Consider the following 113,455-nt stretch of genomic DNA (forward strand, 5'->3'; position numbering starts at 1 on the left):
ACATTGTTTAAAGATGCAGGTAATGATGACAATTTGGCTTCATTGACATCCCCACTCACTTTTATCCTCCAGGGTTGTGTCTGGTTATAACCCCAAGCCCCTAGGTTCCAGAGACAACCCCTTAAGTCCGTTCTTCCACCATGTTGGAAGTCTTATAAAATAGTAGAAAGGGGAAAAAAATAGTAGAAAGGGTATGCATGTGGGGGTCGGGTAAATCTGGGCTCCCTTCTGGCTTGGTCACTCTTAGCTGTGTGACCTTGAGGTAGTCACTTTACCTCCCTGAGCCTCATTCACATAGCCATTCATTTAGGGAACGCATATTCAGCAATGTGCGCCCTGTGCCAGGCTCTGCAGAAGCCCCTGGTGCTGTAGCAGTGGATGAGAGAGCAGAACCTCTGCCTTCGTGGAGTCATCTCCCTTTCTGCGAGCCCTATTTTAATTTCGGTAGAGGTGGAGCAGAGACATAAGCAAATAATTTCAGAAGTGGTATGTGAATAAAGCAAATGAAACCAGGCAACGTGCACCCCACTGGGGTGGGGGCCAGGGTGAGCTCTCCCTTAGATAAGGTGGTCAGGAAAAAGTGGTGTTGCTTCTTCTGAATGATGGGAAGGAGCTGGCTCCTTGAAGCAGACGGAAGCATCGGCACATGGCCTTAGAAAGGAATGAGTTTGACATTGGAGCTGGCATGGTGGGGGTGAAGTGAGCCAGGGGAGAGAGCAAGGAGATGAGGTCAGAGAGGTAGGCAGGGGCTAGGTCACAGAGCGCCCAATGACGAGAATCCTAGCTCCCTGTGCGCTTGTGCGCATTTGGTGAGATGATGCATACATCTAGCCCAGGACCTGGCATACAGTGGGTGCTCCATATGCAGGAGCTGTTAGGATTATGAGCCTTCTTGTCCTCCTCCTCCTCCTCCTAGGGACCCTCATGTCCTGCCCCTGCCTCTCAGCCTCCTCTGCCCCACCATCTCTCCCTGGTCCCAGGAAAAGGACAAGGACACTGACAAGGATCACAGCAGGAAGGAGGAAGCACTTCCCACCCTCTCTCTCACCCCCTTCCTCCTCCAAACCCTCCCACTGCAGCCCAGTGATTTTCCTGCCTCTCACAGGCGATTTTATTAAACATCTCGAAAAAATATTCTCTCACTCCCTCTCTCTTTATTTATAAAAATCAACTTAACACCCTGCTCCTTTGTTCTATTTGGAAACTGGAACAGCCTGGTTTATATTTAGCCGAAATCCTTCTCCTTTCCCCACAGACTCCAGCACAGCCCAATGAGCTAGAGGGGCTAAGGGAGGAGGAATAGGGAGGATGGAGGAGGCAAGGGTGCTGCAAAGGACAGAGGGTCTCCCAGAGGCCTGGGTCTCAGCTAAGTCCAAAGGACCCAGAAAGGTAGGAGCTGAAGAGTCCTTCCCAGGTCATGGGTTGCCCCAAATCCAGGCTTTGCCCGTCATTCACTAGTCGTATCCAGATGTCCCCAGAAGAAAGGGGAGAGAGAATACCGAGAAGAAAAAACCCCAACCCCAATCTGGAACCAGGTCTGAAAGGGTAGTCAGTACAAAGCAGTCATTATGGGTATGGGTCTTGGTTCAAATCCAGACTTTCCTCTGCCCCTCACTAGCTGGCTGCCCCTGGGGAGTTAACATGTTCATTATGGTATGTGGCACATTGGTATGTGGCACATAATATGTGCTTGACAAGTGATGGTTATTATTGTTAATCACTGTGGACTCAAGGAAACTGCTCACTTCCTCAAACTTCCAGGCTCCGTTCAAAAGCTGCTTCCTCTATGAAGCCTTCCCAGATTAACACCTATCTGGTCAGCTAAGAGCAGTGGGTTAAACACTGGGGCTATGGAGATGAATGAGCCAGAACATACAGGGCCTCCAGTGGGATCAGAAATGGATGTAGACAATCACCAGAGAGCATACTAAGTTCCAGAAGAGACTTTAGTTCCACTTGGGCAAAGCCAGTTCTCCTCCGTTCTGTGCTGTATCTGTAGATCTAAAGACAGCACATGGAACATAGAAGGACAGCGTAGAATAGTGGTTCAGAATATATCTGGGTTAAGAAATTGTGGTCTTTCCATACAATGAAATATTATTCAGCCATAAAAAGGAATAAAATACATATACATGCTGCAGTGTCAATCAATCTCAAAAATGTTATGCTAAGTAAAAGAAGCTAGACATGAAAGGTCACAATCCCATTTATACAAAGTGTTCAGAGTAGGTAAATCCATAGAGATGGAATGCAAATTGATGGTTGCCAGGAGCTGTGAGGAGGGAGAATGGGAAGTAACCTCTTAATGGGCAGAGGGTTTCCTTTTGGGGTGATAAAGATTTTGGAGCTGGATAGAGGTGGTGGTTGGGCAACGCCACTGAACTGCTCACTTTAAAAATGTATGTTACGTGAATCTCACCCCAATTTTTTTTATAAAGGATATATCTTGGTTCTCTTCATGATCATGTCAATTGATGTGAGAAAACATTTGATAAAATTAATACCCATTCATGGTTTAAAAACAAAAACAAACTAGAGGAGCGCCAAAATAAAGAGAATTTCTTCAACCTTTTGAAGGGCAGCTTCAAAATACCTATAGCTGGGGCACCTGACTGGCTCAGTCAGTAGAACATGCCACTCTTGATCTTTGGGTCATGAGTTCGAGCCATGAAGACATTAGTTTAAAAAAGAAATTTTTTTAGGGGTGCCTGGGTGGCTCAGTTGGTTGGGTGTCTGATTCTTGGTCTCAGCTCGGGTCATTATCTCATTGGTCATGGGATTGGGCCCCACGTCGGGCTCCAAACTCAGCGACAAGTTGGGTTAAAAATTATCTCCCTCTGCCCCTCCCTCTGCTCACACTCTCTCTTTCTCTGTCTCTCTAAAATGGATAAGGTATGCCTGGGTGGCTCAGTGGTTGAGCATCTGCCTTTGGCTCAGGTCATGATCCCAGGATCTCAGGATGGAGCCCTGCATCAATCTCCCTGCGGGGAGCCTCCTTCTCCCTTTACCTATCTCTCTGCCTCTCTCATGAATAAATAAATCAATCCTTTAAAAAATAAATAAAAATAAAATGGGTAAATAAAATCTTTTAAAAATAAATAAAAGAAATTTAAATTTTAAAAAATCTTTAAGACAAAATACCTACAGCTAACATATGCTGTAAATCTAAATACTCTTACCCCTAAGATTAGGAACAAGGCAAAAATATCTGCTCTCACTACTTCTATGCAACGTTGGACTGGAAGTCCTAGCCAGGACAAAGGAAGAAAAAAAATGGGGAAAGGTTGAAGTTAAATTGTGTTTATTTGCAGATGGCATGATTATGCATGTAAAACATCCTAGGAATTTACAAAACAAAACTATTAAAATCTCATTTAACAAGATGGAAGGATACAAGGTCAATATATAAAAATGCATTTCTCTATATTAGCAATGAATAATTGGGAAGTTAAATGTATGAAAACATTTCCAATAGCATCAAAAAATGTAACATATTTAGGGATACAGTTAATAAAACACGTGCAAGATTTGTACACTGAAAACTATAAAATCTTACTGAGAGAAATGAAAAACCTAAAAAAATGGAGAGATATACCACATTCATGTATAAAATGTCCCTTCTCCTCATACTGATTCTTTTTTTTTCCCCCATACTGATTCTATAGATTCAGTGCAATCCTAATCAAATTTCAGCAGGTTTTTTTTCTATTGTAGAAATTATTAGATAGATTCTAAAATGTACGTGGAAATGCAAACAAACTAGAAGGGACAAAACAATTTTGAAAAACAGGAACAGGGGCACCTGGGTGGTTCAGTTGGTTAAGCATTTGCCTTTGGTTCAGGTCACGATCCCAGGGTCCTGGATCGAGCATCACATCGGGCTCTCTGCTTAGTGGGGAGCCTGCTTCTCCCTCTCCCTCTTCCCCCGTTCATGCTCTCACTCTCTCTATATGTATATCTCAGTAAATAAATAAAACCTTTAAACAACAAATAAAGAAAAACAGGAACTAAGTTGCAGCACTTAATGCTACTTGATTTCAAGAATTAGTATAAATCTGCAGTAATTAAGACAGTGTGGTATTAGCTTAAGGATAGACATATAGACCAATAAAATAGAATAAAGTTCAAAAATCCATGTGCATCCAATCAATTGATTTTGTCAAAGGTGCCAAGATGATTCAGTGAAGAAAGGAAACTGGCACTAGAACATGTGTGTGCAGAAGAAGAAATGAACTGTGACCCCCTACCCCACACCATATCAAAAACTCATTCCAAATGGATCAGAGACCTAAATGCAAAGACCAAAACTATGAAACTTGTAGAAAAAAGCATAAGAGAAAACCTTTATGGCCTAAGGGTAGGCAAAATTTCTTAGGACACACAAAAGCACAAATAATAGAAGCAATTAATTGATAAGATTTCATCAAAATTTTAAACTTCTGTTCTTCAAAACATACTATTACAAAATGAAACTGTAAGCCACAAGCTTACAGAAAATAATTCATTTTATGTATATGTATGTGTGTTGTGTATGTGTGTCTCGTAAAGAAATTATATCCAAAATAAAGGACTCTTACAACTAAATAATGAGAAGACAAATAACCCAATAAAACAAAGGCAAAAGAATCAAACAAATACATCCCAAAAAGGACAAATGGCCAATATGCACTAAAAAGATGCTCAATATCTTTAGTTGACAGGGAAGTACAAATTGAAACCACAATAAGATATACACATTAACACAATTAATAAGACTGCTGATACAAAATGTTGGTGGGGATATGGAATAGCTGCAACTCACATCCTCTCCTAGTGGGAATGTAAAATGGTACAATTACATTAGAAAAGTTTGGCAATTTCTTATGAAGGTAAATATACACTTACCATGTGATCTAGCAATTCCACTAGCTTTTTACATGAGATATATGAAACATGTCCACAAAGAGACTTTTACATGCAGTTCATACCAGCTTTCTTCATAATAGCTCCAAACTGGAAACAACCCAAATGTCACTGAACAGGAGAAATGGATCAGGGACTTCTGCTGTATATCTATGCAGAATACTACTCAGCAATAAAAAAGAAAAAAATTGGGGCAGCCCTGGTGGCTCAGCAGTTTAGCACCGCCTTCGGCCCAGGGCCTGGTCCTAGAGACCTGGGATCGAATCCCACGTCGGGCTCCCTGCATGGAGCCTGCTTCTCCCTCTGCCTGTGTCTCTGCCTCTCTCTCTCTGTGTGTGTCTCTCATGAATAAATAAATAAAATCTTAAAAAAAAAGAAAGAAAAATTGCCAATGCATGTAACAATATAGATAAAACTTGCAAACATTTTTGTGCAACAAAAGTAGCCAGTCATAAAAGGGAACATAATGTATGGTTTCATTTTTCTTTAAATATTTTATTTATTTATTTGAGAGAGAGAGAGAGAGAGAGAGCACGAGCAGGGGGAGGGGCAGAGGCAGACAGAGAAGCAGGCTCCCTGCCAAGCCGGGAGCCCAACACGGGACTAAATCCCAGGACCCTGAAATCATGACCTGAGCCAAGGGCAGACGCCCAACTGACTGAGCCACCCAGGGGCCCGGTATGGTTTCACTTATATGAAGTTCTAAAGAGACAAAACCATCTATAGTGACAGCAGATCAGTGATTGCCTGGAGCACAGCCCAGGAAGAACAATAGCAAAGGGGCACAAGGGAAAATTTAGAGGGGAAGAAAAATGTTCTATAGCTCCATTAGTGTTTTTAATTGTGTGTAAATTATACCCCAATAAAATTGATTTTTTTTTAAGACCACCTGGGTCGGGGCATGTGGATGGTGCAATTGGTTAAGCATCCAACTGTGGGTTTTGGCTCAGGCTGTGGTCCCAGGTCATGCCCTGCGCTCAGCACAGAGTCAGCTTCAAACTCTCTCTCTCCCTCTCCCCCCACCCTTCCCCACTGCCCTCCTTCTCTCTCTAAAATAAACAAATCTTTAGGGACACCTGGGTGGCTCAGTGGTTGAGCAGCTGCCTTCGGCTCAGGGCGTGGTTCCAGAGACCTGGGATCTGGTCCCACATTGGGCTTCCCTCAGGGAGCCTATGTCTGCCTCTCTCTGTGTGTCTCTCATGAATAAATAAATAAAATCTTTAAAAATAAATTAAAATAGATCTTAAAAAAAAAAAAAAAAGACCACCTGGGTTGAATTCCTGGCTTTGCTACTGACTAGCTGCATAATCCTGGGCACGTTATTTCACTTTTCGATGCTTCTGTTTCCCCAACAGAAAAGTGACAATAGTAATAACAATAATACTTCCCTCATAGGATTTTTGGGTTTTTTTGTTTCTTGTTTGTTTCTTTTTTAAGTAGGCCTCACATCCGATGCAGGGCTCAAACGTGATCCTGAGATCAAGAGTCTCATGCTCCACCACCTGAGCCAGCCAGGCACCCCATGTTTGTTGGGGTTTGGTTTTGTTTTGTCAGATAAGCTTAAAGGATTTTTGGAAGGATTAAATGAGTCTTATGAACTGTGGTAGCCAACCTCTAAGAAGGACTCCAATGATTCCTGCCCCCATGGAGTCCCCTCCACATTGAATAATAGGCCAACCTGTGTAATCCACAGGATATTGTCCAAATGATGGTCTGTAGTTTTTGAGACTAGGTCAGAAAACTCATTGAGCCTTCTGCTCTTGGATCACTCTTTTTGGGGGAAGCCAGCCACCAAGTCATGAGGATTTTCAAGCAGCCCTATGGAGAGGTCTGGATGGCGAGGAACTGAGGGTTTCTGCCAACAGCCAGCACCAGCGTGCCAGCCACGGAAGTGAGCCAGCTGGATCTTTCATTCCCAGTCCAGCCTTCAGATGGCTGGCCAACAGCTTGACTGCAACCTCAGGGGGGACCGTGAGTCAAAACCACCCAGCTGAGCTGCTCCTAATTCTTGACCCACAGCAACTGTGTGAGGTAAGACATGTTCATAAGGTTTTATTTATTTTTTAAAAGATTTTATGTATTTATTCATGAGAGAGAAAGGCAGAGACGTAAGCAGAGGGAGAAGCAGGCTTCCTCTAGGGAGCCTGATGCAGGACTCGATCCCAGGACCTCAGGATCACGACCTGAGCCAAAGGCAGATGCTCTGAACCACCCAGGTGACTTGTTCATAAAGTTTTAAACCACTGAGTTTTGGGGTAATTTGTCATGCATCAATGAACAATACAAGCACTAATGTTAAGAGCTAACATTTCTGAGCGTTTATCCATGTGACCTAATAGGACTGCTGCTAGGTGAGAAACTGAATATCTTCCATTTATCTGTCTGGAACTACTTCCACCCTTTTCCACCTGGCTCTGTGCCCAAGGAGACTGATCTGTTCAGACTCAACAGTCTTCTCTATCCTTTGGCTTTTAATCAGGTTTGGCCAATGGGGAGCTCCTGGGGACATACGGGAGTAGGAAGAGTGAGGTCAGGAGAGTCCTTTGTTGGCTCCCTCCACACAGGGCACCTCAGGCTGACTCCGTTCTTCAACAGAAGGTCACAGCTTCTCCCTCAAGGTGGTTCTCTACATACAACTCCTTTGGAGCAGTGAAATTACTCCCTTGGCAGCCAGGCTTAGGCAGGTTAAGAGCTCTCCCACTGTAACTAGCCTGGGAACGCACTATCCCTTGTGATTCCCCAATACCTCGCTGACACCGCAATGGTCCCTTTATTCAGCCTCCCTCAAGTTATCCAATTTGAGCATGCCATCTGCTTCCTTCTGGGACTAACTGGCCACCCTAATTAAAATCCCCCTACTTTACAGAAGGACATAGAAATTCAAAGAGGACCAAAGAGATCACTCAGAAACACATGGAAAAGCAACAGAGGCCACCCAGAGGTGTGTTCTGCAGGCAATGGGTACAGACAGATGCTTGTTGAATGAATGAATGAATGAATGAATGAATGGCTTGGTGGGCACCAGGAAGGACTCATTTGCCCTACTTCCTTGAAGGCTATGGGTGCTAAAACAAGATGTCAGCAGCTGAACTACTTCAGTCAGACAACTGATACCCAGCTCCCCAGCCCAGCCCAGAGTTGGCTTCAGGAAGTCTTGCGTTGGAAGGATTAACACACAGCCTGGGACACCAAGGAAGCAGCCCCCCACCTCAGCGAGACTCAAGAGTTATTTTTGAAAAGCAAGCAAGGCCTGCGGGCGGCCCTGGCAGAGCGCAGAGCTAGAAGAGAGAGCCAGAAGCAGAGAGAACAGACAGATACAGCAGAGCCCACGCCCCGTCCTGTGACGTCAGCCCCACGCACTGTGACATAACACGGTGGCGGCGGGGAGGGGGTGTCTTGCATTCCCTTGGGAATTTTTTATTAGTTGTGGCAAGACATGCATCCCAGATATTTTACCCTTGGGAATGTTTGAGCCACTCCCACCCAAGCTAAATGACACTGGGGAATGAATTCCAACAGGAACAGGGAGTCAGATCACCAGCCAAAAATATTTGTGTCCAAATGTTGTGTGATATTTTGCTCAAGTCTGGAAAAATCCTAAAACTGTAGGGAGGGTCACTGCTATGAGGCAGAGTCAGGGGCCAAGGATTAGGAAAGAGTCAGCATCCCTCACCACACACAAAATAGTGGAAAGGCAGGGAGGGCTGTGGGGCAGGGGAGGAAAGGAGTGGGGAACAGGTTTCGGGGCTGGAGTCAGAGATGAGAGCTGAGCTGTGGTGGTGGTGGGGGGTGGCAGGGGAGGGCAGACAGCGAGCAGCCAAACAGTACCTAATGAACCCTGCAGTTGGCAGGAGAGGTGTCTGCAACTGGGGGAGGGTGGTGGGAGGTCAGAGGCAGCCATCAGGCCCCCAAAATAACTCCTGTTTCTGCTGCGAGGCTCTGGAACTAATCAAGGTGGGGATAATCCGAAAATCCATCAGACAGAGGTTGCTGAGAGGGCTTGTGTCTCCAAGCAGGGATTGGAGGGGAAGGAAACCAACAAAAGATGTGGTTTGCAGCGAGGAGCTGTTGTCCTAGACGATGCTGCCGGTGCTGACAGGAAAGCAAGGTCTTCCTAGGGTTCCCATCTGTTGAGCGCCTACTGCGTGCCCGGTGCTGCAGCATATGGCTAAGAATGTGAGTTCCGAAGTCAGCCTGCCTGGGTTTCAATCCCTCCTCTACCTCATGCTGGCTGTGCAATCTCGGGCCAGTCACTTTTTCCCCCACTTGAGCCTGTTTCCTTACCTGGAAAACGGGGCTAAAACTCATACCTGCCCCCACAGGGTAGGTGAGAATAAGAACTCAGTGCATGAAAAATTTTTTAAGATATTATTTATTCATGAGAGACACAGAGAGGCAGAGGGAGAAGCAGGCTCCATGAGGGAGCCTGACGTGGGACTTGATCCCAGGACCCTGAGCTGAAGGCAGAGCTCAACCGCTGAGCCATCCAGGCATCCCAATGCATGAGAACTTTTTTTTTTTTTTTTGCATGAGAACTTTTATTTATTTATTTTTTTTTTAAATTTTTTTTAATTTTATGATAGTCACACAGAGAGAGAGAGGCAGAGACACAGGCAGTGGGAGAAGCAGGCTCCATGCACCGGGAGCCCAACGTGGGATTCGATCCCGGGTCTCCAGGATCACGCCCTGGGCCAAAGGCAGGCACCAAACCGCTGCGCCACCCAGGGATCCCTGCATGAGAACTTTTAATAGGAATCTTCCCAGGAACCCTGAGGAGGGGTGAGGTGGTAGGCTTCCATCTCCTTATCTTACAAGGGGGTAAACTGAGGCTCAAAGAGCCCAAAGCTACTTGGTGAATAAGTAGAAGTGTCAGGAGCCTGGTTCAAGTCAGTCTAAGGCAGAAGCATGTGCATTCAGAAGGCCCAGCTGCCCTGGCCCTGCCTCAGCTGGGCCAGATGGAGGGCAGTCGTCCCAGGCAGGGTTCAGCCCCTCACCCACTGCCTCCCTCCAGGCCCCATGCAGGGAGGCACAGGCATCGTGGACATTGGAGACAGCCTCCAGATGAGACATGTCAGGTCTACTGGGGAGAACATTGCCTTTGATTCATTATATGACCTTGGCTGTATCTTTTCTCCTCTCTGGGCCTCTGACTCCTCAGTTGCAGACAAGGGGCTGCTAACAGGTGATCATAGTCTTAGAGAGTCTAGATTCTCCCTCGCTGTTCTCTCCCAGTGCCTGGTGCAAGAGGCAGTGAGGAAGGGAGTAAGAAAGAGACCTGGGCAGGGGCGCCTGGATGGCTCAGCTGATTAAGTGTCTAACTCTTGATTTCAGCTCAAGTCATGACTTCAGTTGTGAGGCTGAGCCGCTCATTGGACTCTCTGACAGCCCACAGCCTGCTTGAGATTCTCTCTCTCCTCTGCCCCTCTCCCCACTTGCACTCTCTCTCTCTTATAAATAAAGAAAATCTTTTATTTTTTTTTAAGATTTTCTTTATTTAGGGATGCCTGGGTGGCTCAGCAATTGAGCAGCTGGCTTTGACTCAGGGCGTGATCCTGGAATCGGGGGATTGAGTCCCACATCAGGCTCCCATGGAGCCTACTTATCCCTCTATCCCTATGTCTCTGCTTCTCTCTCTCTTCCTCTCTGTGTCTCTTTCTCATGAATAAATAAATAAAATCTTAAAAAAAAAAGATTTTCTTTATTTGCCAGAAACAGAGAGAGAGAGAGAGAGAACATAAGCAAGAGGAGGGGCAGAGGGAGAGGGAGAAGCAAGCTCCCCACCAAGCAGAAAACCCGACATGGGCTTGAACCCAGACCTCAGGATCATGACCCCAGCTTAAGGCAGACACTCAACCAACTGAGCCACCCAGGTTCCCCAAGAAAATATTTTTTTTAAAAAAGAAAGAGAGCTGCCACGGGGCAGTCCTTCCTTCATTTTCCCTTTCCTCCCTCTGGGGAATGGATCTGGGCAGAGGGAATAGCAAATGCAAACGTCAGGAAATAAGGGCAAGCATGGCATGTCTGGAGGGCTGCAAGCAGGATAATCTAGGAGCCCCGTTAATTCATCCACTTGATTATTCAGCCAGGGTTCATTCCTGTGAGCCAGACATTGTTCTAGGCCCTGGGGGACACGCCAGTGAACAACAAGGATGAACCACCATCTTTAGGGAACTTGCATTCCAACTGGGGGAAATGAGAAAACTGAATAAACACCTCATCAGGATAATTTCCAGATGGGACCAGTGCTCTAGGCACAATAGTGAACATTTGTAAAGCACCTAATAGGGGCCAAGCATTGTTAGCAGGTGTTAAATAAATGTCATCTTTGTCACAATCCTATGAGGTCAGGGAGATTATCACCACCCCCATTTTACAGCTGTGGAAACCGGCACTTAACCTGCCCAATGCTGCACAGCTAGGAGGCAGTGGGACTGAGATTCAAACCCAAGCCATCTGGCTCCACTGTGTTGGCTCATGAGGACAGCATGAAATAGGGCAATCCATTCAGGGAAGAACACTCTAGAGAGGTAAAATTTGAGCTGAGACATGATAAGACACCAGCCATGGGAAGTGCAGGAGGCAGAAGGTTCCAGATGGAGGGAGCAATGAGTGCAAAGGCCCTGAGGCAACTAGGGAGCTTAACAGTGGAAGAAGAGCAAAGAGGCCAGTTTCAGATGGAGCAGAAGGACAGAATAGGTCAGAGGGATGTGGGGCGGACACGTGGAGGTAGGGAGGAGACGCAGGAGGTGCTCCCAGGATCTTCTCAGCTGGGACACCGAGAAGCATGTTCTAAAGCGGTTCTGACAGGTGTGGCACCCTCCTCTTCTCCCTTCAGACTAGTTTGGTCCGAGCAGAACTGTGTTTTTCTCTCTGGGTCTGTCGCTGGGAAAGGGCTCCAGCTGGGCTGCCTGCCTGCTGTTAATCTGCTGCTATACCTCCCCTAGGCAGTTGCCTCCATGACTGGTGGAGACCAGGGACTCCTCTCATTCCTCATCCCCATTCCTAAATCCATAACTTCCTTGGCCTTGGGCTCCCACACATCCACAAATGAGGTCCTCCTGTCCTCCGGCACAGGCTGGACTGCCTTGCCCCTGCCCTCAGGGATCACCTAGACCTGAGTCTAGGCCAAGCCAAGTGAAAGAGTGGCCCGTTCCTCAGCCTGCTCTCTTCCTATAAGCCAGAGTTAGAATCCAAATTCCATCTCATGTGATCTTGGGCAAGAGGCTTCACCTCTGTAAGCTCTAGTGTCCTCATCCAAAAAATAGGAATAATGCCTCATCACCAAAACTGTCTCCAAAGATAAACCCTAACAACCCCTTCCCCTCGCTGAAAGGGCATGCTGACCTCTAGTTAAGAGATGGAGCTGAATGAACCTCATGCAAAAGAATGAAGTTAGACTCCTACCTCCCTTCATAGACAAAAATTAACTCAATGGATCAAAGACCTAAATGAAAGAGCTAAAACTACAAAACAAGTAGAAGAAAACATAAGGGTAAATATTTATGACCTTAGGGCAGCCTGGGTGGCTCAGAGGTTTAGCGCCACCTTCAGCCCGGGGCGTGATCCTGGAGACCCGGGATCCAGTCCAGCGTCAGGCTCCCTGCAAGGAGCGTGCTTCTCCCTCTGCCTATGTCTCTGCCTCTCTCTCTGTGTGTCTCTCATGAATAAATAAATAAAATATTTTTAAAAGTTTTCAAGTAAAAAAAATATTTATGACCTTAGAGTTGGCAACAGATTCTTAGATTTGACACCAAAAGCACAAGGAACAAAAGAAAAATAGATAAATAGGATGAAAAGTAAAAATCTGTCCATCAAAGAACATTATCAATAAAGTCAAAAGGGGCGCCTGACTGGCTCAGTTGGCACAGAATGTGACTCTCAATCTCAGGGTCGTGAGTTCAAGCCCCATATTAGACATGAAGCTTACTTAATTTTTTTTAAATTTTATTTCTTAATTCATGAGAGACACAGAGAGATGGAGGCAGAGACATAGGCAGAGGGAGAAGCAAGCTCCCCCACAGGTAGCCAGATGTGGGAATCAATCCCCAGACCCGGGATCATGCCCTGAGCCAAAAGCAGATGCTCAACCACTGAGCCACCCAGCATACCTAAAATAGAATTTTAAAAAAGAAAAAGTGAAGGACACCTCAAAATCAAAACCATAATGAGATACTACCTCACATCTTCTAGGATTCTTTTTTTTAAGATTTTATTTATTTATTTGACAGAGAGAGATCACAAGCAGGGGGAGCAGCAGGGAGAGGAGGAGGGAGAAGCAGGCTTCCCACTGTGCAGGGAGCTGGATGCAATGCAGGGCTCAATCCCAGGACCCTGGAATCATGACCTGAGCTGGAGACAGACACTTAACTGACTGAGCCATGCAGGCACCCTAGAATGGCTTTAATAAAAAGAATACCCAAAAGAATATAAAACAAAAAACTCAAACAGATACTTATTTACTGATGTTCATAGCACCATGATTCGTGATATGGTAGGAACAACAGTGGAATATTATTTAGCCATAAGAAGGAAGAAGCACCCATGCATACAACTTGGATGAACCTTGAAAACATGATGCTAAGTGAAAGAAGTCAGACACAAAAGGTCTCATTTATAGGATTCCTTTTGTATGACATATCCAGAATAGGTAAATCCACAGGGATAGAAAACAGGTTGCCAGAGACTGGGGAGAGGGAGATGGGGAGTAGTGATGGCATAATAGGTATGTAGGGGTCTCATGAGGTGATTAAAAAGTTGAAATTAAGGAGAGGGGTTGGTTGCAAAACATTGTGAATGCACTAAATCCCACTAAATTGTCCAGAAGGAGGAGGAGGAGGAGCAAGAGCAGGAAGAGAGGAGGAGGTGAAGGAAAGAGGAGGAGGAGGAGGGAGAGAGAAAGAAGCAATGTTTCCCCCAACCCTTGAATCAGGCGGGTCTTAGGGCTGGTTTTCACCAACAGGACGCAGCAGAAGTAACAATCTGAGACTTTGAGCCCAGCCCTTAAAAAGCCTGGCAAAGTCTGCTTGTCAGAAGCCACCTGCTACTCTGGGAGAAGTGCGAGCCCCATGGAGAGGCTGCCTGGAGGTGAGCTGAGGCCCCTCGCCCCCAGCCAGCAGCCCCAGCTGAACTCCCAGCTTCTGCCAGCCATGCGGGTAAGGCCATTTGGGAGCCCTCTGCCATCCCGGCGCCCCCAGCTGACACCACATGAAGCAGAACTGCCCTGTCACCCCCACAGAATCATAAAAAAATAAGTTGTTTTAAGCCACCAAGTTTGGGGGAGTGATTCATTACACAGCAATCCATAACCAATTCTACATCTAAAAACTTCACGAAGCCACCCGTTGCTGTCCACACCCACCTCCAGCACCCTAGGCCAAGTCTCTCTTCTCCTTCCAGGCAGCCACCTCCTCACCGGCTCCCCTCCTTCAGTGCAGCCTCTTGAGGATCACCCTCCTCCAAAGTCAGAGGGAAACTTCTAGCCGCCAAGCACATTCTCTCAGCTTTCCAGATAGCAGCCAAGCCCATTAGCGTGGGCAGCAAGGCCCTCCATGACCCAACCCCATCTCTCCCTGGAGCTCTGGTGCCCCTTACCCACACCTCCAGCACCCCCCCCGCGACTCACATTTCCTCTAACCCAGCACTACCACAAGCTGTCCATCTATCTAGAACACTCTTTCCTACTCCCCTTCTCTTGTCCTGGCTCTTTTTGGCCTTTGGGCCTCAGTTCAGCAGTTCAGACATCACCTCCTCCAGGAAGCCTTCCCTGACTTCCCAGACTAAGTAGGTATCTCGTCTTACCCTTTCTTACCCTCATCTCAGTAGCTGCCTCTGAATTACTGTTGACATTTTAGCAACCTGTCTTTCACCGCACCATGAGCAATTTCAGGGCAGGAACAAAGTCTTCATGTTCTCAGAGCCTAGCACAGGTCTGGCATATAGCAAGTACCCATGGAAACCCTGGGGAATTCGGTAGTGTGGGCTGGGGACCACCTCACATGTCATACGGGACTGGGTTGGGCCTGGGGTACTAACTGTCAAGGCTGGGAGAGTGGAGCCCCACCATGTGCCCAACACCCAACAAAATGACCTGTCTGACTTGTCTGTCTCCCCAGTAAAGAGACAGTGACTGGCCATGGCTACTTGTATGCGTTATGAGGGCTGGCATCTCGGGTTTCAGAGCCTGGCTCTGCTACCTCCTGGCTATGTGACCCTGAAGAAGTGACTTTGCCTCTCTGAGCACACTCCCCTTATCTGTAAAATAGAACATGATAGTGGCTTCTCGTAGAGAAATATCTATAGAGATGACATCGGTAAAAGTGCCTAGCACAGTAAGTGGCACATGGCAGGCTCCCTGATATGTTAACTGGTCTCTTCTTGCCGCGCTGTGAGCTACAGGACCTAGGCCTAGCACTGTGCCTGGCACCTGGCGGGCGTTCAGCCAATGCCTTAGGAATGAATAGGAATCTGGTGATAAAACAATAATAATCATAACAGCAGGCAAGTATTAACTCGTCCGATCTTTGCTACCGCTAAAGGAGGCGGGCACTTATGATGTGCATTTTACAGGTAATGAGATGGAGGCCCAAGAGCATGTAGGCATTAGGTAGTGGAGGCTAGATTTGGACCTAGACAATCTGAGTCCTTTCACCCTTTAACCACCACCCAGACTGCCTCTTAACACCCAAGGCCTGCTTCTCCTGTCAGCTTGGCTTCTAACCAGCTTTGTGGTCTCAAGCTTGTGAATGTCTCCCCGAGCCTCAGTTTCCCCACCTGCCAAGAAAGAATTGTAGGAGCCAGTGTTGAAGGACACTTCCTATTGGTCTAGGAACCCAGGCCCTAGCCATCATCTGGTGAGTCCTGGGGACCTGGCTGACCAGCCAGCCCCATCCAGGGCAACATTTTCCATGGGCTGGACTGTCACAGGAGGTCACTGCATACTGACAGCTGCACAATGTCCCCATGTTGGGAGGAGTCTGGCCTCCACTTATTCCTGCCCCCCTCCCCAGGGCCCCTGAGGGAAGCTGAGGCGGCCACCCCCAGATGTCTATTCCTGTCCCTGGCCTAGCGCCGTGCTGGGGAAGCAACAGCTATTTTGAGGCCCTTCTCCCTCCAAGCATAAGCGGTGGGAAGGCGCTGGGAACATCCCGAACCAGGAGACCGCCCGTCGCAGCCTCGCCCTGGATCTGGGCCACACCAGCCCCACGGCTCTGCCGATGTGATCGGTTCTGATCACAGCCACCACAGCAGGTTAACCCAGGAGAAATGATTCCCAAGGACTTTTGCTAGAAGCTGGAGCACAGGGCGGCTGGGCCTTGCCCTCTGGGGAGAGGATCAGAGCGGTCGCAGCTGGACACACCAGCTGGGAGGAGAAACTGCTCTGAGCTTGAAATCGGGGAAGACAACATTTGGGCAATAATGTAAAAATACCTAAAGTTCCTTGAGCGCTTATGAGAAAGGCCCTGTTCTAAGCACTTGATGTGGAGGTATTTACTCCTCCCAGAGAGGAAAACACCTCTCTGAGGTTCAGAGAGAGTAAGTAACTTGCCCAAGGTCACACAGATGGTGAGTGGCTGAGTCAGGACTTGAACACAGGCCAGCTGGCCCCAGAGTCCAGGCTTTTAACCCTCTGAACCTTGCTTTTCCTCCTTCTGAAACTTGCAAGCCCAAGAGGCTAATATAAATTAGGGGAATGAGCACTGGCTTGAGAGCCACCCCCTCTTGTCATTTCTCAGTCATGTGGCTGGCCAGCCATGCAGTGAGGTCAGCCTCCTCACCTGTAAAATGAGGATATTACCCACCCCCAGGGTTGAGGTAAGGGTTAGCAATAACATGCTTTGGAGCCTGGGGCTCAGAAAGTCCTCTAAATTATGAAACTAACATGTGCACATGGTAAAAAAAAAAGGGGGGGGCGGAACCCAGTAAAAAGGGAGTTGCTCTCCTACTCCACACCTTTAATTCTTCATTTTCTTCTTCAACTGCTTTTGTGTCACTTTTTTGGAAATTCTCCATGCACATAAAGAGAAGTTATATTCGCACAGTGATATGATGTAGACTATGGACTGCCAGGGCACCTGGGTGACTCGGATGGTTAAGCGTCTGCCTTCGGCTCGGGTCATGGTCCTGGGGTCCTGGGATGCAGCCCCGCATCGTGCTGCATGCCCTGCCTCTGCTTCTCCCTCTCCCTCTGCCTGCAGCTCCCCCAGCTTGTGCTCTCTCTCACTTTCTGTCAAATAAATAAATAAAACCTTTACAAGAAAAAAAATGATAATGGACTGTGTGGCACTGCTGCTTACTATCTCTGTGAAATTCAGGCAAGTTACTTGTTCTCTGTGGTCCTCTGCTTCCTCACCTATAAATGAGTTAATAAAATTAAATACCTAATTTTTTTTTAAATTTTTATTTATTTATGATAGTCACAGAGAGAGAGAGAGGCAGAGACACAGGCAGAGGGAGAAGCAGGCTCCATGCACCGGGAGCCCGATGTGGGATTCAATCCCGGGTCTCCAGGATCGCGCCCTGGGCCAAAGGCAGGCGCCAAACCGCTGCGCCACCCAGGGATCCCTAAATACCTAATTTTTAAAAGATTTTATTTATTGATTTATTCACAAGAGACGCAGAGAGAGAGGCCGAGACATAGGAGGAGGGAGAAGCAGGCTCCCTGCGGGGAGACCGATGTGGGACTCGATCCTAGGATCCTGGGATCACATCCTGAGCCGAAGGCAGATGCTTGACCACTGAGCCACCCAGGCATCCCTAAATACCTAATTTAAGGGGTAGTTGTGAGGATTAAATGAGTCAATCTATGTCAAGTGTTTAGAACATTCTCTGGCACATGGTTGTCCTATAAATATACACATACGGTGGATCCTTTCAGATAGACATTGAGATAGCCTTTTGCTATCACACACAATACTGCAAGACGCATCCTCATTCACCTGTCATTTGGCACAAGCACAAGAATCTCTGTGGGATAAATCCCTGGCAGAGGAATTGCTGGGTCAAACTGTAGTGCCCTTGTAATTTCAATTAATTTTTGGATGAGTGAACCCTCGCAGCAGGTGGGGAAGAGGGAAAGAGGTCCACAAGGCAGTGAGGATGAGTGAGGAGTGAGATGCAGTGTCCTATCTCTGAGGTCCAGAGACGACCATGTTTGTCCCAGGAACCTGAAGGACACAGCAGCTCCCTAAGCCCCTGGCCAGGCAGATGGAAGGTTGAATTTTATCCAGATTGTTCCCATAAAGGTTTTACAGGGAATTGGTTGATTGGATTAGAGGAGCAAGAGCCCCTAATGAGCAGCAGCTGCTTAACAAAACGTTGATGCAGATACAATGTTCCTGTACCATCATCCACCATTACAGCATCCGAGCCCTGGTAGGGAACTCTGGGATGCCAAAGTCACCTCAGAATGGCACCCCAATCAGGTCCATCTCCTCTCAATATCCTTCTAGGTCCCAGACATCCCAGAAGAGGTCGAGAGCAAGAGGGTAAGAGCACAGGTGTGAGGGGAACAAAAGGTTCTGAAATTTTTTGTCTGCTGAAATTACCATGTGACCTTGGGCAAGTCATTTGCTCCCTATCTCTGAGAAGAATGGGACCCACCTTCCCAGGGGTTGTCCTGAAGGTTAAACGAAGCCAGTGCTTATACAGTGCCTGGCACAGTGAGAGCCTAATACACAGAAGCCCTGAAGATACAGATGAATAAAGGCAGTTACTCTGGACCCCACCGCAGAAAGGCCCAGGAACAAGAACACAGCGGTAGCTTCCCATCTCCATCTTCCCATCCCATCCAGGGCCCAATTTAGCAGTTGCCCAACTGCGTCCTACGGAATGTTCCAGATGTTCCCGTCTGTGAAATGGGATGTGTGACTTATGTTTCCAGTAAGTTTCAAAAGCCCTGCCGAGGGATTCCTGGGTGGCGCAGCGGTTTGGCCCGGGGCGCGATCCTGGAGACCCAGGATCGAATCCCACGTCGGGCTCCCGGTGCATGGGGCCTGCTTCTCCCTCTGCCTGTGTCTCTGCCTCTCTCTCTCTCACTGTGTGCCTATCATAAACAAATAAAAATTAAAAAAAAAAAACTTAAAAAAAAAAAAAAGCCCTGCCGAAGCTAATATTCCTTTTTGTGTCTGATCCAAAAGAGCAACTGGCAACTCTCAAATGAGAAGAAAGGAAGGCACTGGAAGGAAGTTTCCCAAGCACCCCCACCTTCCCTTATTTATCTGATCTGGGATCTACCCTGCAGAGAAGTCCCAGGAGTAACAACAGCCAGTACCCCCGCCAATCCAGGAAGAACCCGATCGGGTCGGTAAGTGCACGGTTTCCGGCTCAGATGCCGGGCGGCCTGAGTTGTGCGCCTGTGAGCGGGGCCTCCGCGGCCTGGCTCCCGGCAAGGCGGGGACGGTCCTGGCCCGGCGTCGGGGAGGATTCCGGGAGAGACGGCCCTGCACGCGAGCCCCGCCGCCCCGCGCTCGCTGGCCCGGCAGGAGGCCGCCGCCCTCCACGCCTCCACGGGCGGACTCCCCCGCGGCCTCCCGCGCCGCGCCGCGGGGACCCGAGTGATTGCAAACAGCCGCCGGCCTCATTAGGAGACGTGTAATTAGCGGCTGGCGGAGCCGGCACCGGCTAATTACCGCGGGGAGCGGGCTGCGCCGCCCGCGCCGCTGTCTGCGCCCCCGGGAGCGGACCCGGTCCCGTGGAGGGGAAGCGCAGGCGCGCCCCCGGGTGCTTGCTCCCGGGGCTACGCCGGGGTTGGGGGGAGGGCGTACTGTGCACACTCCCCGCGCCACCACCCGTTTCGCCCACGCGATCTCGTTGAGCTCCTATTCCCGGGTGAGCGAGGCACCCCCGTCAGTCTGCTGCATAGATGAGGAAATGAGGTCCAGGGACGTGAATTAACCTCCCCGCAGCAAGTGGCTGGAAAATAGCGGACAGGCAAAACCGTGCGCAGGCCCGCAGCCGCGTAAGCCAGGGTAAGGACTCGAGTCTGATGGCCTTGGGTCCGAATTCGAATCCAGTTCCTTACTGGATGGGACTTTGGTGTGAGCCCCAAACGCATCAATAAAATGGGCGCGGTGTTGGGACTAGGAAGTGTCGGAATTATTTTAGGGATGCGAGGCGGCAGAAGGGGTGCTCTGAGGGTCTCTGCTCTGCGCACAACGGGCCTCTAACGCCCCCTGCTGGCCGAATGGGGTCGCTGGCGAGACCGTTTTTTTGGTAAACCGGCTGGGGATGAGGAGAAAAATAGCCTGGACAACTGTGCACCTATTCCTCCCTTCCCCTCTTCCCCTCTCTTCCTCAACATCCCTTCTTTAAGGTGGCAAAGGGTTGGGCAGCTCGGGTGGCTCAGCGGTTTAGCGCCGCCTTCAGCCCAGGGTGTGATCTTGGACACTCAGGATCGAGCCCCACGTCGGGCTCCCTGCATGGAGCCTGCTTCTCCCTCTGCCTGTGTCTCTGCCTCTGTCTCTCTCTCATGAATAAATAAATAAAACCTTTAAAAAAAAAAAAAAGGTGGCAAAGAGTTGAGAGGTGGTAAAATTGGGGATTCATTCCAGATTATGCAAATACCTAGCCTCCCTTCATGGACCTCACCGGGCCAGTCAATTCCACAATTCTACAAATAGGGCTGGGTATAAAGATCAAGTTACAAAGCTGTGCACCAGAATGCTGGGTATAATTTTAAAAATCTAGAACTAACTTGAATGTCTATCATGGGAATATTGACCAATTTAGCAGTGTTATATCCTAACAGTGAACAAAAGGAGCCACACACAAACATATTGTTGGGTTTTTAAATGAAGTTCAAGAACAAGCAAAGCTAATCTTATGATAGAAATCAGAACAGAGCTACTTCTGGGAATGTTTTGACTGGGAAGACGGCAAGGAACCTTCTTGGGTGTGGAAATGCTCCCTCTTAACCTGGGTGGTAGTTACAAGAGTCTACACATGTATGTAAAAATGCATTGAGCCTTACACTTAATATAAACTTTATGCATGGTGCACCTCAATAATTCAGTTGCAAAAAAAAGATATTCAAGCAAAAATAAGTGCAATAAACAGTTTGATCCTATTCTTAATAAGAAAATATATTACCATACGGCAGCAGTTCTAAGTTTTTTGTTTCAGGACACCTTTACATTCTTAAATTATTGAGCATCTCAAGAAGCTTTTGTTTTTATAGGATATATTGATACTTATGGATATTAAAACTGAGAAATGCGAAGATTCCAAGTAAATATAACAAAATAAAACTGAGAAGTGTTTAAAACACAATACAAAATCCCATTAGCCATCAGAGTGATAATGTCAGCACATGTCACATAGTTTCTGGAAAACTTTACCGTCTATTCTGAGAAAGTGAAAAAGGCAAAGATCTTAGTATTATTATGAAATTAATTTGACCTTAGGGACACTTGGAAAGAGTCTAAGAAGATCCAGTGGTCCCTGGACCTCACTTTGAGACCCGCTGGCACAGCGGGAAAGAAAAAAGGAAGAAAATACCTTCATTACATGATAAATTATTCTCTCTCGGTGCTGAGATTACCATTTATTTTTATTTCCTTCTTTGTACTTTTTTTTTTCTTAAGTTAAATATAACGACCACGGACTGTTTCTGCAAACAAAACCCGGGGCAATACACTCGTCTCCGTAAGATTGTTGAAGGACCCAAACAGTAGTAATACAGTTGGCTGTACGAAAAATTAAACCGAGCTCTAACCGGGGTCCGATTTCCTGTGTCCGTCCCAGGTGTAGAAGCGCAGGGTCTTGCCCTCAAAAGTTCTGCCGTCTAGCTTAGGGAGCGAATATAAGTGCATACACAACTTTACCGCAAGGGAATGGAAAGCAAACTCAGGCAGCGAACAGAAACCCCCATCGCAGCCACGCGCCGCGGGACCGCGCTCCTCCGCAGCCAAACATCTCCGCGTGGCTGTCAGCGGGGGGCAGGCGCTCCGCAGAAGTGGGGGGAGGTGGGGCTAAAGGAAACTGACGCTGGGTTCCGCCAATCCCGTAGCCCCGCCCTCTCACCCTGCTTCCCTCTCTGAGTGGTGGCGAGACTGCGGAAGCTAATTTCCCATTGGCCAGCAGCAAAACGGCCGACTTCCGGTTTGTGCGCTGGGCCGCGGGGCGCGGAGGCCGCCATGGTGCGGTTCAAGCACAGGTAAGTGGCTGCTGCGCGGCGTTCGCTGCGGCGTCGGGTCCTCGCGGTCTCGCCCCGCCCTCACTTCCCTGCCGCCCGCCGCAGGTACCTGCTCTGCGAAGTGGTGTCCGATGACCCCCGCTGCCGCCTGAGTCTGGAGGACCGAGCGCTGGGCGGCCTCATACGGGACACGATCGCCCGCGTGCACGGGACATTCGGCGCGGCCTCCTGCTCCATCGGCTTCGCGGGTGCGAGGGTGCGGGGGAATTGGGCGGTCGGCGGGATTATAAGGGAACGGGCCCTGAAGGGGGAGAGAGAAGGGGTCCGAGCGACCGCAGGAGCTTCCAGGTCCGATACAGCCCCCCCTTTATGGTATCGTCCTTTTTTTTTTTTTATTAAGATTTTCTTATTTATTCATGAGAGACACACACACAGGCAGAGACAAAGGCAGAGGGAGAAGCAGGCTCCATGCAGGGAGCCCGACGCGGGACTCCAGGATCATGCCCCGGGCCAAAGGCAGGCGCTGAACCACCCAGGGATCCCCGACTTATAGATTTATTTATTCATGAGAGAGACAGGCAGAGGGAGAGGCAGGCTCTTCGCAGGAGCCGGATGCAGGACTCGATCCCGGACCCTGGGACCACGACCGGAGTCGAAGGCAGCCTCCAACAGCTGAGCCACCCAGGCGTCCCCAGCCACACTATTTAATACTTAAATAATTCCCTTTTACCCTCTGCTTAAAATTGAGTACTGGAGAATTACATACACATAGGTACAATTCACTTAAATCGGGTCATTCTCCACTGCTTCAGGAACCCAGAGAGTCCAGTTAGAAGAGAACCTTGTGTTTCAGCCACGGATTTCCTCTGCCAGCCCCAACCCCACTTAACAGCTAATCAGTGAATTAGAAGAGCATTTAAAATTACAAATTCATTCACCAGTTTTGAGTGGTGTGCAAAGTCCTGGGTGTATGGTCTATCCCTTTCCTGTAAATGAAGGTCTGTCCCTAAGACTTTTTTCCTTCAGGAATTTATTTATTCATGAGAGAGAGGGGGGGGGCAGGCAGGCAGAGAGAGCAGTAGACTCCCTGCGGGGAGCCTGATGTGGGACTCATCCTGATCCCAGGACTCCAGCATCACGCCCTGGGTCGAAGGCAGGCGCTAAATCACTGAGCCACCCAGGGATCCCCCCTTCAGGAATTTTTTACTCACTGCCTGGCCCATAGTAGACTTTCATGTTACCCTAAGATTAAGTGAATCCAAAGTTTCCCAAGTGATTACCCCCCCCCCCTTCCGTAGTGCGATACCTCAATGCCTATACTGGAATAGTGCTACTTCGGTGTCGGAAGGAATTCTACCAACTTGTGTGCTCAGCCCTTCCTTTCATCACATACTTGGAAAACAAAGGACACCGTTACCCGTGTTTCCTCAACACCTTACACGTGGGAGGTAGGAGTGCATGTGGTATGGCTAATTTTCAATAGTAGCAGGCTTAGGGTTGTCTTGACAGGTGGGTGGGTCGTCTTGCTATCCTGCCAAGAACAGGCGGCTTTCACCTAGCTCCCGAAGTCTCTGAGGCAGACCACCTTTCACAGGCTGTTGACCACAGAGCTCTTTCATGTGCCAGGTACAATTAGAACGTGTCAGAAGTTCCTGATTCGTTATAACAGGAGACAGCTGTTAATCTTACTGCAGAACTGCACTGATGAAGGTAAGCAACATTCCCCCAGTGCCCAATGAGTGGTATATAGCCTGGCTAAGTAAGAGAGCACTCCCAAAGACCTCTCTCATCCCTGCTGCCTCCCTTTTCCAGGAGAACGGGAAGCTATCCAGAAGTCTGTCACCAAAAGCTGTTTACTAGAGGAGAGGTCAGATGAGGAAGAGCTTTCAGACAGTGGCGGTGAGGAGGCTGCTGAGGCAATGGAGTGACCCTCCCTGCAGGCTGTGCTGGGCCCGAGATTCAGAGCCCGCTTGTTGGCACAGGACATTCTGGGAGGCAGCAGCATCTGCTAGTCTGCCAAACTGGAAGACTGCTGACCAGAGGCCAAGGTATCTGCTCAAAATGGAGGACTTACTCACTTCAACTGAAGTTACCTTTACTTAGTGCTGCCTGGCTAAATGGTTCTGCAGGTGGTGAACCCCCAGTAGTTATAGTCTCTGTAACTACCTGGCTGAGGATAGGTTTAATAAATGTACTTGACTTCTGCAGCATTTAGTATACTTAAGTTCAAGCTTGGCTAGGTCTCCTTCCCGCTCTATCCCTGGCCTCAGTGGGAAGACTGGCTCCCTATGATACTAGATGCCTGGCCTACCACGTGAGGCCCTAGGATGCCCTATGCCCTAGGATGAACCCTAAGCAACCCAAGTTATTTAGAGTAAAAGTATTAGTGAGACACAGCAACTGAACTGGCACAAATTTATAGTTGGTCTCAGTACTGACCCCCCACAGGGCCTTAAAAATAACCAGATTCCTTACTAGTACTTAATCAGATAATAACAAACATGATTCTTGCACTACTTTTCAGGGAAAGGCGGGAGGGCTGGGCCCAGCAACAAAATCTGGCCTTGCCGGACATTACAAAGCCAAGCAGCAAAGCAGCAGCTGCCAGCTTCCAGTCATTTTCTGCAGTTGGACCCTTCCCTATTGTCTTATGCCTGTAGGGCCACATGAAGACAAGTGATACTGCCACACTCACAGAGGTTAGGAGGGTTTGGGTCCACTACCTGCTGATGACCTTTCTAGGGTCTGTCTTCTTGTATAACGAAACAGATGTTAACGTACCTTATGCAACAGATTTATAATATTTGCTCTAACATGTACCCTCATTTTCAGGGCTGAACCACACCCTCATGCACCCAGGGCAGTTCTTGTCCCAGGATTTCCGAGCCTTTTCCTTTTAAGAATGACAGGTTAAATGAAGTTAAGCCCAACTCAGGAACCTTTTAGGCCTGACACTGGGAAAGATACTGCCCCATAACAGCAGAGTGCTCAAGCTCATGGTAACTGTTACTTTATTTAAGAAGCATGTCTAGCTAACCTGTAATGAACTTTAAAAAACCAGAAAGCTCACAGTGCTTGTGCAGGTGATTTATTGCAACTATTTGCCTTCACACTCTATTATACCTGAAGGTCACTTTATTAAAGCAGCAAGATAATTCACATCACTCAAATTCAGCTCAAACCAAGGCACAGACTGCTCTAGACAACAAGGAGGCAGTGGGTAATACCGCTGCTTTCAAACCTGCCCTGCTGTCTCTAGGTGTGTCAGACTCCTCTGCTCCTACAACTCAGGCTACTGTCACTTAAAACAAGCTTCACCTAAAAGTGGGCAGGTTTCAGGGCTTCTTTAATGATTATAGCTTTCCTTGCCAAACAAGCCACATTCAAGAAGTAAAACCCTTGAGCACGTATGTAAGCAGTCCAGGTCTGGCACCACAGCCTGGCCATTTTTCAAAGAAAAACTGCAATTCAGGCTGGGTGTCCTAAATCCATTTTATTCCCCATCCTCTGTTTCTTTAACAAGAGGAAAACTAAACAGGAAAGGCTCAACTATTTTTAAAAGATGCTGAGCAGTGTGTTGAAACCATGATGCCTTGACATGTGGGTAGAGCAGTACTAGAACACTCTGGGGTTTGGGCTGCTCCAAGGGTTGTTGAAGGGACTCAAACTTATCTGAGTTGAGAAAAACTAATTCTACATGGGTCAAAAAGACTAACCCTGGTACCAAACTAAAAATCTTGGCAGGAAGAGAGCTCTTGTGTCAATACTTTATTTTGGTGTAAAGACGGGAAGCTGGAAAATACACTGTATTTAAAATTTTGGTTCCCCCTCACGCTGTGGAAACCCCCTCCCCCCAGAGCTAATCTGTTCAAACTCAAATACTTAAAAATTACAGCAGCAAAACAAAAGCACAGAAAAAAGAAAACCAGATGGAGAAGGTAGCCAGTAGTGTCACTTGGTGTGGACGACTGAAGTGCTGAACAGGAGCTTTTGTTTCTGTTTTTTCCTTTTCTTTCCTCCTTTCTCTTCTGAATGGAAACAGAGAAAGTTTAGCTTTAAATGCCATCCCCTTGCCCCCCCCAGCCAGTTTTCATTCCTGAGAGTCCCAGGGTGGCAGCTAGGTTCTGGGGTGAAGACAGCCTGGATCCAAATACCAGTCCTTGCATGCTCCAGGTATTGGTCTGGGCAAGTCACTGTACATCCCCAGACCCATTTCCTCGTCTGTTCAACCCATGATAGTTCTACCTATTTAATACGGTGGTTGGGAGAATAAAATGAGCACAATGCTAGGCACAGAGAGGGCATACCTTAAATGCTGGTGTTCTTCTCTAACTCAATACCCACAGAGTGGTATGGGCTTCCAGCCGGACTTTTCCATCTATTAGCCACCCTACCAAACTTGGCCATTCTAAAACCTACTCTCCACTACTATGTATTAGGGAAAAAAGTAAAGAGTTCCTCAGACTTTCACCCCCAGGCCTCAAGAATTCATGTGGGGTGGCCAAAAGGTCCTGACATTCCAGATGGACTATTAGCTGACACTAGCATATGAACCTACAGGCTCAGGAAAAACAGTGCCTGACTCATTAGTGGGATCTGCCAATGGATGCACTTGGGAATGACAACCCTGGACCGAGCACTCGGATTCTTTGCCTTTACCAGAGAGGGGATCTGAAGTAGCTGGTGTGTCCAGTTTCATGAAGGCTGCTTCAATAGCTTGGCTGAAGGAATTTTGGAAACTGGGCACAGGAACACGGTCTGAGTTATCACTCTCCCCATCGCTGTCCACAGGAGCAGGAGGAACTAAGCTGTTTTCATCTATAAAATAACCAGTGTCACAATTTTAGAGATGACCCTATAGAAACTTTTAATTTCTGAAAGAGACCAAATTCCTTCTCCACCGAAGGGCCATTCTCACCTTTTTTTGAAGCAGTCTTGGGCCATACATCTGCTTTTGCTTTTCCAACCCTCAGCATCTGTCGGAGTGAGAGGACAGAAAAGGATTTAAGTAAGCAGTCTAATTTCTTTTCTAGACTTGTGTCTTAACACTAACTGGCTAGGGAGGACAAAGAACTATCGCCTCTGGAAAAAAGGGATTTTCTAGGTACTTCTTTCCTTAACACCCTATTCCTGTCATGTTCGCTATATCCTGACCAGTAGAACTAGCAGTCAAACTCCCAAGGTGGAGGATCAAAGCTGTTGTTCCTCAAGAAACAGGTAAAGAATAGTGCATAGACAGCACAAGAGGTTCTTACTCAGACTCTCAAGTTGGGAGTCCTGATTTTGTGTCATTCCCTTCTGGTAAGTTTTCCCGCTCTGGAAAAATACCAAGAGATAAACTCCGTAAGATTCAAATAGGAAAGTCCTAAAGTATGTGTCCTAAAGTGAGGTAAGGTAAGAATGGAGTTGGGCTGGCAGAGGTTGGTTTCATTGAATAACTTTTCTTCATCATGTACCACTTTGATGATCTTTTCCCTTGGTCCCTGGGAGTTAGGTCCAAGTAATATGGCATCTGAATCGTTTTACTCCTAAAAGGTCAATAAAATATGTATCACCCCTGTGTTTTATTCCTGCCAGTTGTTTAAATGTTTAACCTGAACCCACTCATGAAAAAAACAGACAAATCCAATCCAAACTATAGGACACTATTATGGTACAACTGGCATGGATGCCATAGGAAGAAAACAAAACCAAAAAAAAAAAAAAAAGAGGTTAGAGAAACTATTATGGATCAAAGGAGACTAAAGAATTAAGGGAATGAGCAATCTGATGGGACCTGACTGAAAATAATACTGGACCCTTAAGACAAATGGTGAAACAGAAATACATATATTAGATATTCAATTAGCTGAATTTCTCTGATGTGGTCATTAACAACTGTGCTTATACAGAAGAATGTCATGGGGGGGGACATTTATATTGTACTTGGTGGTCAACTGTCATTCATGAGGTCTGTAGCTTTTTTTTTTTTTTTAAGATTTTATTTATTCATAGAGAGGCAGAGGGAGAAGCAGGCTCCATGCAGGGAGCCCGACGCGGGACTCGATCCCGGGGCTCCAGGATCATACCCAGGGCTGCAGGCGGTGCCAAACCGCTGCACCACCGGGGCTGCCCTGTAGCTTATTTTCAACACAGTAAAACAATAAAAGGAGAAAGCAAATACAGCAAAATACTAACAACTAGTGAACCTAGGTGAAAGATAAAACGTTCATTATGCTATTCCTTCAGCACTTCTAAGTTTGAACTTGTTCACCATATAAAGCTAAAAAAAAAAGCAATGGCAACAAAACCTAGTTTTGTTTTGTTTTTTTAACAAAACCTAATTTTTTTTTATTTTTTTTTTAAAGATTTTATTTACTTATTCATAGACAGAGAAAGAGAGGCAGAGACACAGACAGAGGGAGAAGCAGGCTTCATGCAGGGAGCCCGATGTGGGACTCGATCCTGGGTCTCCAGGATCACACCCCAGGGTTGCAGGCAGCGCCAAACCGCTGCACCACCGGAGCTGCCCCAAAACCTAGTTTTACAACACTTAAGCATTTGACATAACTCCTGGGAGCCACTTGCATAATCACCTCTAAAGCCTACCAGTTAATATTTGGGATTGTTCTCAATTATTTCTTCCTCCTTGACTTCAGGATTCTCCTTATCAAAGTCCTCCTTACCGAAAAAATGAGTGGGAAATATCAGAAAGGGAGACAGAACATGAGAGACTCCTTACTCTGGGAAACAAACGGGGTGGTGGAAAGGGAGGTGGGTGGGGGGTGGGAGTGACTGGGGGGTCACGGGGGGGGGCACTTGATGGGATGAGCACTGGGTGTTATGCTATACGTTGGCAAATTGAAAAATAAATAAGTTAAATAAATAAATTAATAAATAAATAAAGTCCTCCTTACCGAAGTCCAATTTCTGCTTATTTCTCAGCATCTGCTGACATTTGTTGTGAGAAACATCCATTATCACCTGCTCTAAAGAACTGTTAAGCTAATGATTCCAAACTAGTCCCAAAAAATTAATACTCACTTATAATGGGGGTCCTTGGCAAGCTGTCCATCCATCTTCCTTAGTAATCTCAGCGCAGGAAGGCTGAGTTGGTTTTTTTTTTTTTTTTTTTTTAAGAGATTTATTTATTCATGAGACACAGAGGCAGGCTTCATGCAAGGAGCCCGATATGGGACTCAATCCCAGGACTCCAGGATCACGCCCTGGGCTGAAGACAGGCACTCAACCGCTGAGCCACCCAGACATCCCAGGTTTGTTGTTTTAAAGATTATTAATAAAGTGATCTAACACCCGTTTGCCTCGTGGCATGAGAGCAAGATGGATCATCAGCAGCTCTACTGGAGCCATCTGAGGAAATCTGGCCAGGGTTCTCATTCTTGCTGTTCTGCTCAGACCTATATAGTCTGATCCAGAAACAGGGCCTCAGTATGTGCCACCAGTGTTTCCATCAGTATGTGAAGGATAACAGACTTCAGTAAGTTGGACTAAGTGACGTTCCTCAAGGGTCATCCAAGAAAAAAAAAAAGGGTCATCCAAGAGACCTACCTTAATGCTAACTCAATGTGCATAAAATAAAAATATTTCAATTATTGAAAAAAAATTTGACATCAAGGGTCACTAGCCTAGCATTCCTCTAACCTGCTGCTCAAGAAAGCTGGTTTAGCTAATTCTAGGACAACCAATACCATGCTTCTTTCCCTTCCCAAAGTGAAGAGGAATGACTTATTATATGTAACAGATACGGTCCTAGAACTAGGGACCAGCTGAAATTGAATGATGTCTCCCCAGCCCCTACAGCAGTGCTCAGTACTTAAGTATATAATGATTTGTTAATTAAAGCTCTGATTCTCCTTCAGCTACTCCTGGCTTCTTTCCTTGGTAGTAACTCTACAATAACATGAGACTAAATCCATGAAATTTCCTCTTAAAAAAGCTTTCCATGATTAGCACCATCTATGCAACATTAGCCTATAAGTCTCTCCTCCAATGGAAAGATTTTCGGAAAGAACAAGCAGCAGAGTTCATGTTATATACCCTCGGGCTGTTTTACAAACAAAAGATTTACCTGAGCAAAGGAAGGGAAGGGAGAGTCTTCTTCCAGACTCCCAACGCAGAATGAAGGACTGCCCTGACTGGCAGTGGGTGACAGAGGGGTCAGCATAAAGTCTGAAAGGAAACCAGAGACCTGATTATGTAAGTCAAGCTCCACAAAGAGCTAGTCTACTCTTAACAAGAGAGAAAAGATGACCCCTGAATCAGGTCTGGATAATTACCAGTCCCACCTCAAAAAGTAAATTTGATCCACTATCAACTCTGCCAAGGTTTTTGTTCTAAAACCTTATTTGAGAAACCTTATTTGAGAGAGAGAATGTGTGTGTGTGTGTGTGTGTGTGTGTGTACAAGCAGAGGGCGAGGGAAATGGAGGCTCGATACCAGGACCCAGGGTTCATGACCTGAGCCGAAGGCAGACCCTTCTGGTCCACCCAGGACCCAGGCACCCTAACTCTGCCATGTTCTTTCAAACTCAAGAACATGGCCTACTCTTCGCATTAGTGACCTACGGAGAGAAAACTTTCTTAGTCACAGCAACACTAGAAAACAGGGCAGAATCCCCTGCCACACTAAGAAAACCCTTTCCGTAGCAGCCAACTCTCCAGGCCTGGGTACTAGACTACCATGGACTGGTTTTATGTGAATGAAAAAGTCCCAAGAAAAAAAAGGAGGTCAGCTTTTATGTTCTGGCTGGATGTCAAAGACCTGGAAATATTCAGTTAGAATCCAAGACACACAAACCAAATCAATACAAAGAGCACCTTTCCCTGGTGCTCCCTAGGTAATAGTCTTCTCCATCCTTTGTGCCCCAGAACGGAGTATTTCCCACCAGTCTACCCACTGTCCTGATCACTGCTGGGAGGGAAGGCCTAGTCACTGCCCACTGTCAGCAGGGTTGTTCAGTACTTCCATTCCTAGCACCATCCAGCTGCTCCTGCCTAAATACATGGAAGCCCATTCCTTACAAAAGCTAGTATGTGAAAGCACATACACACAATTCTGCATCAGGGAGGATGCAGCTGATGTTCTGCCACATTCCTCCCTGTAGCTCTCTCCTGAAACTTTTCAAGAGCACGATGGCCATGCACACAGCCCTCAAGATACAGGTTCTGGTCACAGCCCCTCCATCACTAAACCCCTGTCTTAGCCTCAGGCTCCTAATCTGCAAAGTGGCAGACATATGATCACAAAAGGGTTTCCAAGAGTTTTAATTTTAAATATTCTGCTCTTGGACATTTTATTAAAATGGCTGGCAGAGAAATAAATTTTAATTATTAAATACTATCTGCCAGGAGGATGAAGATCAAAAAAGGCAGCTCTCTGAAATAATAATTAACACTTGAATGTTTAATTTCATAACACATTAATACATTCTCTCCATATATAAAAAAAAAAGTATTTTCAAAACGCTATAGCCTCTTTGAACAACCTGAATCCTGATCTCACTTCCTAGAGTAAAACACCAGTTTGGAAAAAATCGTATCAGTATTTTTCTATACATTTAGATATTATAAACCCATAACGAAATGCTATTTTTTGCATTTTTCTTTTGAAAACCACAAATGTGGTAATGCATGGAACTCGATCTCAGGATCATGAGTTCAAGCCCCATATCAGGCGTGGAGTACATTTAAAAAATAAATAAAACCACAAATGTATCATCTTTTGTCTCGTTCTACCACCTTATCTTAAAGGTCCACCCATTAGTTCCTGAAGACAGCTATTACCCTCTTCAACAGGTGTAAAGTATTTCACAGTATAAATAACTATTTAGTTCAGCCATTGCCTTACCACCAGATTTCATAGGCTCCTCCCACCCCACCTCCCGCTATTATAAACAATGCTACGATAAGGAAACATGTACAAAGATGCTTATGCATACAAAGGGATTATATCACAGGTACAAACTAGAAATAGCTGGGTCACAAGGAAGAATCTAAGTTTAACTATGCTGCCATATGACCTGCCTTGAGGTTTTGAGATTTTTGTAAGACAGCAGGGTATAAAGTAGTACAGCCAATGGGCAAGGTGAATCAAATGGGCAAAATTTGATGTATCTCAGGAATATATTAACCATCCAAAGTAATGTTAGTCATCTAAAGATCCCACCATGCTGAATAGGTCAGAGTTGTATATTCAGACATTATTAGGGCTTTGACTAAGCTCTGTAACTGGTGGCCAATTTCATTCTTTAAATCTCTACTCATTTACCTGCTTGGGAACCTGGACTTCTGCTAAGAGGAGACAGGGAGAGGGCACCATGGCCCTCGGTGCTGGTGGGACCCAAAGCAGAATCGGAGGTGCAGGTATAGGAATTGAAGGCAGGAAACTGCTGTAGATTCTCTAGGGGAATGTGAACTTCTGGGTCTGCAAAGAAAAGATGAGAATGGTAGCCAATTTAGAATATCCCTCAAATCTTTTCCAACAGTTAAGGACAGTCAATATGAATCTCCCAAGAGTCCAAAGGATGTACACAGAAGTTTTAAACCCCAGATTTAGGGGCACCTGGGTGGCTCAGTAGATTAAGCATCCGACTCTTGGGTTCAGCTCAGATCTTGATCTCATGGGTGAGATGGAGCCTGCTGGCATTGGGTTCTGCATTCAGAGGGGAGTTTGCTTAGGAATTTCTCTTCCTCTGCCCCTATCCCCTTACCATACTCCTACCCCACTTGCCCATGCATGTATGTACTCTCTCTGAAATACACAAATCTTAAAATAAAAATTTAAAATTAAAAAAAATTAAATAAATAAAACCCTTGCTCTTACTATTCATAATTGAAGCCAGAAGATGAACAGGGGGTTATTCTATATACTATGAATATTTCCAAAATAAAAAGGGTAAAACAAAAATCCCCTGTTCATGAAACATCCATTTTTTTTCTTTTCCTTTTTTTTTTTTTTTTTTTTTAAGATTTCACTTATTTATTCATGAGAGACAGAGAAAGAGAGGCAGAGACACAGGCAGAGGGAGAAGCAGGCTCTACACAGGGAGCCCAACGCGGAACTCGATCCCAGGTTTCTTTTTTTTTTTTTTTTTTTTTTTTTTTAATTTTTATTTATTTATGATAGTCACAGAGAGAGAGAGAGGCAGAGACACAGGCAGAGGGAGAAGCAGGCTCCATGCACCGGGAGCCCGACGTGGGACTCGATCCCGGGTCTCCAGGATCGCGCCCTGGGCCAAAGGCAGGCGCCAAACCGCTGCGCCACCCAGGGATCCCGATCCCAGGTTTCTAAGATCGCGCCCTAGGCTAAAAGCGGTGCTAAACCACTGAGCCACCTGGGCTGCCCGACATCCATTTTTTTTTTTTTCCCGAACATTTGGGATATGTGCTAAACAGCTACACAGCATTGGGGCCCCAATTATATACTTATTCCGGTTTTGTATAAAAATAAAACTTATATTTACCATACTCTATGTAGTCAAGAACAATGAAATCTTTTTTCCCTAGCTGAGTACTCAGTACTTTGTTTTCTGGAAGACAGGTAGGTCCTCATGTCACACTAATCTGGGTTCAAAGAAGCTTACATTGGAGTAGCAGATCAAAGGACTCTGTATTTATTGGTACAAGAGAGCTCTTGAGGGATCCCTGGGTGGCGCAGTGGTTTGGCGCCTGCCTTTGGCCCGGGGCGCGATCCTGGAGACCCGGGATTGAATCCCACATCGGGTTCCCGGTGCATGGAGCCTGCTTCTCCCTCTGCCTATGTCTCTGCGCCTCTCTCTCTCTCTCTCTCTCTGTGACTATCATAAATAAATAAAAATAAAAAAAAAATAAAAAAAAAAAAGAGAGCTCTTGAATCTAACCTTCTGTATATTTCCTAGTTTGTCAAGGTTTCTACTATATCAGATCCCCTTGGCAGACATCCTGGGTACAGATGTCCCCTTTATAAATAATTTAAGATTTTTATTTGAGAGAGAGAGAGAGAGATTGTGTGCACGTTCACACACAACTGAAGTGAGAGATGGAGAAGCAGACTGCTCTCTGAGCAGAGAGCCCAATGTAGGGCTCATTCCCAGGACTCCAGGATCATGACCCAAGGCAGACTCTTAACCAACTGAGCCACCCAGGCACCTCTAGATGTCCCCCTTTAATATAAAGGTGGGATCAATGTTCCATCTAGAGTACAAAGGAGACAATTATCCCCTAAATTCAGCAAATCTCCAATTCTCTTCCCAGAACATGTTTTTTCATCCACTATGCAAGATGAATTTAATCTCATCCCTTATTAAGAGCTATGAGCTTTGACTTGCATTAACCCACTTAATTCTCAAATAAGCCTATGAAGGAGGTACCCTTATGATTCACATTTAAGAGTTAAAGAAACTAAGTCACAGAGCTAAAATGTGAACCAAGCATTCTGGCCCCTGGGCTCAAGCACTGAGTCTCTCTATGATGATGCACAGCTGTACTCGTCAATTCTGGGAGCTTCTGAACTTACACTTGCCCTGTTTCTTGTTCTCCTCCATCTCAATCCTGCGTTCCCGGCGGCGTTCCTCCCGAGCCTTCTTCTGGCGCTGATGCTTCCTCTTTTCAATGTCATCTGTGGATTGGTCAGATGGTGAGGTGGACTGAGGACAATCTGGCCATGAACTCCTCCCAGGTGACTAGTAACTAAGGTCACATAAGAAGGCACCCAGATTGGATGAATGGATGGAATGTTTTTGGAGGTATGGAGGCTCATGATGGAGCTCCTTAATTTCTCCCACACCAGGTTTCCAGTCAGTACCCCTGAGCTCCACTATGAAGAGAAACAGAGTGGGTGCAATCTTACCTGAGAATATCTCTAGGGTTTCCTTAGAGACCACAGGAGGCTGCAGAGCTAGTTCACAGATGCTGAACTCACAGGTAAGTGGCAGGTGAGAGAGGTATCTATGGCGCTGTCGAACGTCCTACCATGGAAAAGGGACCAAAACTCAACACTGGGCTGAACTCTGAGGACAGAGGTTCCCATCCCAGACAGCCAACAGTACACAAACTCACAAAGAGCACCCCAGCTCAAAGAGCAGTACTCAAGTTATCACCATTTTTGCAAAGCCAAACAGAAATGTCAATTAACATACAATAAGGTAGAACGAGCAACCAAAAGCAGTTTTTAGCTTTGTGCTACAAATGAACTAAGCCTGGTAATAAATAATCTAAAGCCGATCAGCTGCTTGATTTTCTGGAGCCCACAACTGAGGGGGGGGGAGAACAAGGGAAGGTAAAAAATTAGTTGGTGGCAAAAAAAACCTGGGATCCATTGACAGAATTAATGATAACTAGGAAGGCAGGTAAAGCAGATTTACCTACAAATAAAGTTTGGCCTCAAACAGTAAAAAAAAAAAAAAAAAAAAAACCGAAGCCCATCAATTTAAGTTTAATTTTCTTTTCCATTCATTTTCTCCATGTTTGATAGAAAGTTTATGGTACTCAAACAGTCTCTAATTTTTTTTTTTAATTTTTATTTATTTATGATAGTCACACACACAGAGAGAAAGAGAGGCAGATACAGGCAGAGGGAGAAGCAGGCTCCATGCACCGGGAGCCCGACGTGGGACTCAATCCCAGGTCTCCAGGATCGCGCCCTGGGCCAAAGGCAGGCGCTAAACTGCTGCGCCACCCAGGGATCCCCAACAGACTCTAATTTTGAGGCTGTTAACAAATTTGTGATTAATATAAGGATAACTCTCAAAGGGCAAAAACTCACATATGTAAATTATCAGACAATAATTAACAAAAATTGACAGACACTATTATTATTAATAATTAATTTGGTATCTGCTAAACCAAAAATGTGTTTCAAGCTTGTATAATTAGTATAGAGCCTCCAAGAGCTTTTGGATTCCCTTGGACGTTTCTCCCAAGCCAAAAGGAAAAAGGAGAACAAACTCATCTTGAATGAAAGTGGGTCGAGACATCTGTATTCCCAAGCCACAAGAAATGAACCTAGCAGTGGTGACTAATAGAACTCCAGCAAAGAAAGGGAGTACCATTCAATCCCTAAAAACTTTGCAGGTATCATCGGTGACAAAATACTTAGAGGGTAGCCCCGGTGGCCCAGTGGTTTGGCGCCGCCTTCGGCCATCCTTGGAGACCTGGGATCGAGTCCCACGTCAGGCTCCCTGCATACAGTCTGCTCCCCTCCCTCTCCTTCTCTGTCATGAATAAATAAAATCTTTTAAAAAAAATAGACTTAGAAATACAAAAGCTAAGATCCTTGAAGGATTATGAGCAGGGCCTGGATAGGCCACGTCAAAGAGATCAAGCTGATGGCACTCTGGAGCCATGCGCCCTTTGGGGCAGGCAGGACCTTACCTCAGACATGGAGTAGCCAGCAATCTCCACCACTACCGCCGAGATCTTCTCCGGGCTCTGCTCCAGGCTGCCGTATTCCCTCACAAGGCAGCGCACATTCACAGGGTGCAGGAACATGTGCTGCCCGTCCTCCGCTGAAGACAAGCGGCTCTCTCATACAACAGTCTTGGCCAGTCCTCAAGACAGTGCCCCCCAGACAGCTAGGCCTACCTCTCCCTCCCCGAGGCCGAAAGCACAACAGACCCAAGCACCCATGTCTAGTGGTAATACCTCCTCTTGCTAGGAGGCCAGGTCATCTCGCGGATACATCTCTACGGCAACCCAGCCCTCCTCTCAGGGACACTCACCTTGGTAAAAGTAGTAACAAGGAGAGCTGCTCAGATTTGTGAAGCCTGGCTTGCTGATGGGTTCCTGCTGGCTGGACTCAGTACAAATGGTCCCCTCTCCAAGACTGTCATCTGCTAACTCTGCATCATCACAGGCCTCAGGCTCTGGTTCAGACACTGCTTCCTCTTCCTCTACCAGAGGGAGAGCAAGAGGACGAGGAGATCCCAGAGAACAAACTTCGGTGGTCTCTTCATCAAAAGCAGACAGATAGTCTAGCACACCCTGTTGAGACAACTCTACATCAAAACAAAGTACCTGTGGCAAAAGTAGGCACAGGAACCAAGCTCTGCGCTGTTTTCCTTAGTTGCCACATTCACTGATTTAACATCCCCAGGTAAAGAACTCAGGAGCACAGAGGAAATGTTCAGAGCCCCCTCTTCTCCCCACAGCGCCCACCACTTCAACAGCAGCACTGAGGAATGGCAGCCATTTAGTCTATAACCGGGACGCACTAACCTTCCTGGGTTGAAGCACAGACTCCTTGGCCAAGGGAGCCATCAGCACCAGTTGTTCCAGAGCAGGCATAACACCAGCGGCCTCCCCTCTGCTTCCAAGCAATCCTGACAGAGCCTCCTCCCGAGTCTAGATCACCAAAAGACCACAGAAAGCTAAGCTTCCAGAAACACAGTTTGGGCAATGGCTTACAATGGACTCTCAACAGGAGCAGAAAAGGCAACAAAACCCAATGGGAGGAGTTTAAGTACTTAAAATCCTCAATCTTTAAGGAAAAAGGAAACAAAAAAGCACCTGGGACTCAAATAGGATGGTATTCTGCTTAGAATCTGTCAGTGACAATGATAACACTACACAAAATCTTTCTGAACAAAAAATCCAAGAACACAGAACTAGTCCTCTAGTTTTTATCAGCTATGCTGAGAGAGAGCCCCAATGCAAGAGGCAGGGGTCTGGTCAACCCCCACCTCAATCTGAAGAGCTCTATTTCCAAAGAGCTTTTCGTCTCTGAAATGCATCTGAACAAATGTTCTGTACTATAGGGGGGAAAAAATTAAATATACAGGACTCTGCTAAAGGAGGACTCAGAAAGACAAGAATTCAAGTAACAGCTTCACCTCTTGTTAGTACTACATCCTCAAGCAAATTACCTTATCTAACTCATGACTCCATTTCCTCAGCCGTGGTAGGGGAGTTGTTATCTGTCACACCAGGATATGAAACTTAAGCGAGATAAACATAAATACAGTACCTTCGCACAGGGCCTATCATATGCCAATTACTCAATACACAAAGGCTTTCACTGTTCTAATTCAGATTGGTAATTCTCAAAATATGATCTAAGGATGAACAATATCTAAATCACCCTGGAACTCATTATAATGCAAATTATTAAGCCTACTAAGCTCAGACAAATCCATTTCTCAGGGTGGAGTCCAACAGCCAAGGATTCTGATGTCTACTAAAGGGTAGAGAGCTTAGGAAATCCTGTATTTGGGGAATTCCTGCTATTCCAAATCCTCAGCAGGCATTGGTAGGGCCTGCTGGACAGGCCATATTACTCTCTTCAAAATGTCTCTCAAATAAAACATCTCAAATAAAACTTAAATCTGGGGCAGTCCGGGTGGCTCAGTGGTTTGGCGCCTGCCTTTGGCCCGGGGCCTGATCCTGGGACCCGAGATTGAGTCCTGTGTCAGGCTCCCTGCATGGAGCCTGTTTCTCCCTCTGCCTGTTGTCTCTGCCTCTCTCTCTCTCTCTGTGTCTCTCATAAATAAATAAAATCTAAAAAACAGAAAACAAAACAAAAACCCCCCCAAAATTAAATCCAAGTGTTTTCTTAAAAAACAAAACAAAACAAAAAAAACTACCTTACTTAACTAAGCTCATCTAAGAGACTTCACTGACTCAGTTAAAGATCATTTTAACTTCTTCCTTTCAACACTTTAAAAATCAATAGGTCTGCCCTTCTCTCCTAACACCAAATCCCAGGACAAATGCTTTTTCAGCTGTTCCCTATTGGGTCATCTTAAATGTGGGACCAAGGTAACTTATCCTCACCATCCTATCGTGTCTGCAGTGTGTCTTACCTTGAGCTCCTGGATAGCTGCCTCAATAAAGCAGGACTCGGGAGTGTGCTTCTCCTCTGCCAGCTGCTGCTCTAGAGCTACTCTCTCTTCCCGAACCACCCGGTGCAGCACTTGCTCCTTAGAGGCCAGCAACAGCTTGGAGTACTGGCTGTGCTGTTCATCTACAGGGGGACCAGCAAAATCAGAGAAACCCAACACTCAGAGCTCTGTGTCCACATGCTACACAACATTTACAGTTTTTTTCCCTACGTTGTGAAGATGAATTTAGCATAATTTTCTAAAAATAATTTTTTAAAGATTTTATTTATTCATAAGAGACACACAGAGAGCCAGAGACACAGGCAGAGGGAGAAGCAGGCTCCAAGCAGGGACCCCGATGTAGGATCGATCCCTGGACTTCAGGATCATGCCCTCCCCCACAGGGAGCCTGCTTCTCCCTCTGCGTATGTCTCTGCCTCTCTTGTGTCTCTTATGAATAAAATCTTAAAAAAAAGAAAAAAGAAAAAGAAAAAAAAGCCCTCGAGATGCTATTTTCCCACCCCCACTGTCCTATACATTTTTCTATACATTTATATACTCATGTTCACTTAAAGAAATAAAGGTTTTTCCATAAATGATAAACTCTTTAAGTTTTGTTCTGCATTTTTCATCCAACGTGTGCTAAAATCTTTCAAGACTTTTTTTTTTTAAGGATTTTACTCATTCATGAGACACACACACACACACAGAGAGAGAGAGAGAGAGAGAGAGAGAGAGAGAGAGAGAGAGGCAGAGACACGGGCAGAGAAGCAGGCTCCATGCAGGGAGCCCAATGTGGGACCTAATCCCAGGAGTCTGGGATCACGCCCTGAGCCAAAGGCAGAGGCTCAACTGCTGAGCCACCCAGATGTCCCTCAAAATGTTAATACAGGGGCACCTGGGTGGTTTAGTGGTTGAGCCTTTGGCTCAGGTCATGATCCTGGGGTCCTGGGATCAAGTCCTGCATCAGGCTCCCCTCAAGGAGCCTGCTTCTCTTCTGCCTATGTCTCCGCCTATGTCTCTCATGAATAAATAAACTCTTAAAAAAATGTTAATACAGAGATCTATTTTTACCTTCTGTATTGTGTTCCACAGTAGGATACACCCTACTTTAAGTGCCTTATGGAACACTTAACTTACTGTCAATTTCTATGACACTGTAATAACAAAAAAAATCCTTATACATGATCCTTGGTGCAAATAATTTCCTCAAGACCAGGCACGATGCCAGGCACTATTTCAATAAAATGAAAATTTAAAATGTATCTAACTAAACCATACCTGAAACCAAGAGTTAAACCACTCTGCAAACTCCCCTCTAACCTACCAGAATCCTAAAATTGATCTGGAAATGCTAGAAATGGCTTGCCCAAAGGCTCAGTTTCTGATAGTAGAAAGATATAATCAGGGGCCTTAAAGGATGTACCACAGGATTATTTACCCCTAAATTAACAGAACTCACCTCCTAGATGAATAGGATGGTCTACATTCATCCATTTGGATTTGGGCAAAGCCAACAATACCCCTTTCTCCCTCTTCATCAGCTGCATCGTAATGGTATCGCCAACAACATACTGACGCGACTCTGTGGCAACAACACTATAACATGGACATTTAGATGGAAAAAAAGCAAGGAGTTAGCAGGTGGGGGTCTAATCTAGTAAAGGTCTCCATCTCACCTTTTGAGATCCTTCTTATGTACTGAACTATAACAGATGGGACATTTACTCCAGGTCTTCTCACTCAGTGAAAGATAGTGCAGAATGCATGCCCAGCAGAAGATGTGTCCACAACGGGTTATTTTGGCTGCAGTAGGTGGATATAGGCATATTGGGCAAGATGGCACTTCATGGCTACAAATGCGCTGAAACAAAACAGCACAAGTCACACTTTCAAGCTGACATGGGACTGTCAAAGTTAGTCTCTCCTCTGCTATCCCCATCCCTGGTACATCTCAACACATCTTCACAAAATTGTTTAAAAATGCAGATATATAATAATACTTTAAATTCCTAAGGAAACCACAACAACAGTTTAATATATACCAAGGAGCACTTGGATGGTTTGGTCAGTTAAGCATCTGACTCTTGATTTCAGCTCAGGTCATCATTTCAGGATCCTATGACTGAGCCCAGTCATCAGGATCTATGACTGAGCTCCCTGCTCCACACTGAGTCTGCTCGTACCCCTCTCCCTATGCCACTCCCCTCACTCACCTGCACATGTGCAGTCTCTCTCAAATAAGTAAATCTTTAAAATGTATCTATACATAAATATAATAACTACATAACAGGTATTTTAGGGGTTCTACATCAAAGAGGAAAAGTGACAAATCAATATATGATCCAATTAATTTAAAAAATTTGTATGTACACATACAGAAAGGCATGAAAAGGGTCAAGAAGTAATGTACCAGTAATTTTCCAACAGATTTTCACTTCACATGCATCTATTTTTTTTTAACCAGTGAATATAAAACAGGTTTCATGGGACTTCTTTGCCATTCTATGATCATTTTATGAATTTTCACAGTTGATGGGAAGCCAGGGTTTGAAGCCTTTAGCTTTGAAATGATTCCATATCCCTAAAAGCTAAGAGCAGCAAGGAAATACCCAGAGCTCCAAACATCAACAGAAAACAAAACGTGCCAGTGGCTGAGACTGCAGTGCAGCTGGTGACCCATTTACCTGCCATAAGACTGAGGCCTAATTTGATACTGATTACTACAAACGGCTACTAGTGAAGCCATGTCTATGCAGTGAGCCCATCTGAGGTCAGGAGGGTATCCAGCATTTCTCATATATTTCCCTGGTGACTTCTTCCCAGGAGAGGAGGCTATAGATAGAACCTCAATATTTCCCTGGTTACTTCTTACCAGGAGAGGAGGCTGTAGATAGAACTGTTTTTATACCTTCATTTTAGATAGGAGTCTTCCAATTCCCCAATCCTGTAGGCCAGTGCCAATTAGCACAAAACAAACTTCAGGAGAAACCAGGACTGATCTCTGGGGAATGTCTACAGTGTGGCCGTGCAGAAAAAGGTATTAACAGTGAAACCACCTCACAGCTGCTGTGTCACCAGGGTCCCTTTCTTTAGTTCTTTCTCCCACTAACAGCTAACAAGTTTAGCTGGGCTACTCACCACTTGTTCCACAAAGTCCCAATTGACTAAAGTATCAGGATCAGCAAAATGAACTGTGTAGTCTTGGTCTTCAGACACTACAAATTGGCAGCTAGAAACAGGGGAAAAGACAAGGAAAAGGCAGACTCTCAGAATCCACCAACATGCCATCAGCAAAAAAACCATGACTCCTTCACTTAAAAATCAAATACAGGCCATTAGCAGCCATGGTTGGTGAAGTACTGAACTAGGACTTTAGCCTCAGTTCTCAGCCCTGGCTCGAGGAAATCCAAGGACTTGGCAAGTAGGAGTCTAAATCTATGAATTATGTTTCTTCTGTTTTCAAGCCCAGTCAAGCTGCTGTAAGCCTCCCTTGAACTAAAATTAACCCAGACTATGGCCCCATCATTCAGCAGGAAGCCAGATTTCCTCCCTCCCCCTGAGAAATCCTGGCATATAGCTAGTCCTCAAGGCAGTACAAAGACTCTTCTCACTCAATCATTTAATTACCAATTTATATAAAGTACTAACCAGATACTTCAGTCTAGATTCAAGGTCAAATCTTACATGATAATTATGACACACAAAAGGAAATAAAAGGGAATCAGTATTTGAGCAAATGTATGCCAAACACTCCAACCTGTCATCCAATTCTCCCTTAAGTAATTCTCCTCCTTTATAGGGGAGAAGCTGAGTCTCAAAGTGGCTAAATTACCCAAGGTTGAAGGACAAAATAAAATTCAAATCTAGGTCCAATTTCAAAGTAAACACTTTTACTACCTCATAATGACACTAAAGAATTATTTAATTTTATCATTAATTTATATACTTATTTAAGCATTAAGAACCAGGAACATCCGTTTGAAAGGCTTTTTTTCAAGTTGCCCCACACACACACACACACACAGAGAGAGAGAGAGAGAGAGAGAGAGAGAGAAGAAAAAGAACCAGACTAATTCCCTTTCTGTCTCTCTCCCACAGCAGTTTAAAAGAAGCTTCTTCTAAAAAATAAAAATAAAATAAAAGCTGCTTCTCAGCTCCAACAACTGCCCAGAGGCTCAACCGCACTTCCCACCTAAAAGGAGGCATACTCACTTGGCCTGTAAAAAGAGTTCCTTGTTAAAAGGCTTATGCCCCCACTTGTTCCTTTTTCCCCAGCTGCCATGTCCACTGCCTTCAAAGTGACCCGCCTGGCCACGCGGTTCAAAAGTGAAATTCAACAAGTGGTTCAGATTGATCTTCTTCGGACCAGAGAACTGGGCAGGGCTAAACTCTGCCCGTTGAGCCTCTGCTACCTAGAACAAGAATGAATCAAATATTTCTGATTAGGATCACACCTCCTGATTTATAGTAGAAACTAGAATAACCCCTCCTTCCACATGGTTTAAAATACTAACTAAATGAAACATAGGCTTAAAGTAAACAATCTTCTTAGGAGAGGGTTAACACAAAAGTCTATATAAGATCCAGGTGGGAGCAAAGTAGAGGACAAGACCTCTTAACATACAATCACTTACACTGTTCATCAGGCTGCCCTGCTAAAAGGCAATTAATTAACTATTAAATGACAAAACCCAACACAAACTCCTCTAGCTATCTTGGAAGTACAAAGATTTACTTACTGGATGGATTAATCTTTTGACAGTCTCATAGGACTCCTACACCTTCACTCTTATTACCTATTTGTTCTTTGGTCTGTTACTGACAAAAGTGAGTTTATGGAACTAGAGTCTGGAGGCGACTTGCAGGCAGCTGCTAACTGCCATGGGCTTCAGGATCCTGCCAGAGACCTCCCATCGAAGACACACACTGCTATTCACTGTTAATTAAAACTGACAGAATTAGAACACGTAGGCAGACAATTTCAGTGTCCAGAAATAAACCCAATCAGCAGAATTGGAAGAGTTTAGAAAGTGGCAAGAAACCACACAGGAGAAATACCACTGCAAAGATAGGAAGAAATCATGTTGGGGCTTTCTTAACATTCCCAAATTGAAGTGGTAGATACCGGTTATAAGTAAGCTAGTGCCATTTCCTAATACCAATTTCTCACTTAATGTCATAAGCACTGTGTCATGTCAGTCGTATTAGCATATAGTCCCTTTATTTTTTTTTTAAATATTTTATTTATTTATGCATGAGAGACATATATAGAGAGAGGCAGAGACACAGGCAGAGGGAGAAGCAGGCTCCATGCACCGGAAGCCCGATGTGGGACTCGATCCCGGGTCTCCAGGATCGCGCCCTGGGCCAAAGGCAGGCGCCAAACCGCTGCGCCACCCAGGGATCCCCATATAGTCCCTTTAAATGGCTATATACCACTACATCAGATAGGTAGGTATACTAGAGGACACAGATTGTTCGTAGCTTCTCCACCAAAACAAAACAATGTGTTGTTTTTTTTTTTAATTTTTATTTATTTATGATAGTCACAGAGAGAGAGAGAGAGGCAGAGACACAGGCAGAGGGAGAAGCAAGCAGGCTCCATGCACCGGGAGCCCGATGTGGGATTCGATCCTGGGTCTCCAGGATCGCGCCCTGGGCCAAAGGCAGGCGCCAAATCGCTGCGCCACCCAGGGATCCCAAAACAAAACAATGTTATGATAAACCTATTTTTAGATAGATCTTTGTGTACAAATATTTGGCCACATACAATGATTTCTTATTGTATAACAGGAATTACTGGGTCAAAGGAAATACAAATTCAAGGCTTTTGCTATTTAGTCTAAAAATTTAGAGATGAGTAAGCAACATCTGCACAGACATCATAAAGAGTACAGGGGCACCTGGATGGCTCAGTTAGTTAAGCATCCAACTCTTGATTTCAGCTCAGGTTATGATCTCAGGGTAGTGAGATGGAGCCCCCCATCGGGGTCCATGCTTGGCACAGAGTCCACTTAAGACTCTTCTCTCCCTCTGCCCCTTCCCTTGTTCATGCTCTCTCTAAATAAAATAAATCTAAAAAAAAAAAAGAATCTAAAGAGTACAAAAAGGAACATGGTGAAAAATACCTTACGTTGCAGAGGCAACCAATATGGCCTAAGATAGCCTATGCATATAGACCACAGTATATGACAGTATATATTAAGTACAGTGGCAAACCATAAACAATTTCCTTCTATTTCAATAGATCCTGGGAGACAACACTCCCCTTTCCCCAATGTTTATGTAACTCATCACAAGGAACCTCATGACTTCTAGGTCATCCCCTGGCCTCTCATTCCCTGGATGCTCATTTCCATGTGGCTCTGCTATCCCCTTCATCAGTCTTCCACCCCCAATGACCCAACCTTAGGTAAGAGCTTATGCTTACTCAACAAAATCCTCCACACCCTCAACCTTTTATCATCACCTTGTTATCCTAGCTGGCCCACTGCAACCTTCTCCAATACTGCCCATCACAATTCCTAATTATCCTTCCAACACTGACCCTCTCACAGTTCCTTGACCCCCACTTCATCCAGTTAGCTGGCTCTCAACTCTACCTCAGGCACCCAATTCCCAAGAACATACCATCTAGAGCTGCACCACCCTATACAGCAACCACTACTAGCCAGATGTAGCCACTGAGCACTTGAAATGTGACCAGTGTCATGTAATGAAATACCATTTTAACTATACTTGGTAAAAACATTAAAATTAATTTCACCATTTCTTTACCTTTTTAATTTAGCAACTAGAAAAGTTTAAATTATATATGGACATTTCTACTGGACAGCACTGCTCTACATCTAGACCATAAGGGTAACAATCAACACTTCTTCCACCATCTTAACTTTGAGCACCAACAACATCCAAGCAGCAACTTCCTCCTTTCTTAGCTTGCTCCCGTTAGTCTTGATTCCAATTCTTTAGCCCCTCTGAAATCTCCAAACTAGTGATCCAATTCACCCTCACAATTTCTTTTCTAACTTGGCCTTGATCCTATGGTCAACTGCCCCCTTCTCTTTGTCATCTATACTTACCTGGCAAAACCTTCCCCTGATTAATCCAACTCTATGCCTATATATTTCCACTCCAGCACCAGACAGTTACACACAAGAACACAACCACATCACACCAATCAGTCTCACTTAAGTAGATCCTTAGGCCATCTGGCAATACTACCACAACCTGATGGCATTTCTGTACTCGCTAAATTCCCCAGTCACCCAGACAACTCCATTCCTCAGGACTTCCAAGGCTCCTCTCTTAGATCACCTTCCTTATTTTACTGAGACAAGATCAGAAAAGAATTCCTACATCCTCCTACCAATACTTCTGCCTTCTTCTTGTTACTGAGGATGAACTGGCAAAGCTCCTAAGCCTCCACTTGTATACAAAATCCCAACTCCTCAAGGACTCAAGGACACGGTTATAGCAATTCTCCCACTTTCCTCTGCATATTTGCCCCCTCACAGGACAATCCCATTACCAGACAGATGCTGTAATTTCTCTAAATTTAAAACCTCTCAACTTCACACTCCCTCAAGCTACTGCCTCACCTCTCTTCTCCCCTTCAGAGCAAAGCCACTAGAAAGTACTGTCTGAACTTGATGTTTCTTCCTATCCTTCCATTTTCTCTAAATCTATGCTAATCAAGTTTTTGTCCTCACTGCTCTACCAAAGCAGCTCAAGGCCAACAACCTACCTTCATATTATCAAATCTAGTGATTCACACTGTCCTAATATTCCATAACCTATCAGCAGAGGGCAAAACTGGTCACTTTCTCCAAATGCCTTTTGGTTCTTTCCTCCCCCCCCCCCCTTTAAAGATTTTATTTATTCATTCATGAGAGACACAGAGAAAGAGAGGCAGAGGGAGAAGCAGGCTCCATGCAGGGAGCCTCACATGGGACTCAATCCTGGGTCTCCAGGATCAGGCCCTGGGCTGAAGCAACACTAAACCGCTGAGCCACCCAGGCTGCCCATCTTTCCTCCCTTTTTGCTCATGCCTTATGATCCATACTCAGGCCTCAGTCCTTAAATTGCCTTTCTGCAGCACTCCTTAACAATCCCACCTAGTTCCACAGCTGCAAACACCAAATGTATGCAGATACCTCTCTAGCCTGGGTCTCCTCCCTGAACTCCAGATTCCATTAACTACCTCTCTCTACTTAGAAATCCAGTAAACATCTCAACACAAACATATTCCTAAAATGAAGTTCTTTATCCCAACTCCCCTTCTCTTCCAACCACCCCCCGCCCAAAACCTGGTACTTCCTGGAGATCTTCCACACTTTGGGCTCCTGCCAAAAACATTCATTTATTCAAAGTTATTCATTTCTCTGCTCAGACCCCATATCTAACATATTTTTAAAAATCCTGTTGGTAAAACAAAAAACAAAAAAATCCTGTTGGTTCTACCTTCAGATGTCACCCCAATAGGCATGCTTCTCACCAGTTATCACTGTTTCAAAGCTTCCATCATTCTCTTCAGAAATATCTTAAGAGCCTCCCTGGTTCCACTCTCCCCTTTAAAACTCCAAGTCAGATTATAGTACTTCTCTTCTTAAACCCCCAATAGCTTCCCATCTCTGTGAACAAAAAGCAAAAGTCTCATAAGGCCCCACATGATCTGACCCTTCTTTCCCCAATCTTAAGCTTCATTCCCTACTTCTCTTGCTCCACTCAAGGTAGCCTACTGTTTTACCTCAAACAAACCAAACATTACCATCTCTGATCCCTGCTATTTGTGCACTTATTCCTTCCAGCTAAGATGCTCTTCCTCAAAATTATATATTATGCTCCCTTGCTACATTCAAGACTCTACTCAAACTTCACCTCCTCAGCGCAGCTTTCCTTAGGCACCTTCTAAAACTGTTCTCTTGGGGCACCTGGGTGGCTCAGTAGGTTAAGCATCTGCCTTCATCTTAGGTCATGATCCCAGGGTCCTGGTATCAAGCCCTGCATCAGGCTCCCTGCTCAGTGGAGGTCCGCTTCTCCCTCTGCCACTGCCACCTCCACCCGACTAGTGTGTGCTCTCTCCCTCTCAAATAAATAAAATCTTTAAAAAAATAAAAACCGGGGCATCCCCAATGGCTTAGCGGTTTAGTGTCGCCTTCAGCCCAGGGCTTGATCCTGAGGCCTGGGATGGAGTCCCACATCGGGCTCCTACGTGGAGCCTGCTTCTCCCTCTGCCTGTGTCTCTGCCTGTTTCTAATAAATGAATAAAATCTTAAAAAAAAATTTAAAAAATTAAAAAATAAAAACTATACTCTTTATTACTCTCTCTCCCTCTCTTTCAGTCTACTTCCTGTTAATTCGATCAGCACTTACCTTTGGATTTATCATACAGAAGATCCTTGAACAATGCAGGCATTAGAACTGACCCCCTGCACAATTAAAAACCCATGTGTATGGGCAGCCCTGGTGGCGCAGAGGTTTGGCGCCGCCTGCAGCCTGGGGTGTGATCCTGGAGACCCAGGATCAAGTCCCACATCAGGCTCCCTGCATGGAGCCTGCTTCTCCCTCTCCCTGTGTCTCTGCCTCTCTCTGTGTCTATGAATAAATAAAATCTTAAAAAAAAATAAAAATAAAAAATAAATTAAAAATAAAAACCCATGTGTAACTTTTGACTCCCCAAAAAAGTTAACTGCTAAAAACCTGTTGACTGGAAGCCTTACCAATAACAACACGTGTTTTACGTTATAGGTATTATCACTGTATTTTTACAGTAAAGCTAGAGAAAAGGAAGTGTATTAAGAAAATCAAAACAGGGGCACCGGGCAGCCCCGGTGGAACATCGGTTTAGCGCTGCCTGCAGCCCAGGGCGTGATCCTGGAGACCTGGATCGAGTCCCACATCAGGCTCTCTGCATGGAGCCTGCTTCTCCCTCCCTGTGCCTGTGTCTCTGCCTCTCTCTCTCTCTCTGTGTCCCTAAGAATAAATAAAATCTTTCAATAAAAAAAAAACAAACAAACAGGGGCACCTAAGTGGCTCAGTTGGTTAAGCGTCAACTCTTGATTTCAGTTCAGGTCATGATCTCAGGGTCATGGGATCAAGCCCTGAGTCAGGCTCTGTGCTCAGCATGGGGTCTGTGTGAGATGAGATTCTCTCTCCCTCTGCCCCTCCCCCTGCTCACATTCTCTCAATAAATAAAATTAAAAAAAAAAAGGAAAATCAAAATATATTTACAGTACTCTATAAAAAAACAAAAAAACAACCACATAAGGGTACCCATGCAGTTCAAACCTGTGTTGTTCAAGGGTCAAACTGTGTCAACTGTGTTTATCTCCCTAAACTAGAATATAAGCTCCTGAGGGACAATGTTCCACTCAGTATTGTATTCCAAACTGAATGTTATCCGATACACAGTACTAGAGGACTAAATTTTTGGTGAATGAATGAATTTTTCCATGAATACATTAACTCTGTCTTATTCTTTTTTTTTTTTTTAAACTCTGTCTTATTCTATAATGGTTTCAGAGTACAGAACATTCAAACAGGAAAATAATTTAACCAGTCCCTTACTAATTTAGGTTATTTCTGAGATTTTGCAACTACCATCAATGCTATAATGAATTCCCTTGTACAGAAGTCTTTATGCACTTACAAAAGGATACCTAAGAAACTCCTAAAATCAGGGATGCCTGGGTGGTTCAATGGTTTGAGCATCTGCCTTTGGCTCAGGTCATGATCCTGGGGTCCTGGGATCGAGTCCTGCATCAGGCTCCACAGGGAACCTGCTTCTCCCTCTGCCTGTGTCTCTGCCTCTCTGTCTCTCTCACGAATAAATTGGAAGGAAGGAAGGAAGGAAGGAAGGAAGGAAGGAAGGAAGGAAGGAAGGAAGGAAGGAAGGAAGGAAGGAAGGAAGGAAGGAGAAAAGAAAAGAAAAGAAAAGAAAAGAAAAGAAAAGAAAAGAAAAGAAACTCCAAAAATCAGACTACCTGAGACTAGGATATATAGCATCTTACATTTTGCTAGATACCACAAGGCAAAAGTCATTAATTAAAGTCACTTTATTACCTAAATATCCAATAGGTACCTCTAATTCAGGAGTGATAACAGAAGGACTATACAAAGTAAGGTACCACAAATTTGCTATAATTTATCAAAAGCCGTGATTATGACTATCTTCTTCCTCCAAGGAAATTTTCTTAACTTTCAAGGGAAGAAAGGAGGCAAAGTTCCAAACCTCGTTAATCCCTAAACTATTTAAGACTGCTTTGGTTATTTACTCTTCCACCTCTTTCTCCCCTCCTCCCCAACTACTGGGCCAGGGTCGGGGAGTGGATCAGAGCTTACGCTCCTCCTTATTCTAGAAAGAACATTCTTAAATTCCATACCTCATCTCGTCTTCCACCATTAAAAGAAGAGCTAAAGACTTTGCTGCTGCCGCCGCCCCTCTGTGGAGGCATCTTGTTAAAAGTTTTGCTTTTCTGTGAATTGGAGCGACGGGACTGGTTGCTAAAATTTTCATTTTTGGGATAGGAAGGTTCACGTTTGCGATTAAAACGCTTGGATCCATTTGAGTTCTTTCCATCTGAAAGCAAGAAAGGCAAAGAATTATTTAAGAAATAATACAGAGCTCCTGGCTGGATCAGTTGGAAGAGCATGCAATATTTGATCTTGGGGTTGTAGGTTCAAGACCCCCATCAGGTGTGGACATTACCTAAAAAAGAAAAATCTTTAAAAATAAACAAACAGGGGTGCCTGGCTGGCTCAGTAAGAAGAGATTCCTTTCTCAGGGTTTTAAGGAAATAAAATCTTTAAAAAAGGCCTTGTAGGGCCCTTCTACAAACTCTACGAAATCTAGGTTTGGACCAGAGCTTTGGGCAAGACATCTCTTAGTAAAGTGGATTTTTGTTTTTTAAATGATAAAGACTTGGGACACCTGAGTGGCTCAGTGGTTTGGTAACCTGCCTTCGGCACAGGGCATGATCCTGGAATCCCAGGATCAAGTCCCACATTGGGGTCCCTGCATGGCGCCTGCTTCTCCCTCTATGTCTCTGCCTCTTGCTCTATGTCTCTCATAAATAAATGGATAATAGCTTAAAAAAAAAATGACAAAGACTAAAGGATCCCTCCTCCTTCAGAAGGGATACAAATGTAGATCAGGGGCAGCCTCGGTGGCTCAGCGGTTTGGTGCCTGCCTTTGGCCCAGGGCCTGATCCTGGAGACGGGGGATCGAGTCCCACGTCGGGCTCCCTACATGGAGCCTGCTTCTCCCTACATGGAGCCTGCTTCTCCCTCTGCCTGTGTCTCTGCCTCTCTCTCTGTGTCTCTCATGCATAAATAAATAAAATCTGTAAAAAAAAAAAAGTAGATCAAACCACAGATTCTCAGTTCATAATGTCTTTTTTACAGAGCTTAACCACTGCTCTTATAAAAGCCAATTTAGATGAAGTGATAAGAAAGGGAACAGCCTGGGGCACCTGGCTGGCTCCGTCAGCTCAGCATACAACTCTTGATCTTGGGGTCCTGATTTCAGGAGCCCCACATTGGGCGTGGACCCTACTTCAAAAAAATTTTTTTAATTAAAAAAATAAGAAGGGGATCCCTGGGTGGCGCAGCGATTTAGCGCCTGCCTTTGGCCCAGGGCGCGATCCTGGAGACCCGGGATCGAATCCCACGTCGGGCTCCTGGTGCATGGAGCCTGCTTCTCCCTCTGCCTATGTCTCTGCCTCTCTCTCTCTCTCTCTCTGTGTGACTATCATAAATAAATAAAAATTTAAAAAAAATAAGAAAAAGGGAACAGCCTATCAGGGAAAGTATTTTATCTGGAAGCAAGGTAGAGGACATTATTCTCCTTAAATTACTACAACATAGAGTCTATAACGAAATGGCTTGGCCTAGGCCCCAGCAGGTACATTCAAGAAACATAACAATAAAATATTTACATATACACTAGACATCAAACTGAGAAGCCATTAAATTGACAAAACAGAAGAAATTGAGTTCTAAGAACATATTAGATCAGCATGAGTCATATGCTTTTAAACAGTATTTCTTGGAGCACCTGGGTGGCTCAGCCAGTTAAGTGTCTGACTCTTGGTTCTGGCTCAGGGTTGTGAGATGGAGTGCCACACGGGACTCTGCATTCAGTAGAGTCTGCCTGAGATGCTCTCTCCCTCTCCCTTTGCCCCTCTCTCTGCTCGCACTCTCTACCTCTAAAACTCCCTCAAAAAATCTTTTTATAAATATATTTTTTCCTCCAGTTTTAAGAATATATGTTTAATTCTGAAATCTGAAATAATTTAAATTTGCCACTATCCACAGAACAGCAACTTACAGTACATAATTTCCTTTCACTCTCCTTTTTTTTTTAAAGATTTATTTATTCATGAGAGACACACACAGAGAGAGAAGTAGAGAGATAGGCAGAGGGAGAAACAGGCTCCATGCAGGGAGCCCAATGTGGGACTTGATCCAGGGTCTCCAGGATCACGCCCTGGGCCGAAGGTGGCACTAAACTGCTGAGCCTGTGTGTATATGATTATGTCAAACTCTCAAAGTAAAAGCAGATTAAATATGATCACTAAAGCCTTTTATGCATCCTCAAGTTGCTTTCTAGAACCATTATACCTATTTATTTATATCCTAACAATACTATAACAGAAAAAGTCTATGTCACTACATAGTTGACAATAGAGATGAATAAACTTTGTTAAACTGAAGGGTCAAAATAATTTCTTGCTTTAAATTTGATTTTTTCTGAAGAGTAGCAACAAATACTTTTTCAATCTATTGACCATTTGCATTTTGTGTAAAGAGCACTTGTTCATATACTTGCCCCATTTTTTCTACTCAGGTGCTGAATGGCACAGATTAGTTTGTCCCAAACCGAACAAAGAATCCCAACAACACACATTTAACATATGCCAAAGTTTACTGGCTGGGGAAAAAAAAAAAAAGGTAAAATGCGATCTGAAAACCATATACACCCAAAAAACTAAAGGTGGAAAAACTCCCCAAATCAGTCTTTGGACAAAAAAGACAACTTTATCTTGTCCCTTTGCCCATTCAGAATAATTTTTTTTTTAATCTCAAGAATAAAATTTATTTTAAAAAGATTTCTGTCCTGTCTTAAATTTGTCTATATTCACTCCATGTTGTCTTATTTCAACACAGAAATCTAACCAAATCAAGCCTGCATACTAATTTAATGACTTTCATTTATGCAGAAACTTAGAATGGAAGTTGGGGGACTTTTAATGAAAAAATCCATCAGGCTTACTCTCAAAACTTTAAGAAGGTGGTAGTTTACAAAGCTAAGAGGATTCCACCAAGACCCTCAGATACTACAAAGCTTTTCCCCCAAAATACAGCTTTATCCTGTTTACGTTAAAAACATATAATCCAGGGATGCCTGAGTGGCTCAGCAGTTGAGTGCCTGCAGCTCAGGGTGTGGTCCTAGAGTCCCGAGATCGAGTCCCACATTGGGATCCCTGCATGGAGCCGGCTTCTCCCTCTGCCAATGTCTCTGCCTCTCCCTCTCTGTGTCTCTCGTGGGTAAATAAAATCTTAAAATATATATATATATATATATATATAATATATATATATATACATATATACATGTAATCCATAGAAAAATAAAAAGACACATTAAGAAACAAACTTAACTAAGGAGAGCAAAATGATGGTTATCAGAGGGAGGTGGGTGAGGGGATGAGTGAAATAGGTGAGGGGGATTAAAAGAGTACACTTACAATGAGCACTACTACTGAATCACTATATTGTACACTGGAAACTAATTTACCACTGTATGTTAACTATACTGGAATTAAAATTTAAAACTTAATTTAAAAAAATTTTGGGGGGATCCCTGGGTGGCCCAGCGATTTAGCACCTGCCTTCGGCCCAGGGCACAATCCTGGAGTCCCGGGATCGAGTCCCACATCGAGCTCCTGGCATGGAGCCTGCTTCTCCCTCCTCCTGTGTCTCTACCTCTCTCTCTCTCTCTCTCTCTCTCTCTCTCTCATCATAAATAAATAAATAAATAAATCTTTAAAAAAATTTTTGTGTGGGAACTGTTTAAAATTTTAACATTTCATTTTTTTTTAATTTTTATTTATTTATGATAGCCACACAGAGAGAGAGAGGCAGAGGGAGAAGCAGGCTCCATGCACCGGGAGCCCGACGTGGGATTCAATCCCAGGTCTCCAGGATCACGCCCTGGGCCAAAGGCAGGCGCTAAACCGCTGCACCACCCAGGGATCCCAAAATTTTAACATTTCAAAAAAAAATTTTAACATTATTAGGTTTGATAACATAATGAAAATTTTCATTATGAAAAATTGGATATATTTGTTACTGTATCACAAAAAGGTCAATAATGCCCCCCCAGATATGTAAAAATATTAAGCTTTCTTTTTATCAGATATTTTTCAATAAGCATTGACAGTTATGAAGCATATTAATATAACTTATTCTCAGTAAGACTCATAAAACACACAAACATATATATGTGTATATATAACTCACAGAAACAGGTCTGCAAAGGCAACATAGCAGGCTGACATGTATATAAAAAAAAGTTCTGTATACTTACCATTTGGGTAATTTTTAAAACTATTAAGTACCTAGAAAAAATTATTTCTAGATAAGATGACCAGTTTATTTTATAGCAGATTTTAAAAATCCAAGGTGAAGCATATCCTCAAAGAAAAAAAGGAAACAGCTAATAAAATCAGAGTCCGAATTTTGAAAGCAAACGCTTCACACTACTTTTATCACCACCATGGGACAAATAAGAGGTATGCCATCCTCTCCAAACCTGACCAAACCACAACCTGGGAATCAAGCTAACAGGCACAGGAGATGGCAGCAATGTAAACAGAGAACAGATGGTCACAGAAACTCTGCCAGACAAGGTTTACTCCTACCAGTCACCTTAAATCCCAGTTAGAGAAAGTGACTAGAGTTTAATCTGAAGCTATAAACTTAAGAACTACACTTTTACCTACTACTTCAGTCAGTCATAGTTATTGTCCAACACAGCATCACTGGTAACATAAAGCGAAGCTCCAGATCTCTTATAAATGTTGTCTTACCTATGGAGTTGATAAGATTTCAAATAAGTGGAAATTCAGAGGGAGAGTCCAAGTTTACCATGAGAACAAATGAGATCTCATGAAAATAGGCATATACAGAAAACATTAAGTTCCCCAAATCTCATTGCCCAAGACCATCTCCTCAGATGATACTGCATTTGACCCTAATACTTTCAAGACAAACACCTACCAGTTGCAAAGATTTAGGTAAAGCCACATTCTACATTTTGAGTGCTCAAGAAAGTTAAGCTGGTATTCAGCAGGCATACTCTTTTCATTTCTTCACTTATTACCACACAGGCAAGGAAGCAGTTTCATCATCTTTACAGAACTGCTCTCTGATGGACACAGAACTGCTCATTTCTAAAACAGATTACAAAACTGACCACATAAGGATCCACGATTTTAGTTGCTAAAATCAACTCCTTCATCTTGTTTTCCATTTCCCTAGGGTATGCAGTTAGATATCAAGTGAGAGGCCAGTTCTTATCTCTAGACCCAGGCAACAGACAGCTAAAAATTGAAGGTGCAGTCAGGCCTGTGACCCAGAGATAAAGTTCAGAGTACTGTTTTTGGGATGTCTTGTAGACAACTTGCCAGGACACACATGTCAATAACATGGGGATGGAATCTGTCCTCCTTTCTCTGAAAGGAGATAGCAATGAAGATGATCTGCTTCAGATTTTGGAAAGAAAAAAAAAAAAAAAAGGTCAAGCTCCTAGCAGAAACTTATTCTCTCTGCAAGTTTTAAATTTCAAAGTGGTGGTTCTCAATCCTGGCTACGCAGAAGAATCACTTATAGAGACTTTTAAAATATGGATGCCAAGGGGGAATCTCTGGGTGGCTCAGCGGTTTAGCACCTGCCTTTGGCCCAGGGCGCGATCCTGGAGTCCCAGGATTGAGTCCCGTGTCGGGCTCCTGACATGGAGCCTGCTTCTCCCTCCTCCTGTGTCTCTGCCTCTCTCTCTCTATCATAAATAAGTAAATCTTTAAAAATAAATAAATAAATAAAACCATGGATGCCAGGGCCCAAGGATCTAACCCAGATCTAAACAATCAGAAAGAATCCCTAAGTGGGGTGCCTGGGTAGCTCAGTTGGTTAAGCTGCTTTCTTTGGCATGGGTCTTGATCCAGGGTCCTGAGATCAAGTCCCCCCCCCCCCCAGTGGGGCTCTCTGCTCAGCAGGAAGCCTGCTTCTCCCTCTCCCTGCTTATGCGCACACTCTCCATCAAGTAAGTTTAAAAAAAAAAAAAAAAAAAAAAAAAAAGAATCCCTAAGAAAGAGCTCCACACAACCATATTTTTAAAAAAATATCCCCGGGAAATTCTGATGCACAAACCAGAGCTGAGAACAACTGCTGAGTACTGTCAAGACACATTCCAAAATGGACAAGACCATTAGTTAAATGGCTCAAATCCAGAACTCAGGATCACAGAGTCAACAAGAGACTTGAAAACTTAATCCAGTGTCTCAGTTCTTCCACATTTCCCTAACAGAAAGGTCTCTACTAAATAACACATCTCAGTCCTTCCCCTCATTACCAAATTAAAGACCATCAATTTTTCACAGTTAAATAAATTGGCATCATCAACATTTCTAGCTCTAGTTCTAACAGGTGGCACAACCTAGAGGTCAGAATAGCAGCCAAGAAATTTCTACTGCTGATTCATGCTATAATCACAAGCAAGTTCCTAACCCATCACTCAGAGTGGCTGACAAGCACCTCCGGAGGGGCAACATATGGCCTTACTACAGAAACAACTGACAACAAATTGAATCCAGCTGAAATTCTCATTCTGAACAAAAGGGAGAGGTGGTATCAAGAATGACACATGTCGGGGATCCCTGGGTGGCGCAGCGGTTTGGCGCCTGCCTTTGGCCCAGGGCGCGATCCTGGAGACCCGGGATCGAATCCCACGTCGGGCTCCCGGTGCATGGAGCCTGCTTCTCCCTCTGCCTGTGTCTCTGCCTCTCTCTCTCTCTCTGTGACTATCATAAATAAATAAAAATTAAAAAAAAAAAAAAAAAAAAGAATGACACATGTCAAGTTTCTCATCTGCTAAGGGAATTTATACAAAAGTTAGTTTATAAATAATGCCCAGGACTTCTTAAGAATTCACTTGAGGGGCACCTGTGTGGCTCAGTTGGTTAGGCATCCAACTCCTGATTTCAGTTCAGGACATCTCAGAGTCAGGATGGAGCCCCATGTTGAGCTCCACACAGGGCATGGAGTCTGCTTAAGATTCTCTCTCTCCCCCCATCCCTCTCCTAAATAAATAAAAGAATTCACTTGAACAAATCCTCTCAATCCCCTCTAAAGTCTCAGTTTTCTTGTTCATGAAATAAGGTTTATCCTCTACTGTACCTCCTCATAGGGTCATGAAGATTAAAACTTCTGTAAAATGCCTACAACAGTGGTTGGCACAAAGTTTCCATTATTATTTGGAAGACTATTATAATTAATAAATCTAAATAATTCCTGTCAAGAGCACCCACTAGACTTCCAACAAAGCCATATAAACCAAAGACTCCAGCCAACAGGCCCGGAAATTCTTGTAACTTCTCTAAATGGTTATTAAAAGCTTCAAGTCACCTCAATTTACAAAGCCATCAAAACCTCCTGGTCCATTTACAGCTTAGAAGCAGTCTTCAAGGCAGATTACCACTAGTAACCTGGCTCCTGGTACCGGAATAAGAGGAAGTGTGTCAGGATAGTGCTTCATATCATCAACCTCAAAATAACTACTTCATAATACCTGACCTTCCCTTAACCTCCATGGTAGTACCATCCCCCGCCCAGGGGAATGGGGCAAGAGCCTGGTTCTGGGCCAGGTTCCATTGTTTGTCCATAAACTGCCTAACCTCTCTTGCCTCTTTTTACTTTCTTTGCTCTTTCTAAATGACTTTCCCCAAACCTTAAACCACTTTTCTCCTCTGGGCTATATTCTTGGGCTATTCACTGTTAAACATTCTTAGAATTACATTTTAGGCCTACTGAACAAAAAGCTGTAGGAATAAATCCAAGAAAAGGAATGTTCTGTGAATGTCTAAAGTAATTAGCCAAAGGAAAGAAACTGTGGTATGCCACTATGGCAGAAAAGACCAAGTTAAATCCCAGGAGCCAAATTTACCTATTTCCTGAGTGTGTGAACTTAAGCCAAGTGCAGAAACAAAGACTCAAGTATATTAAACACGTAGCTAGGAAGCAAATGACCATTTCTGACATGCAGTTTAAGAAAACAGAAGAGGGTTTTTTTCCTCACCTGAGGTAGGGAAAGGAAAGAAGAAAGGAGAATTAAATATTTAAAATCTGAACAACCCCTGTTCCTGTTACTTTAACAAAGAAAGTTATGTATTTTCCCCTCACCCTCCCTTTTCTTTCTTCAACTCAGAACTCTGAAACTCAAGAGGTCCTTTCAAGTTTCCAGCAGAATCAAGTACATGAAGTATTGAGTCAGCTGCTGAAATACTACAGAAACCTATGGAATTATGCTGAATATGAGCCTACCGTTTTGTTAGAACCCTCTAGAATCGGTGTATAAGAGGTCCTGAATGATATGTGCCATAACAGCATTGGTCTTAGCTATGTTCTATTTTAAATTTTTTTCTTTTTAAGATTTTATTTATTCATTCGTGAGAGAGAAGCAGAGGCATAGGCAGAGAAAAAAGCAGACACCCTGCAAGGGAGGCTGATGCGGGACTTGATCCTAGGACCCTGGGATCACGGCCTGAGCCAAAGGCAGATGCTCAACCACTGAGCTACCCAGGTGCCCCTAACTATAACGTTTTTGGTTTTTGCTTTTTTTAAGATCTTATTTATTTATTCATGAGAGACAGAGAGACAGAGAGAGAGAAGCAGAGGGAGAAACAGGCTCCATGCAGGGAGCCTAATGCGGGACTCGATCCCGGAACCCTAGGATCACGCCCCAGGCAGAAGGCAGGCGCTAAACCTCTGAGCCACTCAGGGATCCCCAGCTATAACGTTCTTAGGGCAGCATTTGCTGCCCTTCAGTTCAACCTTAAAAGTTAGCCAATATCCAGCTTTTCCTAAGCCATTTTTAATTTCTACCTACTCTGCCTTTGATCTATTTCTAAATGCATGCAGTGGATTATGCCTAATAAACTATGTATTTAGCTACAAACCTATCCTTCCTATTTGTTAAGGGTACACGGCAGTAGCCAGAAAAGTAGGCACTGGCAATGGCAAACATGCACAAGCTTGCTAACATATTAAAAACTAATGCTACCAGACGGCACACTGCGTATTTTATAAAACTTGGCAAAAACTCCTTCCTTCCTTAAAAGCTTTCAATTAAGAAGGTGAACAAGTGTTTTAAGAGCATTTCATACTATTCAACTGTTATTAAAAAATCACCTTACTCAGAAAACCAACAATAAGTATTCTATACAAGTCTATCTGAAACACTAACACTAACAAATATTTTCTTGGTCAAACTACAACAATTCTCTATCATCCTGATGGGTAATCAGAGTTAGGTCTAACCAACATATTCAAAGTTAGGGACAAAATAAGTAAAATGCCTTAAAATATCGGTTTTCTTATTGGATTTATTATTGTCACAAACGTTCGCTACTGCCTCACTACAGAATAAACCAAAGACAATTATTGCAATAGACTCATTATTTTATGTCAGTGACTTAAAAGGAAGCCCAGAAAAATTAGTTGACAATTCAGACAGCTAGAAAATCATCATCTTTAACTTCACACCTAGGAATAGAGTGTGAATAAAATTTTCCCTGCAAAAGGACTCTAACCTACTAAAAGTAGTTATTTATCAATTACACCAAAAATTTTTAGACTAAACCAAACCAGCAGTTCCAACACTAGCCAAGAGGGGTGGCTACCCTCTAATTCTAGAGGGATATGTGATAAAGCTACACATGGGCAAAACCCCCAAATTAATCTACATAATACTGCCCGAAAGTCCACACTAATCCCTGCTTAGTTATTTAAAGCATTTATTATTGATACAATTGGCCTCCACCTGGAACTCCTATAAACAATTTCTAGAAGTCTTCAGCATACCAGGTAAACAAGTTTGCTATATCCAAAAGATCAACTCTGAACTCAAGTCAGTCTTAAGATTGTTTTTTCTCTTTGTTTTTAAAGCCTGACAGTTTTTAAATCTTAAAAAGTTTTAAATCGGACATCCACATTTGGGGACTTCAAATGTTCCCTGTCTGCCACACATCCTCACTTCCACTGCAAACATCTTCCTGTTACTGCTCATATAATCACAGCAGAAAATAGCAGAGATTTGTACACAGGCTTTGAAATACTACAGAGAACATTCAACTCCAGACTCTGCCAACTCCTAAACTCCTGGTCTCTCAGCTTTTTCCTTCTTCAGAAATGAACAATTCCACCTTGCTGGACAAGCTAACAATTAGAGTATAGATAACAGAGGTATAAACCTAGCCCAGGCCCTGGTGCATGGTTAAGCCCTCAATAAGCAGTAGCTATCATCACCAAGATGGTCATAATATCGAAAGGCCTGACTGCAAAAATAAAATTTTCCCTGCAAAAGGACTCTAACCTACTACAGGAAAACAAGCATGATGTGTATGTGGCGACTAGCTCTCAGGTATTCTTCTAAGCTCTTAGTTCGTTTGTTTTCTAAGTTAATTTAATTAATTATTATCTCTACCTTCATGGAAAAGGCAATTTGGAAGCTCAAGGTTTGGCATATCTAAAAAGACTGAATCAGAGCCCTCGCTCTTAACTACTCCTCCACAATCAACAAAGCCATTAGAGGACCAGTCTTCCTCAACAGAGGAATGGATCCGGAACCAGATGACTAGGAAATTTGAGTTTGAAAAGTCCTTGGGCCCCACCCTCCCCTGTTTAAACTTGAACACTCTCCAATGCTAATTCAACATTAAAGGGTAGAACAACTCGGTGGTTTAGAAGCGTGGACTGGTGAGTCAGACAAACCAGCAGGTCTTAAGGCCTGCCGTGAGGCACATACCCTACCTTTTCTGAACCTCAGTTTCCTCACCCGCAAAATGGGGGTAAGAATAGCACCTACTTCACCAATCTGTTTCGAGTATTAATGCAAGGTTAATGCAAGCATTCACGTAAACCGCGCTGCACCGTGTTCATTAAGTGTTAGTTTATAAACAACGGGAGCCACGGAAAAGGGGAGAAAGGTAGAAATGATGGTAGAAAGCGGAGCTGTCCCTGGGTGACCCAGCGGACAACAGCGAGGATCCTCCCCAGCCTCCGGGGCAGTCGCCCCCCGCTCCCCGCCCGGGGAGCACGCCCTTACCGCTCTTGGGTTTAGACTCGCCGGCCGGCCCCGCCGAGGCGGAGCGGGGCGGCTGTTGCCCTTTGCTGCTGCCCGAAGAGGCGGAGGAGCTGCTGGAGCCGCTGTTCTTGTCCATGTCGGAAGCGGTGGCGGCGGCGCTGGGGGAGCTCTGCGGCATCAACGGGGGCCTCGGCGGCGGCGGCGGTCGGAGCGGAGCGGGCGCGGCGGGGACCCAGGCTCATGGCGTTCGGGGCCGGAGGGGGTCGGCGGCGGCAGCGGTTCTCGGCCTTCATGGCGACATTTTTCCCTGTTTCCTTCCTCGGCTTCTCAAACTGGAAAGAGAAGCGGCGGGCGGGGCTGTCGAGCCCGGCGGCGGCGGCGGCGGTGGCGACAGAGAAGAAGGAGGAGGCCGGGGCTCGGAGGTCCGGGCCGGGCCTGGCGGGGCGGAGGTTGCGGGGGAAGGGGAGGCGAGGGAGGGTGCGCGAGCCCCGCCGGCCGGCCGGACACGCTCTCCCGCCGCGGGGCAGGGGAGAGGGCTGGCTGTCTTGGTGTCGGGGACGGGTGTCTCCGACACAGCGACCGACACTCGCCTCTGGGCCGAGGCCGAGGTGCTCCGGGAATGGCGACGAGTCGCCAAACAGCATCTCGAAGAACCCGGATGGAGTATATATAGTGGCAATGTGGGAGTAATGCCCTCTGGGAAATGTAGTTTTCTACCTACATCCGGGCCCAGTGAGTTCCACCCTCCCACCCCTCCGTTTGAAAGGTTGATGGGACTTATAGTTCAGGTTTTAGTTTATTTTTTTTTTAATTTTTATTTATTTATGATAGTCACACAGAGAGAGAGAGAGGCAGAGACACAGGCAGAGGGAGAAGCAGGCTCCATGCACCGGGAGCCCGACGTGGGATTCGATCCTGGGTCTCCAGGATCGCGCCCTGGGCCAAAGGCAGGCGCTAAACCGCTGCGCTACCCAGGGATCCCAGGTTTTAGTTTAAGTAGGCTAATAATGTGCACAATAATATGCACCACTACTAATAACCCAAACATTGGAATATCTGTGGAATCTTTTTGTTTATTTATTGGTTATGGTTCTTAATCTAGTATGAATATCAATTTATTTATGGCTCTATCCCCCAATATTAATAAGGGCAAAAATAATGACAAAACCCTACTTTAAATCACTGCACAGCACTTCCTCATACAAAACTTCATTTCATTGTTAACAAGTCATTTATTAATAGAAGCCATTGTCAGGGTGCCTGGGTGGCCCAGTTGGTTAAGCATCCAACTCTTGATTGCAGCCCAGATCATGATCTCAGGGTCGGTCCTGAGATGGAGCCCTGAGTCAGGCTCCTGGCTTTCAAAGTCTGCTTAATATTCTCTCTCTTCCTCTCCCTCTGCCCCTCACCTCCCCTGCTCGCATGTGTATACTTTCTCTCTTTCAAGAAAATATATGTATTTCATTGTTAATAGTATTATCTTTGAGAGCTTATCATTAGCAGGCATTGCACTGTGGATTATATGGATTATCACACTTAATACATCAACTCAAACTTAAAGACAAGGAAAATGGTTCAAAAAAGCTTAGATCAGGAGCACCTGGGTGGCTCAGTGGTTGAGTATATGTCTTTAGCTCAGGTTGTGATCCTGGAGTCCCAAGATCCTGTCCTACATCAGGCTCCCAGCGAGTAGTCTGCTATGTCTCTGCCTCTCTCTGTGTGTCTCTCATGAATAAATAAATAAATAAAATCTTTTAAAAAACTATTATAATCTTTGTTCCCATTCCTCAACTGAAATCTTTCCATAAAATCCAAGTCCAGCTATTTTGTACACTGGAGAAAAAGTTCAGTTGGAAGTATGATGTTTTTATTGCCAAGTTGCCTGAGCCAACTCAAAAAAAGCTATACAAAAAAATAAGCAAGTGTTCCACACTCTGATAGCTGTGCATGATACAATCCTGAAGGGCTTAGTCTTCCTAAGTGAAATTATGGGCAAGAGAATCCACACGAAACTGGATGGCAGCCAGCTTGTAATAGTTCATTTGGATAAAACATAGCAGAACGATGTGGAACACAAAGGTGAAGCTTTTCCTGCTGTCTATAACAAGTTCACTAGCAAGGATGTTAACTTTAAATTCCCAGAATTCACTTGTAAACAAAACTGACTAAATAACATATCATTCACCCAAAAGAAAGGAAGAAAGGGAGGGAGTAAGGAAGAAAAACTATAAGGAAAGATGGTAACAAGAACTATCATAAAGTTAACACAAAATGCTGACTATAGCAAAGGCTCCAAGGAGATGTATAAACAGTTGAGGAGGTAGAGGAGGGCTTCTCAGAGAGGTGTCACTTGAGTTGAGCATAGAAGGATCAGTGGAATTTCAGCAGTCATATCTGAACAAGTAAATAGATAAAATCCTAGAATTCCCATCATTGGGTCCTTCTTGGCTTCTTTTGCATGCATCATCATATGGGATATAAAACAATAAGTATGTATATATAAGTCAATCAATTTCTTGAAATTAATAGTTTTAACTCTAATAAAGAAAATGAGATACTAATCTCATATTTTTATTTTTTATTTTTAAAAGATTTTATTTATTTATTCATTAGAAACACAGAGAGAGAAGCAGAGACACAGGCAGAGGGAGAAGCAGGCTCTCAGCAGCGAGTCCAATGTGGGACTTAGAACTCGACCCTAGGACTTCGGGATCATGCCCTGAGCTGAAGGCAGATGCTCAACCACTGAGCGACCCAGGCGTCCCTCATATTTTTATTTTAAAGATTTTATTTATTTATTTTGAGAGGGACAGATAGCGAGAGCATGAGCAGAGAGAGGGAGAAGCAGACTCCCTGCCTCAACAGGGAGACCAACATGGGGCTTGATCCCAGCACCCTGAGATCTGACTGGAGCCAAAGGCGGACGCTTAACCAACTGAGCCACCCAGGTGCCCCTAATCTCATATTTTTAAATTTCCTTAAAATAGCCTTCATCAGTCCTTGTCCTGCTTCACCTTTTGCAGTTTTTTTCCCCACATGTCATATCAAAATGAGAACAAATACATAATGTTGGTCTGGTTTTTTTTTTTTAGATTTTATTTATTTATTCATGACAGACACACACACAGAGGCAGAGACACAGGCAGAGGGAGAAGCAGAGGAAGAAGCAGGCTCCTCGCAGGGAGCCCGATGCAGGACTCGATCCTGGACCTTGGGATCATGCCCTGAGCCGAAGACAGACAATCGCTGAGACACTCAGGCATCTCAGTCTGGTTACTTTAATATCCAGAAGGACCAGGGCAGCCCCAGTGGCGCAGCGGTTTGGTGCCGCCTGCAGCCTGGGGTGTGATCCTGGAGACCCTGGATCGAGTCCCACATCAGGCTCCCTGTATGGAGCCTGCTTCTCCCTCTTCCTGTGTCTCTACCTCTCTCTGTGTGTCTATGAATAAATAAATAAAATCTTAAAAATATATATCCAGAAGGAACAACCCCAAATCCTGAGGTCCATTCTTATGTATGACTAGATATGGAAGATAAACTAACTTTCCTTGATGAATTTTTATTTTTTTAACAATGATGTGAGAACTCTAATTACATGGATGAATCATTCTTTCTATCACTTTTAAAAATAAAAGAGAGGGAAAGAAGAAAAATCCATGCAGCTCTTCCAAAAGAAAGCAGTAGGTGTCCATCTGTCAGGCTACACATTAAACCAGGAAGAGATTTTTCATTTTCAAAATAGTTTCTTAGGGTCCTTGGCACTTTCTCCTTGTGAAGTATTTACAGGAAACATACGTTTAAAAAGGGAATCAAAGCAGAAACATATAGAAATCCAAGCAAAACTCACCACCTCCATCCTCTTTTGCACAAGATGGTCTACATTACCCTTTCCATAAAAAAATACAGGAAAATCTGGGGTTGAAGTAAACATCCATGATAAGCCAGTTGGCTCTAGAAGTGTAGCTTTGTGACAGAACGAGGGTGAGTGGTGATTGTATCTGACTCACTAAATAGACACCAGAGCTTTCCTTCCCATTTATGAACTTCTCAGGTACATAAAATGTAAAGACCAAAGAACAGTCTTTTGTACGTTTATTTTTCAGAGTAGTCTAGCACATGTTTCTCAAGAATGGTCTGCAAATTCCTTGCATCAGAATCACGTTTGTGAGTTGCCTGGATGGCTCAGTGGGTTGAGTGATCAACTCTTAGTTTTGTCTCAGTTCATCTCAGGGTAGTGAGATCAAGCCCTACATGGGGCTCTGCACTGGGTGTGGAGCCTGCTTTGGATTCTCTCTCTCTCTATGCCCCTCCCCCTCCAATAAATACATCTTAAAAAAAAATCACCATAGACGTTTGTTCAATAAAGATTCCCAATGCCCATTCCATTCCAAATATACAGATTCAAAAACTCTGGTATTTGGGCCCAGGAATCTGACTTTTTTTTTTTTTTTTTTTTGGAAAGAGACCAAAAAGAAAAAAAAAAAAAAAGGAAAGAGACAGCAGGGGCAAAGGGAGAGATAGAATCCCAAGCAGTCTCCATGCCCAGCACAGAGCCCTATCTGGACTCAATATCACGACCCTGAGATCATGACCCGAGCAAAATCAAAAGTCAGAGGCTTAACCTATTGAGCCACCCAGGTGCCCGCAGGAATTTGCATTTTAAAGATCAAACCAGGTGATCCTTAGGCACATCAAAATATAAGAGAACTGATCTTGTAATCTCTTTATTGTAACCACACCATACTTTAGTTTCCTACTTCTGTACCGGAAAACAAGAGTTATTGGGTGTCTTTCGAGTTAGCATTCTTAACTGCTGGCTGACAAGATTCAGAGACATGGCCGCGGAGAGGTGATTGTGGGCTCATCCTAAGGTCCCTTCCTTTCGGGTGAATTCTATATTCAAGTGGGAAGAGAGAAGGGATTTCCGGTACTCAAGAACTAAGTAGCCTTTGAATCCCAGGAATCACACTTAGCTCCCCAGCAAAGGTTTTCAGGACGCGTTCGGCTAATAATGTCTCCTACCGGCCGCCGTTGGCCCTCTAGTGGCGCAACTCTACGTGCGGTCCGTTCTGCCCTCCTATTGCCAAGATGGCGACCCACAGGAGCTGCGCTCTATGGAGCTACTGCGGTCGTAGGTGGTCGCGGATGATGCGATGCTGCCGGCTTTCCGGGCTTTGTAGCTCCTGGCCCAGCGACCCGCTGGGTGCCCGGCACTTGTCCCAAGAGAAGCCGGCAACGGAAACACATTTCGGGTTTGAGACTGTTTCGGAGGAGGAGAAGAGGGGCAAAGGTGAAAGGGGCGAGAGGGCGGATGGAGGGATCTGCGATCTAGTTTCTTCTGCTCTGCTGGGAATTGATTTTGACGTCGTTTTGACTCGTATGCCGTAGCCTGACCTCCGAGGAGTCCTCCGCCCCCGGCCTGACATCGCAGAGCTTAGATGCCTCCTCTTGTTAAACACAGTTAACACTAAATCCCCAAAATTGGGTGTTTATGACGTGCCAGGCACCATGCAGATATTGTTCCCAATTCTCATTTCAACCTCCTGACGATGCTATTGTTATCCCCAAGCTACACATGAGGAAATTGAGACTTAGAAATTAAACAAGAACTTGCCCAATTTAATGTAGTAAGTGGCCGAACCTGTATTCCAATCCACTTTGGTATGACTGCAGAGCTCATGTTCTTCACTTGCTAAAGAGATGGACCATTTTTTTTTTTTTAAGATTTTATTTATTTGTCCATGAGAGACACAGAGAGATGCAGAGAGAGAGGCAGAGACACAGGCAGAGAGAGAAGCAGGCTCCATGCAGGGAGCCCGATGTGGGTTCAGGATCACGCCCTGGGCCTAAGGCAGCGCTATACCGCTGAGCCACCCGGGATGCCAAGATGGACCATTTTTTAAAAGAAAGGAAGGAGGAAACTATCTTCGCTGTGCCTCAGCTTTCAAATTGTATAAGTAGAAATAATAGTAACCTTTCTCTTAGAGTTACAATGAGGGTTAGATTACTTCATACATTAAAGTATTATGAGGGATCCCTGAATGGCGCAGTGGTTTAGCGCCTGCCTTTGGCCCAGGGCGCGATCCTGGGGATCCGGGATCGAATCCTTCGTCGGTCTCCCGGTGCATGGAGCTTCCTTCTCCCTCTGCCTGTGTCTCTGCCTCTTTCTCTCTCTCTGTGTATCATAAGTAAATAAAAATTTAATAAAATAAAATAAAGTATTATGAACAATGCCTGGCACTTCCTAATTGCCCAATAAGGGTTAGATACTGTTGAGCAGTTTCTTTGTGTCCAGCATTGTGCTACAGGCATGGGAAAGGAAAAGAACTGTTATATAACTCCAACTGTACCATTTATAATGGGAGGTATTATGCCCATTTAACAGGTGGGTATGTTGAGGCTCAGACAGTTTCCTTCACTAGGCCTGTGGTCATCCAGGAAATAAACAGAAGGAATTCACAGTGGAATAGCCCATCCTCTTAAGGACTACTACATTATCTTTCTTCTCAACTCAGCCTTACTAAATACATAGCTCTACTGTAACTCTTTGAATATTTATTTTATTTTTTAAAGATTTTATTTATTCATGAGAGACACAGAGAGAGGCATAGGAAGTAGCAGACTCCCTGCAGGGAGCCTGATGCAGAACTGATCCCAGGACTCCGGGATAACAACCTGAGCCAAAGGCAATGCTCAACCACTAAGCCACCCAGGGTCCTCCTTAAATTAACATTTATTTCACTGGACTGTTAATCCCCAGAAAGCTAGGATAGTGGCTCATTCATGTCTATATCTTCAGTGCCTGGTGCACATTAAAAGCCTGACAACTGGGACGCCTGGATGGCTCAGCAGCTGAGTGTCTGCCTTTGGCTCAGGGCCTGATCCCAGGGTCCTGGGATCGAGTCCCACATTGCGCTCCCTGCATGGAGCCTGCTTCTCCCTCTGTCTATGTCTCTGCCCCTCTCTCTGTGACTCTCATGAATAAATAAATAAAATCTTAAAGTACAGGCAATCTTCCCTTTGCACAATAGCACAGGACTTTAAAAATTACCATGCATGCTGAAATCATGCAGTATGATATTAACAGTTAATGGGAAAAATTACTACTGTTCTATGACTTCTAAAAATTATTGAACATCAGGGGTGCCTGGCTGGCTCTGTCAGTGGAGCAAGAGACTCTTGATCTCAGGGTTGTGAGTTTAAGCCCCACATTGGGCATAGAGTTTACTTTAAAAAATATTAAAAACTATTGAACATCAAAAACTCTCTTACTGTTAGTTATAAATGTATAGAGAAAAGAAATAAATAGTAAAATTAACATTTAGCAAACTATAATTTAAAATTAAGTTTAATTTTAACCTAATGTAATTAGATTTTTTTAAATTTTAAGCTTTTTAATTAAGTTAAAATTCTAATAAAAAATTAGAAACATTAAGCTGTTTTATGCTTCATAAAAAAATATGCCAAGAGTAGTTTGAACAGTGTTTGCTACCTTCTGGTCATATGATTTACAGTAGGGAGCAAGCATCTTCTCTATGCCTTGGCAAATTGCTGTACTCCTTTCTAAATTTCAGTCAGCTTGTAACATTTTATCCTTTCACTGTCAGTGTCATGAAATATCTCCAAGAATTCCTTTAGTGTGAGATTTTTTGCTGGCATCATTTCCTCTGGGACATCTACCTTTTCATCACACCCACATTCTCATTTATGTCCATAAGTTCATCTTCACATAGTTCTTCCAGCTGCATATCTAGAGTCTCTTGAGTATTGACATTCCCACAGTCAGTTGTTTGTTGGTCTATAATCCCATGGACATTTCACTTCCAGTATTACTATTTTTAATTTCTTTGTGGTGCTTTCATTTTCATGGCCAATTTCTTCTTTCAATGATGTAGTTTTGTAAAATACCACATGTGTTTACAACTAAGAGATAAGGAGGTGACACAACTACATGCTTTGCTGTTTGTGTGTGACCTGAATGACTGATGTGTAATGACCTACCAACTTCGAACTGAAAGAAGTGACATGATTGGCTACTGATCATGATGCATGTCTGTTATTTACAGAGTGATTTATGGGCTGAAGACTACCGGCGAAGTTTGTACTTTATGCAGTTACAGTTAATACACCATTGCACTTGAATGATGTTGCTGGGGGACTGTTGTTTTGTGTTTTTTTTTTAATTTTTATTTATTTATGAGAGTCAGAGAGAGAGAGAGAGAGAGAGAGAGAGAGAGAGAGGCAGAGACACAGGCAGAGGGAGAAGCAGGCTCCATGCACCGGGAGCCCGACGTGGGATTCGATCCCGGGTCTCCAGGATCCCGCCCTGGGCCAAAGGCAGGCGCCAAACCGCTGCACCACCCAGGGATCCCTGGGGGACTGTTGTTATTTAACTAAGCCACAGTCGCTGAAATTCACGTATATCAGAACCATGCAAAGCAAAGATTGCTTATATTTGGTGGGTTGATCTTTAGTGTCCGTGAATACCCCCAAAACAAAAAAAGCAGTCCCTGGGGTTAAGAAAGGCATTCAAGATTGAGTTCGGGGGAGCTCTATACTCAGCTAATTCAGCAGAAGATGTGATGTTTTGAATCTATGCAGCACTTTCATCTGATAAACTCAAAGCATCTCCCCTTCATTCATTACCTAATTCTGCCTTATGACAGGGTGATAGGGAACGGACACTGATTTTTTCATCTTATGGGCAGAGAAACAGGTGAAAAGAAGTTAAAATGTAGCCTGTGCTTTAAAGTGCCTTATTTTTTTTAAAAAATTATTTATTTATTTATGAGAGACACAGAGTGAGAGGCAGAGAGAGAAGCAGGCTCCCTGCAGGGAGCCTGATGCAGGCAGGACTCCATAACAGGGGGATCACGACCTGAACCAAAGACTCCACCACTGAGCCATCCAGACACCCCACTTTAAAGTTCCTTAGAGGGATCCCTGGGTGGCACAGCGGTTTGGCGCCTGCCTTTGGCCCAGGGCGCGATCCTGGAGACCCGGGATCGAATTCCACATCGGGCTCCCGGTGCAGGGAGCCTGCTTCTCCCTCTGCCTGTGTCTCTGCCTCTCTCTCTCTCTCTCTCTCTCTCTCTCTCTCTCTCTCTCTGTGACTATCATAAATAAATAAATAATTAAAAATTAAAAAAAAAATAAAGTTCCTTAGATAGTAAATTCCTTCTCCCACCAGCCCAGATTCCACATTCTCCCTTGATCCTATCAGATTTATGAGAAGATTTATGAGGGCCCTATGCAGTGTGGCTTGGCCCTGATTTACATCTGGCCATTCATCTGCCCACCGAATTGTACCTGAGGTTTTTCTCTGTGATCCAGGCAGGGATGAACTGAGGCCTCTCCATCCATTAGTCATGGATTTCTAATGATTTTGTTGTTTTCTATTATAATAACCATTAGAAAAATTCTATGCCCTCTATTCTCTAAGAAATGGAACCTACTTAGTACCATGTAGGTGAATGCGTTGTTATGGGGTCATGGCCCTAGGTCCACTAAAGGACCACTAAAGGTAACTAGGATGGCAGAAAAGAGGTTGGCTTCTTACATGAAATAACTTAAGCCTTTTTCAAAAGGAGGTTAAGGGGTAGATATGGGCATCAAGCAGTATAACTTAACTTCACCTGAAAAAGGCAAATTTAGAGAAGAAAAGCTTCAACCTCTTTCATTTAGGACTTCCTCAAGTTAATTTTGTTAATAGCACAATTGTGTTGTATTTCTCCTGTCAGTCTATCATGTGTTTGAAAGTGTGGCCAAGAAGTATGATGTGATGAATGATATGATGAGTCTTGGTATCCATCGTATTTGGAAGGATTTGCTGCTCTACAAGATGCGCCCATTTCCTGGAACCCAGCTGCTCGATGTTGCTGGAGGCACAGGTAATGTCCAGTAGAGTATCCTTGAGGATCACTGAGCACCTTTTATAGAAATTAGTGTCTTTTGTTGGGATGAGCTAGCTTACGTACCATTAGGCTGAAGATGGTCATTGGAAATCAATACACTTCTAAGAAAGCTTTACTCTTTTTAAGTAAATGTCACTCAGAAAGCACAAAGTATCAGCTTTATGCCTGTCATTTTTTCTAAAATGCACAAGGTTCCAAAGTAAAAAGATTACTTTTTTGCTCCAGTGACATCTTACCATGTGAATGACTGTTTTATTTTCTGTTTAACCTTTAATTCGCTTTCCCTTTCTTTGGGGGGATGCCCTTTATCATATTCTATAAACTTTCTAGACAACCTTTTCTTTCTTTCTTTTTTTTTATTTGACAGAGCAATAGAGCCAGACAGCACAAATGGGGTGGAGGTGGCAGAGGGAGAGAGAGAAGCACACTCCCCACGGAGCAGGGAGCCACATGCGGGGCTTGATCCCAGGACCCCAGGATCATGACCTGAGCTGAAGGCAGATGCTTAACTGACTGAGCGACCCAGGCTCCCCTAGGCAACCTTTTATGCCTAATCCACTATCATATCAGAATTCAAAAGCTCAGTTTATGCATGGTCCTTTGCACACTAGATATTTAAGGAAGAAAAATGTCATGGGTTTCTAAAACGCATTTTGGTGATGTTATTACATGGTTAATGTATATGCTAAATCACAGAAAAATGTGTCATATAATGTAATGATGTGATAACCTATACCAATAGAATAATATAACAAATTACAGTAGGACAATCTCTATGTGTGAAACACGTTTATGTTTGGCTTTGCTGGTGTGGTCCTCTCCCCAGTGGAAGCTCAGAAGGTAGTAAGATACCTTGCTCAGTGGAGGACAATTTAACAGAATCTATTAAAATCTAAAATCTTTAGTCTAGGATCCCACAGTTCCAATTCTACATGCCTAGTCTAAAAAAATTTTTTTTTAAGTTTGCACAAAGATAGAGCTACAGCTATCGAGCTGCCTATATCTATGCCTTAACCCATAGCACTACTGTATGCTGTAGTTAGAAGGTAATCCCTTATATTAAAAAAGACATTTTAAGAATATATAGTATAGATATGCTCACTGCATCATTTTTAGTAGTAGTGAAAACTTGGAAATAACCTATTTCTGCCTCAGTAAAGAAATTGTTTTAAATTAAGATACACCCATTCTATGAAACACCATGTAGCTATTTAAAAGAATGTGGAAAACCTATAAATACTGATGGAAAGTTCTCAAAGACATATTCTGTGGGAAGAGAAAGAAAATGAGTTGTATGACTATGCGTATAATATCCCCATGTATGTTTTTAAGTTGTTTCATAGGAGTATATATATACACAATATTTAAACATATAGAAAAGTAACTAGAGAATACCTAATTAGTTGGAGAAACTAGAAAAACTTGAGGATATATTTCTGGCAACTAGTATAAGAAAAAGACAAACAGCACTGTAAGAAAGGAAGTGGGATCCTAGGAAACATTGGCTTGGCCCAAACAGTATTTACCTGGTCACAATAACAGGTTTGATTTTTAGCTTTTAAACAACAAAGCACAGAAGACATACCTATAGCTGTAGAACAAACAATATGTCGGGGCACCTGGGTGGCTCAGTGGTTGAGCGTCTGCCTTTGGCTCAGGTTGTGATCCAGGAACTCTGGGATCAAGTCCTGCATCAGGCTCCCCAGCGGGAGCCTGCTTCTCCCTTTGCCTATGTCTCTGACTCTCTGCCTGTATCTCTCATGAACAAATACATTTTTTTTTTAAATTTTTTTTAATTTTTTTTATTTATTTATGATAGTCACAGAGAGAGAGAGAGAGAGAGGCAGAGACACAGGCAGAGGGAGAAGCAGGCTCCATGCACCGGGAGCCCGATGTGGGATTCGATCCCGGGTCTCCAGGATCGCGCCCTGGGCCAAAGGCAGGCGCCAAACCGCTGCGCCACCCAGGGATCCCGAACAAATACATTTTTAAAAAAAGAACAAACTATGTTATCAGTCTTGACAGAGTAAAAGTGCACACAGTAGAAGGTTGAAGGGATTTAAGAGGTACCATCTGTAATTGATGACATAGAAATATATTAGTCTGTTATTCTAGTTCCCAAAGGAATCTATGATGGACTATGAAATGTGATCTAGGGGCACTTGGGTAGCTCAGCAGTTGAGCGTCTGCCTTTGGCTCAGGTCATGATCCCAGAGTCCTGGGATCGAGTCCCGCATCAGGCTCTCCACTGGGAGCCTGCTTCTCCCTCTGCCTATGTCTTTGCCTCCTTCTCTGTGTCTCTCATGAATAAATAAATATAATCTTTTTTTTTAATAAATATAATCTTTAAAAAAAAAAAGAAATGTGATCTAAATATATTGGGAAGTAGAGGCATCCAGAGATGAGGAACAAGATATCATTATAAATTTGGTAAGTAAAGAAAGAGCTGGAACCAACAGAAAGCCCAGCTGAAAGGGTTGAGAAAGATGGTTCATGGGGAGCTGAACTAGGCATAGGGAGTGGTGGAGCAGGGGATCCTTGCTGGTAACTATACCCTCATGTTGCTTTGGTAACAATTATTAGACAGACTAATAGGGCTCTACACTAAGGAGTTAGCACAGGTTAGGTCTGGAGAGGGTGTGGAGAGAAAATGCAACTTTTATGTTTTTTCCTAAATATTTGGGTGAGTCTTTTATAGTGATAATGTGTCCATGCATTACTAAGGCAATTTTTAAAAAAGTTTTTAAGAATATTAGAAGTTACCCGGGCACCTGGCTGGCTCAGTCAATAGAGCATGCCACTCTTGATGTTGAGGTCATAGGTTTGAGCCCCATGTTGGGTAGAGAGATTACTTTAAAATAAAATCTTAAAAAAAGTACTAGAAGTTAAATTATTTTTTTAAGTTACCATAGAAATAAAGAGAAACTTCAATTTTTGTACACTCCTCAAATCCTGTACCTTTGTTGCTCTCTTTGGGTTTTGGAAATGTTGGGTTCGCATTAGTGTTTGTGTTTGCATCTTTCCTCCTTTTGGCTTCCCACAGGTGACATTGCCTTCCGGTTCCTTAATTATGTCCAGGCCCAGCATAAGGGAAAGCAGAGGAGGCAGTTACGGGCCCAGCAAAATTTATCCTGGGAAGAAATTGCCAAAAAGTACCAAAATGAAGAGGACCCCTTGGGCGGTTCCCGGGTCGTGGTCTGCGACATCAACAAGGAGATGCTAAAGATTGGAAAGCAGAAAGCCCGTGCCCAGGGCTACAAAGCTGGCAAGTACTAGGGAGGGTGAACATGGCAGAAATGTTTGTGTATTTATGAAATAAGATGGGATATATAAAACGTTAAAGTGCTTTATTTTAAAAAATGAACCAATAGGCAGAAGTCGAAGATGACTGTGTGTGGCTGAAGCCAGTTTGGGTGCTGTGACATGCGTTATTCTGGCAACCCAGGGAGGCAGTCTGATTATCCGCCCCATGTGACAGAGCTGATAACCACAGCCCAAAGAGCTGAAGGGCCCTTACCCAAGGAGCACAACTTTTATTTGTTTATTTTTAAATATTTTATTTATTCATTTGAGAGAGACAGAGCTGGAGAGCACAAGCAGGGGGAGCAGGAGGAGAGGGAGAAGCAGACTCCCCACCGAGCAGGGAGCTGGATGATGCAGGGCTTGACCCCAGGACCCTGAGATCATGACCTGAGCCAAAGGCATACGCTTAACCGACTGAGCCCCCCAGGCGCCCCGAGTAACACAACTTTTCAATGGCAGACCCAGGCTCAGAGCTTGAGTCTAGGATCTCAGCTCTTGGACTGTGAGATGGAAGTTTTGCCTTCAGTTGCCAGCAACCCCCTGCTGATCCCAGTGCCCTGGTTGGGAGCCATCCCGTTCCTCACGGGTGCTCAGAGTTTGACTGATGTGGAAGCTGAGAAGGGGCTCTGCCCTTATAGCAGGAACATGCCCTTTAGACACAGGGGAACGCAGGCAGCGGGCAGCCACCAGCTTTTACAGCCTTTTAGCTCTGCCTCAGCTTCCCTATGAGGCTCTTTCCTGGCTGTGCTCCTGAGCTCCCTGTGGGTTGGCAAAGGCTTTATCAGATCTATACTAGGGTCTCCAGGCTTCCCCCAGCTCAGTCCTGCCTCCTCTTCCTTTTATCTTCCCAAGGAGTTCTCCCTTACATCCTCCCCCCAAATCCCTTTTGCATGCTTCCCTCCTCTGGGCATCTGTTCCTCAGAGGGCCCAACTGGTAGAGTTAAACACCTGGAAACAGTACTACTCTCAGCAGCAGATAGGAGAGTGACTACATGTCTCTGGGAACTCACTACACCCTGAAACTGGACAATTTGTGCCCTAGCTTAAAGATGTAGATTTCCCATTTCGCTGTCCATCTTCATCTTTTAAAATACTTTTCACCGAACTTTATCCAGTAGAAGTCACAATGGGGCAGCTGTACCACATTCACCCAGCTTTCCAGAGCCACTGCACTGCCCTCTCCCCAGATGACTAAGCACTGCAGGCAGCCACCAGCAGAGACAGTGGTCTGGGACAGAAAATAAAAGTCCCTCAGGTCAGCATCAGGGGTCCTGTCCTCTCCCTCCCCCACCGGGAGTGTCTATGGTTATTGTAGTTCAATTCTTCCTCCTCCCCGCCCCCCCACCCCCGGACTGAGCTGCCTAGACAGACCACAACCCACTTGGCCTCCAAGATGAAGGGCTCTTTTGTTAACCATCAATGCTGATCAGAAAGCAGACAGTCCCTAGTGTTTTTAGACAAAGGCACTATGTTTCCTTACTCCTACTGAAAAACGTGTTCCCCTTCCCTCTGGTGCTCAGCCATAGAGAGTGGAGAATGAAGAGAGAAATGATAGGCGATGTTCCATTTCTGGAATCATCCCTTCCATAGCATAGCTTGCCTTTCAACCTCTTCTCACTGCCAAGACAAACCCACTGACATAGGAATTACCAAGTGCTGCAGAAGACAGTTTTCCTTACCTTTCCACCTTGCTCTAGCAATGTCCAACAATGATGCCTTTGTCAAACATATCCTGCAAAAAGAGTTGAAACTAAGGAGGATCCTAGAAATTATTTTGTAATAGTAAGGTGATGTGTGAAAGATGTATTTGTGTGTAGCACTGTTGTGTGTTTTATTTACATTTTATGTGGAGCACTTCCTCCCCAAATGGAAACTCTGTTGGCAGGAGCTTTAAAAAATTTATTTGAGAGGGAGGCGCCTAGGTGGCTCAGACAGTTAAGCATCTGCCTTCGGCTCAGGTCATGATCCCAGGGTCCTGGGATTGAGTCAGGCTCCTGCTCCCTGTGCCGCTCCCTCTGCTCTTTCACGCTCTCTCTCTCTCTCTCTCTGTCAAATAAATAAATCTTTTAAAAATTATTTGGTAGGTTATAAAAATTGATATATTTGAGAACTTTGGATTTTGGAAAAGTATTGAGATTTACCTATAATTACAACATCAAGAGATGCTCCCAGTATTTTATTTCCTTCCTAGCTTTTCCTAATCGTTTCCTTTTTATAAAATTAAAGACTTCCTGTTTATACAATTTATTATCCTACCCTAAATTAGCATTATATCATGAGATTTTTCCATGTCATTAAAAATTCCTTAAAATCATTATTTACAATATTCTCCTGTATGGATGTGAGTCATGAAGATTCATATAACCAATTTATATAATCAGTAACCAATTGATCTGTCATTTTTTCTAATGCTTTTGCATAGGGCACAACATTATGACATCCTTATTTGTAAATTTTTGCCTGTACTTGTTAACTTTTCTACCTTCTGTATAACTTTGGACAAGTGTTTAAACTCTCTAGATCTCAATTACCTCATCTGTAAAATAGCAGAATAAAAACCACCTTGTAGTGGAGGTTATGTACCATCGCTATTGAAAACAGAAGCTCTGGGATAAAAATACCTGAGTTCTAATCCACCTGGGTGACCTTGGGCAAGCTGCTTTAACCTTTCTGATACTCCATTCACCTAAAACATGAAGATGATGGTTAGAGCTATCCCATGGAGTCAGTATGAGAATGTAATAAAATAATGTATGTAAAGTGATAATACAGACCCTGCCATCAAGGGCAGGGCAGTTGCGATGATGATGATAATGATGTTATCAATGTCATCCTGCTAAAATCAAATAGCTGGTTCAAAGAATATGGTTACTTTTTTTAAAGATTCATTTATTTGAGAGAGTGTGGGAACTGGGGGAGGGACAGAGGGAGAAGAGAGGGAAAGCAGACACCCCACTGAGCACAGAGCCCCACCTGGATCTCCAGATCATGACCTGAGCAGAAACTAAGAGTCTGACGCTTAACTAACTGAGCCACCCAGGCGCCCTAGGGTATGGTTATTTTTAAGGATTTTGTCAAATACTGCTACTTTGCTTTCCAAGATTTTCTTTTTTTTTTTTTTAAGATTTTTTTTTTTTTTTAAATTTATTCATGACAGACACAGAGAGAGGGAGAGGCAGAGACACAGGCAGAGGGAGAAGCAGGCTCCATACAGGGAGCCTGACGTGGGACTCGATCCCAGATCTCCAGGATCACACCCCGGGCTGAAGGCGGTGCTAAACCGGTGAGCCACCAGGGCTGCCCTCCAAGATTTTCATTCACTTTCCTCTATAGAGCCTTCCTTCTATATTGTATTTTATGTCTAGTTTGCTGCAAGTTGAATAATGTTAGAGCCGAATCAGGATCTTTTAGTGGACATATCTACCCTGTTAAGGGCTTCCCTGAGGTGTTTTCTGAATTTGTGACCAGACTTGGGGTCTAGATACTTTGATTCTCCAATAGAACCAATATAAGTAGGGCAGCCCGGTGAGGGGGGGGGGGGGGCTGCCCAGGGCCTGATCCTGGAGACCCAGGATTGAGTCCCACATCAGGCTCCCTGCATGGAGCCTGCTTTGCCCTCTGCCTGTGTCTCTGCCTCTCTCTCTCTCTGTGTCTCTCATGAATAAATAAATAAAATATTTTTTAAGAAAAAGAACCAATATAACTAGGCTGAATTCCATACTTAGAATACTTCCAATGATCCTCTGATGTTGGTACTATTAACTCCATCTTACAGGTAAGGAAACTAAGGCAAAGTAGTTTATTCAAGTTTATACAGCTAATAATCGGTGAAGCTGATTATTTAATTCCTGGAATTAAAACCCAGACAGTTTGGGGACACCGGGATGGCTCAATGTTTGAGCGCCTGCCTTGGCTCAGGGTGTGGTCCCAGAGTCCCAGGATCGAGTCCCACATTGGGCTCCCCATGGGGAGCCTGCTTCTCTCTTTAGTCTCTGCCTCTCTCTGTGTGTTTCTCATGAATAAATAAATAAAATCTTAAAAAACAAAAAACCAGGCAGTCTAAACCCCAGACCTGGGATCTTAACCATGGTGCTTTACACAAAACACTTAATTGGGTAAAAATTGCTTGAGGGTGGGCATAACTAAGTATTCATCAGGTTCTAATCTAAAACTCTTGGGGAAAGAGTTTCCTGCTGAACTTCAAGAAATTCAGATTCTCAAGCCAAGGCAAAACCATGAAGACAGTGGCCAGGAACCCAGCAATGAAGGCAGGTGTGTGATGGTTTCTGATACTACACTTATGGTATTTACCCAGCACCAAACTGTTCTCCAGTTCTCCCACACCAAATAGGTGTCCAGCAATTCAGTTCATTTCTGACACTGACTCCCAGAGCTTGTCTCAGATTCCACAGACTGCCCTCAGAAATTAGCCACCAATGGTGTGCACAGGCTGCCCACACTTCTGCTTGGCTGACTACAAATCAGCGGATTCCCACAATGCCCACCTCAGGTTTGGCAGTTTGCTAGGTGCAGAAAAGACAGCTACCCACACTGAGACCAGGAATGATTTTCTCTTTCAGGGCTTGCTTGGGTATTGGGAGATGCTGAAGAACTGCCCTTTGATGATGACAAGTTTGATGTTTACACTATTGCCTTTGGGATCCGGAATGTCACACACATCGATCAGGTGTGTATGGCTGCATCCTCAGCTTGTGTGACTCTTGTGCTATTAGATCTTCCAGAGCGGCCCTGTAGGAAACAAGGAAAGAGGGAGAGATTCTGCTCTCTGCCCAGCTCTTGAATGGAATGACTGTTTCAGGTTTAGGGGCTTCAATCCTTGAAGTTGCCAATTTTCCTAGTCATGAAATTAAAAAAGACTGAAACCATGGAGCAGATCCCCATAGAAGCCTTTGATGATTGGGTTGGTCTTTACATCTTTGAGCTGGCATTCCATCTGTTTCTGCTCACTTGTGAAGTCTGACCCTGTGAGTTTGCAGATCAGAGACATTTCCAAGGTCAACAGAAGGCATTCAAACACTTATTTTGGCAGAAGGTACTAGAGTCATGGGTTCCACTATAGGGAGAAGGGAACATTCAGCTCTTAATCTGATGCAGCTTTTTTTTTAAGATTTTATTTTTAAGTCATCTCAGCACCCAATGTGGGGCTCCAACTCACAACCCCGAGATCAAGAGTCTACCGACTGAGCCAGCCAGGCACCCCTAATGCAGCTCTTCTTTATTTCTACTTCAGTACTCTATCCCAGAGCATTTGAAGACAACGTGCAAACCATATTCTATTCATGTTTCTATTATTGGGGGGGGGGGCTCCAGTTACCTGGTTCCTCTGCTTCTAGTGGGACATCTTTATGGTGTACTTTAGCTTGGTTCATATGGCCTGCCCTGTATATAGCCGGTTTATTATTTCTTTTAATTAAAAAAAATTTTTTTAATAGGTTCAAAGTACAAAAGGGCATATCAGGCAAAGTATGCCTCCCACCCGTGTGTCCTGACCATTCAGTGCCTCCTCTCCCTGCCTCGAAACATCAATTTCTTGTGTACCTTTGCAAAGATGTTTTATAGTTTTTTTTCCTTTAATACAAATATTAGCATATGAAAAACACACAAATATTCTGCCCATTGCTTTTTTCCCCTTAAAAATATATCTTGGGAGATCTTTCCTGTCAGTACATGGAGAGACCTGGCTCTTCCTTTTTTTAAATAGCTGCATCAATTCCATATACACAGACATTCCATCATTTAACCAGTCTCTCATTGACAATTAAGATGTTTCTAATCTTGTGCTGTTCAAATGGTGCTACAGGGAATAACATCTATATGCATGTCATCTCTACAAAGATGCATTGGTTTTTTTGTTTTGTTTTGTTTTGTTTTGTTTTGTTTTGTTTTGTTTTGTTTTGTTTGGAGGATGGGGAGGAAGAATTACAAGCAGGATCAATGCCCAGCATGGAGACTGATCTCACAACCCTGAGATCTTGACCTGAGCCAAAATCAAGAGTCAGATGCTTAACCGTCTGAGCCAGCCAGGTGCCCCTACAATAGATGCATTTCTATAAGCTAGATTCCTTGACGTAAAATTCCTAGATCAAAGAGGATAGCCATTGTAATTTAAGTAATTGTAGGGGCACCTGGCTGACTCTGTCGGTAGAACATGCAACTCCTGATCTCGGAGTTTTAGGTTCAAACTCCATGTTGGTCAAAGCATTTACTTTAAAAAATAAAGAGAAAAAAAAATCCTGAAAGACGCTTTTAACAAGTAAATAATAAAGAGATGCATGTGAAATTGGCCACCATGTGGTTGTACCAATCAGAGTACTCCAAGTGGCCTTCTCTTTGTGGGCAACAGAATGCTTATAAAATTTAGGCTACTGTGGGGTTATCTCTGCTGCTACAGCTTTCCCACTGAGAATGTACAAGGGATCTATGGGAAATGCTAACTTTTATAATGCCCATCAAAGGTAAAGCTGTTTTGGCCTAATAGAATTGAGTGTGTTCTTTTGTTCCTTGCCTTGCTCAGGCACTCCAGGAAGCCCATCGAGTCCTGAAGCCAGGAGGACGGTTTCTCTGTCTGGAGTTCAGTCAAGTGAACAACCCCCTCATATCCAGGTTGGCACTGTTAACAGGGCTTTATTCTCTGTCTGGCCACAGGTTTCCTATTCCACAACAGACAGAAAGTAACCAGTAAGCAATAAGCAGGAACCTCATAGTTCAGAGTCTCGAAGGGACAGTGCCACCTCAGAGATCAGCCAGTTCTGAATGACATTGAAGCCAGAAGAGTTTCAAACCAGCAACCAGAGACTAAGTTGGCCCACAGATGTATTTGGTTTGAATCATCGTACTTTTAAAAATTGACTTAGATGTTCATATTTAAAAATCAGTTAAGTTTCACATAAAAATCTGAGTTTCCAGCTTCACTTGAGAAATCATATAGGACAACGCTTAGCAAGCACACATTCCTACATGCAGGAGTCAAGAATGGAATCGTACCTGCCCCTTCTCCATTTTTATGCTACTTCTTAATGGTACCTGTCACCACATCCTCACCACTCCCTACTGGTCTTGCGCTTGGCCCACATTACTTTCAGGTACTTGCCCCCTAAAGGCATTTGAATTTATAACTCTAGGATAACTCTTGCTTCTTATCAGGGGATATGTTCTAATTGTAATCTTTTGCCTTTTTTGTTTAGGCTTTATGATCTGTATAGCTTCCAGGTCATTCCTGTCCTGGGAGAGGTCATTGCAGGAGATTGGAAGTCCTACCAATATCTTGTAGAAAGTATCCGACAGTTCCCATCTCAGGTACAAAACTCGTATTTTACAACAAAGGCCCTAGAGCTTAAATCCAGGTATATCTTTGCTATATCTTTGTGTTTTAGGAGGAATTCAGAGAGATGATAGAAGATGCAGGTTTTGAGAAGGTGACTTATGAAAGTCTCACATCAGGCATTGTGGCTATTCATTCTGGCTTCAAACTGTAACTCCTTTACCATTCTGGAATGTGAACCAGTCACATCCTGTTGAAAGCCTGGAACTGAAGAATAACCTGGTAATGAGACCAGCAGCAGAACATCTCCTCTTAAAGATGTGTGCCTTGGACTCATGTTCTGATGTGACCAATCTCAAAGTGGAAGAAACAGATCCCTGTCATTCTCTGGCAGCTTTCATTAGGAGCTGTTTCAGGGCTTCTCCCAGAAGTATTTGGTTTGTACTTTTTGCTCAACTCCTGCTAATTTTTCTTGGCTGTGCAGCGTGTGTGTGGTTAAGGTAAAACCAATACTACTTTTCATTTTTGAAGTGCATTTGTAGCTTCTGGACTGGTGCTGCCTTCCAGAGGGATAATGAATCATCTGAACTCAATGATTTGAACCAGAAAATGTCCTAGCTCCACCTGAGTCAATCTCTCAGCCTAGGACTAAGTCAGAGGGCAAACAATCACAACTAGGATTATGAACTGAATCACTAAATGAGTTTACAATTTGTGTGGTATTCATGATTTCTTCTTGGGGAAAGGAGTGGTGAGGGAAATACATTATCATCACTCAGTCCTCTTCTACCAAAACTACTATTGGATCAGATTATCAGTGCCTGTCATGAAGAAAACAAACTCTTTTTTTTTTTTTTTTTAAAGTTTTGTTTTTTTTTTTTGTTTTTTTTTTTAATTTTTTTTAATTTATTTATGATAGTCACAGAGAGAGAGAGAGAGAGAGGCAGAGGGAGAGGGAGAAGCAGGCTCCATGCACCGGGAGCCCGATGTGGGATTCGATCTCCAGGATTGCGCCCTGGGCCAAAGGCAGGCGCCAAACCGCTGCGCCACCCAGGGATCCCCAGAAAACAAACTCTTGATGAAAGAATGTTCCAGCAAACTCCTGACTTTTGTGTTTTCTATGGAGAGTTTATCAGAACACATTTGAGAGGTTTTATAGCCAAAAAAGAAAACAAAGTTTGAAAACTATCTAGCCTAACCTCCTCTGGTACTAAGGGGCAGAGCTGGGCAGAGCTCTCTTGTCTCCTTAATACAGTCCATTGTTTGATGTTAAAATGAGGCCAAAAATATTTTGAATGTGGACTAAGCGTATGGTTTTTTTTTTTTTAATTTTTTTTTAATTTACTTATGATAGTCATACAGAGAGAGAGAGAGAGAGGCATAGACACAGGCAGAGGGAGAAGCAGGCTCCATGCACCGGGAGCCTGACGTGGGATTTGATCATAGGTCTCCAGGATCGCGCTCTGGGCCAAAGGCAGGCACCAAACCGCTGCGCCACCCAGAGATCCCCAAGCGTATGGTTTTTAAGGAGCTTTGCTAAGACATTGCAGAAAGCAACCTGTGACTTGGCTGGCTATTTGTTAATTGTGGATAACTTAGTTCAAGGCTATTTCAAAAGCTTTACAGAGGGATCCCTGGGTGGCGCAGCGGTTTGGCGCCTGCCTTTGGCCCAGGGCGCGATCCTGGAGACCCGGGATCGAATCCCATGTCGGGCTCCCTGCATGGAGCCTGCCTCTCTCTCTCTCTCTCTCTGTGTAACTATCATGAATAAATAAATAAAATTAAAAAAAAAAAAAAGCTTTACAGAGATGCTGCCTCTAGGCCCAGCACAGTAGGGGTCATTTATGTACCTTCACTCACAAGATCTTGCCCTGTCATTGTAAATATTTCAGACATAGCTATCCATATACAACCATCTCAAAGAATAGCAAAGAGCATTTGACAAAGTGCTAAACCTTAAACTTTTAGTTTACATTTTTTTCAGCCAGCTGGAGCCCATTGGCCTTTGAAATTACAAGTAATGAGGAACAGACGCCGCAAGGAATTTCATAAACCACCAACCCAATCCTATCTCCCTAGCTGAGTGGTTTTCTCACAGCTAAATCAAAAGATAAAATATTAAAAGCTGCCACTTCCAGGCAGTATAGGCCTGATCAAATTTAACCCCGCAATGTCCAGCCACCTGTAGACTTAAATCAATTCTAGGGTCTATTGCCAGAAGACTATTTGAAAATAGGACTAATCGAACAAGAATGATACAGCTTTGGGGACTTCAAATAGAAATACAGCCAGGTCACTAAAGAGGGAAAGGAGTTAGAAAAGAAATGAATTATGGGAACATCTTTAGTCTGTTTATATAAATAGAAACCTAAATCACCTCAGTTTTATTTCTATTCCACAAAACTTCATCCTTCCTACAAAAAGCAGGGGGCGAATTTTTCTCTCATTTTTAACTGCCACAATAAACAAGATATTTTTGCCTTTCTACCCTGAAACTTTCCCAGTCCTAACCTAGCTCAACTTCACTACAATTCCTAAAATCCCAAACTTGGTAATTATAATCTCCCCAAGATGATACAACCTAACGCTGTTTTTTTTTTTAATTTTTATTTATTTATGATAGTCACAGAGAGAGAGAGAGGGGGGCAGAGACACAGGCACAGGGAGAAGCAGGCTCCATGCACCGGGAGCCCGACATGGGATTCGATCCTGGGTCTCCAGGATCGTGCCCTGGGCCGAAGGCAGGCGCCAAACCGCTGCGCCACCCAGGGATCCCCCAACCTAACGCTGTTCTTAACATCCTCCCCTTCTGTGTAGCAGTAGTTTGGCTGCTCAGAAATCCTGATTGCATCTCACAGATCCAAAGTTTGAAACAAAAAGCCTTATCTCATGTGAACACTGAAAACCTAGGAGAACTAAAAAGCCAGGGCTTTCCTTACAACTTCCCAAGAGAAGTGTGGGTTGTTTCAGCCTCTGGCATGTTTCCTTTATGCCTATAAAAGCCAAGTCTGCTATATTTGCTTTTCTTCATAGAGAAGACTTAAGTCTTCTTAAAATTGATAGCAGGAAACCTTTAACGAAGATTACTTATCCACAGCTTTAATTGGGTCTTTTAATGAAAGGTTCAATTCACACTTTATTGTTAATGGGGGTTTCTAAGCACAGCTAGTTAAAGCATGGCACCACAAGCTTACACGTTTAAATTCCTGCAAAGACTTTATTGGAATCACACGGAGGGCTGCTGCTCAAAAACTTTCATTTTCCCTTTTAAGACCACTTTTAATCTTTGTCCTTTTGGGAAAAGCAGGAAAAGGGGGCAGGTGCAGACAACCTAGAGCCCAGCAAACTTCTCATTAGCTCAACTTTGTTTTGGCTTATTTTATAGCCATAAAAAGCTTTTGTAAAGTTCTACATATTCATCAGTACTACCTGAGGCCCAAAAGTCCAGAACATTCTACAGCATCTTTTAACAAAACAAGCACTTAAGGATAGTATTTATCAGATTAATAAGATTTAATCCAAAGGTTTCTCTGCCATGCATTTCTCAACATGCACTTCTGAGCGGTATGCTTCCATGCACGGACAGCTGCAGGAGGGGAGATTAAGGACTCGAGCACTATGAATAGGCTAGTCTATTATATCCGACGGAAACTCACTGCAAGGCCTGAAACCCAGTAACCTGCTCAAGATCAAGTGATAGGCCATTTTCAACCTTGGATGTGAATAAATCGTAACTAACACACACTTCTCCAACAGATTTATTTGGAAAGGAATGGATTTTGAGGAGAAAAAACATGGGGCAGAGGTATGGAATAGAAAATAAATACAAATGTAAGCTGTTTTTCTAATTGTTTTATAACCACAACAAATTCGTACAGAGAATGCCCTGTACAAAACAACACAATAAAGGTTCAAAGATCGAGGTGTTCCCCTAGGCAAGGCTGAAGATTTCAGTCTCTGGTATTTGGAATTTAGGCTGCAGTCCTTGGTTTTGGATGGATCACTGGGTGTGTGACACAGTCCATGCTTTTAACCAGATTTGAACAGAAGAATGGCCACTTGGCCCAGGTAGAAGTAGATGAAGTGTTTGGTTTCATGTGTCACATAACTACCGAAGTTCCTCCCCACGATGCAGTGCCAGGTGGGGTTGTACTTCTTGTCAAACTCCTGGTTGGGGGAGAGAAGAGGAAAGAAAAAGAATACTAGAATTTCAGTGCTAAACCAGAGGTCAGAGTTTGCCTCCTAGATAAGCAGAGCCTGTAGGGGTAAGAAAGGAGGAACGTTAGCATCTGCAAATTCTTAGCATGAAAGAATGTTCCTCAGCTCCAAGTCGCCTACATAGTGCATTAATGCACACATACTTGCAGTCTGAGCTAAGCTGAGAATGGGGGCTGGGGAGGTAAAAGGCAGAAAGGGCAGCCTCAAAGACAGGGCACTTTGTTATCATGGTAATTTCACCTTCATAGCTCCTATGGTAGCTCAATAATTGACAGTAGGTGATAATAGTTCTAGTTTATCACGTTATGTGTAAACAGAAAATTATCCTACTGTAGGTCGCGCACCACAAAATCCAAAATGGTAAATATTTAGCCCAAAGTACCCCATTCCTTAACTGCATGCCAATATCACTAAAAACAAAAGGGCAAAGCCTCAATCAGCATCTAAACCACTGTGGATCAAAATTTAAAGGGCACAAGATACCCTGGAATCCACTGTTCCTACAAAAAGAATGCTAGAAGCAGAATCTGAGAGCCACCAGGTCAGATTCTATCCTTAATTATAATTTCAATAGCCCTCTCTTCCACATCTAACCTAATGGTGCTAATCTATCACCTGGTACACAAGCATAGCAAATTGCAGGAACTTTCCCTATTTCCTCAGCCAAAGGCACCCTGAGAACTAGAACACCTGTGATAATTTCTTCACTAGGTGACTAGGGCAGGGGCTAAAGCTAATCTTTATATAATTCTTACAATTCTCTGTGAGGAGTTACACAAAAGTCGGCTCTCCTATTGTATGCAGCACGAACATCTTTTACATCTACTGGAATCGGAATAACATTCTTACAAGCTAGAGAAACCCACTGCTGCATTTGTCAAAAAAGGTGTTTCTGTTCCATCTGAAGTCTTTCATCTCCCCATTCTCAACTGGGAACCCTCCCACGGCTTAGGCTGCCAGCTTCCTTCCCTTCCAGAAAACACAGCTCGGAGAAATTGGCAGTCCTGCCAGCTTTCTACAGACTGCCATTTACCAAGCCCTCACCCCAGCCCCCTAACCACCACTACCACCCACTTTCCCTCAACTGCCGACTAACGAAGGCTGGCAAGATCTCTCTCTGGCCCGGCTGGAAACACCTACGCAGCCCCCACCCCCAACACCCAGATGGATCCTCCGCGCAGGAATCATGCAGAAGAAGGGGGAACCGCTGCTCCCTGATCCTAGAAACCGTTGCTAGGTGGCGCTTTCCCCCTGCGGAGCTAGGTAATAAAAAAACTTCAGGCGCAGAGGGTCTGGTCTGCTCATCAGGAGCGCAAAATTCATCTGCGTCCTTTCTGGAAACCTCTACACGAGAGCTACCCTGCGTGCCTCCAAGGATGTCTGCCAAACGCTCTGGGGACGCAGGATCGGAAAGAAGGGCTAAGTTGTGACTCGCCCCGGCTGTGCGCAAACGGCCCGAGCCCCCCCACCCTCGACCTGTTCTCACCTTCTTAATATGGGCCGCAATGTCCTTCTCTATGTTATATTTCTCCAACGCCTGAGTCGCACACTCCACCGAGTCTTGTTGCATCTCCTCCGACATATCGGCGTTTTTGATCACCGCCTTTCGGTCGCACATGGTTACCTGGGGGGCGAGGCCCGGGCAAGGTGTGAGGAGTTGTGGTGTAAGCTGCGCCCGCAAGGTGCCAGCTCCCCCAGCCCGCTCCTCCCGCCCCCCGCCCCATTTCTCAGAAAGCGCGGGCCGCGCGGACCGAACGGCGGGACAAGTCCAGCGGGGGAAGTAACCAGGCAGCGAAGGCCCCCGCAGCCCCCGAGTCTCTCACCGAGGAGCAGGGGGCGGCCAACTGCAACGGTCTCCTGGGGGAGGGGCTGGCGACGCTCAGACCCGGCTGGAGCTACGGTCGCTACCGAAGCCGTGGCGCATCTAAGGAGCCCCACGCCAGCCGCCGCCGCCTAGTGCCTAGGCCCCGCCCTGCTCCTGCCAACCCCGCCCCCCTCGGCATGTCCCCATTGGCTTTACGCAGCCCCCACGACTCTCCCATTGGTCCATGGACTCAATGGCTCCCTCAGGATCTTTCTCCTGCATTTTGTTGCAGACCACAATGCATTTCTCGCGGCGTCGGTTGCCCCGGCAATGGGCAGCACGCGGTGAGGCCCACACACCCCGAAGGTGGAGCTGGGCGGGGTCGCGAGGACCACCCGGAGACTGGAGGGGTTGGAGGCTACTTTGTGCCCACGCCAAGAGAAGTGCCTCCCAGTTTTCGAAAGTTATCCCAGGGTGTGTTCTCGAATATATGGGGGAGTGGGTGCCCTACGTACCCCCCACCTGCACCCCGGGTCCAAAGGATTTAGGGATTCTGACTGATAATTCCTTCCAGGGAAGGGTTATCTCTGAAGCAGGGCCGGCCTTATCGTCGAGTGACCAGGGCCTTGGTAGAAGAGGGGCCCCAGGGCTTGGTTTAATGCTCAGCATTCTTATTCTTGAAATTCTTAATTTTTTTTTTTTTTTTTTTTTTTTTACAAAAGACCCCACATTTTCATTTTGCATTGGGTCCCGCAAATTATGTAGCCGGTCTTCTTGGGGGGAAGGAATGGGGGAGGCTTGTCCTTACCCTGCTGGGCAACTAAGACTTCTCTAAGGGGCCAGGGTTACATCTGGGTGGATTTGGGAGTTCTGATCTCGGGTGTGTGTGTATGTGTCCAGGGTGGGGCTTCTTGCTGCCACGATGAGGCAGTCTTTCCAATGTGGGAGTTTCTTGGTTGGGGATTTATCTCTAGGGTGGAAGTACCCTAATGGATAGAAAGGCATCCCTCAGAAGTATTTTCCTCTAGCTTTAGGAGACTTAACCACTAAGCGGTTAAAAAAACTAGGTCTTGGGGACGCCTCAGTAGCTCTGGTTGAGCGTCTGCCTTTGGCTCAGGGTGTGATCCTGGGGCCCCCGGGATTGGGTCCAGCATCAGTCTCCCCGTGAGGAGCCTGCTTCTCCCTCTGCCTATGTCTCTGCCTCTCTCTGTGTGTCTCTCATGAATAAATAAAATCTTTTAAAAAGCTAGGTCTTGGAAAGTTGGGGAGCAGGGTCAGAACAGGATTTAAATCCCAGCAGTGTCATTTACTAGCACTTTGAATCTCAGTTTACTTATCCGTGAAGGGGATATGAAGGGAACAGATGCTTTTGAAGTTCCTCAGCGCAATGTGTGACATGTAGTTAAGTGCTCAATGCATTTTATGGAAAACTATCAGCTTATGGAACTGTCCTAAGAGTCACAGCAAGATTTTGACCAACTCTAAAATGCCTACAATGTATGTTTGCACTTTAATAACAAACTACCAAATTCATCATGCAAATAGAAGCCTTCTGTTTACATTTCTGCATTTTCCTTCTTGACCACTTACTCTCATTAACCCAGAGCCCCTTACAATGATGGGACCAGACAGGCACACAACTCCAAAGAGAAACAGAAGGGAATAGTGAGAAGAACCTTGGGTACAACATAAACACATCAATTAAATAAAATGAAGAAGCTTTTCCCAGTTCCAGGTTTCCAGTGCAGGGATTACAAGTTTCAGGAGTTAAAACAGTTCTGTATGATGTATGGAGGAAGAAGTTGGGTTGGTGACAGGGGTGAGGCTGGGTTAGTGCTTCTACCTGACTTGGGTGTATGATTCAGAGCTGTGGAATCTCCTTACAAGGCCAGAGCCTGAATTTTTCTTGGGGGCCTTTACTTTTCATGAATATATTTTTATATTTACTTTTTTAAGAAAAGATGTATCTATTTGAGAGAGAAAGAGCCCAGGGTTCTGGAGTAGGAGGGATGGGGGCAGGGAGGAAGAGGAAGAGGAAATCTCTATCTCATAACCCTGAGATGTTGACCTGAGCCAAAACTGAGTCAGACGCTCAACTGACTGAGCTACCCAGGTGCCCCTACATTTACTTTTCATATATATATTTTTCAAATATATATATATATTGGGATGCCTGGGTAGCTCAGCGATTGAGTGACTGCCTTTGGCTCAGGGCGTGATCCCGGAGTTCCAGGATCAAGTCCCACATCGGGCTCCCTGCATAGAGCCTGCTTCTCCCTCTGCCTGTGTCTCTGCCTCTCTCTCTCTCTCCTCTCTCTCTCTCTCTCTCTCTCTCTGTCTCTCATGAATAAATAAATCTTAAAACAAAACATATATATATATATATATATATATATATATATTTGATCTATGGCTTGCCCAGCTTCTCCTTGTTTGAACAGAAGGAGTGAAGAAAGTATATGCCTTAATAAGAATAGCAGATGTTTATTGAGTGGTTGTTTACCACCAAGTGCTTTTATTCACTCAGTTACTCCTCACAACAGCTGGGCCTGGGACCCTTTCCTCCCGTCTCCCTTTTGGCATAGCTGTGTGCTTATTTAGATTTCAGCTCAAATGCCACCTTCCCTGACCTCCCATTTCTACTTGTCACTACCGCCACCCTTCAGTGACTTTCTGCAACATTTATATTTCCACTGTACTTGCTTCATTTATTCCTTCAGAAGAATTATCTCATATATTTATTTGCTTGGTTATTGTCTCTCTGTCCCTATCTTGTTCACTACTGCGACTTTCAGCATCTAATTCAGTGTCTGCATTGAATCTGTATTATGCATTGAATTAAAATTACCAGGTCTTATATCCCCATTTAACAGATTAGGAAACTGACTTTCTCAAGGTCACATTGTTTTTTTTTGTTTTTTTTTTTTTAAGATTTTATTTATTTATTCATGAGAGACACAGAGAGAGAGGCAGAGACACAGGCAAAGGGAGAAGCAGGCTCCCTGCAGGGCGCCCAATTTGGGACTTGACCGGGGACCCCAGGGTCATGCCCTGAGTAGAAGGCAGAAGCTCAACCGCTGAGCCACCCAGGTGCCCCTCAAAGTCACATTGTTAATAAATAATAAGTTCCAGGTCTGGATGATTTAAAAATCCATTTTTTAAAATTCATTTGTGAGAGAGCGCATATGAGAGCATTAAGAGGGTAACGCCAGAGGAAGGAGAGGCAGACTTCCCGCTGAGCAGTGAGGCCAACTTAGGCTCAATCGTGGGACTCCAGGATCATGACCTGAATAAAATCTTTAAAAAAGGGGGGGGGGGGGCAGCCCGGGTGGCTCAACGGTTTAGCGCCCCCTTCAGCCCAGGGCGTGATCCTGGAGACCTGGGATCGAGTCCCATGTCGGGCTCCCTGCATGGAGCCTGCTTCTCCCTCTGCCTGTCTCTGCCTCTCTCTCTCTCCTCTCTGTGTATTCTCATGAATAAATAAATAAAATCTTAAAAAAAAAAAAGGATCATGACCTGAGCCAAAGGCATATGCTTAACCAACTGAATCATCCAAGTGCCCCTAAAATCCATCCTCTTAACTTCAGTATTAACATATTTAGCTAAGTTGACAGTCTGCCTTTTTCTTATTTATAACTTTGGAGAAAAGGAGTTTGAATGGGATGATGTTGGGATGCCGGGTGGTGTGGTCGGTTAAATATGGACTCGGTTTCGGCTACAATCATGAGATCTCTGTGCTTGTGCAGAGTCTGTTTGGGACTGTCTCTCCTTTTCCCTCTGCCCCTCTCCCCCTACTCATGCTCTCTCTCTCTCTCTCTCTCTCTCTCTCTTTCTCTCAAATAAATAAAATCTTTAAAAAAATAATTTTTTTAAAAATTTAAGATTTTATTTATTTATTTTGAGAGAGAGAGAGAGAGCATGAGCAGGGGGAGGGGCAGAGGGAGAGAAGAGAATCTCAAGCAGACTCCACGCTGAGCCTGACACAGGGCTTGATACCAGTACCCTGAGATCACCACCTGAGCCAAAACCAAGAGTTGGACACTTAACCGACCGTGCAACCCAGGTGCACTAGAAAAGCCCCTTTAAAGGTGCCATGCAGATGTTGCCATTTGGGAATGCTGAGCCAATGTTGCTAAATCTTCTGATTTTCAAGAGGGATGAGACATCTGGATTCTTTTTGAGAGAAATACCACTTTTAAATGTTAGTCATAAATTGATTTTTAAAAATACAGTGCAGAGTGCCTGGGTAGCTCAGTCAGTTGGGCATCTGCCTTTGGCTCAGGTCCTGATTCTGGGGTCCTGAGATGGAGCCCCACATCGGGCTCCCTACTCGGTGGGGAGCCTGCTCTCCCTCTCCCTTTGCCACTACCTCCTGCTTCTGCTCTCTTAGTGAAATGAATAAAATCTTTAAAATAAAATACAGTGTAGTCTAGATATGGCCTATGGTACTCTCATCCAGCTGAATACTCTCTTTTGGCAACCAGATGACATACTCAGAGAAGATCTAGTATAAAAAAAGATACTATACATATATGTATATTATATATGTATATATACATATCCATTTGATCTTTGTCTAGAGTTTCCTGACACAGAGTTCTAAATAGCCTTGGAATTTTCTGAGTGATAAGAGCATCTTTTGTTAATTCATAATGAGCTTCTATTAACCACTGATACCACAGTTTATGCCAATGAGGTGACTGTTTTGCAGGAGGGGGCTGGATAACTTGACATATCTAGGTAGCTAGTCACCAGAGGAATCAACCTTGTGATTAGAAGTTTAAAACTTTCCACCCCCTTTCCCAGACATCTCTCCCTCCTTGACCCTCCCTACCTCCTCACCTTTTGGGAGGCGAGAGGGACTGGAGATTAAATCCAATCTCCAGTGGCCATGCCTATGTAATGAGATCGCCATAAAAACTCCCAAACCATGAAGTGTTGTGAGGGTGGCACCCCTGGTGGTGGTGGGAGGGCGTGGGAACTCTGTACCACCACTCCCTTTTGCATCTCTTCCATTTGGCTGTTCCTCAGTTGTCCTTTATAATAAATATATAATTGTAAGTAGAGTATTTCTTGAATTCTGTGAGTTGTTCTATACAATTATCAAACCTCAGGAGGCCAACATGGGAACCCCCAAATTTTTAGTCAGCTGGGCAAAGTGAAGGCAGCCTGGGAACCTCATTTGCAGGGACATCTGAAGTGGGGGCAGTCTTTAAAATATATATATTTATTTATGGGGGGGAGGGGCAGAGAGAATCCCAAGCAGATGCCACTCTGAGTGCAGAGCCTAACGTGGGGCTTGATCTCACAACCCCACGATCACAACCTGAGCCAAAAACAAGAGCTGCCAACTCAACTCGCTGTGCCACCCAGGTGGTCCTAAAGTGGAGGCAATCTTATGAGACTGAGCCCATAGCCACTGGGGTCTGTGCTAATGCTGGGAATCAGTGATAGCATTGAATTGAATTGTTGGACACCCAGGCAGCCCCGATGGCACAGCAGTTTAGCACTGCCTGCAGCCCGGGGTTTGATCCTGGGGACCCTGAATCGAGTCCCACGTCAGGCTCCCTGCATGGAGCCTGCTTCTGCCTGTGCCTCTGCACCCCCCCCCCGTGTCTCTATGAATAAATAAAATAAAATCTTAAAAAAAAAAGAATTATTGGACACCCAGTTGATGCTGGGAGAATTGAAGAATTTGTATGGAAAAATAAGTATTTGCTATTGGGGGGAAAATAGTGATGGAAATGTTATCAGAAAAATAACACTACAGAAGGAAAAGGACCTCATGAATACACAGTGAGTTAGTTATGGAGCCTGGTCTGACTCCAAATCTGGTACTCTATCACATTGGACAGACTGGCTTATCGTCAGGTGCCAGGGATTTTATACTTTCTAGGAGTGAAATAGAGTGTGGTCTGTGCTTGCTAATTGGCACATAATGTTTGCTGAATGAATGCTGAATAAATGAATGGATATAGCACCAAAATGCCTACACTTCAAGCTGTGGAAAGACAATATCTGGTGTAGTTCTGATTGGCAGCAAGGAGGGGACAACTCATCATAGACACCAGGGGATTTCCCTGGGAAGGGGAGAAACTGGAGACTCAACCACATTCTTGGTTGATGAGAACCATCTAATCAGATTTAGAAAACCCCAGAATAGGTCATTTTCAGGGTCCTCTGGAAGCTCAGATGACACTGGAGCAAATGCAGTATGACTTCACCAAGTAGAAACCCCTGAGAAGTTTCCTAAATCATCTTCATGATTTTTGCTATACCAGCACCCTACCTCTACTACTATTCAATATTTTTCTTTAATTACACTCTATTTTTAAAAAATAAGTATATATTTTTAAAATATTTATTATTCATGAGAGACACAGAGAAAGAGAGGCAGAGACACAGGCAGAAGGACGAGAAGCAGGCTCCATGAAAGGAGCCCAATAGAGGACTCGATCCCAGGACTCCGGGATCACGCTCTGAGCCAAAGACAGACGCTCAATCACTGAGCCACCCAGGTGCCCCAAAATAAGTATTTTTTAAAAAGGCAAATGTATGGGCACTGAGTCCAGCATCAGTCTCCCCATGAGGAGCCTGCTTCTCCCTCTGCCCATGTCTCTGACTCTCTCTGTGTCTCTCATGAGTAAATAAATAAAATCCAAAAAAAAAAAAAGGCAAATGCATAAATGGGAAGCCAGTCTCATTTATCATAAATGGAAGGTAATTATAAAACATGAATAGATATTAGAATATAAAACATTTTGTCCTCATATTGCTAAACCAATCTTGGAGACCATTAGTGATATGGTCCGCAATTTTGGAAATGCCACCCTAAGAGGAGGGTTTTTTTGTTTTTGTTTTTGTTTTTTTATTTATGATAGTCACAGAGAGAGAGAGGCAGAGACACAGGCGGAGGGAGAAGCAGGCTCCATGCACCGGGAGCCCGACGTGGGATTCGATCCCGGGTCTCCAGGATCGCGACCTGGGCCAAAGGCAGGCGCCAAACCGCTGCGCCACCCAGGGATCCCGAGGAGGGTTTTTAAAGGGGGTCCATGGATGAGTTTTACAAGCCCCCTAGAATTATGCATAAAATGTGTGTTGGCTCACAGGCATTTTTCCAAAGAGAGGATCTATAGCTTCCATCAGATGTACAAAGGAGTTTAACTCAACATACATAAAGAACAATTGCCCTAGAATAACTCAAACTCCTGGAATGAAGAGCCCAAGCCCACTTGAATTGGCCCACCTGGAGTTCCATAGCCTCATGTATCTGGGCAACTAACTTTATTCCACTCAAGCTACTAAATTTGCTTGAAAAATCTTCTAAGCCTGAAAAATATGCATTTTCTTTTTCTTTTTTTTCTTTCTTTTTTTTTTTTTTTTTAAGATTCATCCATTTATTTTAGAGAGCATGTGTGCTGGGGGAGGGGCAGAAGGAGAGAGAGAAGAAGAGACGCTGACTCCTCACCAAGCACGGACCCTGTGTGGTCGAGAGGGGCTCAATTTCATGATCTAGGCTGAGATAAGAGTTGGATGCTCAATTGAGCCACCCAGGTGCCCCAGGTTCCTGACTTTTAAATGGAGATAATACCTTCATCATAAGATGGTGGAATGGATTATATTAAATAATGCATCTAAAGACCTAACCAAGGTCCAAAAAGATTGTAACTATTGCTGTTATGTATTGAGAACTTACTATATACCAGGCATTTGGGACACATTGTCTCATTGTCTCATTGACTTCTCGCAATTCTATGGGGTGGATATCAAGAACTGCTGGTCTCTCCATTACACAGATGAGGAAAATAAGGTTCAGAGATGTGAAGTCCCTTGCCTAAAGTTATACTGTTCAGAAATGACAAAGCTGGGCTGACTCCGCAGTCACATAAAGTAGATGGAACCTCTGAACTGCCCATTTCCCCAGACAAAGACAGATGATGCATGTTCCTGGAAACTGTAAATATCCCTAGCTCCTGGCAGAAGCTCCCTACAAATATGTTGGATGAATGGATGGATGGATATTTCAAACAAATTCAATATTGCTTCCTCTCACACTTGACCCTAAACCGGTCCTTGACCGTCTTGATCTTCCCTGGACAAACTACCTCTGTATTTAAGCCACTACACTTTCCCAGAGCCATCAGAAAGCCCCTTGAGATTGTTCATAAACAGGCAGAGGGATTCCTTGCAGAGCTTGGAGCTCCACCCGCCTACAAACAGGCTAGAAAGACCACAGCCTGCTCCATCTTTACTTACCACTGGTCTAAGATTACACTGTTCCCAGCCCTGTCCACCAATCACTTTTCAAGGCTTTTCTGGGATCTCCAGCCCTTTCTTGGACCAGTTCTGTCACCAACCCAGCAGCCCTAGTCTCCCTTACCTGAAAGGATATGTGAGATGTGACCTTGCAGCTCCCATAATTGATTCAAGGACTGCTGCCCAGAAAGGATGGGCTCCATGGAAGAGTGCATAAAGCCTGAGTCTGAATCCAGAAGCAGCCTGGGGCTGGCAGGGGAACCTGAGCCTTAGAGCCAAGTACTGTACTGCAGTGCAGAGAGCATGAGACCAGACAGGCTAAGACAACTCAGGGAAGAAAAATCTCCTCTCTGGCCAATAGCCAAGCCTTGACTGAGTGGACAGACCTCTCTGAAGGCTCACCGCTCAACCTCCTGTCCATGGAGGCAGCAGATAAATTTAGGCACACCCAGAGAGGCCTAGTTGCACCCTCAACTTCCAACTAGTGGGCAGAGCAACTTCCAACGCAGAGCAGAGGCTAAAAGTACAGACTTTGAGGCCAGGTGGACTTAGTTATGCATCCTGACTCTATCCCTACTAAGGTGTGTAACCATAGATAATTGAACCCACCTCTCTGAGCTTCAGTTTTCTTATTTGTAAAATGGGGATTGTAATAGCTCTCATTTCTCGGGGACAATTTGTAAATTGAGATGGTGCTTGTAAAGTATACACTGCAAGAGTTGGCACATAGCAAAAGTCAATGATGCCAGCTACCAATTATTATTAATGTTACACTAAACCAGGATTTTTCCACCTTGGCACTAACATTTTGGACCAGAAAGTTTTTTGTTGGGGGGGCTATTCTGTGCATTGAAGGATGTTCTCAGCATCTACAGTCTCTACCTACTAGATGCCAATTGCATTTCATTCCCAACTGTCAACCAAAAATGTCTGCAGACAGCACCAAATGTCCTCTGAAGGGTAAAATGGCCCCAATTGAGAACTACTTCTGTAAACAATCTAGACTGAGTCCAAGTGTCACAAATGCCACGTCACAGCCCCATGAAAAGACCACAAGGCAGGAAGGCCTACTATGGATGAAAGGATGGGAAATCCAATAATTACAGAACAGGTTCCCTCCAGCATGTAGTAAGAAGTAGGACCTATTATTTGCTCTGGGAGATAACAGCCCCCTCTGACTCACCAGTGACTTCAGTGTCACTTTCTAATTATATCCAAAAGTGGCCCCCAGTTAAATCTCAATTATTTTAAGGCCCAGACAGAAGGACAAGTAGTGGGTATTTGATTTCTGGCATCTGCGTTCTTTTTCATTGACAGGGAGAAAACTCGACTCTCTAGAACAAAGAGTTCATTTGGAACTTCCTTCCTGACTGCTGATTTTTGAGAGAAAACTAGGTGTCCGTCATTGTTCTGGGTGAAGGTTTATGATATTGTGACTTATAATGAGAAATAGATATATCTGATCTTCATCCAGGTTCCTGGCTCAGAGCTCCCTAAAACTTGGAATTTCCTGAAAATGGTAACATCTCTTTTTTCTCTTTAAGTACATCTCAGCTATTGTATCATTTTATTTGTAAATGTTTGTGTCTCAGGGCAGCATCTTTTGTCATAACATTTGGTCTTTAGTTTCAGTTCCTCAAATGGGTGAAATGGGTGAATTGGGTGTTTTATTATCATAACAGGTCCTTCTCTACTACGTTTATGTTAAGGTTCATGTTAATAAAGTGACTTTTGGAAAGTACCTAAGGATAGGAATTGATTGCAAGTGGAGCCAACCATTAGAGGGTTGGAACTTTCAGCCCAACCTCTGACCTCCAAGGGAGGGATGAGGGGCTGGAGGTTGAGTTCAATAATGCCAATGATTTAATCAATCATTCCTACATTTTGAGGCCTCCTAAAAACTAAAAAGAGAGGGTTTGGAGAGCTTCTGGGTTGGTGAACATGTGGAGATGCAGAAAGGCTGGCATGCTGGGAAAGGGCATGGAAGCTCTGACCCCTCTCTTCATACTTTGCCCTTTGTGTCTCTTTCATCTGGCTGTACCTGAGTTATATCCTTTCCTAATAAACTGGTGATTCCATAAATGTTTTTCTGAGTTCTGTGAGTTGCTGTAGCAAATTAATCAAACCCAAGAAGAGGGTCATGGAAACCTCTGATTTATAGCCAGTTAAGTTAGAAGCACAGGTAACAAAAAAAAAAAAAGAGAGAGAGAGAGAGAGAGAGAGAGAGAGAGAGAAGACAATGATGAAGTAGTAGTAGCACAGGTAACGTGGGCTTGTGACTGGCTTCTGCTGTGGGATGGGTGGGGCAGTCTTACAGGACCAAGCCCTTAACCTGTGGATTCTAATGCTATCTTCCAGTAGATAGTTTCAGAATTTAACTGAATTGTAGGACACCCAGGTGGTGTTCAGAGAACTGCTTGTTGGTGTGATATAGTATATATAGTAATTGGTGGCCAGAACTCTAGTAGGAATGTACAAGAGGGTTGCCTGGGTGGCCCAATCAGTTAAGTATCTGACTCTAGATTTCAGCTCAGGTCATGATCTCAGGGTCACTAAATGGAGCCTCCAAATCAGGCTCCATGCTGGGTGTGGCACCTGCTTAAGAGTCTTTCTCTTCCCTTGCTTCTGCCACTCCCCCCCAATCCTGCTCATGCTTATGCACACATGTGTGTTCTCTCTCTCTAATAAAATACATTTTTAAAAAGGAATGTACAAGAGAACAAAATGAGCAAAATGCCTTCTTCTTGGAACCTACATTCTAACAGGAGAATAAAGATAATAAATAAGCAAAAATATGTCATACTCTGATAAGTGCAATGAATAAAAATAAAATAGAAAAAGAGAACCCATGGTAATAGGATGAGGAGTATTGTTCTAAATAGAGATTTCTGGGAAAGACTGTCTGAGGAGGTGACATTTGAGCCAAGATTTGATGACCTGACTACTGGGTGGAGGATAGAGTATGGAGAAGCCATTGGAAGCAGAGAGGCCAGGTAGAGGCTATTGCATCAGATGGCTTGAACCAGGCAGAGGTAGGAAGAGAGGTGGTTGGATATTAGATATATTCTGAGGGTGGAGCTGACAGATTTGTTTATTAATTGTGTGAAAGGTGTGAGAGAAGAGAGTTGTCGAGCATGACTTCAAGACTTGTGGCCTGAACAATGAGAAGAATAGACTGGGCTGGGGAAGGCTGGCCAAAACAGAAATAAAAAGTTGTTTTGGCCATTTTAACTTTAAGATGCCTATTAGAAACATTACAAGTGGAGGTATCAAATAAGTAGTTGGATATATGAGTTCTGGGACGAGGTCCAGGCTAGTGCTATAATCTGGGGAGTCATCAGCTTATAAGTGACATTTAAAGCCATGAGACTGGATGAGATCACCATGGAGGGAGGAGTATGTGAAGATGGAAGAGGTAATGCTTATTCAGCTAGCAATTCTCTGAGCTTTTAACATGGGCCAGGCCCTAAGGTAGGTGCAAGGTACAGATATGTATATCCCTAGCACCTGCCCAAGAGATGCTCCATTACTTATTTAATTTTTCCTGTCTAAGTGCTTTGGCCACTTAGAGGATAGACATTGGGAGTTCCTGCCCTACCTCTTAGTCACTTGTTTTGTTTTTTTTTTTTCAGCAGATACCTATTGAGCACCTAGTTGTACAAGGTTCCCATCTAGGCACTAGGGTCATGAAAGGAAGTAAGTGAGATATGGCTCCATTGTAATGATGTTTACATTTTGTATGTGGAGGAGGTGGGGACTGAACAAGATGCATATGATGATGTGATTACAGTTGTGACAAATCCAATGACCAGTAGGCCAGTATAAGAGCTGCTAATGAGGGCAGTGCCCTAGCCTGGCTTTCCTTGGAAGTCACATTTGGGGAGCAATCTAAAGGAACAGAATCTTGCAGAATGGGATAGGCAGAAGATTCTCAGGTGAAAGGAATAGCACAAAGGTCTCAAGGCTTGAAGGAGGTTGACAGCTGAAGGAAGGCCAACTTGGCTACAGAGAAGTGATCTAGGGGAGTGGGAGAAATGAAGCTGGAATTGGGTGGGGAGGCAACAGCCAGACCTTCAAGGTCTTGTAAGCCTCGCTAAGATATATGGACTCTGTCCTGAGGCCACCATTGGCCCTGAAAGGCTGTAGGTGGGGGCACACGTGATCAGAGGGTCACTGAAAAGACCAGGGCAGGGGGACCAATGTGGCAGCCAGATCACCACTGAGGAAGTATTTGTTGCTCCTTTGCCTCAGTCTCTTGTTTACTCCATTTTAGACATCTGTTTGCAAAGCTCCAGTTCTCTCCAGGGCAGGAAAGGATGTCCTGTCTCAGAAAAGTAGAATTTGGGATCCCTGGGTGGCACAGTGGTTTGGCGCCTGCCTTTGGCCCAGGGAGCGATCCTGGAGACCCGGGATTGAATCCCACGTCGGGCTCCCGGTGCGTGGAGCCTGCTTCTCCCTCCGCCTATGTCTCTGCCTCTCTCTCTCTGTGACTATCATAAATAAATAAAAATTAAAAAAAAAGAAAAGTAGAATTTTAGGTGCCCCCAAACTTGACATCTGGGGATCTCAAAGCCAGAGCTTAAAGCTGGACATAAAAGTCTATTTCTTCTAATCTTCTAGTCTATTTTATGGTGGTGCAAAAGTGATACACATTCAGTTGAAACTAACTTTGAATTTTGATTTTGGATCTTTTCCTGGGCTGGCAATATGTGGTACTATATACTCTTGTGCTGCTGGGCAGTGGCAGCCAGCCACAGCTCACAGTCAGCCATGCAATCGCAAGGGTAAAAATCTGATACATTTACAGCCATTCTGCCTCTCACTTTCAGTACAGTGTTCAATAAATTACATGAGCTAGTCAACACTTTATTATAAAATAGGGTTTGTGTTAGATGATTTTACCCAACGATAAGCTAATGTAAGTGTTCTCAGTACTTTTAAGATAGGCGAGGCCAAGCTATGATTTTCAGTAGGTTAGGCATATTAAATACATTTCTGACTTATTATATTTTCAACTTATGATGGGTTTATTGGAATCAAACCCATCAAAAGTCAAAGAAGATCTGTATTTCATTAAGCAGAGGTGCCTGGTTGTTCTGGCAGAGCTTCTGTGACTGTGACTATTTTCTATAGGAGTTCATATAAATTAGGAATCCTAGATTTACGGGCCTTTTACCACCAAGCTATAAAGTAAAATAATTAATTAGTGCAGCTAGCTGCACTCAGACTGTTCTCAGTCTCAATGTCACAGCCATCACAGGTGTGAAATATAGAATTTTTAACCAGTTTTCTTTCCATTTTTTGTTAAAAATTATAAAAATAATAAATGGGCAAAGTAAAAGATACAGAAGAACACTAAGAATTAAATTATAACTATTAACTGTATAGAAAGGACCATTGTTAACACCATCATTTTTCTATGCATATGTATATATATCAATATTCATATATCTATCACACTGTAATTATTTTTGTTACATGCTTTTACATGTCCTTAAAAGCCTTCTGCAAAAAAAGAAAAAAAGCCTTCTGCAACATAATTTTTCTTTTTTTTTAAGATTTTATTTACTTATTTGAGAGAGAGAGCGCACACAAGGCGGGGAGGGGCAGAGGGAGAGGGAGAAGCAGACTCCCCACTGAGCAGGGAGCCAGACACGGTGCTTCACCCCAGGATCCCAGGATCATGACCTGAGCCAAAGGGAAACACTTAACTGACTGAGCCACCCAGGCGCCTTCCACATAATTTTTCAATAGCTTCTTAATAGTCCATCCGTAACTATTTTCCATCCATAACTTTTTGAAACAATCCCTTATCATTGGACACTTGGGTTGTTTCCAATTCTTCAGTATTCTAACAACGTTTTGTTCTGATGAACACCCTTCAAAGTTAAAAATAATCTGTTTTATTCTACTTTCAGAAGTAATAGGTACTCATTGTATAAAAGTCAAACACTGCAGCAATTTAGAATCTGGAAAAGAACGTTCCTGGTAATCTTACAACTCAAAGATAACAACTGTTAAAATTAGATTTTTTAAATGCATAAAACAGTTTTTTTTCTTTCTTTTTACCAAAATGGGATGATTCTGAGTTTTCCATGTCACGACATATAAATTTGCTTCATTCTTTTAATAAGCTTCCTTACATTCCTACCACCACCGCTACCCACCCACGCACATGTATATGCACACAGCCTCCTCTCCAGGTACCAGGCATGAACCATGAGTTCTCCTACCTAAGGCCATCTTCCTTGGCCCTGAGTCCATCTCCTCTCACTTCTGTGATTGCCAGTATGCCAAATCCTGCATCATTAATTTCCCCCATCTACTGGATTATTCCCATTAGTGTACAAACATCTTGCCACGCTCTTCATCTTTAACAAATGCTTTCCTGGGATGCCTGGGTGGCTCAGCGGTTGAGCGTCTGCCTTTGGCTCAGGGCATGGTCCCAGTCTTGGGATCAAGTCCCACATCAGGCTCCCTGGGAGGAGCCTGCCTCTTCCTCTGTCTATGTCTCTGCCTCTCTGTGTCTCTCATGAATAAATAAATAAAATCTTTAAAAAAAAATGCTTTCCTTAACTATACACTCTCCTCCAGCTATCACCCCATTCAGCTTTCCTCCAAAGAGTTGCCTATATGGTTAATGCCCCCTTATCCGTGGAGGATGTGTCCCAAGATGCCCAGTGAATGTCTGAAACCACAGGTAATACAGAATCCTAGATATATACTGGTTTTCCCATACAGAGATACCTATGGTAAAGTTTAATTTATGAATCAGGCACAGTATGAAATTAACAACAGTAACTATACTAACAATCAGTAATTAACAATTAATAATTTATGATAGACCAATTATAACTGTAGAACAATTACAGAACTGTTGTAAAAGTCCTGTGAATAGGATCTCTCTCTCAAAATATCTTATTGTACTGAATTCCCCCTTCTTGTGATGATATGAGATGAGAAAATGCCTATGTGGTGAGATTAAGTGAGGTGAATAGTAGGCATTGTGACATAATATTAGGTTACTATTGACCTTCCGAGGATAGTCGGAGGATCATCTGCTTCGACACTGAAGCTGGAACTGGGGAAAGTGAAACCGTTGATAAAGGAGAGGACCACTATCTCAATATCTGTGATTCAGAACTATGAGAAATGAATTTTGGTTGTTTATAAGCCACACAGTCAGTGGTATTTTGATATAGCAGCCCGAAAGGACAGGGACACAGCCCATTATCCATTGTCTTCTCAATTCAGAGCACCAAAACAGCTTATCAAGGTGACCAATGACCGCTGTGTGCTCAATCCAGTGACTTTCATTGATACGCTTATCACAATTTGCTTTCTTCCCTTCTGAAACTCATTCTTTGCTAGGGTTCCAGGACACCCAGGACTCTCACAGTTCTCCTATCTCCCTGGGTCCTCCTCCTTAACTTCATCTGCTTGTTCCACCTCTTCTCCTCTATCTCTGAAGGAAGGAGTGTCCCAGGTCTCACTTTTGGCCACTTCTCATAGTCCCTGTTCTCATGGCTCTAAAAACCATCTCCATTCTCAGGACTCCTGTTTGAGTCTGCTTGGGCTGCTATAACAGAACACCATAGATCAGATGGTTTGTAAACAACCAAAATTCCTTTCCACAGTTCTGGAGGTCCGAGATCAGGATGCTGACATGGTTGGGTTCTGACAAGTAGCCCCTGCAAAGATTAAGGCAGGGTCCACTTCCTGGTTTATACCTGGCTGTCTTCTCTCTGTGTCCTCACATGACAGAAGGAGCAGGGGAGCTTTCTGAGGTCTCTCTCTCTCTCTCTCTTTTTTTTTTAAGATTTAATTTATTTATTCCTGAGAGACAGAGAGAGAGAGAGAGAGAGACACAGACACAGGAAGAGGCAGGCTCCATTCCATGCAGGGAGCCTGACGTGGGACTCTATCCCAGGTCTCCAGGACTACACCCTGGGCTGAAGGCAACGCTAAACCACTGAGCCACCTGGGCTGCCCTCTGAGGTCTCTTTTTATAAGAGCTCTATTTCTAGTCATAAGAGTTCTACTCTTATGGCCTAATACTTCCCCAATACTTTTAAAATATTTTATTTATTCATGAGACACACACACACACACACACACACACACACACACACACACAGAGGGAGGCAGAGACACAGGCAGAGGGAGAAACAGGCTCCATACAGGGAACCTGACACGGGACTCAATCCCAGGACTCCAGGATCATGCCCTGGGCCAATGGCAGGTGCTAAACTGCTAAGCCACCCAGGTGTCCCCTCAATACTCCCAATCTAACAGACTCAGGGGCAGGCAGATTTCAACATATGAATTTTGGGGATACATAAACATTAGATCTGCTGGAAAACCCAAATTTGTAGTCAGCCAGAAAACAACTGTGGGTACAGTGGGAACTCCATTTGTGGCCCTTGCCAAAGTAAGGATATCTTGCAGGATTGAGTCCTTAACCTGTAGGGTACTGCACTAACTCTGGGTAGCATCAGAAGAATTGAATTGGGGTGCCTGGGTGGCTCAATCAGGTAAGCATCTGATTTTGGTCAAGTCATGATCTTGGGATCAGGCTCTGCACTCAGCAGGGACCCTGCTTGTCCCTTTCCCTCTCCCTTTGTCTCTCCCTGTACTTGTGCACTCTCTCTCTCTCTCTCTCAAATAAAGAAATAAAATCTTTATTTTTAAAGAATATTTTATTTATTCATGAGAGACACAGAGAGAGGCAGAGACACAGGTCTCCAGGATCATGCCCTGAGCTGAAGGCAGAGGCCCAACCTCTGAGCCACCCAGGCGTCCCAAAATAAAATCTTTTTTAAAAAAGAATTGAGGGATCCCTGGGTGGTGCAGTGGTTTAGTGCCTGCCTTTGGCCCAGGGCGCAATCCTGGAGACCCGGGAGTGAATCCCACATCGGGCTCCCGGTGCGTGGAGCCTGCTTCTCCCTCTGCCTATGTCTCTGCCTCTCTCTCTCTCTCTCTCTCTCTCTGTGACTATCATAAATAAATAAAAATTAAAAAAAAAGAATTGTTGGACAGAGAGTTGGTGTTGGAGAATTGGAGAATTGATAAGGAAAAATGACACTGTCCAAAACGAGAGAGAGAGACATCAGAGGAAGTCATTGGTTATTGGTTATTGGTTATTAGCACAGTGCTAGATATATCTTCAACAGATATAAAAATTATAAGCCACAAATAGAAAAAAGAAAAGAAAAAAATGTGTGAATAAATGGAAAGTGACATCAAGGTTCTTCTGGGTGGGAAGGCCAAATATAGCAATAATGACAAAATTTTCCACATGTAAATTTATAGGTTTAATACCATTCCAATTAAAATACCAACAAGATGTACAGAAGTTGATAGAAGGATGCCAGATTATGCTTAGACAAATCACAGGGTGCCTAGATGGCTCAGTTGGCTAAGTGTCTGACTCTTGATTTCAGTTCAGGTCATGATCTCAGGGTTATGAGACTGAGCCCTGGGGAAGGCTGGGTGTGGAGCTTGCTTAAGATTCTCTCTGTCTGGGCTGCCTGGGTGGCTAAGTTGGTTAAACGTCTGCCTGTGGCTCAGGTCGTGATCCCAGCGTCCCAGGATCCAGTCCCACATCAGGCTCCCTGCTCAGTGGGGAGTCTGCTTCTCCTGCTCTCTCTCTGCTCCTCCTCAACCCAGTCTTGTATGCTCTCTTTCAAATAAATGAATAAAATCTTAAAAAAAAAAAAAAGATTCTCTCTGTCCTGAGGCATCTGAGTGGCTCAGTTGGTTAGGTGTCTGACTCATTACTTTGGTTCAGATTATGATCTCATGGGTCCTGAGATCAAGCCCCTGCCCTGTGTGGGGCTCTGTGCTCAGCAGCTAGTCTCCTTGAAATTCTCTCTCTCTGGGATCCCTGGGTGGCACGGCGGTTTGGCGCCTGCCTTTGGCCCAGGGCGCGATCCTGGAGACTCAGGATCAAATCCCACATCGGGTTCCCGGTGCATGGAGCCTGCTTCTCCCTCTGCCTGTGTCTCTACCTCTCTCTCTCTGTGTGTGTATAACTATCATAAATAAAAAAAAAAAAAAAAAGAAATTCTCTCCCTCTCCTCCTGCCTCTCCCCCACCCACACTCTCTCAATAAATAAATAAATAAATAAATAAATAAATAAATAAATAAATAACATCTTTAAGAAAAAAAAGATTCTCTTTCTCCTTCTCCCTCTGACCCCACCCCCCAAAAGACTTTGTAAATTGGCACCACAACTAAGCCTTTCAGAAGTACATATTTGGAGGAAAGTTCTAGACGAGGGTCCCACAGTTCTTGCTACCACTGAACACCAACTCACCAAGTCAGGGACCTGAAGGCCATGGAGGGTTTGGCCAAGCAAAAGACTGGGGAGGCAGAAGTGGAGAAATCAATGTTCCAAGAAGTAGCCCCTGCAAAGATGAAATGCAGGCTTTCAGACACAGCAGATCCCAGAGAAGGAGGCTGAGTAGTAGTGGGAGACTAGGAGAAGCTGGGGGAGGCACATGAGGAAGAGCCAAGATAAGGGTGTGGAAACAGGTTTTTCTCCAGGGGGCTGATGCTTTGTCTCTTCTGCTGCTGCTGAGTCCCTAGCATCTAGCCACACAGTAGATGTTCTATAAACATCTCGGAGATCTTTTTTTTTTTTTTTTTAAGATTTTATTTATTTCATGAGAGACAGAGAGAAAGAGGCAGAGACATAGGCAAAGGGAGAAGCAGCCTCCCTGCAGGGAGCCCAACGTGGGACTTGATCACAGGACCCCGGGATCACGAGCTGAGCCAAAGACAGACACTCAGCCACTGAGCCACCCAGGTGCCCCAGAGATCTTTTCATACCTATATATATGGACTTCGTTTCTGTAATGTCTGCATAGTCTTCAGGCTTCCACATTCCAATCCCTGTAACAGGTCCCCACTGGATGGACCTTGAGGTTGCTTCCAGTTAGTATTAGGGAATCATTATTAATAAACATCCTAGCGTTTCAAATACAGTCCCCCTGTGGTCTTTCTTCTCAAGATCCCAGGGATCTCCTGGGATCACTGGATTTTTTGCTTGGTCCTGTTCTGGGAACCAAACAAGCACCCTTTTGCTAGTCGTGGTACCTTCAGAGACTGTGCAATATAGTCCCCTCAAGCTTTTCCCTCCCCCCAGCCTATGCCCCTTTACAATCATTCTATTCAGGGATATACAATAAACATTTGTATGGTAAAGGCAACTGACACGGATTTCTATGGAGCAGCTGAAATACCCTGACTCAGCCAGCCTCTGTGTATATATATATATATATATATATGATTTTATTTACTTATTCATGAGAGACACAGAGAGAGAGGCAGAGGGAGAAGCAGGCTCCATGCAGGGAGCCTGATGCAGGACTCGACCCTAAGTCTCCAGGATCACACCCTGCACAGAAAGCGGCGCTAAACCACTGGCCACCTGGGCTGCCCCCAGCCTCCGATTTATATTAGGGCTTCCCATAAGTCCCTTGTGATTATAGATGGAGAAAGAACACCCCTCACTCCCAACTCATGGCATTATTGTGCTACTAAGCTTCCCCCAAAACACCAAGCTCTTTTGGGGCCCTCCCAGCTTTCTCTGCACATGCTTTTCCTTCTCCTCTTCTCAGTGCCTGGCTAACTAATACCAGCTGGTTCTGCAGGTCTCAGAAGCTACTCCTTCCAGGAAGCCTTTCCTGAATACCCCACTCCAGCCTGGGTTAAGAGCTACAGAAGCACCCCGTTATTTCTTGTAGCACGTATCCCACACTTTGTTGTAATTCCCTGTTCACAGTTGTCTGTGAACAGTGTGAGGGCACAGTTTGGGTCTTGTTCACTGTTTTGTCCTTGGCGCCTACCACAGAGCCAGGCGGTTCTGTGGCTCAATAAATATCAGTTGAATGAATGCACAAATGTCAAGTGCACGAGGAGTGGGGAAGCCACCAAAGTCCCAGAAGCCACATACACAACCAGAGGCTCTTAAAGTTGGAGACAAAGCATTCCTTAAGGAACAAAAACCTGACTTCTTGTAGGTACCTTCAAGGAGTATGTCATAAGACAAACTGGCAATCCAAGGGAAAGGATAGGATCACAAAAGAAAATAGTCTCCAGCTGCCTAGCTCCAGGGAATGTTTGTCAGTGTGACATTCACAGAAGCCTTGCACATGTGCTGAGGGGGAGAGCCAGCCTCAGCCAGACAGGAGGGAGTTCAGCTACTGTGCATATGTTAGCACTGAGTGATGTGTGGCTTAGAAGCTTCTTGGCTCTGAGTTTCTTTTCTTTCTTCTTTTTTTTTTTTTTAACAACAACAACAAAAAAAACCTCCAGATATTTCCCATATATATATATATATATTATCTTTAAGGAACGTTTTTATTTTTGAGGTACTGTTACCAAATTATATTGACTCAGTTCATTAAAAACCATAGTACAGAATTGATTTGAGTCCAAAAGTATTAGGATTCTATTAAATAAATGCTTCTTCTTGCTGCACCCAAAAAAATCTCATTAGCACCGTCATTAATCATTTCACACCCCTTCAACCCTTTGCTTGTGTCCCTGAGTTACTCAGCCATAAAAGAAGTTTTCGAAGGTATGTGATAAGGTGGAGCACGTTTAAGGAACAGTTCTGGGTTGAGGGTAAGGAATTTGGGGCTGAGAAAGTAAAACTTGTTGAACTTGAGGAGCCCATCTATCATTTTGTGCCTCAGTTCTCCTTTTCTGGAGCTAGAATAACTCTTTTTTAAATACTAGTTAATAAAGTCAACAGGTGTTTATTAAGCACTGTTAGAAAACCACAGGCCCAAAATGGTGTCACTGAGATTAAAACCCCAAGTCAATTAACCAGGACTTAATACTTAACCTAACAGCAGTTTCAACCCCCCCCCCCCAAATGTAATCTTTAACCAGTCAACATGGGAACTCTTGGGTTAACACTAGGAAATTTACTGATAGGCCCCTTCATTGCCCCTAACGAGGGTGACTGCCTAAAACAATGAACTCTTTGCTAACCATTTGCTTTTTTTCCATTCTCTCTCTAGCTTTAAAAACCTTTCCTTTTCCATAGCCCTTTGGAACTCTTGTTTACTTGCTAGACTGGATGCTGCCTGATTCATGAATCAATTAATAAAGCCAATTAGAGGGGCACCTGGCTGGCTCAGTCAGAGGAGCATGTGACTCTGGACAAGCATGTGTCATGAGTTCAACCCACAATAGTGTAGAGATTACTAAAAAATAAATAAATAAACTTTTAAAAATAAGGCCAATTAGATCTTTAAAATTTAAGGGTTTTTTTTTTAAGATTTTATTTTTTTATTCATGAGAGACACACAGAGAGAAGCAGAGACACAGGCAGAGGGAGAAGCAGGCTCCTCACAGGGAGCCTGATGTGGGACTTGATCCCTGAACCCAGGATCATGCCCTGAGCCAAAAGCAGACACTCAACGGCTGAGCCACCCAGGTGTTCCATGGTATCTTTTTTATTGTTATTTAACAACACCTACCATGTGCCAGCATAGCATGGCTGACTGGTTTCAGTGGTTCTTAACCTTTTCTGGGGGGATGCAGATTTATAGATCTTTACGGTAGCCACTAGCCACATTTAGCTATTTATTAACTGGAGTGCCTGGGTGGCTCAGTCAGCTAGCCATCTGACTCTTGATTTCATGATTTTGGCTCATGTCATGATCTCACGGGTTGTGAGACTGAGCCCCTTGTCATGGGGCTCCGTGTTCAGCAGAGTCTGAGATTTTCTCTCCCTAGCTCCCTCTGCCTCTCCCCCAACTCCTCAGGGGTATATGTGTGTGTGTGTGTGTGTGTGTGTGTGTGTGTGTGTGTTCTCGCTCTCTCCCTCTTTCCTGCTAAGGTAAATAAATCTTTATAAAATAATAAGAACTAGTTACAATTAAATACAATGAAAAGTTCAGTATCTCACTTGCACTAGTCATATTTCAAGAGCTCAATAACCACATGATTCTAATGGCTACTCCACAGAACTCAGATATAGAACATATCCATCATTATACAAAGTTCTATTGGACAGCACTGCATGGATATTCTCCCCGGAATTACAACTTCTCTGTTCAATTTGCAATACTTTTTATCCAAATTTACAAGTTTTACAGTTTTTCAGGGTTGGAGTAGGGGTTGGGTGCGGAGGCAGTCAGTCATTCACTGGTCCCTGAGCCCCAGAATCCAAGAAACAGAAGCCCTGATATGACAAGCTTTTGGAGAATTCCATCTCAGAATATAGCAAGCTGACAAAAATAAAGCAATAAAGCTGCTACAAATCCAGTATGCTCACTGCTTTAATTGTACCTCCTCATGTAAAACCAGGGATCCTACCTATCTGGCCATATTCAAAGAAACATCGGCTTATTAATCAAAAATAACTGAAAACCAATGTTAAGGATTTTCTGTAATCTCTTAAAGAGACACCAGAGGGGAATAATATTCACAACACACTGCAAATCTTCTTGAATTATCTTTCCTATCTTTTTCCTCTTCTCATCCTCCCACACATGGCACTTGCTTCCTGAAAGCTCTCTGCACTCCCATCCAAACCCCCTCAAACCTAGTCTGCCGTTGCTTCTCCCTTTCCTCCCCTGCACAGCAAAGTTCTCTATTATGTAGCTCTGTATAATATTTTTTATTTTACTCTGTCACACAAACACAGTGGCAAAGAATAACAAAGAGAAAGCTCTCAGGGTGATGTGACTAGGCACACATTCCGGTGACCCAACCCACAGCTCTCCCTGGCAGCCTGGACCAGTTTCTTTGAGGTGACTCATTTTCCCACCAATGATTTACTCCCCACATCACTTCCTCTTCTATCCACTGCTCCCAAGGACCAGAGTCTGAGAGAACTTCATGACTGAGCCTGACCCAGAAGAAAACATATTGCTGGGATGCTAGAGGGAACTGATGTCATAGGGAAAGGAAGAAAACCAGATGGTCTGGTTCATAGAATCTTTTATCCCTACTGATAATTGTTTTATTATTACTTTTTATTGGGCACTGCCCTACTCCCTAGCAGGGAGTGAATGGCTTGCTGTGGGAAATACATTAACTCTTAACACTCTGCCAAGGTCAAAGACTTCTTTTCAATCTGAAGAGAAGTCCAACAGTGCCATTTTTATCTTCATATTAGAAGTGATCGATGTTATTCAGCTCCCCTGTATTTTAGGTGAAAACCCTGTAGGAAGGGCAGTTCTATCCCTTGTATTAGAGAACTCTGATCCTCATCCACCATCATTAGGTCATGCTCCTTGAATTGCTTTTATTTTTATCTTTTATTATTATTTTTAAAGATTTTATTTTTTATTCATGTGAGACACACAGAGAGAGGCAGAGACACAGGCAGAGGGAGAAGCAGGCTCCACACAGGAAGCCCGATGCGGGACTCGATCCTAGAACTCCAGGATCATGCCCTGAGCCGACAGCAGACGCCCAACCTCTGAGCCACCCAGGCGTCCCATCCTTGAATTGTTTTTAGTGAAGAGGGCACATAGAGCCTAGAGCCATCACGTTTCTTATCCTTCCTGTGTTACCCACATGCATCTAAACTCATTGTTGTCTACCCCCTATAGATCACTTCCCTCTGCTTTATTCCCCATCTCCGAATGCTATGACTGCATAACCAGTTCCCTAAGCCAAGAACTTGTAAATCAACCTGGACTCCTCCTCACTCAGCCCCCACAGCCAGTCTATCACCATGTCCTATGATATCGTCTCCTTGGGAGAACTCACCTCCTTAGTATCTATCTCTGTCCTCTTACATCAGGCCAGCGGCATTTCTCACTTTAGGACTGCAGAGGTCTCCCAGTAGGTGTCACCCTGCATTGGCTCCCATGTTGCTTCCCCATGTAACCTGCTAGTCCATGGGCCATTTGGGGCTATCCCTGTTCTTACCTATACTCACCTTTAGGCTAATCTGACTACACTGTCATAAGTTCCCAGAAGAGTAAGAATCCAACTACAAAATCACTAATGGAATATGTAGTTTTAAATGAAGGAATCAGGCAGCCCAGGTGGCTCAGGTGTTTAGCGCCACCTTCAGCCAGGGGCCTGATCCTGGAGTCCCAGGATGGAGTTCCGTGTCGGGCTCCCTGCATGGAGCCTGCTTCTCCCTCTGCCTCTCTCTCTCTCTCTCTCTCTCTCTCTCTCTCTCTCTCTCTCTGTCTCTCATGAATAAATAAATAAAATCTTTAAAAAAATTTAAATGAAGGAATCTATGAAGTCCCAGTGGGAGCTTACACTGCAATTACACAGCAATAGTTCCTACACAGACCCCTTGTCTCTCCTCTCTTTCCAAGATTCTGCTCACCTCCACTCCCATTTCATTATGGCAGGTATTGCCACACCTCTCTCTCTCACTCCCTTTCCTTTCCCTACTATCCCGCAGCTGCCCTCTAGTTAAATTAGTTCTTGGTTGCCTCCTCCACATTTCTAATCCTTTCAGCTGCCACTTCCTTCTGAGATCTCATCCCAACATAACTCCTTAAAGCCTTCATGGCTACTCACTGCTCTCAGTAGAGTCCACATTCCTTAACATGTTCTACTAGGCTTTGCAAGCCCCGGCCCCAGCTCCTTCCCCTTCTGCCCCAGACACACTGCAGGGCATTGGGGATCACCCCTGCTCTGCTGTCTCTTCTTTGTGGGCAGTCTGTCATGCTCCCCTTTTTCCCTGTGATTAATTCTGACTGGTCTTCCAGGGCTCCACCTAAACATCTCCTGGAAGCCTTCCTTATAATCTTTAAGACTGTGTTAGGTGTTAAAAAAAAAAAAAAAAAGAAAGAAAAGAAAGACTGTGTTAGGTGATCTTGCAGCAGTTTATCCTTAACCATAGCTGTGCTCTCAATGGCTGTTTGAATAGCACCTTGAGGACAGAATTGCATTACTGCATGCCATGGCTTTTTACAGGGCCTAAATTATAGTGTTGTGCTCATGATGCTGAATAACTAGATAAGCAAAAGCCCAAAAGCATGTCTCTGTCTAGATTCTGTGGCCTTAGTAGAGAATGGAACCCATGAGCCTCTAAAGCAGTAAGCTATAATTCAGGCCTTGTTTGTGTTCTAACCTGCAAAGGTTAGTACCTGAGTTCACAGGAAAAAAAAAAAACACATTTGGGGTTTCATGGATGATCATGAATACCTTCTGGCAATTTTGCTGTGTTCCTTTTAATTCTGGAAGGCTGTACTTGCCCTATCCCCACATCAGGACACAACATTTTCTAAGCTAGGCATGAACCCCTCTGGTGATTGCATGCTGTGAGGTTTTGCATAATATAAGCAATCTTCTACCTAGAGTCCTAGTAGACTACTTAGCTGATTCCACTTCTCTCCCTAAGAGACGAAATTGTCTAGCATTGTCCAACTAGCATTTTTTTTGGGGGGAGGCAATCTTTCCAAGCAACAATCATGTAGGAGTGGTAGGAGTCAGATAGTGGTATTAACACACTTAAACACACCACAGAAATGGAGAGGCATCTGGAC

At 44.2% G+C, this 113,455-nt stretch overlaps 4 protein-coding genes across 6 annotated transcripts; 2 read left to right on the forward strand and 2 right to left on the reverse strand.

Annotated features, from left to right (window-relative positions):
* The first annotated feature begins 21,986 nt into the window (after positions 1–21,986).
* Positions 21,987–24,243, forward strand: POP5 (POP5 homolog, ribonuclease P/MRP subunit). 2 transcript variants are annotated; one of them, XM_055322470.1, is made up of 5 exons: positions 21,987–22,054; positions 22,139–22,281; positions 23,332–23,481; positions 23,660–23,743; positions 23,846–24,243. In XM_055322470.1, the coding sequence occupies exons 1-5, from the start codon at positions 22,035–22,037 to the stop codon at positions 23,959–23,961; spliced, it is 513 nt and encodes a 170-aa protein (XP_055178445.1). In that variant the 5' UTR covers positions 21,987–22,034; the 3' UTR covers positions 23,962–24,243. The 2 variants fall into 2 exon arrangements, with proteins under 2 accessions (XP_055178445.1, XP_055178446.1); XM_055322471.1 differs by lacking the exon at positions 23,332–23,481.
* A 1,543-nt stretch (positions 24,244–25,786) lies between these two features.
* Positions 25,787–61,510, reverse strand: RNF10 (ring finger protein 10). Of its 2 annotated transcripts, none has more exons than XM_055322469.1 (17): positions 61,213–61,510; positions 50,213–50,409; positions 43,041–43,240; positions 41,967–42,057; positions 40,505–40,689; positions 40,288–40,424; positions 38,808–38,968; positions 37,225–37,350; positions 36,729–36,990; positions 36,382–36,515; positions 34,859–34,976; positions 34,526–34,627; positions 32,300–32,455; positions 30,102–30,202; positions 26,952–27,009; positions 26,693–26,851; positions 25,787–26,058 (listed from the first exon to the last, which is right to left on the reverse strand). In XM_055322469.1, exons 1-17 carry the CDS (start codon positions 61,367–61,369, stop codon positions 25,985–25,987), a joined length of 2,418 nt encoding a protein of 805 aa, XP_055178444.1. In that variant the 5' UTR covers positions 61,370–61,510; the 3' UTR covers positions 25,787–25,984. The 2 variants fall into 2 exon arrangements, with proteins under 2 accessions (XP_055178444.1, XP_055178443.1); XM_055322468.1 differs by having other exon boundaries at positions 25,787–26,061.
* A 4,769-nt stretch (positions 61,511–66,279) lies between these two features.
* Positions 66,280–82,405, forward strand: COQ5 (coenzyme Q5, methyltransferase). Its single transcript, XM_055321844.1, has 7 exons — positions 66,280–66,481; positions 70,932–71,081; positions 74,149–74,370; positions 78,989–79,095; positions 80,944–81,032; positions 81,614–81,725; positions 81,803–82,405. The coding sequence occupies exons 1-7, from the start codon at positions 66,280–66,282 to the stop codon at positions 81,902–81,904; spliced, it is 984 nt and encodes a 327-aa protein (XP_055177819.1). The 3' UTR covers positions 81,905–82,405.
* Positions 82,406–85,527: 3,122 nt separating this feature from the next.
* On the reverse strand, positions 85,528–87,871 carry DYNLL1 (dynein light chain LC8-type 1). Its single transcript, XM_055321802.1, has 3 exons — positions 87,732–87,871; positions 87,395–87,532; positions 85,528–85,857 (listed from the first exon to the last, which is right to left on the reverse strand). The coding sequence occupies exons 2-3, from the start codon at positions 87,524–87,526 to the stop codon at positions 85,720–85,722; spliced, it is 270 nt and encodes an 89-aa protein (XP_055177777.1). The 5' UTR covers positions 87,527–87,532; positions 87,732–87,871; the 3' UTR covers positions 85,528–85,719.
* Positions 87,872–113,455: the final 25,584 nt, after the last annotated feature.

The sequence above is a fragment of the Nyctereutes procyonoides genome, unplaced genomic scaffold (genome assembly GCF_905146905.1).
Source record: "Nyctereutes procyonoides isolate TBG_1078 unplaced genomic scaffold, NYPRO_anot_genome, whole genome shotgun sequence".
In the NCBI taxonomy this organism is placed as follows: Eukaryota; Metazoa; Chordata; class Mammalia; order Carnivora; family Canidae; genus Nyctereutes; species Nyctereutes procyonoides.

Bases quoted from the DNA above. Each gene is read 5' to 3' on its own strand.
- POP5 (XM_055322470.1), top strand. From the start codon at position 22,035: ATGGTGCGGTTCAAGCACAG. The intron at 22,055-22,138 runs GTAAGTGGCTGC...CGCCCGCCGCAG, and splicing joins ATGGTGCGGTTCAAGCACAG to GTACCTGCTCTGCGAAGTGG. The intron at 22,282-23,331 runs GTGCGAGGGTGC...CCCCTTCCGTAG, and splicing joins CTGCTCCATCGGCTTCGCGG to TGCGATACCTCAATGCCTAT.
- RNF10 (XM_055322468.1), bottom strand. From the start codon at position 61,369: ATGCCGCAGAGCTCCCCCAGCGCCGCCGCCACCGCTTCCGACATGGAC. The intron at 36,516-36,728 runs GTGAGTGTCCCT...GCTTGTCTTCAG, and splicing joins TTGTTACTACTTTTACCAAG to CGGAGGACGGGCAGCACATG. The intron at 27,010-30,101 runs GTAAATCTTTTG...TCACTCCGACAG, and splicing joins CCTTCCCTTCCTTTGCTCAG to ATGCTGAGGGTTGGAAAAGC.
- COQ5 (XM_055321844.1), top strand. From the start codon at position 66,280: ATGGCGACCCACAGGAGCTGCGCTCTATGGAGCTACTGCGGTCGTAGG. The intron at 74,371-78,988 runs GCAAGTACTAGG...TTTCTCTTTCAG, and splicing joins TGCCCAGGGCTACAAAGCTG to GGCTTGCTTGGGTATTGGGA. The intron at 79,096-80,943 runs GTGTGTATGGCT...TGCCTTGCTCAG, and splicing joins ATGTCACACACATCGATCAG to GCACTCCAGGAAGCCCATCG.
- DYNLL1 (XM_055321802.1), bottom strand. From the start codon at position 87,526: ATGTGCGACCGAAAGGCGGTGATCAAAAACGCCGATATGTCGGAGGAG. The intron at 85,858-87,394 runs GTGAGAACAGGT...TCCCCCAACCAG, and splicing joins TTGCGGCCCATATTAAGAAG to GAGTTTGACAAGAAGTACAA.